Genomic DNA, 142,920 nt, shown 5'->3' with positions numbered 1-142,920 from the left:
ACTCCAGCCTGGAAGGCATTACCTTAAGCCATGGCTCCCCCACCCCAACTCTAAAGAGCCCACAGGAACCCCCTGAATCTGCCCAATCCCAGCTCCCTTTGGGAAATAACTCCCCACCAAACCCCCCACCCCGAGGAAGGGCATGCTAAGTGCTTGAGATCCCTGATTGGAGGTCATCCTAGAGCCTTGTGGTGAGAACTGAGAGCCCAGTTCTGCCCCAGGAGTTGTGGGAGGGGGCTTGGAGGGAGGGGTGGATGGTGCCTGCGGCAGGGACAGGGACAGAACGGCCCTGCATCCCATGCAGTGCTGCTTGCCCCTGCCCATCAGGCCGTCCTGCCTCAGCAGTTTTATTACCCAGGGTGAGATATTGCCCTGGGGGGAGGCAGCTTGTTCGGAAAGAGAATGTACTCCCTCCACCCCCGATTCCAGCCTCAGGGGCCAGGCCAGCACCTACCTGAATTTCTGGCTTGATGGATCCTGAGGGGGTGAACTAGGGTTCCTCTGGAGAAGCCAACGACAGTTCTGGAGGCCCCTGCATAGGAAAACTGGAGAGGGGAGGCAACGGAGGGAGAAGAGGCAGGGTCAACAGGGGGAGCAGAGTTTCCTTGATGGGAAAGGAAGGAGGAAGTTTTAGTCTGGCTGGGTTAGAAAGAACAGGAGATGGGGGGCATCTGCCTCTCTGGAGGTCCCCCAGCTGGGGTAAGGGGGGGTAGGGAATGCTGAGGGTGCCCAGCCTAGAGTAAGTGCTTGGTGCTGCTCATGGGTCTCAGGGACACGAAATTTCTCCACTGCTTAGTTTGCTACTGTACCTGTTTCTCCTTCCTGGGAGCTGGTTCCAGCAGTGACATACGTGCCCAGGGCCTGTGCAGCTGGCTAAAGAGCAAGACCTGCCTAGGGACATTTAATCATCTCATCATGGAGATCCTGGCCTATTTGTTTTCCTCCTGGATTCTCTCCCTTTCTTTTTTAAGGAAAGAAAACAGGCCACACTGGAAAGCCTGCAACAGCAGCCAGTAGAACAATTGCTGTGACCGGAGCATCCATCACGGCCGAGGTCCTGCCGCAGCCTGGCTCCTCGGGGCTGCCACCATCGCCGCTGCCTTCACTGCAGCCTGCGCTTTATTAGAATTTATACATTGCCCCAATTGAGGGGAGAAATAATTAACACCCCTACAAATATATCGTAAACAAAATATTTATTAGAAATAAATAACTCATTTATTTTACATATTTCATTTCAACAATAACATTACCCAATTTATCATTTAACATTTTTGCAAGACAACTTAACGACTACTTATTAGCATTTCCATTTTTCACCCGTGCACCATAAAGCATGGGTGATCCCCAAATGGCCTGGTGCAGGCTGAGCCAGGAGCTTGGAAGGCTCCAGGAAGGACCTGTGCACCCCCAGTCTCCCTTCTCTCTTATACACTTGACCATACATGGGACAGACATCCCATAGCCAGGACAGGTAGTTGCCTTCAAACATGGACATTGTCTTCTCACAGAAACCCATTCAGCTGGTCCCCCCAGAGCGGACACCCACAGAGAAGACACACACACATATGCAAATTGACACCCTGCCTGATTCTAAATATTCGTGCTGATACAGACCCCCACCATCCACCCACACACAGGTGCACACAGACGCCCTGTGCCTACGCCTAGTTGCACATGGACAGTCACTGGCCACACGCTTGTGTCAACCTCAGATCTCACACTCCAGCATGATGGGGAGGAATCACCACCTTTTCCCTCTTCCTCCACACGGCTGGGGTGGGGCATGGAAGAGAAGCCTATACATGGGATCTGAGGATCCTCAGGTCCCACCTATGGCCCTCTGGCCTCCCTCTATGTTTCTCTTCTGTCCCCACTACTCAGCAAGGATTTCCTGGGATCAGATACTCTTCTCACTCCAAACTTCTGCCTTTGGGAAGTTTTCCTGACTCTTCAGGACTGGTCTGGGTCTTTCCATGCCTCAACCCCAAATGTGTTCTTTAGGAAGGAAGGGTGTGCAGACTAGGCCTCAGCTGCTTGGACTCTGGGCTGTGAGGTCAGGGCTGGGGCTCTGGGTGGCAAAGGAAGAGTTTGGATCTGGGTGATGTCAGGTTAGACTCCGTGCTGATGTTCAGTGCATCTGAGAGTCTCCTCCCCACCCAGGGTCAAGGCCCAGCCTAGCTCCCTCTGGCCCCCTCCTTCCACTGGCACTCTCTCCTGACCAGGAGGAGAGAAGGGGGTGGGAAGCCAGTACCCCAAGTGACTGAGTGTGGAGATAATACTTACCCATCCTCTGAATCCTGAACTCACTGGATACCTGGTGGGGGTGGTTGGTGTCCCAGACTGCTTATGGAATCAAACTGTAGCCCACTCACCCCATCTCAGTCCCTAAACAGTACACATTCCTAGAGTGTCTGTGTGCAGAGCTGAGCTGAGGGAACAGATGGGTGCACACCCCTCAGAGACACACATGAGTGCCCATGTATGTGCACACGTGTGTGCTGCTCTGCATTGTGCCCAGGGTGACTCACAGCCTCCCCTCTGGCACCAGTCACAACATCTGGGAGATTAGGATCTGTTCGGGTGCTGAGGGTCAAGCCTGAGATATTCCCCCTTGAGTACATAACTTCTTTGCCCTCTCACTGGGAGGTGGAGGCGGGAGGCTGGTGGCTGGGAGGTCTGGGGACCATGAGACTGGGCAAGGAGGCCCTTCGGAGTTAGCCTAGATAGGGCTGGGGGCAGGGCCCTGGGCGAGCACACACAATGGCTGGTGGTTGGAGGGTCTGAAACTGGAGACTTTAATAAAAGCCACTGACAGCAAATAAAGCTGCCAGGGGAGTCCCATTACCCACAACAAGGACCCTTTGTGAGCTAAGCAGGGCTGAACTGACCCTTCTCCACCCGCCTGGCCCCATATCCACCCACCCCCAGCCCTATCACCCTGCTTGCTGGCTCCATAGCCCCCCTTTCCAGCCCAGCACAATCCAGCTCAGGGTCTCTTCATGCTGAGGGAACCCAGCCTGATGTTCCCACAGACTGAAAGTCCTTCTCCATGTCTACCCCTGATTTCTCTAGTTTCCCATGCCACTAGCCCAGGTTACTTTGTCCTCTCAACAAGCCTTCAGTGACTCCACTGCAGGCGGCCTTCCTGTCAAATGAGTGGGAAACTGACCATGGTGTGGGCTCCACCCACCCCGGGCCAGTGGTGGGGCAGGGGATGGCAGTCCCTGACTGTTCTAACCCTGACACAGACCCTGACGTGGTCCTTAACCCAGACTGCCCGTCCCTCTCTGGACGCCAGTGCTGACCCCAGCCCTGTGCTAAATCAGAAAGGTTGCTGCACTGTGGCTCAGGAAGACATGGGTGAGTCCTGGCGCTGACACTTAGTGGTTGTTTGACTTCGAGCAAGTCATTTCTCAGCTCTGAGCCTCAGGTTCCTCATCTTAAAGAGAGGCTGATTTGAAAGGGTTCCTAGCTATAACATTTACAAACTACATCACAATGACCCACAAATGAGGGTCGTTATAACCACTTATGTCAGCCTCAGTTTGAAACCAAATTGTGACTTGAACATCCATTTGCACACGGACTCCCCGTCCTGCTCAGAGTCCCCCTCCTGGTGGCAATACTGTTAAGGATACAGGAAGCTCTATGAATAGCTCTTGAATGGAAACCTGAAGAAAGGGATGGAACATATCCTAAGCCCTGACTTCAGCTAAGAAGCCGACTGATCTGGGGAGGGTTTTAGGGAGCCACGGAGGGAACAGAGAAAGCTGGGGTCAGAGCACTGGCCTGAAGTTCAGGGAGACTTTGGGAGAGTGGGAAAAAGTGGGTTCAAGGCAGTTGGGGGGCTCTGAAGCAAAGTTGGAGTGTGTAGAGGGGAAGTTTCTGAGGATAGGTGCTGAGACAAGAGGTGGTAGGAGGGCAACCCATGGGCTTTGGGGTCACTGCTTTAAGTGTGAGGTGGAGCCTGAGATGGATGTTGGAAGACGCGGGTCCAGCCGTCACAAGTCCCTCCCTGTCCGGCAGGAGGGATTCTGGTGCAGGATGGGGAGGGAGATTAAGAGGCGCTCTCAATTGCCTTAATGGGCTCTAAGAGGCGGGATCCTATTACAGCTCGGGGTGCCCCGGGGTGCCTTGCTGGGAAGACAAGCTAATCTGCCATGCAAATTAAATCCTGCCTCAAGACGCAAGGCCTGCTTAATGTGATCCATTACACAGTTTACTTGTTTATATCTAATATTGGAACAGGCAGCCCGGGCGGGCGGCAGCGGCAGGCAGAGCGGCCCAAAAGCAGGAGAGTAAATTACCAGCAAAATGAGCTTTTCCATCCTCAGCCGCCGCCACCCGCGCCCTCGCTGCTCGTCCTGGGCGCCGCCTCCCGCTCGCCCGCCCGCAGCGGCCCCTCGCTCTTCGGGCTGGCCCGCTCTCTCCCCGGCTGGTCTTAAGTCTCTTTCTTCCCTTTGTCTTCTCGCTCTCTTTCTGCCCTTTGGGGTCCCTGTCCTCCTCCGATCCTCCTCTCCTTCTCTGTCAGTGGCGGTTCGGCCTCAGTCTTTCCCGCTGTTTCTTCTCCACGGCTTGGGTGTGTATCGCTCACCTGGGCTCTTCTGGGTATCATTTCATCTCCTCCTGCTAGAGGGATGCAGACCTGGAGCAATGCAGGGGCGTGGGGAGGAGGAGAAGGGGAGCTGCAAGATGCTGTGTGGGGCAGTGGAGGGTGCACCCAGACTTGGGGTAGCCCCTGTGTGCACACAGTGGGGGCACCCTGAAAGACGCTGAGCGTTGGAATGCCTGGCTAGGGGCTCAGGGAGCTGAGAAGCTACTGAGTCGCTAGCAACATGGTCCCTGATTGTGAGGGCATGTGTGTGAGTGGCCTTGAGGTGTTTATAGGGGAAGCATCAGTGTGACCCTGTTTGTATGTGAGTGTGTGGCATGTGTGTCTGTATAAATGGGCATGGGTATGGCCTGCCTGTGTGTGTGTGTGTGTGTGAGTGTGGGTTTGGGGTAGTGTTCTAATTAACCCTGGGAGAAGTTCCCCACACTCTGCCCAGTGCACCCTTCCTTGGGGCTTTCACTCTCCGGGCCCGCCTCATAGGGGGATGAAGCCCCCCTCACATTCCTCAAACTTCTTGACCCACAGGCCATTCTCCTTCCAGCTCCCTGAACAGCCCCAAGCCTCTCAATGCCCCAGGATCACCCATCATCCACCAGTGGAGTCCCTGGGGTGTAACATTTCGCTCTGCTCTGCTCCTGGCCAGCTCCTCAGCCCCACTCAGGCCTGCACCCCTCTGTGGAGCCACCTCGTCTCTGGGTGGACATCTTTGAAGCCCAAGCCTATACCCCCAGAAGAGTCAGAGGCCGAAACAGAACCAGAGGCAGACAGAAAGAGACTGAGGGATGAGACAGACAAAAACTAACTGAGAGGTGAGAGACACACAGAGACACCATGGCAGAGGTGAGATTCAGGCAGAGGAGGTGGACAAGGGAGAGACAGACAGAGAGACTACAGACATGGACAGACACAGGTCAGGAGCCAGGCAGCAGTAGGGAGCAGAGGGTAGGAGGGCTGTGACTGGGAGCTCATACTTCAGCTCACAGAGGTCAAAGGACTAGTATTGAGGGGCCATTCCAGACTCTGAAGCTGTTTGGGGTTGCAGGAGTATGAGGAGGGAGGCTTCCAGCCTCTTGGCTTGATGCAAAACCTGCCCTGTGGCCTCATATGGAAGAGGAGACACGAGTAACTCCAGCCCAAGCCTCTGAACCTCTGGTCTGTGCCTGTGGTCCCAAGAGAAGCCAGCCCTCCCCACAAAGCTCTGAGAGCCTCAGGCCCCATGGCAGACAGTGGGCAGGGAGAGAGAAATCTCCCTCAGCCCCTGATGTGCACAGCTGCCGCTCTGGTGCCTGCCCTGCACACACACTTGCTCACACATGCCACGTGCCAGGCTGGAGGCTTGCCAGGGAGGCTCCCCTGGCCCTGGTACATGCCTCCTGTACTGGGGCCCTGGCCATACGCTTTGTGTGCAGGACCCCTGACTCCCTAAACTCTGGTTCCACAAGGGGCCCTGCTCCCTCCCAGGCCAGAGAGTGGGCCTGACTCCTCCTCTCCCATCCCTCAGTCTTTGGGGACTCCTTCCCTGAAGCTCCCAGTTCTCCAACTTCTGGACACATGTCTTCTTGTCCCTGACCCTTAGCTCTGGTTGGGGGTGGAGGGATCCTGATGGGTGGGTGGGTAGGAGGGAAGGTGTGAGTCTGTATGTCTGTGTGGAATGGGGGCTGTTTAGATAAACAGATGGCAACAAATGGCATAAAATTATATACCCATAATGTCAGTTCATAACATTTTGTTCGACATACTTGATTTAATCGCTTAGCTGACGATTTGGCTTTTGGGCCCATATGGTGGGGAATGAAGCTGCGTGGCACCCGCTCCAATCTGGCTCTTTTATCACCGAGGCTGGGGGGGCAGGGATGGGGGGGCTGGAGTGGGGGAGGAGAAGGGATGCAGATGGAAAGAGAATGAGCTGACAGGAGGGAAGCCAGGGAGGGGGTAAGTTTAGGGACTGGAGGGGACCCTGGCAAGGTGTAGGAGGATGTCTGGAGACAGTGTGTGTGGGGCCTGAGTCAGCTGGGATGGACAGGACCATCCCCAAGAGACCTGGACCCCATGGCTGACCTCACTGGCCTCTCCAGGGCTGTGGCCACAGAACCACCTCCATGAACCCAGTGGCCTGAGAATCTCTTTTCCCTTTTCAAACTCAAGAGGCAGACACCCAGTTCCTTATCTCTGGGGTTATCCCCATCAATTTAGCCAAGCTGAGTAATCTGTGTGCATGCATATGTGTGAAGTGTCTGGGGAAGCAGAGACCCCTTGTGGGACGAGTTATGCCTGTGTGATCCCTTGACTCACTCCAAGCAACTGGGAGAGCGTGAATGAGTGATGGTGGTCCTTTGCGACTGAGCGAGTGTGACTGTGAGTGGGCTGTATTGCACTTTATGTCTGGTCGGGACTTGTGGCTTGTGGAAGTGGGAGGGACTGAGTGTGAGTTTGTGTGGCGATGAGGGTGTGTGGGTGTGACAGCATGTGACTGTGCTGGGATTCAGCTGTGGGGCAGAGTTGTGTTGGGCGTGACAGTGTGTGCATGGCTCAAACAGTGCTGCTGAGTATGTGCATCCAGCTGCTCACAGTGATCTGTTCTGGGTGTGAATGCTGTGCTGTGGAATGGTGTGTGTGTGCACACTCATATGCACACACATGCAAGTGCACCCTGCACAGCTCCAAATGGCTACCTACACACATCTACTGCCTTCTCTGCTTTGACTACCTATTCTGGGGGCCCACCCTGCATTCTTTGCAAATGTAAGTCAGGCTCTGGCAGAGGGCCCCTCTCTAGTCTCCTGGCTGCCACCCTGCGTCCCTAGTTATCTGAACTCAGGACATTCAGAGGCTTGCCAGGGAGGCTCCCCTGGCCCTGGTACATGCCTCCTGTACTGGGGCCCTGGCCATACGCTTTGTGTGCAGGACCCCTGACTCCCTAAACTCTGGTTCCACAAGGGGCCCTGCTCCCTCCCAGGCCAGAGAGTGGGCCTGACTCCTCCTCTCCCATCCCTCAGTCTTTGGGGACCACTTCCAAGTACTTCACAAAAAGATATTCCCCCTTCCAATTGCTGGTCTGGCCTGCATAAGCCCAGTCCACCCCTCCTGGTCTCCATGCTGTGCCAGCCCTCCAAGACCACGAATCTGGGCCCAAGTCAGGGCACATCACTCACAACGCAGCCTCATTTGCCCCCTGCTGGGTGACACGCACTGGCTCTGTAATGGGGCAGGGAGCCAGCCCAGGATGGGGGTGGCACCTGGGGGGGTGGCTGGGAACCTGCTCCCCTCTCCCCACTCCCTGGGGCCCTGTCCTCCAACCCCAGCCTTGGCTTTGTGTGGGGGAGGCCCATGGGCTGTGCTTGGGTCTTGCTGTCCAGCCCATCTGCCCCTTCTGTGTCTCTGCTGCAGACTCTCCCTGTCCCTCCCGCTGTCTTCAGGAAGACCATCTCCCCTCTGCTACTCTGCCTGTCTTGGCCTTTCTTCCATATTCCTGGTTCTCCTTGCTCACCGCTTTTCTCTCCTGTGCCTTGGGCCACACCTCTGCGAAGGATCTCTAAGGAGATAGGACAGGGCAGGATAGCCCCCAAGGGTGGTCCCCTCCATTTGGGAAGTTCTCTTGCCACCTTTGGAGACCTATGCCAGTGAGCAACACGACAACCAGGGCATCCACGGTATAAAGAGGTCTTTCAAGTGTCCCTGTGGAAACAGCAGTATCTCACCTGACAGACTCCTGGGAAGCACTGCAGTAACTGTGGCCTCTTCAAATGGGAATGGGGTGGAATGCAAAAGGCAAAGACAGATCCCAAGGCAGGAGGAGAAACCCTGGGACCAGGAGCAGAGGAACATGCCAAATTTCCAAAAAGCCTTCAATAGCCCTGACTTCAAACAGCTACTCACAACCTATGTTGCTTCTGCTGGCTCTGGAAAAGCAAGGGTATTAGCTTGTAGTGTCCATGTTCCTGACAGACACAATCAAAACAAGTACTTGTTAAGCCTAAAAAAAAAAAAACCCCAAAAAGGACACAGGTAAGGAGACAGGGGTCCTGGCTGGTGGACCTGGTAGATGCTTGGGTCTGTGACAGGTCCTGTGACAGGGATGGGCATTCCGGCTGCTCTGCATATCTCGCAGACCACTGACCCCAACACCCTTACTCCCCATGGAATGCTGTGGTTGGACCAAACACTCAGCTCCTTCTCAGGGCATTTTGTTACTCATTCATTCAACAATAAGGGGCATATTTAATATGCCAAATTCTGTGCTAACCAATATGAGCAAGACCCTGCCCTTGAGGGCATCTCTTCTTTGAAGGAGACAGGTGTGCAAACAGATAAAGATGCTGGTGTTCCAGGGATGGGAGAGAGGGCACAATGAGGCCCAAAGGAGACTGAATTCTATGGACAGGGGTGCAGAAGTCTTAGAAGAAGCTTTATAGACAGGGGGCTTCTCAGCTGCATTAAAACCCTTTTTCTCTTCCTACTCGAAATATAATACTTGTTCAATGCAGATTGCTCAAAGGAAAACAGAAACAAAATAGATTCTCTAAAGAAAATTGTGGGGAGTCTTGAAAGATGAGTGGAGTTCTACCATGTAAATGTTGTGGTGATGGGGAAGATGGCAGATGGCTGGGGGGTGTCAGAGAAGGGCAGTCATGGCAGGGGTGAGGGCACGAGTCAAGGCACCTTGATAGGAATTTGGGATATTTGGTAGCTGTGGCTGAAGCTTGGGGATTCTTAGGCTGGTTGAGGGGTTTGGCCCTTGTTTTCTAGGCAATGTGGAGCCACCCTGGAGGGTAATGAGCAGGTGAATGGCGTGATCCTATTTTCCATTGTAAAACAGTTATTCTGGAGGATGAACTGGAGGTGGTTGAGATTTGGAGCAGTTAGGACACCAGGACAGTAGTTGGGAGAGACAATGAGCAGTGATGACAGGTATTACAGTAGGAGAGGGAAGAGGGGAAACCATTTGGGGGGCAGAATGAGTAGGACTGGAGACTGGTTCCATGTGGGAGCAAGGGTGAGCCAAGAGAGGGAGGAGCCAAGAAAGATGCCCAGGTCTTTGGCTTGCACACTAGTGTGGCTGGTGGTGTCATCCATGAAGATGAGAAACTCAGAAGAGGAGCAGATTGGGGTGGGGAAAGGGCTGAGGTTGGGTTTGGACATGTTGAATGTGAGATGGAAACATCCAAGTGGAAATGTTCAGTTGACAGTGGAATACAAGCGTCTAGAGCTTGGGGATATAACTGTGGAAGTTGTTTTTGATTTTTATGTATTAGTGAACAGATAATTATTGAGCATCTATGGTAGATTGGGCTGGAGATGTAATGGTGAATGAGACATCTGTGCTCTTCCCCTCTGGGGCTCACACCATCAATGGAGAGGTGGTATCTTAAGCCATGAGAGTGGATGAACTTCCCAGAGGGAGAAGAGAGAAAGGTGCTAGAATACCAGCATCTCAGGGCTGGAAGAGAGGCAACTGCATAACTAGGGCCTCTTGTCTCTCTCAAATCATGGGAGGCCACCCAGTATATTTGCTCCATTACCTTCTTAAATAAGCTTTGATTGGAAGTCTACTGTGGTCCCTACTCTCCAGGTCTGCTCCCTGCCAGTGTGCACACAGACATTTGTGAGTGAGGCAGCCAGGCTCCTGCGGCTCTTCTGCATCCACATGTACGGTAGTGGAAGACAAGTCCAGCAGACTCTTGTTCTGTCTGAAATGTAAACCCTTCTTCAGCTCCTGACATTGTTTAGAAGAAACTGAGACTCCTTGCTATCATCTTCAAAGCCCTTCATGATCTGGCCCCTGCCCACTTACCCAGCCTCCTCTCCATCCAAGCCTCCCAGATGCCCCAGTGGCTATGTCTTGCCTAGGGTTTCAGTGCTGGGCAAATTCTATGTGGATTCAGTGAGATGGAGAAATGATGGTGGAATGTCTTTAGGGTAAAAGTGTTTATTTATACCTGGCTTTATTTTCCTGGCAGTAGGTCGAGCACAGAATCACGTCTGCATTTAGCAGTCTGAGGTCTGTAGTCCACCTCCATCTCTGCCTCCACCCAGAGCACTGGGCAGAGCTCTTTATACAGGGACAGTCAATAATAGCTTATTGCATATGGGTGTGAAAATATTAGCCTAACAATAGGCCAATTACATCATCAAGTAGCTTAGGGTCAGGTGAGGATCCTGGCCATAGGAACTTCCATTTTCCCCACAGGCTGTCTTTCCAAACTAGCTCCCAATCCCTGGGTTCAGCCCTTGCTCTCCCCTACCTCCAAGTCTTGCATGTGCTCTTTCTCCTGACACCATCTGTCTCATCCAGCCAGCCCAGCTAACTCTTGATGACCTAGCTTAAGTGTCTTACCTTTGGGAGCCTTCTCTGTCTGCTGTGCGCTTCTCGTTGGGAAGGTCTTATTGGCTCATATGATGACTGTCTTTTTGCTTGTCTATCTCTATCTCTAGATAAGCAGATTCTTTAAGGTAGGGCTTGTGTTTTGCTTATCTCTATAGTTCCAGGGCCTGTAGTTCTGGACATATATTGGTGCTCAAAATTATAGGTTGTGCATTGGAGATAGGCTGGTTGAGATAGGGCTGGAGTTGGAGATGGGGTTGGGTGTGGGAGGTTGGGTGCTGTTGGCTTTGTGCTGAGCGTTTGGGGTAGGGATCGGTTTTAGAAATGCAATGTTGAGGGGTAAGCAGGTAACTGGGTCTGGGAGAAAAGGGGCTGGGTGTTGAGGATAGACAGATGAGTGGGGAAGGGATGAGGTAATGTTCGGAAGCATAGGAAGGAGCCCCTGAGACCTCTCCAGAGTTCTGACTTTTAATGCTGCTGATCCAGCTTTTCCTCAGTAACCAGCTTCTCCCCAGAAGGAGAGAAGGAGAGGAGAGGAGACCCGGGGAGAAGAGCCTAAAAGGGTGAAGAAGGATTTTCATTATGAAGTTAATTAGCTTCAGAGCCACTGCACCTTTCAGGACGAGGAATTAGAGGGATTTAATTGCTTTATCAGCCTTCCCTTTGATTTTCAGCAATCAGGCCGATTCCATTTAATTTAACTGCCACAGACGAGGAGAAAATTGATGCGCTCACCTGCCTCCGAGCAGAAAGAGAGAGAGTGGGGAAGAGGGAGAGGGGGAGACGGAGAGACTGGCAAACACAGAGCCTGCAGATTAATGAAAACCAACAGCATTTGCTCACAATTGGAGATGAAGTGTGCCCTGGAGGTGTTGAGAGCTCTGTGTGTGACTGTGTATATGTGGCTCTGTGTGATTTTGTGTGTACGGCCATGTGGGAGTGTTGCGACTATGCATGTTTGGGTGGGTGTGACTGTGAGTGACTTGGTTGAGGCAGAGGTGGGTATGTGGGTGAATGCTGGTATTTGGCTGTAGATAAGTGATGGCAGAGATATGTGATTGACTGTTGACGACTCCTTGTACATGGAAACAACAGTGTAAATGAGGATGGCTGTGTTGGTTTCTGTATCTATGAATACAGTGACTGTGTGTGTCATTATGTATGTAAGAATTTTTTGCTGTATGTTGAACCGCACATTTATTAGTTCATTTGTTCAGCAAACACTGAATGACTCCTGCTAAGAGCCAGACACAGCACTGTGGGGCAAAGATGACTAAGATAGGGTCCCTGCCCTCTAGGATTCAGAGTCTAACAGAGAGAAAGACTAGTAAATAAATATCGTAGTGCTGTGCTACATGAGTTAATCTGGGAGCACTGTTCTGGAAGGCCTCTCAGAAGAGGTGGCTTAAAAGATAAGAAAATTTTCAAATAAAGAAGGGATTTATAGGGTAGTGGTATACCAAGGGCGTTATAACCAGAGGAGATAGAACGAGGAGATTAAGAGGAAATAGGGGCTGATCAGGAGGGCAGATCCCAAAGCAGGAAGGTCTTTGGGTCGTGCTTAGAAATGTGGACTTCTCCTGCAGGGTGTTGAGTGGGATGTAACTCTGCTAGATTCGTGTATTAGAAAGGCCTCTGACTGCTGTGAGAAGGATGGACTGGAGAGGGTAAGACCAGAGGCGAGGAAATGAGTTACAACCATTGCAAAATCAGGGGGAGATATTGTGAGGGTCTGAGGAAGAGGGAAGAGAGAGTAGATTAGGTAGAATGGGCAGAATTTGGGGAGATAGATAGGGCAGAAAGGATCGAAGGTTTATGAACATCCAGGTAGTAGGTAATGTTATAAGGGAGATAATTTGAGCAATAGCAAGTTGGAGATGAGGGTCTTGAATATATAAAGTTTGAGTTGCAATAGCTGGCAGTTGAATATGAATCTTGAGCTCAGCAGTGTGATATGAATCTTGCCATGGAGACAAGAAGAGAAGATTTGTCAGCATGTGTAGGTAAATAATGCCACAGGAATGGGTGAGACTACCCAGGGCAAATGTTGAGAACAACAAGAAGAGGGTCAAGGACAAAAACCTAGAGATCACTCACATATATGAGACCAGAAGAAGAGAAAGAATCAGGGAAAGATGTTGAAGAATCAGACAAAACAGGAAAACTGAGAGAAAGTGAAGAAAGAGAGGAAAACATTGATGAGAAGTTGAGGTCAGTTTTGGACATGTCGAGTTTGAGATTTGCTGTGAGACCTTCACATGGAGATATCCAGGGGGCAGGATCTAGAACCCAGAGCTCTCAGCATGAGTGAAGGTTTGGGGATGTGAAAGTCATGGTGGAATCTGGTATGGCTGATGGATAGGATGAATGGATGGAACTAGAAGACAACGATACTGGAGGGAGAAGTGAGTTGGAGCACATAAGGTTTTGAATACCAACCTACAAGTTAGTACTTTAATCTGAGGGCCGGAGTTTTTGATTATCTTTAATAAGAAAGATAACTTGATCAGATTTCCTTTTTTTTTTTAACACTATTTTTTTTATTAAGGTATCATTGATAGACACCCTTATTATTGAGTCCCCCCCATACCCCAATGCAGTCACTGCCCATCAGTGTAGTAAGGTGCCACAGAGTCCCTACTTGTCTTCTCTGTGCTACACGGTCTTCCCTGTGACCCCACACACACCATGTACACTAATCATGATACCCCTCACTTGATCGGATTTTCATTTTAGAGATATCATACTATGTCTCAGTTTGATTTGCCTCCAAATCAAAGTTTGAGACAAAGTTTTGGTGAGGACAGTTTATTTGGGAGGTGATCCCAGGGCAGTAGTGAGGAGTGGGGAGAGTGAAACAGAGAAAGAAGCTGGTTGCCACTGTGGGCAATTGGCACTCAATCCTAGGGGACTCCCTCAAGAGTCAAGTAGAATGCACCGCAGAATTGGCCCTCTAAAAGACAGGAAGCTGGGCACTTTTCTACAACGCAAGGTCCCCTATTGGTTGAAGGTTGTCCCCTGGGCCATTACCTCTGCTTTCTGAGGCTAGCTGCACTGAAATCAGATGTAGGCTGAGGGGAAGAGATGCTCATAACAATAGAAGCATCTGCTTTGTTCTGCCTGTCCCTTGAGAGATGATTGGAGAGGGATAGAGTAGAGACACCAGTTAGAGGGTGATTGTGGGGTCAAGATGATCCAAGATGAAGAACGTAGGAACTGACAGAAGGAAGGATCATCTTGAACGCATAGTGTTCATAGGACGTGAAGAGCAGCAGGGCATTTGGAGTTGTGGCAGGCAGAATATGGGCCCCTCAATGTCCATATCCGAACCCCAAGAACTTGTGAATATGTTACATGGCAAGGGGGAGTTCAGGTTGCAGATGAAATTAAGGTTACTAATCAGGTCCAGGAGATTGCCCTCGATTATCTGGGTGACCCAATGTACTCACAAGGGCCTTTATAAGTGAAAGCGGAGGTAGCAGTTTCAAGTCAGAGAGAGAGTGAAGATGCTCTGCTGCTAGTTTTGAAGACGGAGAGAGGGGCCACGAGCCAAGGAATGCAGGTAGCCTCCAGAAGCTGGGGAAACAAGGAAACAGATTCCCTCCCAGAGCCTCTGGGAAGAACAGCCCTATTGACACCTTAATTTTAGTTCAGTGAGACCCACTTCAGACTTCTGACCTCTGTAACTCTAAGGACAAGTCTGTGTTGTTTTAAGCCACTATGTTTGTGGTAATTTGTTATAGCAGCAAAAGAAAACTAATAAGGAGTCCAAGAGTGAAGGCTCTCAAGTGACTTTCAAGATTTCTAGTTTGGATCAAATAGGGAAGAATTCACTGAGAAAGGGAAGAGAAGTGAATTTGGGGAAATAAGTAAATTTGATGAGCTCTTTGAGTTCCAGTGTTGCTTATGTGGCCTCTACTCTTCCTCCTCCACTGGCCCTCACCTTCCCTAGGCCCTTGGCTCCTCAGGAGGAGGTGTGCAGGGCTGGGGGCTGCTCTGTACTGTGTGCAGCTTGAACATTGCACAGTTCTAAGGGCATCATTCATGCAGACTACACAATGAATATGGTGTTCTCCTAGAGGTGTCAGTGTTCAACCTTGTCAACAGTCCATGATGGTGTAACTGGCCTGTTTAGAGAAACAAGGAAAGAGACTCTTCCTTGCCTTTAACTACATTTCCAGAGCTTCAGCCCTGGCTTGAATCGAGGACACAAAAGAGATCTTAGGAGCAAGGCCCAGACACAGAGTGAGCGCGGCCCCTGGAAGGGATGGGGTCCTGGAGACCAGGCTGTCAGGTGTTCAGGCCTGAGGCTCCTGTCAACCCTCATTCCTTGGGAGGATGACTCTTCCCTCTTCCCTGGGCACCCCACCCCTGTTGACTGCCTTTTGATTAGAATGTGGACTCTAACTTAGAATTAACCTGATTAATGTAATGAAGGCAGGGCCGGCTCAGCACCGCCCGTGATGAAGGGAGATGGATTGGGAGCGAAGGCGCTCGGATGGAGGCGCGGCCGTAATTGCTGCGTTTACTGCTACCTGCCTCGCTGACCCTGCTGTTTAGCCCATTAATGATGATGCACAAGCCTCACTTTCCAGAGATAATGACAGAGAACCTCGGGGGAGGGTACAGGAGGAGGAAAAGGGAACTGGGGGTCTGGGGTCTAAAGGAGACATGTGTCTAAGGATGGAGCCATGGCAAGGGTGAGAGGATGAGGGGCCAAGGGCACAGAAGCGAGTGGTGAGACAGAGGGCATGAAGGTACAAGATGGGGCCTTCTCTAGGCTCCTGCCCCCTTAGGATCATTTAGCATAACTGCCTTCAACACTTAGGGAGCTTGAGGGGTTGCTGCAGCTGGCAGGGCTCTCTGAGTGGGCAGGATGCCAGTAACACTACTTCTGCAGTTCAGGAAGTCTTGGAGGAGAGGCCTTGGAAAGAGGAAAGAAAACCTAGGGAGTTGGACAAGGGCCTTCCCCATTGCCTCCAGCACAAGCCTGGGGCAGGAGAAAAGCATGGGGGCGGTCACAGCAGAACCTTTGGGGGCATGGTGTGGGCCCACATATAGGCACTCATGGACTCAGTGCAAAGACTCTGTGCATAAATCAATGGGAAAACTTACAGGTTTGATTAATTCCTCTTTGATGCTTTATAGAAGATGAAATGGATGTTCCTAATCTCATCTGCTGCCGCTCCATGTACTTTATCCTCATCCATATACATCCTCATTCATGTATTCCTTTATTCAGGATAGTCAAGAGTTGGTACAGTTCTGCTGCAGACTTGCTGAGCCCACTGGGCAGACCCCTTCCCCCTCTGGACCTCAGGTGGCCACCCTGCAAACAGGGGAAGAGCAGGCAGTCAGCCCGAGGTGGGATGCTGCACAGGTGCTGCCTGTCTTTGGCACCTGCCGCCCACCCCAAAGGCTGTGCAAGCGGAAGGCCCTCTCAGAGCCACCCCGAGCACAGTGGGAAAGTCTTTCCAGCCTCTGCTAGACTCCATCAGGACTGCCCCCATCTATGTCTTAGCTTTTAGTAGTTAGTTGGCTTTGTGGACCTCCACGAAGCTCAGGGGCCATAAAACCCTGCCCACTTTTTCTCCCACGAGCTGCTGGTCAACCCGGACTGTCGCAGAGAGCACTGAGCCAGTTGATCTGTAACACAAACTGAAGACTTCACATTTACCCCTTAAATTACATTATGTTAATTTTGACCCATTATTCCAAGCTGCTATGAGGCCCTAGTTTTGTCCTCTGCTTTTTAAGTTTATAATCTGATGGTTCTGGAGGACACTAACAAAAGTGGGGAACAGGAAGGTCCAAGGGTGGAATCAGGGGACCAAGCTCTAGAAATTTCCTTTCTACTTTTTTCCTTTCCTTTCTCCATTTTGACTACTTACTGGTTCTTGGCGAACCTACACTGTTTATTACTGTACATGACTGTTTTCTATTTGGTGCCCATGCACTATTAATAATGCATTTTCCAGCCAGAACATAAACTCCATGAGGGCAAGAACCACATTTTCCTGTTCATCACTGAATCTCTTGTGTGTAGCTCTTCTTGGAGACAGGAGGTGCTGGATATAGAGTCAGTGAGAGAATAAATGACTCATTTCTGACAGAAATGAGAATAGTAGCTATATTAGTGTAGGAATATTATAGTGCGATTGTACAAAATGTTAAGAATGTGAGTTTGTGTTACTGCCCAGCCTCTGCCACCAAGCCTTTGGTGTGAAGGGGTGGAGAGGAGAGTGGGATCTTGGGGAGAATTTTAAGCAAGAACTCTAGGGTACTCCTAGAGAGAGAGAATGTGTGTGTGTGTGTTTGGGGGTGGTGGGTGAGCTTTGGGGTCAGGCAGGCTTGGCTGTGCATTCTGATCTAGTTCTTTATTTATTTAAAAATTTTTATTAAGGTATTATTGTGTTCTGGTTATTTAACAGATGCAAGATTGAGGTGATTGTTTATCGTTTCAGAGCCTTGGTTTTTTCATCTGTAAAATGGGCGTAATAGTATCCACTCTGCTCAGTTTTGTGAAGATTAAATGCAATGATGGAGACAAACCCCTAGTTGTGGCTTGGCACTGTGCCTACAAATCATGGCCCTACCTCCTTTTTCCCCTTCCCACCCACTTCCTTAGAGTGGAGACCAAAACTCAGGGAGAAAGAGAGGAGAGTTCAAGGAATATCATCTGTGCTCCAAAATAGCTCTGTACAATTACTAGAGTTGGGACTGTTTTTTAAAGCTGTTTTCCCTCATTATATGGATTATGCATGTTAATTGAAGGAAAACTAGATAATTCAGCTACACAAAATCAAACATCCCGTGTAATACTACTACCCGTGAATGTGTGTATGTGTTTATGTGGAACCTGGCACACTATTTAGTTTTGAACACACTGAATCGGGGTTTCCAGGGGAACTTCCAAGTGAAGGTGTCCATTAGGCAGAGGGAAATATGAACCTAAAGTGTGAGAGTGACCCGTGCTGAAGATAACAGATCGGGAGTTGTCAGTGTGCACATGTGGCCACCACAGCTCTAGAAAGGGCCACAATGCCTGGAGGGGGGGTCAGGGCTAAGGGCTAAGGGTGAAGCCCTGGAAAACACCAGCACCTGAGGGTCCGGTAGAGTTAGGGGAGCCAGTGAGGAAGCCTTAAATTGCCATCAGAAAGTCTGGAAGGAAATCAGGGGAGGTTGTCACCAGGAAGCCAAGGGAAGAAAGAGTTCCAAGAAGGTGGGGGAGTGGGGGGGCAGCAGGGTGACACGCTGCAGGGATGTCACTCAGGAGAAAAGCCTCCTCAGAGAGAGCCACGGGATTGGCAATGGGAGGATGTGAGGATCGTGGCTGGAGCGTTTCCCTGAGGCAGTGGCAACAAGAGCCAGGTGACAGTGGGAATAGGGCTGGAGGTGGAGGAGGAAAGAAGCAGAAGTGGGTGCTCTTCCAGAAAGCATGGGATGGGAAAGGAGACTGGGTCCTGGCCTGCAGGAGGCAGTGTTCAGGGAAGGTGAGCATGTGTGTAGGCTTCGAGGAGTGGAGTTGGGGGAAGAGACACCGGAGAGAGAGAGGAGAATAAAGCCACTATAAAGCCCCACTTATGATTTATAAAACATCTCTGGATCTTCCACAGGTCTGTTGAGGATATTGTCTATTATGTAGCTCCGGGTCTCCGTCACAAGGAACCAGGTGAGAGGCCTGAGGGTGTATGGTTAGGAGCCAAGTGCTGCAGTTTGCAGGCCTGTGTTTGAGCCAAGGCTCAGCCACTTACTTGTTAGGGGTGTTTGGGCAACCTCTCTGATCCTAGGGTTCTTCACATGTAAGATGGGAAAATAATGTCCAGTTCACATAATTGCTCTGTGAATTAGGTGAGGTGATGGATGTTAGCCTTTCCTGTAGTGTCAGGCCCCCAGAGCTCAGAAGGGGAAGCTCTTACTGTTACTACTATCATTAATGGGTCACTGAGAGTTCAGTTGCAGGAAACAGAAAGCCACTTTATACTAAGCATAAAGGGATTTAACATTGGGAACCAGGGTGGGGGGCTCCAGGCTGCTTCTCAGGAATGACTCTCAGGACCCTGGAGCAGGGAAGTGGGAGGGATAAGAGCTTGTGCTTCCCTGACTGAGGGGGCCATTAGCTCTGGGTGCTGAAAGTGCAAACTGGTGTCTATCAGAGAAGGTAAAAGGGTAAAGGCCATCACACTGTATTCTGTCTCCCTAGGAAAAACCTGGTTATGAACAAATTCTGAAAGACATGTAGGGAGGGAGAGCCAGGGTGAGAGAGGCAACAAAGAGGAAATAGCCTGCACTGCCATAACCACACCAGGCCTCGGAGAGGAAGGGCCAGGCTGTCTCAGGTAGGGAAGCAAAGGAACAAAGTGGGAAGAATCCTGCCTCAGGTAGGTGATGAATGACATCCTGAAAAGTCCCTGACAGAGACCCCGGGACCTTCTGCGTTTTGCATCGACGTGTGGCAGCACCCTGCCCAAGCCTGGTCCAACTCCCAGATGCTGTTTGTAGGACTTTGGGGTCCACTGAAGACATCCGTGGACCCTGGGGTGTGTGGGAATGAGTGTCACTTCTGCGTTTGGAGTTCAAGTTTCTGGAGGGAAGGATGAAGAGGGATGTGAACAGTGAGCTTAAGGATGGTGTCAAAGACTGACGACTGGGATTTGCTTTGGATACTGTGCTGGGGTAGTCAGGGAAGTTTCAGGAAGGGACATGCTGCCCTGATTAAAAGAGCTGTAAACTTTAAGTTGATGGTATGGCATCAGGAAAAGCAAAGTCTAGATAAAATTTGTAAAAATGGATGCTATGGGGACCCATAAAGGAAGAAGGATTTGGGGTTGGGCAGAACTCGCTTTGACTTTTGCTTTAGTTATATAATATCTCTATGGTTGAAGGTGGTTATTTATCATTTCAGAGCCCCAGTTTTTTTCCTCTATAAATAGGGCCTAATAATATCTACCCCTTCTCTATTGTGGAAATTAAAGTCAATGATGGAGACAATGTCCCGACCCAAGGCTTGTCACTGTGCCTACAAATGATAGCCTTACCTCCTTTTCCCCTCCCCTCCTTCCTTCTGGAGGAAACAGAAACTTCCAGGGATAAAAAGAATAGTATAAGGAATGTTATTTGTGCTCTAAAATAGCTCCATACAATTACCAGCGTCAGGGATGTCAACCTTGGCTTTTTAAAAAAGCTATTTTCTCACATGAGTTATGATTGTTAATTAAAGAAAAACTGGAAAATTCAGCTGTTAAAAATAAAATATCACCTGTCATCCTAGCACCCAGATTATACCACTATTCACATTTTGTGACTTGATTTTTATATACCTAATTAATTTTTTAATGTAAATGACATTGTATAATGCATATTGTTTTGAAACCTTTTTTTTTCACTTAACAATGTAGGCTATTTTTCATGTCAATAAATACAGTTTTATAGTCTATATCAACATTGCTAATGGTTGCATAGTAACCCACTATAAGAATAACTTTATTGAATAATCTTATTGATGGACACTTTGGTACTTTCTGCTTTTATAAACAATAATGCAAGGGACATCTCTGAGAGTATATCTCTCAATCCAAGAAAGGCATGAGAGAATATCAGTGTGAGTAAGTTCTCTAATGAGGCCACATTGACCAAATTCTTGCACAGTCCAAGGGAGGAGGGAGAGTGACTACCAGAGGGATGCCAGATTGACAACACACTGTGAGAAGCACTTGAAAGGTTAGAACTCCAAAAAGAGTGGAGGCCAGTAAAGACTGCCTGGCAAGACAGTGGCCAAGTTAACCCCATGTACATCTGTCCTCCACAAGACTCTGCAACAATTACAGGGTGGGACACTGCCAGCTACTAACACAGGGACTCTCCAATGTATATTGAAAGAAAAAAGCAAGCTACAGAACAAAGTATTTGTCATTAGTATATATTAGGCATCTTACTCTTTTTTTCTTACTCTTTTTTTCAGGGAGAGTAAAATAAAATCTTAAGATAAAAAACAAGATTACCTCCAAATTCCTCCATATGTATATTAATCTTTGTAGGACTGAATGTAAATAAGAATCTCAGTGCTAAAAAGAGTTTTTTTTTTAAATGCACAATACTTTTCCTTTTAAGTGTGGTAACATATGTAAACATTTCACCACTTAATTCAGACGTATTAATTAAATTCATGATGTTGTACAGCCATCACCACTATTTCTAAAATTTCTCATCATCTCAAAGAGAAACTCTGTGCCCATGCTCCCCATTTCCCCTTCACATAAGCTCCTGGCAACCTCTAATCTACTTTCTGTCTCTATGATTTTGCCTATAACATATGTCACATAAATGGAATCATACAATACTGTCTTTTTGTGCCAGGCTTCTTCACTTAGCATAACGTTTTCAAGATTCATCCATGTTGTAGCATGTATCAGAACTTCATTCCTTTTTATGACTGAATAATATTGTACTGTATGTATTTATGTATATATAACACATTTTATCTCTTCATCTGTTGATGGACAAGCATTTTCTCTCTTAATGTTAGAAATCTGTTCCTTCAAATCAAATATTCTTTTTGAAAACACTAACTGGAAACCTGTGTCCATTATTTTAAATGGGAAAAATGATAACAGGTTATGTGTTAACTTGAATTCTTCAACCAATTTCCTAAAATATAACTAAATCCTAGTAAAATGCCTATATATAAATGAATTATTATGTTAGGATTTAAATGCTGAAAGCATTGTTTCCTGGTTACCAAACAAAGAATATGATTGTGACAAATGGTTGCTTTGTTAGCAATAATAAGACCTTTCAGCATCAGCCACTCTCCAGACTCACATCCCTTTTGTTGACACTTTTCAAAATGTCTACACATGATTCTGACACCCTACCAATTCTATCTGAAATGTAGCTTGGGGTTTTTCCTGTATGTCATTATGTTTAGAATGCCATATTGAGTTTTGGAGATGCAAATACTGTATATATATTTTCCTATATAAACAACAACTGAAAAACGTTGCTGTGAGACACATGTGTTCTATGAAGTTTGGGTACTAAAAACCTTAAGATGTTCTGCCAGGAAAATGTTAATGGGGGAATATGTTCTACAGGGTATGTCAATATAGTTAAACAAAAAACCAAAGCATATTCTTTTATGTATATATATATATATGTGTATAAAGGCATACACCAAGCTAGTAATGATAAATAGTGGACTAGAGCTAGAATGACTAGTCAATGAGAGCTTTAGCTTTATCTGTTATATTTGTATTTTAATGAGTATGTATTACTTGTATGATTAAATGTAAATGAATGAATGGATGGGTGGATGAATAAATGAATGAATAAATAAATAAGTAAATAAAATGTGTTTAATACTCAGGACAACTTTTGGGGTAGAAGGCATGGTGTGCTGTTAACCAAAGAAGAGAGAAGGGCTGCTACCTTTCTTTTTCCTTTCCAGAGTGCTGAGGAGAATGACTTCAAGTTAGAAATCGAAGGAAAAATAATGATGAAAAGATCCAGGTCCAAACAGGTGTCAAAATCATATGTGATCAGGAATCTGCTTTCAGTGACCCTTGGGGAATCATGGAAGATGGGAGGGGAGCTACAGGATTGAAATGGACAAATACTGCCATTATACCCAGAAAGGAGTAGACAATTGATTTGGAAATTAAAGATTGTCAAGATTGGTGTTGATTACTGGCAAAATTCTAGAAGTGATTATTATCTACGGGGTCTGGCAATGTTTAGCAAGAGGTCTGTCTTTTGGCGGAAGCCAGCATGAGTTCTCTAAGAACACATACCAATAGGCAGAATATCTTGCTCCTTTTGTTGATAAAGATACTGAACTAGGAGTTTAGGGGACTGCTGAAGATGCTGCTTTTTGCATTATTAGGACATGAAGCAGTTTGTCATATAATCCTTGCCGATACAATGAGGAAAAGTGGGCCGAGTGATGGCCCTGCTTGGAGGATTCACAGCTGGTGACTCATTGTGCCAGGAGAGGTATGACGGTGATAGGGTTTATGTCTTACCAGCGGGAGGTCTTTGAGCCTGTGACTCAGTCCTGGACACGCAATGTTTTACCAGTGACTCAGATGAAGATGTAGGCGTCCAGTTCATCATACTTCCAGATGACACACAGAGAAACAGGATCACTAACAGGTTGGGTGACAGGATTGAAATTCAAAATGATCTTGACAGGCTGCAAAGATGATCCTACATGAACAAATGACATTTGGAGGAGAGTGGATGCTGAGTCCTGCAGGCAGGTTAAAAAGAGCAGAGGCACAAACATGGGACTAGGAGCCCTGGCCTAAGAACGAATCACTTGAAGGAGAACAAGTTTATTTGACAGCTAATTCGTTGTAAATCACTGCCAGGGGTATGATGATTCTCAGGCTCCCAAGCCACCTTAGCAGAATGCAGAAAGCTTGGAATAAAAAACCTCAATGGTCCCACCAGGTTCCATATTTTACTAAGTGCAGGGCTGAGGAAGCTTCTTAAGAGTGATGTCCAGGGAGGGCAACTCCCAAGGTAAAGGATATAATCACCAAGTCCTACAAGTAGAGTGCCCATAAAATTTATTGCCTAAACTGGCACACATCTGAGAGTGAAAGAAAGTGTTATTAATAACTGCAATGTGTAATAATTCTACCTCTGAGGCATCATTTTAAGAATGGGAACTTTTTATGCTGGGGAAGAAAAGAATTCAAATAACCAAATGGTTGTCATATGAGAAAGGGAATAGACTTCTGTGGCCCATTATTTTAATTTTATTTAATTAAGTTATTTGTTTTTTATTAAGGTATCATTGATATACAATCTTATGAAGGTTTCACAAGAAAAACAATGTGGTTACTACGTTCACCCTTATTATTGAGTCCCCCCCCATACCCCACTGCAGTCACTGTCCATCAGTGTAGTAAGATGCCACAGAGTCCGTCCCTATTTGTCTTCTCTGAGCTACACTGTCTTCCCCATCACCCCACACACACCATGTGCACCAATCATGATACCCCTTAATCCCCTTCTCCCTCCCTCCCCACCCGCCCTCCCCCACCCCTCAACTTTGGTAACCACTAGTCCCTTCTTAGAGTCTGTGAGTCTGCTGCTATTTTCTTCTTTCAGTTTTGCTTCATTGTTATACTCCACAAATGAGGGAAATCATTTGGTATTTGTCTTTCTCTGCCTGACTTATTTCACTGAACATAATACCCTCTAGCTCCATCCATGTTGTTGCAAATGGTAGGATTTGTTTCTTTCTTATGGTTGAATAGTATTCCATCATGTATATGTACCACATCTTCTTTATCCATTCAACTACTGATGGACACTTAGGTTGCTTCCATATCATGGCTATTGTAAATAGTGCTGCAATAAACATAGGGGTGCAGACGTCTTTTTGAATCTGAGAACTTGTTTTCTTTGGGTAAATTCCTAGGAGTGGAATGTCCAGGTCAAATGGTATTTTTATTTTTAGTTTTTTGAGGAACCTCCATATTGCTTTCCACAATGGTTGAACTACTTTATATTCCCACCAGCAGTGTAAGAGGGTTCCCCTTTCTCTGCATCCTCACCAGCATTTGTTGTTCCTAGTCTTTTTGATGTTTGGCCCATTATTTTTAAAAAATATATTTAAAAAGGAACATCTGATCATTGAAAAAACCTTAAATGATAGCCAACTCTCTTTTGTAAAACAGGAATGATTCTAGCACCCATCTGAATTTGTTATGAGGATTAAATGAGTGTAAAGTGTTTAGAATGGTGCATGGCATAAGAATTTGTAAGATAAAAATAAAAATAAAACTATTTAAAAGAAAAAAGTTCTCCCTTTTCCCACTACTTCCGATTCCCTATATCAGTCATTTATCTCAGAGGTATTTCTAAATATTTTTTCATTAAAAAAGTTTAAACTAATATGCTTACATGAAGCAAGTGTATCAAAATCTTGATAATGGCTAATTCTAAGTGATTAGAATACAGGAGTTCATTGAACTTTTTCTCTATTTTTATGTATCTTTCACATTTTCATTAAAAATAGTCACTTACATAGCTTATAAAGCAAACTAAACCAAGGTTATAGCTATCCCTAAGTAGCTCTCCATAGGCTACCATTTTTAGATTGTTTAGCTATGTCTTCTGATATTTATTTCCTTATTTCTATTGAAATAATGCTATTTGTGACTTAATATTTTTGATATTATCTATTGATTTTATATATTTATGGAAGATGAGGATTGGGCTCTCTTATACAACCATCTATATTCACTTTGTTTTTTGTTCATTCTCTCAATATACTCATATCACAGTTTGGACTGAAATCAAAATTTTGTGTTCATGTATATAAATGTGTAACTATTCCTTTTTTTTTTTTTTTTTACGGCTGAGTCATGTTGTGACTTTCATCATATTTTATTTCTTGTATAACTGTTTTTCCTGGAGTTAATAATTGCCTCAGCTAGTTATTAATTACTAATTCATGTCTAAATACCTGAAAGAAATATGAAATATTTATTTTCATCCAGCATATTTTGTAATATATCATTACCATATTTTTATTGGTTGCATCCTTTTTGGACCTACAACTTTTCCATGCGGGGCCATCAGTAATATAAATGGCAATTTTGAGTAAAATTTTTAATAAAAGGCAGACCCTCTGTACACATGGTTTACATGTGTACATGTAAAAAAAAGGAGTTTCCTAGGATGACAAATTACATACTAGTGCTCTTTGTGAAGACCAATTAGTAAGAATGCCTTCTTCCTTTAGGTTTGATACAACCTTTCACCAGGAATGTGATGCGAGAAGCAGAATGCAAGATGGATTTTGCCTCTTATATATGACTCTCAAGTTAGATATCTTTGGTCAAAGAGCAACCAATGCAGCTTATGTGGTGTAACCATTCCTGTTCCATGCTATAATGGTCACTCCATGGATATGTTGCACAACTGCTATTATGGGATTATCCTGTTCCATCATTTTGGAAATTCCCTTCACCCCCTCCTTTTGTTCACTGGTTCCCAAGTATTCTTCTTCTTTTTTTGATGGAGAGCATTCTCCAGTAATTTGTTTAGAAAGGATGCATGGGAATTTGGCGGGACTTGGAAGTGTAAGAAAAACTTTATTTCAGTCTCATATTTAACTGATATTTTAGCTGGATATAGAATTCTAGACTTGAAATCATCTTCCCTAAGAATTTTGAAGGTATTTTTCCAGTGTCCAATAGTTTCCATTGTTGCTGTTGAGAAGTTTGCTGCCATTCTTATTTCCAAACTGTTATGTTTAGCTTTTCTTTCCCCTCTGTCTCTCATTCTGGAAGCTTCTCTTTATCCTTTGGTGTTCTAAAATTTAATGATTATGCATTTTGGTGTGGGAATTTGTAAATCCATTGTGCTGGGTATTTGGCAGGCTGTTTCAATCTAGAACTTCATATCCATTTTTAGAAAGTTCATGGTATTATTTTTAACAATTATCTCAACTCTATTTTCTTTGTCCCCTTTTTCTGAGACTCCTGTCAGCCAGATGTTTATACTTTCTGTATTTACCACTAGTTTTCTTCATTTTTTCTTTCCTAATTTCATCTCTGTGGTTATTCCTTTTACTTTCTGGATATTTTCTTAACTTTACCTTGAAAGCCTTCTATTAAATATTGTTACTTCTGATATTATATATGCATATATACATACTACATTTACACACATATAAATTCAGGTTAACTTCCAGGGGTTTAAAAGTTACTATTATTCTCTGAATGTACCTTAAAAACACATCCTATTATTGTTTCATGGATATGAGTTTATTTTACCTCTCTGATGCTATTAATTATAGGTGGTTTTTGGTTTTAAGTTCTCTTCTCTGAATTGTCTTTGATTATTTCAAGTTCTTTTCCTTGTGGGAGTTAATTATGGTCTTTATCTCTCATATTACAAGCTTATTTAAAACCATTAATATCTTTCCCTGTCCATCAATACACAGAAGTAAGGCAGCAAAAGACTGCTTTGAAAAGTTGTATGCATGTTTGGGAACTGTTGATTAATACACATCACTGAAAAGTAGTAAGGTGGGGACCCAGATATTTTTTTGGCTATCCCAAATGCCAGAATCTAGAGGTATTTTATTTTGGCTAGTCAGTTTCTTCGGAATGTCCAGCTTGGAAAACTAAGCAATTAAAGACAGATGTCAGCTTTCTGAAAGTCAAGACGAAGGAGATGGCTACCTCCAGATTTAGCTAGTTTGTTTTAATATAACAATGGTTTTAAAATCTGTGTTATTGAAAATTTCAAATTTGTATAGAAACGATAGTAGAACATACCCAGCTCCAACAATTACCAATTTATAGCCATTTTTGATCCATATAGTCCTGAACCAATCCACCATCCAGATTATTTTATAGCAAATCCCAAACATTATGTCATTTGATCTATAAATAGATCAGTTTGTATTTCTAAAATAAAAGGACTTTTTAAATGACCATAATATTACCAGCACATGTAAAAACTTTATAATGTGCAATTAGTGCAGTGTCTACATTTCCCTGATTACTCATAACTTGTCTTCTGCTCTTCCTCCTTCTCCTCTTTTTAACTACTAGCAAGTTTCAAATATATTGCAATTAGTTGGTATGTCTCTTAAGTCTCTTTTAGTCTATCCATTTTTCTCCTGTGAAACTTTTTTTTTATTGAAGAAGCCAAATTATTTTCACTGAAGTTTCTCATAGTCTGGGGAAACTATACAAACAAAAGCCTAAATCAGATTGCATTCTGTGGTTCCTCTGTTCATAGTATTTTCTGTAAAATGGTAGTTACATCTAGCAGCTTGATCAGACGCAGGTTTGATTTTTTATAAATACCTCTTAATGGGGCTTTTTGTTTTTTGTTTGTATTTTCATCAAGAGGCACTTAATGCTCTGTTGTTTCTCTTTTTGTGAAATTAACAGACATTGATGATCATTATCTAGATCTATTATTCCAGTAGGGGTTGCAAAATGGTAATCTTCTAATTCTATCCATTCCTTTTCCATTTGTTAGCTGGAAAACTTCTATAAAAAACAAACTTCCCCCAACCAACTATTTGATTTTCCTGAGGTATATTAGAAAAGGCATTAGAAATGTTTGATTCTTTCTCTTCATTTATCAGTTTCCCAAATAATGAGTTGGTTCTCTAGTATCCTCCAAAGAAGATCAATAAGGTTTTTCTTTTAAGTATAATTATACACTCATGAATTTAAATATAGTTGATGAGCTTCAATCAATTACAGTTATTATTCTCATTGATGCTCAATTATCTTGTTGTTTGTCAATGGGAGCCTCTAATTGGCACCTATGTTCTTTTGACATGACTCTAGTAGTCCTTACTAACTTCCTTACTTTTGGTTATGACAGAATTTCTAAAATCATCTTGTACATTTCCCCTTTCAGACTTGGCATCTTCTACTTCCCCAGAGAGTCCTGGTTCCTTTTAGTGACAAGTGGTATTTAAAGACCACAATCTAGTGACTAGAGGTGCTTATTGCTACTGAGTCAGTCAGTCTTTTGTCCTTTTCAGTGGACAGAGCCAGGAAATAAAATTTTTTAAAGGGAAAATGCATCAAGAATTATCATAGTACATCCAGTTAAATCCAGCACCACAGGGATTTTACTTATTTTCATGGATCTTTCATCTGGTTTTGTTTCTTGCACACCAAAAATCTCCAAGAAGATCAATATCATCACTTACTTGCTTTATTAGTGTATGTCCCACTAGGGAATGTACATACAGTCAATTACTAGGTTTCAAATTACTTGAAATAGTTTCTCTCTATGTGGTTATGATACAAACTCAATAAATAGTTAGGTTCACTTGTTTCATTTTGCTTTGCTTTTGTTATGATTGCTTACTTATTTACTTAGTTTTGTTATGTTATGTAAAATACATGATTCTACAGTCAAACCTGTAAAATAAGATATAATCAGTGATGTCTACCTTCTATCCTATTATACATATTTTTATCCACCTTAACATTGGTTTTTTAATAAAATTTATGTCTAGTAATACATTACATATTTATGTTGTGGCTCAACCTACTCTCTGGTTTGCTTCTTACCTAGGAATACACACTTAAAGCAGATACCCAAGGATAAGGGCATGGATATGCTTTAAAGGGAAATGGACCTGGGTTTAAATTCCAACTCTACCTCTTACTTGTTGTGTGACTTTGGGCAAATATGTTAACCTGTGTGGGACTCATTAGTCTTATCTGTAAAATAGAAATAATAAAGCTTTCTTAACTTAAGGGTTACTGTGGATAATGCAGGAAGAGCACTGAGCAGAGTGTGCTTAGTCCATGCTAAAGGTTGGATACATGTGAGTTGTTTTCAATTGTGTTATTATTAGCTCTGGGTTTTCTTTAACATTCTTGTCAATTTGATGATTCCCAGAACCTTACAAGTACTAAATGTGATTTACCACCCCTTTTTAGCTCCTGAAGGAGCAGACATCTCTTGGGCCATGTGAGCACTGAGAACCCTGAATGCTGTCAGGGCTGCTAGATACTACTCTGCAGTCAGGGGCTGCCTGCTTCTGACCCCAGCCCAGTCTCATCCATTCTGGCCAGCTCCACAGAGCTGTGTCCTATCCTACAAAGCCACCACCTTTTGCCTTCCCAATTTCCCTTCTTGGCTCAGCTCTTTCCTATTACAGGCTGCATGATCCCTCCAGAAACTGCTTCCAGACTGCTGCTGCAGCCTGAAGAAGCTTCATTTCAAACTTAAAAAGGGCTCTCTCTATCCATTCTTAGGGCCCTGGGATCCAGTCTGAGTTCCATCCTCTTCCCTTCCACTGTCCTTGAGGCTTTATTATTGCGTGATATCATCACCACTCTGCCATTAAGTCATGGCATCGTTATTATCAGTACATCATTACTGAGTTAACATGATTACACTGTCAGGTTGTCATTTCAGCACTACAGTGTCACTGATTACATGGTTACCTCATTACCACAATACAGTCTCATATTACTAACCAATACATTGACCCATCACTTCCTGGTTGATATTAGTAAATTGTCATATAGTTATCCTACTTCTGGAATACATCCTTACAACCCTACACTATCACTTATACCTGAAGACACATCTTTACTGCATGATATTATTGTAGGACTACTTTATTTCAGTACTATGCTACGACTTTGTCACAAAATTACACAGGCCCATCCAAACTGAAATGCAAATTTGAAGGGTAGAGGAGCGGAGGCAGGAAGGCATATATATTGGTATATTCCAAAACCAACTCACTGCCCTGAGTTACTGCCCTGTAGTTCTGTCTGTTGGACATCATGCCCAGGCATGTCAAACTCAGGCATGTATATTCAGTATACAAAGTCATGATCACTGTTTCCAGGTCCAAGTAGGCCTCTCTTTTTACCTCTGCTCATGGCTCCACATGGATCCAGCCTCTCTTAACACAGACCTTGGAGGCCGTCATCTTTGCTCTATTTATCTTCCTCACCTTTAGATCTGATTGGCAGCCAAGTCCAGATATGCCATCTCACTGAGTCTGCCGTGAGCCCCCCTGTGGCTTCTTGGATCTCTCCCTCTCTCTGTTTTTCTCCTAACTGTACCAGTCTTCTAACGGTTTCTCTGCTTCAATCTTTCCCTTCAACCACCCTGTCTGGCAGCCAGAATTAACTTTGCAGATAAAACTTTGCATTTGGCCATCTTTAGAAGCAGTCAACAACCCCCACCAAGGGCAAGATAAAGGCCAAACTTGGCCTGGCACTCATCGCCCTTCATGAACTGGTCTCCCCCTCCCTCATTCCTCTCATCCAATCAGTCTCCAAGTCCTGTCGGTTCAACCGCAGGGAGATATGTCAAAATCAGTTTTGGAAAGTCCCCTTTCCAACTGCCTCTCCCTCTCCTCCTCTCATCAGCCGCATGCTTCAGCCAACCCACTTCCTGGTGCAGAGTACGCTTCTTCCAGACCTGGGTTTTGCTCTTCTAGGAAGTCCTTCCAGCCATTCTCTCTTCTAATATGATCTCCAGCTCTCAGAAGCCTTGGCTGAACCCACCCAGTGCAGCTGGTTTGGGTCACTCTGATGGGTTCCCAAGTTGACTGAGTGTTCCCTGAGGTCTTCCGATCTCCTCACCCAGCCCAGCATGTCTTGGGCTGCAGGAGAGGTCTGACTCTGGGGAGCTTGGCCCCAGAGTCAGGCCAGGGATAGAACCAAGATGAGGGAAGGCCTTTATCCATTCATTCATTCATTCAACAAATATTTTCTGGTATCCATTTTAAGTGCCATGCTCAAAGGATAAAGACATGGACTTCATTCTTGTGAAACTTAACATTTTGGTGGAAAGACAGAATGCCCAAGTAGGGTGACACATTAATGAATGGGAAAAGGACATCAAGGGGTCAGGGAAGGCTTCCTGGAGGGAGGGACATTTAATCCAAGATCTCAAAGATGAATAGGAATTAGTCAAGTGAATGGTGGGGGTTGCAGGATAGAAAGAGGTTTTCAGGCTGAGAGAAAAACAGCGTGTGAAAAGGCCAGAGGAAGTCAATGGGGCTGGAGCAGAGAGAGCAGGGAAGCATGCTTGAGGGTGGGGCTTTGTGTCTGTGACTTGACACAGGAGTTTGGACTTGACCCCCTGCAGGCCCCTGGTGGTCCACCAAAGTGCTAAACTGGAAGTTAGTGTATATGTGTGTGGGGGGGGGAAGGGAGCACAGCAAGCTGTTATTTGCATTTTTAGATAGCACTAGCTACAAGCAAGAGCCTCAATCAGGAGAGCAGGCAGAGTTGCTGATGGCTCAGCCTCCGATGGTGGCGGGGAGCGAGAAGCAAGTGGCCCAGATTTGGTACATTTACCAGTGGTTGAATTGACAGGACTTGTATTCTGACTGGATGAGACGGGTGAGGGAGAGGGAGGAGTCAAGGATGACTGGTAGGATTCTGAGTTGAGCATTTGAGCGGGAGATGGTGCCATTCCCTCAGATTAGTTCAATGGGTGGGACAATCACACGTTGGGCTCCACAAACAGTCACCTATGATGGTGGAGGGCATTGATAGGGGAGTACACAGAGTAACGGTAGGGGCCTAACTCAGTCAAGGGGTCAAAGGCTTCCTGGTGGGGCTAGCTGATGGCAAGACCTGACTAAATGGTAGCTTAGGGTCTAAGATATGAGGTTGGATCTAGGATTGGGATTTGGGGGGACCTGGAAGCCGAGGGAGCAGAAGGCCTGGAGACTTGGAAGTGGACTCAGGGTGGCCCAAGTCCTGGGTGACTCTAGCCTTGGTTGGTGACAGATGGCTGGGCGGGGCTGGGCTGCCCTCGCCTCCTCTGATAATTAATCCCACTCGGGGGCCGCGGGCGATGACAGGGCTGTCTAGCGTGCACTTAAGCATTAAATGACCAATTTCTGTCAGACTAACTTCCCCAGCCTCCCTGTCTCCTCCTCTGCCACCCACCCCCAGCCTGCACCCCCTCCCTCCTCTCCCTGCATTCTGAGTTTTTCAGCAACTGATGGCTCCTGGTTCATTTCTGTGGAATTAATTGGTCCCTGAATGAATTCTGTTGACAGGGCAATTTATCATGTGTTTGGGCTGACACTGCGGGTGTCGGGGGGTAGGGAGGTGGGGAGATGAATGGGGGGCTGAGATGAAGGGGAGGGGTGGTCGGGTTGGGATGAATATCGACCATAGGTGGTGGCCTGAGAGTTGCCACCCCAAGGGCTTGGGGTGCCATACAGCACTCCCTGTCATGGTCATGGTTTCATCCTGTGCCACACATTCCTGATTCCATAAGTTTGAGAGAAAACCCCAAACTGGAAAGGATCCTCCAACTTTGTCTAGCTTCTCTCCAACTCTTCAGTTGTCTCAAATGGGGGTGTCTTCATTGGGGGAATTCAGTACCTCCCTAAATTAATTCTCTGAAGGCTTGAATGGGGCCTAGGGCTCTGGGAGAGAATGAGGGAGTGTGTGTGTGTGTTGTGTGGGTGCCTGCACGCATGCACACACGGATATGCATACATGTGCACATGCTCATGCTCTGAAGGAGCATAGGACTGATTAGTCTGGGGGGTAAGGGGGCTGGTCCCCAGAGAGATGGGCGCTCAGCCGGCCTGGCTAACAGGGGCCTAAGGGACTGACTAATTAGGGTATTGGGATGGTTTGGGCAGGTGGGGGTGTGGGGGAAGGCAGGAAATGTAGTTGGCCCCAAATAGCTGCTTCCTTTGTCTCCCTCCCCTAGTTCTCTACCCTGTACCCTCAGTGGGTCCCACGATTCTTCTTTCTTGATGCTTGCAGCCCCTACTCTTAGAGACCTCTGGCAGACAGTGGGGAGGGACGTAGGAAAAGGCAATACTAACTCCAAGGTGGGAGAGACGGCAACAAACAAACCCATGCCTCCTTCTCTCACTTAAAAAGCCCCTCATCCCCTTCCCCATCTGAATGTACCCACTCCATTTCCACAGAGCTTTCTTGAACTTCTCCTGGCCACAGAGATTATCTGAACACCTATAGCCTACAACTACAGAAGCCTAGAATGTCAAAGTGGGAAGGGGTCCTAGAGGCCATCTGGTTTTACAAATGAGGAACCTGAGGCACAGAGAGAGGGAGGGGCCTGTTGAAGGTCACACAGTGATCTTTGAGCCAACTTTTGGGTCTCTTCTGCTCTCAGCTTGGAGATGCCTTTAGATACACATGCTTTTGTTTTGCTCTAGGCTGCATGTGGGGCTACCGTGGGCAGTCACAAAAGACCGTGAGAACAGGACTGAGGCAAAGCTGGAGTTCAACCACGCAAGGAGGTGACACGGAGGAGGGGGATTTAGATTGGGTTGGGGAGGGAACAGCAATGCAATCTTGGAGGCCCAGATGCTGTGCCCTGAGAGATGGAACCAACCAGGGCAAAGGGAGCCAAGGACCCACCACCATTTGTGCTCTCCCTGCTGCTGGCTGGCAGCAGTCTCCTTCTGCTCTCACAGATTTCCTTCTGAATCCCCAAGAAAGATTCTTCCCACACTCTCTACCCTTCTCAAGGGTGGACCCAGCCTTGCACCCCGCCCCCCCCAACTCTCAGCAGCCACCAGTTGTTTCTCCTGCAATCTCCCAGAGCAGCCCTCATGACCTTCCGCTCCCCAGCAGAATTCTCTGGTTCCTCCCCACCGCTTGCCTCTGTCTTCTGCCCCATTCTTTCAGGCCTCCTCCCATAAGCCCCTCACACCCACCTCTGAACAGCCTCCTCCCAGTGCCTCACACCCTCTGCCTGTCAGCAGGCTTCCATAGCCTGGAAGTTCACCAACCCCACCATCTTCCTTCCCTCCCTTCGAAGCATTTCAAAAGAATTGTTTACACTCTTCCTCATCCCGCTTCTTCCGGTCTTAGCCATCCCTCCCCCACCTTCGGAAAGCTTCAGAAAGCCCCCCCCCATATCCTCAGTTCACCAAATCCAACGGCCTTTCCCTCCTTCCTACCACAAGAAACGCAAAGTTTGTGTTTTTTTTCATTAAGCAATTATGCTTATATGCATCAAGGACCTGGTTGTCCTGTTACTTCTGTTTTTGTTTTTGTTTTTCCATAAAGTCAAAATTACATTAAGAGAATATACTCAGAAATCTTACTCTTACCTGGTCCCCATCCAAACTGTTTCCCACTCAGAGACAACCCTTTTTATTAGAATGCTGTTTATCTTTCCAATGTTTTTTGTCTATCTGTGTGAACTTATTTTTATTTTTTCTCTTTTTTTATACAATGTGTCCACTGTTCTGCACATTTATTTTTTAGTGAAAAAAAATAACCTTGTCATTTTCCACCTCAGTGTCCTTCCTGAGCCAGTCCTTAGGGTAGACCCACATCATCTCTGCGTGGACCACTGCAGTAGGTTCAGAGGTCTCTCTGCACCCTGTCTCTCCTTGTGTCCTACTCCGCACATTATGAACAAAGAGCTTTCCAAAAATGCAGATGTTAGGCCATTTTCTCTTGCTCAAAAACTTTCCATGGCTGCTGTTGCTTATAGAAGAAAATACAAAGTCCTTCACAGGGCACTCAGGCCCTCCAGAACTGTTTAAAGTCAGAAACTTTTTGGTTGTTGTTGATGGCCATTCAACATTGCTTAAGTGATAAAAAGGAGAACATATTGGCTAATGACCCTGGAAGTCCAAAAACAAGCTTCAGGCCTAGCTGACTCCAGAGGCTCCAACACCATCAGAGCTCTTTTTCTCTTTGCCTCTCAGCTCTGGGCATCCCTGCCTGACTTTGAGTGTGACTGCACTCCCAGACAGACCCTCTCCACATGTAGGGGCTGGTCCTTAGGGGCCCAAAGCCCTCATCATTGCAGCACACAGTCCAAAGGAAAAAGAGGTCCTCCCTCTCCCAGTGCCCACTAACAAACCTTCCGAGAGGACTCTGCTCCTAACTTGTGGCCTATGTGTTTTAGACAGGGAATTGGGGTCCCTACTGGTCAGATGCGGGTCTCAGGCCCACAGCTGTGGTCAGGTGCTGCTGTGGCCATCTAATAGGTCCACAGAACTATACAGGATGGTGGAGGGGCAGTTTCCCATGGAAGAAGGGGTGCAACCCTGATGGTCCCTGGGGGAAAATGGTAGATGATTTGGGTTGTAAGGAACACAGAGTCACCCACTGTAATGGTAGGAATTATTGGAAGAGTTCTGAGATCACGAGTCTTGGGCCACCGAGCTGCAGAAGTAGGACCACCATGTGCCCTCTTTGGCCTCCTGGTGAGTCACTCAGCTACTTTCTGGGGAGTCATCCTCCTCCTCAATGTGATTGAGAGTTCCTATCATCTCTTACCTGCTACTTGTGTGTCTCTCCCCTGCCTCAGCCTCTGGTTTCTTCTCCCTCATTATCACTTCATTTGTTTATTTGTCCATCATATATTTGTCAAACATCTGTTGTGTGTCAAACACTGTCCCAGGCATTGATGATGCAGTGATAAACAGAACAAACATCTGCCCTCATGGAGCTCCCACTCTGATGGGAAAGGAAAAGACATAAACCAGTAAAACATCATCTGTCAGATGGTGGTAAAGACTCTGGAGAGGCAGGGAAGGGAACAGGGGGCAATGGGGGGGGTTGTTCTGTTTTATTTAAGGTGATCAAGGAAGGCCTTGTGGATGAGTAACCCTGGAGCAGAGATCTTAAGGAAGTGGGGGAAACAGTCACGGGGCCATCTGGGGGGAAGCACATCAAGTGCAAATGTCTTGAGAAGGCTCATTCTTGGAAGTAATTGAAGCACAGCCTGGAGGCCAGCAGACAAAGAAGCCAGCCAGCTGGGGGGAGGGGAGCGAGTAATGGGGGATGAGTTACCAGAGGTGGTGGCCTTGGAAGGGCAACAGCCAGAACACCGAGGGCCTCCTAGGCCAGAGTTAAGGTTCCGACTGACTCTGAGGGGGAAGGGGAGCCACTGGAGGGCTCTGAGTGGAGGAGGCACATGGTCTGCTTTACATTTTGGGGAATCACTCTGGCTGCTGGGTGGGTGGGGCAAGAATGGAAGCAGGAAAACCAATTAGAACTTTTTGGGCAAGTCCAGGTGAAGGATCACAGTGGCTTGGACCAGATGGTACAGCGCAGGTAGCCGGAAGTGCTCAAATCCTGTGGATATTTTAAACGCAGAGCAGTCTGGTTGTGTTGGTGGACCAGGTGAAGGCTGGATACAACAGGAGGAGTCAAGGGAGATTTGGGTTTTGGGCTTGAGCAACTGGGAGACTGAAACTGCCTTTTACTGAAATGAGGAAGACTGGGTAATCCCCGGCCAGGGCCTCCACTGGGGGTTTGCTCTCGTGGCCAATGGCCTCATACTCCCCCTATTTCCTAGTTTTGTGTCCTGAAGAGAGGATTGATTGGTTCAGCTTTTTTGTGCATGAGTCCAATTCTAACAGAGTCATTAGTACAAATATGGTGTCTACTTGGGCAAGAGGAGCTGTGAGTGGGACAGCCTCCTTACAGCAGCCATGTGCGTGATGGATACCATTTTGACGTTTCCAGTACAGTGTCCCAGCTCTCAGTCACTTCTAAACTTCATCTCCTGCCATCTCCCCCACCAGCCCCTGTCTTTCCCCAGGCACCTGACACTCCAGCCACATTTTATCTGGTATATCACCATGCCTCCATGCCCTTGCTTGTACTGTTCCCTCCACCCAGGACACCTTTTTTCATCTGTTTCTGTCATCCTTGGTATACCTCAGCTGGGAACTCTGTGGGGGCAGGATGGAGACAGGACTTGCAGAAGTAGAATTAGGTGAGTTCTAGGCAACACTGAAGCTGGAGAACAGGCCCAATTTGTGTTTGGGATGGGTAAACAGGGCTGCGAGTCGAACAGGAAACTGGTCAAGAAGTATAGAACATGTTCTGAGGGCCCACAGGCTGATTCCAAGCCGAAATCAATACCTCAGGTGGGACAGACCATGAAAACTCCTGGGCTGAGGTGATCACTGTAGACAGCAGGATCCTCAAGGAAAGAGACCAGAAATAGCACAGAAGGTGAGTTCTACCCAGGTTAAGAGGCCCTGGCTCCCAACTGGATGGGTTGTACAGGGCAGGGCTCCCAGTCTGTGGGCCCCTGTAGGCAGACAGGCACTGGGGGCCAGGTAGCCTGCTACATATGATGAAGGCAGCACTGACTGGGCCAACCCAGTGCCCTGACAACTTCCAGGAACTCACGCACTGGGCATCAGGCAGTAGTCAGGAGTTCTGCCATGCTGGGTTTTGATGGGTTCTGATTAAGAACTCCAAAGTGGAATGTACATCTTCCAGGGGGTGTAAAATAATCCATTTAGGAATGAGAAGAGGACATTAGAATTTCTATTTCTATTTATTCCAATCTCATTCTTTTTCTATTTTGTCTTATAAAATCCATAATATTATAGTCCAGTAGTACATTTATAGACTTTGTAAATAAGTAAATATACTTACATTGAGAGTACACATTCAGAATTCTTTTTACTGATATGGTGTATGATCAAAGAAGTTTGAAGACCACTTTTCCAGTAGACTTGTGATGGAGAAGAGCAGCACCAGGCAGGGTGGCCTGTGGGCCTGTGGGCCTGTCACTTACTGAAATGGGGAATAGGGAGGAGACAGGTAAGGAGGGAGAAGGAAAGAGATGGACTCTACTTGGAGCTTGCTGACTTGTTGGGGATCCTGCATATCCTCCTGAAGTGACATGATGTAGGTGGAGCTGGGCAATGGGCTAGGGGAAATGGGCCTCTGGGGTCCTGGTGGGAAGTAGATGTGCAGGAGAACTGCCCCCAGCCAAGGGAGAAGCTCACTCCTTAGTGTGTCTCCAGGCTATGTCAGAAGCCCCCCAGCCTTCTCTGGCAGCTCAGAGCTTCAAGAACCTTTCCAGTGGAGGAAGGCAGAGATAGGAGCTGAGCTGGGAAGGTTTTCTGGGGACAGAGAAGGAAAGTCCCCAATGGCAGAGACTGAGTCAAAGCTGGGTGGGAGGGCTGGAATCAGGAGGCTGATGAAAGGATGGAGAAGGGACCCCTCCTAAGTATCTCAGCCTGGACAACCTGGACAATCCCTCCATCCCTCCACCAAAGAGGAACAGAGACACAGGGACAGACACACAGATCCTTCACTGGACACTCGGGCACAAGAACAGTGAATGTCTGAAAAAACAAGCAGCACTCCCACCTTCCCACTCCCAGACCCACCCAGGGACAGAGAGGCACAGGAGACAACAGAAAGAGAAGCCAACCAACAGAGCGACAGACAAGGTGCCTGAGCGCCCTCTTCGGGACGCACCCGGGGGCGGGCAAGATCCCGCGAGCCGGCAGGTTCTCCCAGATCTCCGTGGGGCTGGGCACTGTTCAGGCCCAGAAGTAAATGCGCAGCGAGAAAACTTGGGGCTAGCGCCTGGCGGTCTCCGCGGTCTCTGTGCGAGACTCTGGGGATAAAATTGCGGCTGCGCGGATGAGCAGAGGGAGGAGACAGGAGGGCAGGCAATCCTCGACCATCCGTAGGGGACCTCGACCAACGTCAAGTTCTGAGAGCTTGATCCTTAAATCTGGGTACGGGTGGAGAGGCAGGGCGACAGAATCGACCTGGTATCGATGAGTAATTCCAAGTTATCCTGAAGTTTTGGGAAGCAAAACCTCCTAGCCCAAGGGCGGGGTGGGTGGGGAAGGGTGGCTACTTAAGTACAGACTCACATGGGCTTTTGCCTGCCTTCAATTGAGGCGAGAGGGTCTTAGCAAAGGGGTGGGAGGGGGGTCGCAATGAGAATGCAGTTGGCAGGATCATTGAAGGGGTTATTTTCGCATCATGAGGGGAGGCCTGTCCCAGACAGGAGAGACAAACTTGGAGCCATGGGGAGTGACATACAAAATTTTATTATTATTATTATTTATTATTATTATTATTTATTTCTCATGTGCACAAAAAAAAGAAGAAAAAGAAAAAGTAAGAAAGAAAGAAAGAAAAGAAAAAAGAAAGAAAAAAGAATTGAAACGAACCGAAGCGCTGAAAGTGGCCAAGGAGACCAGAGCTATCGGGGATCTCTGGAGGGTTCGGCTGGTCCTGGTTATGGGGCCCTGCCCGGCCAGCTCCACAAGGACTGGAATGGACCGGGCCTCGGAGTTCGAACCTCGGCGCCCTCGCCGCCCCGCTCGGGCCACAGGAACCTGGCTGGGCGCCGGCTGTTCCCTTAAACCAGTCTCTTTTCTCGTTTTCCTTTTCAAATAAAAAAAGGCTCGAAGGGGAGAGAGATCTGGGCGAGAACTCCAAGCCTTTTCGGATTTGTTCAAGGATTTTTATTTATTTATTTATTTTCACTTTTATTGACTTTGTTTCTGTTATTTCGAGTCGTCACGATCCACGGGTGAGGAGACATGCAGGGCGCATCGCCGCTACCGAGAGAGAGCAACTACGGGGCGGGGCGGGCGACCCAGGGCGCGCGGGCGCGGCCGCGAGGGGGCAGGCCCGGGCGGAGAGGCCCCCTCGGAGCTAGCCTGCGAGGGCCAGGCGGCCGGAGCAGAGCTGGGGGGAGAGGCCGACGAAGGGACAGAGACAGAGAGACGAGAGGGACAGAGACGGAGAGAGACAGAGGGGGAGAGAAGCGAAGAGAGGGATGGAGAGAGGGCAGAGATGCGGGGGAGAGCGAAAACACGGAATCACAGAGAAATAGCCGACAAAACAGAGGCGAGAGGAGTCCACAGGACCGTGTTTGTCATTTTGCATAGAGATTTCTTTTCTTTCGTAATTTTTTTGTAACATAAAAAAATGCCCCCCCTCCCCCAGGACGTGCTGTGCTTTAGTGGGCGTGTAGTTGTGTCCCCCCCTTCCCCCAGCGAGCGGCGACTCTCACAGCACGGACAGAGGGGCGTATCTACAGGCAAGGCGGGCGGGCAGCGGGGACTCTACCGGGCGGGGCGGGGTTATATACACGGGTTTTCGCCTTCACACGGCACACCGTCTTCCTATAAAGCAGCAGCCTGTTGGGTTTTTGTATTGTTTTTTTCCCTTTTTTCAAAGACCATCATATTAAATAAATGTAATTCTTGCGGTTCTGTTCGGTTCCTGCTGGAGGAGGAGGCTGGGGGTGGCTGGGGGGTGGTGTGTGAGGGTGGTGTGGGGCAGCCCCCCACTTCCACCCCGCCCCAGCTCAGACGCCAGCTCAGAACCTGCTCCTACCACTGGCAGATTGAGAGGTTGTCGGGAGAGGGGACATCAAGTAACTGTTCGGGGAAGACCAGCGCCCCGCGGCCTACGGAAATTGGTTCTGCAGCAGGCAAGGGAGAGCCTCGCATGGGGCGATGAGTTAGGGAGGAGAGATGCAGAGCGTCGTGGGATGGGAAAAGGAGGGGAAACGGGGAGATCAGCGGACTGTTGAGACACTGAGGTAGGGGCAGGGTGGGGCTGAGAGTCTGGTCACTAGCAGGGATGCCTGGGCCCTGGGGAACCGTGCAGTTCAGGTGGAGCAGGGAAGAGCCAGGAGTCGGACTTGGTGGGCGCGAGCTGCTGGGACCTGTGTGTCTTTGGTCCCAACTTTGGAAAGACCTGACGACCCCAACCCGCGATCCTAACGCCCGGCCCCCATGCCATTCCACCTGCTGGAGCAGGGCACATTGGAAGGTGGGGGCAGTCCAGCTGGCGCGGGGGTTAAGGACTTCTCTCCGAAGGTTAGGCAGGAGATTCTTCCTCCTTCTGCAGAAAACCGTTTTGTTTATTTCCTTTGCCCAGTCCCTCCAGCGAAGCCTCCCGGCGCCAGGGCGGCCGAGGAGAGCTGCTCCCGGGCTGGGACGCGCTGCAGTCCGCGCTGATTGTGTGTCACAGAAACGTGTCCCCCGAGCGCAGCGGCCGGCCTGGCCAGAGTCCGACGGGGCGGCTGGTCCCCTTCGGGACTGGCTCGGGCGAGGCCGAGGCGTTGGGTTCGGCCCTCCCGGCGGAACGGCGCAGTTCCGGCAGGCGGGGAGGGGCGGCGGGCGGGGCTGGGGGCGGCAGGCCCGGCCCTAAGGGTCCCGCCCGCGGCTCCACGCTTCCTGTCCGGCCGTGGACGGGGTGACGTGAAGGGCTGCAGGGGTCCTGGTATAGGGGTGGGGCTGGGGCGGTGGCCCGGGGGCGTCGCGTCGGTGCGCCCTCCCTCCGGGGCTGGCGGTCAGACAGGGACGATGTGGAGGCCGAAGCTGTCGGCCTGCAGCTTGATGTGGTCCCCGCGGTAACTAGTGGCGGTCATAGGCAGCGGCAGCAGCGGCAGGGGCGGAGCCCCGGGGGGCGGCACTATAATAATAAGGGGAACCTGGAAGTTAACACAGGAGAAGAATGGGCTGGGTGAGAGCACAACAGGAGAACAAAAAAGGAAAGAAAAGACCTCCCGGGGCTGGGGCCGGCGGGATGGGGCAGGGAGACCTCGGCTGGCGTGTGGGGCCGGTCGTCCCCGGGAGAGCTTCATTCACCGCCTGGGAGAGGGGCAGCCGCCCGACTGCGGACCTTCCGGGGGGGCCCTGAGCCTTCCAGCGGCCGGGGAGAGAGGCGTCGGGAGGGAAGGGCGGGAGGCGCGGGAGTCCTTAATGGGGCCGGGGCCTCAGGGCCGCACTAACGAGCCTGCCCGGTCCGGCCCACAAAGGTCGGGCCGCAGGGAGTGGGACCCGCGTCTGGAAGCAGCGCGGACGAGCGGGTCGGCGGGCGGACGCGCTGAGCCGCCGGCCAGCCAGGTGGCGTTACTCACTTAGTAAGGCGGGGTTGCTGAATCTCCAAGCCTCGTTGTAGGCCGTGTACTGGGGGTGGCTGTACGGGTTGCCGGAGAACTCACTCCCTGCGGGAGGGTGGGGGAGTGGGGAATCAGACGCGCACAACGCCTGGGCGCGCTCCGCGTGCCTCCCCTGGGCCCAAGGTGCAGGTGCAGCAGGCAGGGCAAATCCCGCTGCTGGCGGGCAGGCCCGGCAGGGGCAGAGCAATCCACCCGGTCGGCGTGGGCAAAGCCGGGGTCGGAATGGGATGCAGAAGCACTGATGCGCCTCGCACGCGGGCAAGGAGGGACCTACTAGACAGACCCCGCCCGGGGCTCTCCCAGAGGAGGGGCTTCAGACCTCCCAGGCAGGGTTTGTTCTTGGTCCAGGCGTGCCTACCCCGCTGCGCTGGGGGCTAGGGCCTTTTTAGTGGAGACTGGTTCCAGGAGCCTTAGCCCCAAGGGGTGGAAGCAGGGGAGGGTGTTGAAGAAAGGCCCTCGGGACACTTCGTCCCAGAAAGTCCTAAGAATGGCATCTCAGCACAGTGCCAGTGCAAGGAGTGGGGGCTCTGCTGGGAAACACCACCCTGCGCTTTTCCCTCGAGAGGTTCGGTACATGGGCCACGCAGCAGGGGAAGGAGGCGGCGGGGAAGCAGGTGGACTGCCAGCCGGTCTGGGGCGGTGAATGGAGGGCCCCGTGGGCTGGGAGCCGTCGGAAGCTACTTCCCTCCCTCCGCGGGAGAAAGGCCAGGCCTTCGGGTTTCCCCCTCGCCCTTTCTCCTGTGTGATGACCCCAGACTGTTTACAGTGATCCCTAACCGCGGGTTAAGTAGAGGAGAAGGGGCCCCTCTCAGAGAGGGAGCTGGGGTGGGGGTGGGGGATGCAGCCACTGGAAAGCCTGTTTATTGACGAGGAGGGAAAGCATGCGTGCAGCAGGATAATGAGCTTCTGAGCTCAACTGTGACCAAGAGGAACTGAGCTATCTCCTTCCCCATCGCTAATGAAACAAGTGTAATTTCCTCATCAGCACTAGATTCTGTTTAACGACTCCCCCCTTGCCACCATGAGCTCTCTGCAGCTCCCCTCATCCCCACCTCCTTGCAAACTCCCCTCTCCGGCACCCCCACCTCTCTAAGACCTTCTCCAGCCTCCACCTGCTCACTGCTGGGACCTCCCTGGAAGAATCTCTTTGCCCCCAACACTTCTAGTCGTATGCCAAATCTGGGCAGGAATCCCCTTTTCCACAACTCCTAGCTCTCCTTACCCAGTTCCTCTAATTCCCCTCAGCCCTTATTCTACAACACCCTGCAGCGACCTCCCCCTTTGCCATTGCTCCCCACCCTCAAGCTCTGCTTAACCAGGGCTGTGCCTAGATAGATGGCCCAGGAATAGGAGCAGTCACCCTCTTCTATCTCCACACCCTCCCATATGAGAGGAGCTTTCAGGGAGAGGGGCACACAAGAGGGCAGCCAGCAGGAGTAGGGTGCAGGCCCAGTGAGACTCACCCTTTTTAAGACATAAGTTTTTTGGTGTTTATGCAAAGAGGAGCCTCAACTCTCTTTGGCTTCAAGCCTGGCTCCCAATCTGGGGTGGGGGTTTGGGAAGAGCACACGTTCCAACTTCAGTCACCAGACGCTAAATACAGCCTCTGCGTCTCTGGTGCACACAGCCCAAACACAGCTCCTCTCAACCAGGGGATGGGCCTGAGCTCCAGAGGAGCAATGAGAGCCCAGGTTCCTCTGAAGAGAACTGGGGGTGCTCTAGCTTGTCTCTGAAGCCAAAGTCTCTCTGGTTCCTACCATAGCCTGCCCTCTCTCTGCTCCTCTTTCATTAGGGACTAGCTCCCTCCTGCCTGGGGTGGGGTCTTCCTTTGGGTTGGTGTGGACCACATTGGCTTTGTTTGAGTGACTGACATGCCCCTGGAAATGTTTCTTGGCTCCAAGTTTCCATGGAAACCAGGACAGGCTCTTCCAAGCAGTGTCAGCTGGCTGGGGGTGGGCTGGGGCCCTGAGGGCAGAGCTGAGGCTCAGTGCTCCTGGAGCACAGGTCGGGTGGGTAGGCACTGTGGAGGGGCCGTGACGTACAGTGGGGTGCGCACAAGGGGACATTTCTGCAAACTTCCTTTCTGGTTTGCGCCTGAGGAAGAATAAGGAACTAATCGCAGCCTCTGGGGAGAGAGAGGGAGAGAATAGCAGTGGTTTGGGGGGAGGGCGTGTTGGGTCTCCCCACCACCCCCAGCCTCAGACTGCAGACCACTCAGAATCTCGCCCGCAATTTAGTTCCCCCCACCTAAATCAGGCAGCTGCAGCACTGTCACCTACCAGGCACCATTCCTGCCAGGGTGGAGGTGGGGTAGCTTCCCTGGCCAGTGGGGGGCACGTGAGGGGGGTAACCAGGCAGGGTGGTGCTCGCCATGTCACGACCTGGAAAAACACAAAGGGGAAGGGATGAGGCCTGGAAGAGAGGGACGTGCCTCTAAGCATACCAGGGTACTCCCTGCGAAAGGAAATTCTGGGAGGAGGAGGAGATGTGTGCAGTTACATGGGGGTATGTCTGACTGAGCAGGTTCAGGTGTGCCTTCACATGTGTCTAAACTTGTTACCTAAGTGTCTGACCTATGATCAGCTGTGTGTATGCACCTATGCTGTAGGCCTTCTCTCTGTGTTCATTTGTGTATGTGTTTACCTTTGCTTGTCTCTTTGTAGCCCAAACCCAGAGGGAGAAAGGAGGGTGCTGACCTGGTTTTACTCCTCCTTCCCAGCATATTTGGCTGTGGTCTCTCCAGTAGCTCAGTGGACCTCCTCTTGCTTCCCTCTCCCCTCATTAATATCCCATCCTTCTTTCAGGCTTGGAGGACACCCTGCTACCACCATATTGATTGACTGATGGGTATTCCTTGTCCTCTCCAAATGGAGCTGCAGGCTGGGCCTGCCAGGTGTGGAGAGCAGGGGGCCAGCTAGTGGGCTATTGTGCTGTTTGTGTTTATGAAATTTAAATGATAGAAAACCATCCCAGAATAGAATCAGGAGTTTTGAGCCAACAATGCAAATAGATCAGATCAAGTTCCAATGAGCAAACCTGCTCCCCCAACCAGCTGCTGGACTCCTGTCCCTGGAGGCCTCTATTAGCTAGAGTGTGGAGGGTGGGAGGCAGGGCTTCCTTAGCAGTGTCCTGGAGTGAAGGCAAAGCAAGCCAGTATTAGGGAGACACCCATGGTCCACAGACATCTCCTCTGGAACACAGCTGCCCCTGAGTGGCCTCCCTCCCTTGCCTGTCCCCTCCATTGCCACGTAGAGGTCACCACCTCCCTTTGCAATGTAGCATGTTCCAATCTCTAGTGACAATTATTTGCCCTCTCCCCTCTCCCATGTTCCCATGCGCTAGAGACTACTTTCTGCTCTCCTGAGTCTCCTGGGTCCCATTTATCCTCCCTAAATTCCCTTATCCTCTTCTTCAGCCAGTGCCACTCTCTCAGTTTAGTCCCTCTGTCCAGTGGCAGAAAGGCAAGGTGTGGCTGGAGGAAGTCAGAGACCTATGCATTCTGGCCCAGTTTACTTTCTTTTCACCAGTTGTCCTAGTCTTCATCCTCCTGATGGCTATCCAAAGCACCTCTCTCTTTCCTTGCCACTCTCCCCTTGAAGTTGACTTCACCTCTCACTTCTGAGACGTCTGAGTTCCTCACCCTACCTTAACATATCTGAGTGATTCATCCTCTCCTAAGCATACATAGATACAGCTCAGGTGTTTGCATTTCCAGTTACTTGCAGCACATTTTCATTTGCTGTCCCACTGTCACCTCAAGACTAACAGGAATAAAAGCAGACTCATTTTCTCTCTAGTCACTCTTGAAGACCAGCAGACAAAACCTTTGTATTCCTTCCTGATACAGCCTTTTCCCTCCCCCTCTATATGAAGTCTGTCACCAAGTGCTGTCAGTTCTCCTTAGCAACATCTGTTGGATTTGTTGCATCATTTTATTCCTCTTCCTCAGTTTCCTTAAAATCCCTACCATTCTACCCACTAAGGAAGTTTTTCTCTTCTAAGCTATAATGTCTGTGCTCCATGGTTTACCAGGTTTATAATGTGTAGGTTTATATATTCCAGGTTTATTTTATAATGTCATTACAGGTCATAATGCATCAGCTCTGCTGTGTCATTTTATGGCTTCCTCAAAAGATCAAATCAAACTGAGGGCAGGGCCCTGTCTTCTGCTTGCCTATCTTGCATAGTTGGAAACATGGTAGTTGCTAAATAAGTACTTGTTGGGTAATTCTCTATCACTCTATTGCACTTATAGCCAATTCCAGGTAGGTTATATTATTTTCTAATCATTTCATATGTGTTGTTCTCCTTTGAAGTAGTAGTAAAGGCTGGGACAAAATGTAAATGTTAGAATCTGCTTTTTCTCTAAAAATAGTTTGACAATGGAGTATGGATTTTTATAGGATGCTGAAAGATTTACAGTGAAGGACTCATGTATTGTGACTTCGTTTACTCATGCAATAGAATGACCACCCTCTATACCTATCTGCTATAGCTAATATCTTATATTTCCTAAAACTCAAGAACAAACAGTGGAGTACAATGTCAGACAAGAGATCACTTCAGACTCGCAGAGAGATATAAGAAACAATCTGTTTGCTTTGTTGTGGGTTTTTTTCGTTGACTTCTGTTGTCAATAAAGGTTACACGCCTCCCAGCCATCTCTCAGTGGAGTGGATCTGAAATGGACAAGGGCAGCAATATCTATCAATTCCTTGAGAGATTAATAATATGGCATTTATTGGTTTAAAAAAACAGCCCAAGACAGAGGAGGCTTAGGGAAGATGTAGAAGTTTTGAAATTGGAAAGAATGAGATAGAAACAAAATGCTTCCTGGTCTTGCAATCTTAATGTCAACAAAGCAGCCAGGAAAAGAAGAATGCTTCATTCTTAATAAACAGGAATTTAAATGCATCAGAATTCTAATTTTCAGCTGCATAGTTCCAACAACCTGTCAGATATGAATTCCTTGAAATCTAAGGTTTTATCACACAACCCCTGACTTATCTTCAGGAGAGAGGAAGAAAGTCTGGATGAGTAGATAGGTGTTTCTAGCTAACCTGGAGTCACCCTTCTTGCAATGTTTATTGCCACTGGCTTTTTCTCTTACAAAATGGTAAGACCAACTTCCAGCATACAGAAACTTTTGCATGTTGAGAGTCCCCCACAGAACCGTTGATTGAAAGGCACATTTCTAAATTCTATTTTAAATACTGAACCAGGGAAGTGCTTTTCAGACATTTTTAAAGAAGAGGCCCATGAGGAGCAAAAGGCATACAAGCTTCCTGATGTTCTGAATACAGCTGTGCTTTTGTTGCAGATTCTGTAACATCAGTAGCACCACCAAGAGGTGCTCATTCAGGACCCCCGAACCAACAAAGGTGCAAGCCACTACATATAAAGCACTCTCAATGGCTTCATTAGTACACAGGTGGTACTGAAGAGCAGGAAAAGATTGAACAAACTCTTGCTAGAGTCATATATTCTTCTGGAACACCATTGTCAATAATGGAAAACACACACTGCAGGAAGTTTTCAAATTATTAAGACCATCATGCCATTTGCCCAGCAGCATTCTCTGAGCAAAGCTCTTCTGGTGAGAGAATATGAATGGGTAATGGGATCTGTGCAAGAAGGTATTAACAGAGTGCTGGGACTTGCATTACTACAGACAGATGGACAAATGGAAGCAGAGACAGACTCTAAAATTGTAAGACAGCACAGCCACCTCCCTAAGACAGACAAAAGCACAGAATGGAGAAAACAGCTACATGGCAAAACACATTAAGTTATAAAATATGCGCCATCCAACAGAAGATAAAAAGCAGTAAAGTACTTGTTTTGCTCACTGACAATGTCAGTAGCATGAAAACAGCACTAAGAATCACAAATGGATAAAAGCCCACATGTTACAAAGGGATGGACATTTCATGTGGCTCCTTGCTTCCTGAGATGACAGCTTTAAAGGAGGGAGAGAGCCTTAGAGATGACCAGTCTAACTTCCTTGTTTTAAAGTTGAGAAAATGGAGGCATAATGACTTTCCTATGGCTACGGAGCTAGAAGATGAGAAAGCCAATGTTTGAAGCTGTCTATACCACACTGTCTTTTAATGATAACATTAAGCCAGATAATCCCCAGAAGAGCTAAAGAAAATGAAAAGAAGTCATCCAATAAGCAAAACTCATACTGTCACCACAGTCATTAAGATAAGGCAAGAAAAACAGGACACAAAGAATAAAATACTGACACCAAAAGTCTGTAGTAAAACTCCATGGGGTGGAGTATTAATCTCCTTTGAGAGTTTTCTAAAAAACAAAGAGGCTCTTCAAGAAACCGTAGTAGTTGGGAATCTTAAAGTACCCAGAAGTGTTAGAAGCACTGTACTTGATGAGGACGTCTTCTCAGTTCAGCTGCAGAAGTCCCTGAAGATTCTAAAGCCAATTTCTACAGCAATCACTACATGGGAATCAGACAGGGCACTTTTGTCAGACATTCCTTACCAAATGGGCCAGATCAAATCAATTGTTTTGGAGAATCTAAGTGCAGTTGCTCTTACAAGTACAGAGAAAAGCAAAGTGAAGGACTTTATTAAGAAATTGGCAAATTTCAGTTGCCAGATAATTTATGCTATTTTGTCAGGTCTAAGATTCAAGGGCAGAGTTGTGTTTCTACTTGCACCTAGACTAGCTAGCAGTCATTGAGCACCTACTATATGCTAGGAACTGTCCTAAATATTTTCTATCTATTATCTCATTTAATCCTCATATCTACCTATGATGTTAATCTGTTTTTAATCCCCATTTTATAGATGAGAAACTAAAGCTTAGAAGGGCTAAGTATTATGTCCAAGGTTTCACACTGAGTAGATGGCAGAACATGAACAAGCAGTATACTTGGGAATTCATTCTAGAATGACATTCTCAAATATTGTAGACCCAGAAAAATAGGTATTTGGTCCAGGAAAGGAACCTGGGATTATGCTAAGCAAATCCTTCCTATAACAGAACATCGTGTCATTTCTTGTTTGTTGTGCATTTCAGGTTCTTCCATTTTCTATAGCAAGGGTTTTAAATTGGGGTTCACTGATCCTGTAGAACTCCATAGATACACTTCAGGGAGTTGACATAAAGCTATACATAAAATGTTATACACACACACATATGATATCTAGATGGCTTTTACCATATTCTCAAAAGCATTTGTGACTCAAAGATTAATGAGCACTGTTTATAAAAGACTGAAAGAACCTCTATTTTTTGGCATAAGAAAGACACTGGTTTGTTTGAAACTACTTAAATTGTACCAATAAACAAGATCATACAAAGAACAGCAAAATAACATGTGAAGAAGCAGAGAGGTTTATATCTCAAGTTAGGAAAATGTCAGCATTTGGAAGGCCAAGGACATCATAGAAGGGACATTGCCGAAGCCACAGAGACATGCTGGCTCAGTGATGGCCCAGACTGCAAGACTTATTAGACATAGATTTATACAGCAAAAGTTATATTCAATGAGTTGAGAGATGCTTTGCCTCAGCATCGTTCTCTGAAAATGAGCACTTTTGCTATCTTCTTGACACTCTGGAGGACCCTAAGGCCAGAAAACATAACTCTTGTTTTACTATCCTTTCCTCAAGTTTTGTCTGTGTCTCATAAGGTAGCGAAAATGAAGGCATTATATTGCTTCAAGGTTGGCAGTCTCTGCCTGCATTTGACACAAGCATTTATAATACTTCCAAGAATACACAGTTATTAAATTAGTAATTACTGCCTAAAATACACTGTACATTTACACTTACTATGCCAATTATGACCACTTTATAACAATCAAGCTATACATAATTCACTAAAGTAACAAGCTTTAAGTCTGTCAAAGATTCTTTAAAAGGAGAGGGAAAGAGTTTCCCACATACTTCATTTTGTTTCTTATTTCCCAGGTTTCCAAGTCCTCCTGAAGTTTTCTTCTCTAGGGCCCGAGGTGCCTGGGTGAGGGCCCCCAGCCCAAGGCACTGTCTTGGCCCCACAGCTCTTCATCCTGAGACTTGCCTGCTCTGGGTGCCAGCAGAGGGGGCTGCTCTCCTCGCTGAGCTTGCTTCCCACCAACAGCTAGACCTTTAGTCCCTGGTGTGTCCTAGACAGGGATGCTGTCCAGACCCGTGTGGGCTCAGTGAGGTCTGCAACTCGACAGCCAACCTGCTGGACACACCTGTCCTGCTGTTCCCACCCGTCCTCCTAGCACACTGCCCACATCTGGACAGTGATAGCATATGGCCTAGCACCCCACCAGAGGCAGCTTCCTTCCAACTCAGCTGGACCATGGATGGAGCTGCAGCCTCAGGATCCTGGAAAAACGCTAGGGAGTGTTGGGGAGAATCACGTTTTCAAAAGGCTGAAAGGGAACTTGGCTCTCTTCTAGTCCAACTCCCTCATTTTACAGAGGAGGAAACTGAGGCCCAGGGAGAGGGGAAGACATCCCAGTCTTCTCCTGGTTTCACTTCCCCATTCTGCTTTCTCTGGCTCCATTAGCAAATTGCAAATGAAGATTGGAGTTGGGCAGGTGCTAGTGCTTCGGAAGCTGGGCCCAGGCTCACCGATGGGCTCAGAGCAAGAGAGACCTCTTGCTGGGTGGGCAGAGGTTAAGCTTGTTTGCACAGTCTCACGGTACTCCGGGTCTCCCAGTTCCTCTCCGGCTTTATTTTGTTCTCTGAGAGCCCTGAATTGTCAGCTCTAATCCTTCCGAAAGCGCAGTTTTTCAGGCGCTGTGTGTAAGTGAAACCCTAATCCCAAGGAAAACGGCCACTTAAGCTGCTGGAGCATTAGGCTGCTCTCAGAGCCAGCCGCAGATACCCTCTCTCCCTGCCTGCCGCCACCGAGGAGGAGAGGGGAGGATTCCAGGCTGAAGGCATGCAAAGCCCTCTCAGAAGTAACAATAGTGGTAGGGCTTGCATCCAAAAGCTCAGGGTTGAAAAAGTGCTGGCTCATTTGCCCTGAGGCTACAGTTAATAGTAGGAGAAGGAAGGATTCTGATCACCCTGGGGAGAGAGAGGGGGGTCTTCCTGTCACCTTGGGGGTGGCTGGCTCTCTGGGGGAACAGGCTTTCAGACCTTGCCTAAGCGGCTTTGGGGCCAGCAGGATGTTTCTGAGCCCTTGGTCCCAAAACATAGTTGTAACATTCATTGGGATACCACTATTTAAGGAGCATTCACCTTTTGGAGGATTCTTCTTTGAGATATCCCAATCATCTCTAAACATTTACAGCAGCTGAAAGGTTTCCTACAACCTAACTTATCATGAAAGCAGTGCCCAGTGTTTTCGACAGGGCAACCTTTTATTAGCCTGAGTTGGCTATTATAGGCCCTTGAAATAAAGATCATTGCTTTCTTGAAAATACTTTGATTCAGATTCAAACTGGCCTCTCTCCCTGGTCTCTGAACAAATTAGCAGGACTGTGCTGTGGAGTACCAGGCACAGTCCATTTGGTATGCTTAGACTTTGGGTCTCCTGGATGGAGGGCAGAGATGAACTGAAGAGTGGAGAGGAACACCCAAGGTACTGGGCCAAATGTGAGCTCAGCTAGGAAGACCATCGAGCTACATCTTTACAAAGACTCCTGGAAAACTTCATACCGTCATCCTCCCTCCCACTCTCCTCCCCTCTGCAGCTCTATTAGAAGCCCCCTGTGCTTCTGCCAGTGCACCCCACTGGGGAGGACAGCCCAGCACTACTGGGATGCCTGGGCTGCACAGATGTGATGTTGGATTGGGCTGAGGCTGGGTTGGTATAGTTTTCATTCTGCTCAAATGTGACTTGACTCTCTCAGTTCTAGAATGAATTAGTACCTCTTCTTTTCAATATCCTTTCCCTCTGGAGGTAGATTGGATAAAGGAAGAAGGGAAAGAGCTCTGATCCAATGACTCCCTAGACTGCAGGCCCAGGGCACCAGCAGTATCTGTCACTGTCTCATTGCTATGGAAATGCCCCTGTAATTAAATCAGAGCTGAGGTCTGGGGGCTGGAGGTCCTTGGGGATGTGGCTGGAGGCCTCAGGGATCTTTGGAGGAGGCTAGTTTCTTACTGCTGGGACTTCTCAGCCTAAACGAAGAGTCTAGGGCCCATGGATGCTGAGGGGAAGCCCTCAGTTTGGTTTGGCCTCCATGGTAAAGGACTCTGACTTGCCGCTTGTCCAAAGTCACCCTGGCCCTCTCCTTTCAAGTTTGGAGGGGAACTCTGATGTCTGTGCCCTAAATTCCTCTAGCTAATCAGGGGCTTTGAGCTGACAGACAAGGCTGGGAGATGCCCAGCCTCCTTCAGAAACATTTCTCAGCCTTTATTGTCCTCTCCTCCCCCGGAGGGGGCTGGCAGAGGGCTGAGCTGTTTGTTTTATGGAGGGAAATGCACTTACATTGGAAGGGGGTTGTTAACTACAGGAAAGAGGCAGTTTCTGGAGGTCCTCAGGGCTCCCTAAGCAGGAGGAGGGAGGGTTTCCCAGGGTCCACACCTCTTTCTACTAAAAGGCCACTTTGCTGACCATCCCAGATGTGGGCAGGGAGTCTGGGCTCCTAAGCATTTGCAGCCCTTTCGCAGAGTCTGCTCACTGCTGCTCTCACAAGCCTCCAGACTTGGTGGTGGGATGGAGGGGGAGGCAGCCTCTGCTTTTAGCATTGAACTTCACTTAGTGGCCTCCCCTACCTCTGCTCAAATTTGCCAGCTTTCAGGAGACGAGAATCGACTGGTCCCTCTCCCTGCCCTGGGCACTTCCCTTTGTGGCAGCATCTGCATCTCATACAGATCTTAGCCATAGATTCCTTCAGAGCTTCAGTCTCTAGGCATCAAGAGAAGTTCTCTCCCGAACTCTTGAATAAAACCACCTTCTCCCTTTCCCCTACTCCTCAAGGTTTGGGAGGCTAACAAGGCTCTTTTTTCACTGGGGAGAAGTGTACTGTCCTTGTCCATAGCTCTCCAATGTTCAGACATTTTTCCAGAGAAAAAGGGCGATTCTTTGTTGAGACTTGGCAGTCTGGGAGCTTGGATAAGCAGGGGACAGGTTCTACTTCCAGGAAGCCTGAAAGCTCCCTCCATGACTCCTGGACCCCAAAGCAATAGTGTGGTCTTCATTCTTTGACCTTTTTGATTTCTGTTACCTGACGATTTGCTGAGCAGTGGTGGGGAAGGGGACATGGGACCTAGAACTGTGATACATGCAAAACTGATATTTTTTAGAATCTTTTTTTTAAAGTATAACAAGTATGCTTATTTGATAGCTGCTTTTGGATTTTTCTATTATCTCCAATTCTTGGGGGTGTTGATTGTCCTGTTTACTGCTTCTGTGAACTATCCCTTCATGACAGTTTGTATTCACATAAGGTATGTCAATTTTTTGTAGTGAGCTCATTTTTAGTGGCAGAAATTTTTCTGTAGGAGGCGGATGTGCCCTGGATTGTGGAGTGTCTCTACAGAGAAGGTTTGCCCTTGTTCCTGCTGGGGTTTCTCAGTTGGTTACTATCCTGGACACGTTTTTATGTAAGTTCTTGACTGGGGTTCCTGCCATGTACTCATGGCAAAAATTTAGACTCTGAACTAGGGTCAGGCTTGGGGTCTCCATTTCTCATGGAGACATTTTTTTTTCCCTCTCACTTGCGTCCCTGGACCATTGGAAAAATTTCTTTATTTCCCTCCCATGGACAGTGTTAACCTGCTCTGTTTCTGGCTTTATCAGGGTAATGCTCAGTTCTAGATTCTTGCCTTTCTTGGGCCCAAGGTCATGTCTCCTGCCTGGTGTGTTATAACCCCAGCCTCCCCCAATAAGAGCCTACCTCCAGCAGGCCTCCACCAAGATACCAATAGTCTCTCACATGCCACTCTGGCTTTGAGTTTCTATTTCTGGCACCAGAGACTGAGGTTTGGTTGTGTATTAACAATTCTTGTTACTCTATTTTATCCAGCTATATTTTGGTGATTTAGCCTGCCTTGTTTCTGGACGTCAATCTCATTCTTCCATTAAAACTCTGGGACTAAAAAGAGGGTGGTGAGAACTACTCTTGCACAAAGCTCTCCTGGTGCATGGCAGTGATGCCCTGAGAAGCCAGCGAAGCCTGCTTGGTGCAGTGACAATGGGGACTGGTGGGTTGCTTGGCTTCTAGAGCAAGCAAGGAGAGCCGTTACACAATCCCTGACTTCCTCTGGCACCACTGCCCTCCACATGGCTCCAGGGTAGGGGACCTGCTCTCACCTTCAGGATGGACTTTTACCAGGCCAAGGGACTCTAAATGCTCAGAAACATTTCCAGCTGACTTTGGGAATCTTGAAACTAATACTTATCTTCTCCTCCCAGATCAACATTACTGCCAGTGTCCCCCTCATGCTCCGTTATGGCTGCAAACCTGGACAGGCATATAGGTAGGGGGTGTCATGGTGAGGAGGTCATGGGAAAGAGGCTCTTTTCTATCAGTGATGGGAGACTTAAAAGTATGAAGACATCACGCAGTTGGAATCAGAGCCTTCACTGAAGAGGCCTCGACCCAGAGGCTCTGGGAGTACTTGGGGCAGGGGTGGGGAATGGTTTGATGGCAGTCCCCATAGAGTCATTTGGAAAGGTAAGAAATTGGTAGAAGGTAACAGCCACAGCCAGCCAACCTGAGGAAACCTGGGGCCAGAGTGCCCCCACTCCGCAACCCACTGTCTCATCTAGCTGGTCCCCTTTTCCTTATCACTTAGGAAAGACTCGGCTCCGTTCCAGACCAGCAGCCTAGAGCAGTGGGCTGGAGAGAAGAGATGCCGCTGAGCTAGAGCAGCCCAGCGGCGGAAGGGAAAGTGGGTGATAAATTTAAATAACCAGCTTGACTTGGCAGCTTGCTGAGTTGTGATGCAGTGAAATTAAAATCTCGGCAGAACTTGCAAACACTACCCAGAAAAATAGGTCTCTCTCCTTGGTTCCATGGTGGAAGGTGGGGGTGGCAGTGGTAATGGACTGAGCCCCGGCCTCTGGCAGCCACACTTGCTTGCAATGTGATTAGCTGTGTCCTGGCCCACTAGGCCCCTCTCTGCCCTCCATACAATAGTCCAGGCTCGTCTCTCCTCTCAGTCCTGACCTTGTGGAACAGCTGTATCAAGTGGCTGGTGAAGTTTGAAATCAGCCTCCAGTGCCAGGAGGTGGCAGGAATATCAATAAGGTTGGCTTTTCAGATTGGGCTAGGGCATTCCTGGGCCAGATTCCTCAGAACTCAGCCGCAAAGGTTTGCAGCCTCAGCGGCCTGTCCCTGGGGAAGGACTGCTGAGTGCTGAGCTGAGGGGGATGAAGAGGGATCCTTGAACACCTCAGGGCACCCAAGCCAGGCTGTGGGCATGGATGACCTCAGTGCTCTCTCACTCTTAGCACACACCTGGCAGAATACCTTGACTTTTCTTCCTCTACCAAAGCCCTTCATATTCCCCAACAAAGTAAGCTTTTTAAGAATCTTTGAGGGGAATTTCTACAAATACACCAAAAGCCTCTCCTGTATCTCATCCCATGCCAGAGCCCACTTCTCACAGATGCCATCTTTCTAGAAGAGTTCCCTGAAGTCCACCTCTCCTGGGTCTGCTCTCCTTGCATCACCGCTCACTGCTACCCACAAAGTTCTGGCCCGAAGGCTAGCATGCTGGACCCACTCCTGCGACGGCCCGTGAAGTCTCTGGGCACTGCCCCTTTTCTCACCTTGACAGTACCTTCAGCAAATTCTGTTTGTCCCCGTAATAAACACATCATGAATCATTCATCTTTAATAGATTATGCAAATTAGGAGGACATAAAATCAACAAAGATCAATAACTGCAGCCGTTTTAATTGCCAGCAAAAACATTTTAAGAATGAGCATAATCTGCAGCCCTTTCTTGGGTAATGGCACCATTAATCCAAATACTGGATCTTGGCCTAAGCGTAGAAAAATCATTCCCTGCCCCCAACCCTTCCCACTCCTCCCCTCCCCCACCTCTCCACACACTTCTCTCTTTTTGGTAATTTCCAGTTTCTGAGCGAGTTTCCCGTCATTACCACTGGTGAACAGCTCCGAATGTTAATGGTTCTGCTTTTGTTACTCCTCGCTTGATTGAAATGTCGCATACAGATTGAGATGTTAGTGCTAACTTGCCACCTGGGAATGTCAAGCTGGGTCTGAAATGAACTTTTCTCACACTTGGATCCAGATGGATCAGCCGGAGATGTTCCCAGGCTGAGCTGGGACTGTTCCAGGGCCATGGGGGGGAGGCGGGTGGGGGATGCTCAAGGTGGAGGCACTTTACTGCACCAGCCCAAGTTCTGCAGCAGGAACCCTACCCTGATGCTCCATCTCTCCACCCTAGGAAGCCTCTGCCTTATGGACTGTGGCCCCAGGCACAGGGAAGCACAGCTGGGATTAGAGAAAAATCCTGGGCTCTTTTTCACCAGCTGCCTGGGGTGGGCCACCTTTGAGAAGTGACCACTGTAACTCTGAGCAGATCAGGAGAAAGGAGGCCTGGCCTGGGCCATCTCTCTGCCTTGGGCCAGAAAACCCAGCAGCTCAGAGAGCTTCTGAGTTCTAAGGAGGACCCAGGCTGAGGTCAGTTGATAACAGGCTGTATCCTGACCCAGCTAAGGTTGTCACTCCCAGAAGCCTCATCCAGTTCTCTGACACTTCCAGAACTCAACCTCTGATTGCCTAGCCAAAGAGTTCAAATCTGTCCAGGCCATAAACAGTCAGACCAGGACACCCCTAAGGAGAACGTGGGCAAGTGAACAACAGGGTTCTCCTAGGCCTCCTAGGAGGGCTACTCACGGCCCATCTCAGGCCTGAGCCCTACTCGGATCAGCTCCAAGTCAGAACCAAGGCCTGTCCTACAGGTGGGGCCTTGGCTGCTCCCTGCCTGCCTCTGGCTGCGTGCAGCTCCGCTGCCAGGTTCCCAGGCCACCTCTGCTTGCCTCGCTGGGCAGGTAACGCCTCAGTGTCTCCCCATCCCCACTGAGACCCTTCTTATCATTCCGTCTCCCAAGGAACAAACGGCACATTGGCTTTAGTGTCTTCAGAATAATTAGGTGAATTTTAATAACACCTCAATGTGTGTCTTTCCCACTTGGGCTCTTTTCTGGCCTGGAAACCCTTCTGTAGTGCCAGGCGCCTTCCTCAGCCGGCAGCTCTATGGCCTGGACCTCCATCATCTGGGGCCTTCACTGGGCCACACCTCAGCCTTCCTCTGCTCAGGCCGCCTCTGCTGTTCCTAATCCATGGGAGCACCTGGCTTGGGTGCCCCCTTCCCCTGCATTTGACTGTGCGACAGGCCTGAGCCTGTCTGGCCTTGATATCAAGCTTTGGTCTCAGTGATTTCTCTGGGAAGCAGAAGAAGGGCTGGGATAATTGTGCTTATCTGTAACTACCGATCTGCATGTGACATGCTAAAATCAAAAGCCACAAGTACCCAGGCTGTCCAGAGGAAGAGGCTGTCCTGGGGACACAGGAGTGTGGAGGCTGTATACAAGGCACACTGCATTCTCACCAGCCTGGCCTAGTTACCCTCGGCATTCTTCTGCACGCATCCTAGCAAGAGCCTTATAATTCTGGGCACCTTGGTGGAGGCAAGAAAAGGCAAGGAGAGAAGCAAGAGGCTGGGCAGAAAGAACCAGCAACAAACAACTCCTCCTGGCTTCAGTCTTCCCAGGCTGAAGCATGCAGAGACCCTGACCACAGTTCTTTCTCTCGCATCTGTTCAGGAAGCACCCTGGTTTTTGGAGGCTCACTCTCTCTTTAGATATCATGGCAGGGGGCCCACGTGTTACATTAGGCCCCAGATGGCATGGGCTGAGGCACCCCCACTGAAAGCAGTGCTCCCCCCTTCTGGAAGGCTCCTTACCAGTTACAACAGGGTATGTCTGCGTGCCTGACACGTTGCTGCCCAGCTCGGGGTTGGTGGATGCAGATAGACTCGACTTGACTTCATCAAGCCCAGGGGTCAGGGCTGGGAGGGAGTATTCGTTCCCCTGGGAGGAGAGAGAAAAGCGACAGCTTTCTATTGATGCACACACACGGAGAAAGGGCTTAGTGTGCAGATGGGGAGGAGGAACGGGGAGCCTTCCCAGATGGGGTGGAAGGAGATGGCCCAGCAGAGGGAGGGGAGAGAGGGCGAGGGCGTGGCAGGCTGCAGATGATGGAGACTTTTGCATGGGGGTGGGGGTGGTAGACCTGACAGGGCTGTGCAGCCTGTACATTACGGGTGTGTATCCCAGCATCTTTTACATTTCTGCAGCATTTCATCTCCTGCCTAAGAAGCTCCAAGGGTGGAGTGTAGCAGTGGGGATCCCCTGCTAAGAGACAAGGGTTGTTTTAAGGTCCCTCTGGAGTAGGGAGCCTGGGGGATGAGGGGTGAACCATGACATGATGGCGAGGAAGTAGCTGGGGGAAGGGCCTGGGGGGCCTTCAGCCTGGCACTGCTGGGTGAGCTGATTGGGTGCTGGCGCCCCTTTTTTAAAAACAAACAAAGACAGCCCCATGGGCCCCTTGTTCTCTGCCTGTGCACTGGGGTATGAAATTGGGGAGGGGGAGAGTCCACATGGCTAACAGAAGGGTGGGAGGGGGCCAGTCATTGACTCTGAAAGGGTGTCCTGCCCGAAACACTAGGGTAATTGCCTTTTTATTGCAGCCACCACTAAGCCAGACCCCCGATGCTGGGCAGACCAGGAGCCTGCACAAAGCAGGAAAAGTTGCTCTGATTAATATTACATTAAATTAAAACTGATTTTCTGCTCTTTCGGGTCTATTTTTTTCCCTTCCGCTTCCTGGCCCCCCCAGAGGACCCCTCCCCTCCTTAGCTGGATGGGATTGCCTCGTCATTTCCAATTCCTTCTCGTATTGATCTTCCTGTAGAAATCAGTTTTGTAATTAGCTGCAAATTAGGCCTTCTACTGGGGGTGAAGCTGCCCCCTGATTTATCACCAGAGTAATTCGCTGTGATCGGAGAGAAATTAAAATGAACTCAATTAGGCTTCGGATTTGCTTTATGGGCCCTGCTCCGAGTTTCAGGGGGAAAAATGACTGTGCTGGTGTTTAATAGTCTAATGAAAGTAAATAAAGGTTATTCATTGTAATACAGCCGAGGACTTGCGGAGGGTGCACTGAGGCGCCCGCCTTGGCCGGCTCCTCCTTTGTTGGTTTATGGCTCAGGGCACCTTAAAAAGACTTTTGATTTTTGTTTTATGAAGACAAACAGCTTATGGGATAAAAGGACAGGCGGGGAGAAAGGCAAGTGGCTGGAAGCTGTTGGAGTCCTAGTGCGGCCTGTGCGGTGTGGAGCCTGGGGGCTGCGCTGGTGTGTCTGCGAGTGAGTGTGCAAGCCCATAGACTGTGTTGTGCTGCAGCTGTGGGCCTGAGGTGGGATGAGTGTGTGCTCTGGTGCTGGAGCATGTGCCCTGGGGGGAGCTGGGTGCTGGGGGAGTGCTTGATGGCACTCTCAGGCAAGGCACACCCACTGGCTGCTGGGATCTGCTGTGAGCTCTGTGGGTTGGCGGTGGGAGGGGAGGGAGTGGGTAGGTGGTGGTGGAGTTTAAACAGGGCACATGGATAAATGAGAGGAGTTAGGTGATGTGTCTCTATGTTGTGTATTGTGCTGGTGTGTTGGGGACCGCATCCTATGCTGTGTGTTCTGGGCTGTTCTGCATCTATAGGAAGTCTTGGGGTCTGAGGGGTGGGCTGGCAGCTTGCCTGGGGTCACACTGGACAGCTGAGGTGTGGACCAAGAAGCAGACATAGCGGGGGCTCCTGACATGGGGCAAGAAGAGTGCTACAGGCTTGCACACACTTTCTGTAGGCCCCTGGGGTGTCTAGGCAAGGGACACATCAGACTGCCCAAACTCCTCCAAGGCAGGAGGGCGGTCCTGAGTACTCTGTGCCAGTAGCACAGAACGGCAGGGCTAGAAGGGACCTGTGAGACCAAAGCTAAGTCCTTCCTTCTACAGATGGGGAAACTGAGACTCTGAGAGACTTACCCTAACCATACTAGCACGCAGAACTCATCAAATCTAACTCCCATACACCACAATGATTTTTCTTAACTCTCCCATAACACCCTTGTGTAAGTGTGTTCACATGGCACACACATGCTGCCCCCACATGTAGCTCACGGGATGCCAGGTGTGCACATGGCCGAAGTGTGTAAACATTCTTCAGAGGCCTTGTTCTTTCCAGGTTCTGTCCACTTCTGCAAACAGGAAGCTCTTTCCTCACCTGTTCTGATTTGATGTGCTCTGATGCCTGGAAGACGTCAGGGTAGGAAGGACGCTCAAAGACCCGATCCAAAGCTTCCAGCTGCTGCTGGGTGAAGGTGTCAGCTCGCAAGTGCTTCCGCAAACTGTCCACACCACTCTGGGAGTCTCCATTGGGGACTGAGCCCTCAGACACATCTGGAGAACACAGAGACACTCAGGGTATCAGCATAGGTCGCAGAGGCACAGCGCAGTGCAGCAGGCCTTAGGGGACAGGCACCTGGCTCATCCCCCAGGGCTTTGCACCGTGCTGGGACCCCTTACTCCCAGCTTCCAGGCTGGAGAGGCTGGACCAGGGGCTGGCCATGCCTCAGAGATCTGACTGAGGAAACCAGAGCCTTGGAAGGACCTGGGAAAAGAAAGGGAAGTTGTCACAGCATGGGGGGCAGAGGTGGAGTCCGATGCTCCAGGGGCCATCTCTCCAGGGGATGTCTCCCTGAATCCCTTCTGTCCCCCACCCTGGGCCAGCCTTGGGGAGGAGAGCTGGGTGTCTCAGACAGCATTACTGAGCCTGTGGAGAACTGAACTTGGCTCTGAGAGGAATATCAGTTCCACTGACTCCAAGGGTGGAAAATCATCAAATCTCTGAGGCTGAGTGTAACATGGAGACTGGGTGAAGTAATTAACTTCACCACCAAGGGAGGAGGGACTCTGAGAGCAAGGCTGAGGCATTCTACTTGCATGGGGCCAGGACTGAGATCAGACAGAAGGACAGCAGGTGGCCCATGAGCATTAAAAATGCCAACTTGGGCAGAGACTACAGACAGGATCTCTGTGGATGTCGCTGTGCCCAGGCCACCCTTCTCAGTCTCCATCCCTAACCTGGACTCTGGCGAGGCCTTCATCAGAGGTCAGCTCCTTGGTCCCCTGGTTCCTCCTGTGGATCTCCACAGGGAACTGAGAGTCACTCCACAAAGGTAAGGCCATGGTGGTACCACACTAATCCTGGCTCCCTGGGACTGTAGGCCAATCCTGTTCATGTCCTGCCCTACCCAGGCTTTCTCACCTGCCTCTCTGTGCCTGCCTTTCTGCGTTGGGTCTGTTGGAGTTTTCAGAGGGTACAACGGGCCAGACACCCATCCTGCCACATCTCCCCTGGCACAATGCTGGGTCCTCCTCGGCCACAGCTTGGCCACTCCTTGGCTTCCCTCAGCCCAAACCAGCTAGGAAGCCTTGGCCCTGGGTCCAGACCATGCTGTCGGCTCCAGGGTGTTCCTCTGGGACTGTTATATATATCAGTTTATAGGTGATTATATGATATGATATAATCAATATTGCATTATATACAGTAACACTGTACAGTATCATTCAGGAGACCATAGAAAATATTACATATTGATTAACCTCAACCAGAAGCCATCCTCTCTTGCTGGCCTCCTAGATGGAGCACGGGAGTCTGCTTTTCAAATGTGGCCTCCTGTCTTCCCTCCACTCTATTCTGGAGCAGGTGGGAAAGCAAAGAAAGTGTGTGTGTGTGTGTGTGTGTGTGTGTGTGTGTGTGTGTGCGTGTATGTGTATAAGAAGGAGTAAGAAGGAAGACCAGGATCGAGTCTGAGGTGGACAGACAGACACAGGTACTCCTATGCCCCTGTGTTCTACAGACACAAAACTTGGTGGTTGTGTTTTCTTCTGCATAAGCTTCTGGAATCATTTTCTGTCTTAGAGGGTGTATGTGTCTCTCTATATGACTTAGGGTGTGGCGTATTTATTTTTCCCTTTTGTGTGAATATTCTCTGTGAATATGCATTTGTATATGTATAAACATCCAGATAAATAAATGTCTGTGTATGTGTAAGTGACAGAGTAAGAACCTTTCTAAAAGGACGTGTGTATGTGTACATGTGCAACCGCACAGGAAGCCCTTGCCCAAGTTCCCTGTGTTTCTTTTTACCCACTTGTCTTTCAAGGATGTACCATCATCCTAATTCCACCCCTTATAGCCATTTGCATGTTCTATTGTGTCCAATTCTCTCTTCCTGGAGGGCCTCCTGTCAGGGCTGAGGGAGGCAGGGAGTATCTTTACGTGTGGTTATTGCACACATAATTGGGTCCTGGGGAGTAAAGTGTGCATTTGTGTGTGAGCATGTGCTCACACACTATGTGCATGGGAGTGTGTATATGTATAGGGAGACTCAAACCATGCATCTGTGTAGATTTGTGTATATGCCTGTATGTGTGATTTGTCTCAGCCCTGTGTGTGTGTGTGTGTGTGTGTGTGTGTGTGTGTGTGTGTAGGGGCTGAACTGAAGCTTTGTCCTCAGGTCACTGGCTGGAGGAGTCTCTTTTCCTTCATTTATTCAGGGGCCCTTCAGATCTTGACAAATCTGTCACTCTAAATTTGCGAGAGATTATGGTGCTCTCTCCCCAGCCCGCAGAGAGGTGATATATGATATCTGCTGCCCCTATTGATTGCCTGATCTGGTGGCAGAGGCCGGCGAAATGAACTTGAAATGAACATCATGCCTCAACTCATTGTGCGTATAATACACTACTTAATCCCACATTTTTCAGCCGCTATGGAATTCAATTGATCAATCATGTTCCACTGATAGTACTGTTTTAGGGGTTATTGCTGCTCCCTCCACTCACTGACCTTTTTATTTATTTATTTTTTTGGTATACTCAGGCCCTGTGATAAGACAGGCTACAGAGGCAGCAATGGGGGAGCAAGGGGGAGGGAGGAAGGAAAGGCAAAAGGAAGCCTGCTGCTGCAGAGGTGGTGGGGGGAGGCAGGGAGGAAGGCGGGAGAGGGAGAGAAGGTGCTGGAGGAGCAGGAAAGCAAAGGGTGTGATGCACACGTGCAGAGAACTCCCAGGAGGGGCTGGGGTAGGCTGGGGGAAACTCTCCAAAGGAGAAGGAAGGCAGGAAAGGCGACAGAGCACAAAGAAAGTTCTGGGGCAGCAGTGAGGGGAGTGTAGGGGCTGGGAGAGGGCAGTGGCATTACTGCTGAGGGCGGACAGCTCTAACAGCCCCTCTCGGGGGGCAGCTGCGCTGTCCTGCAGCTGGAGAGGCAAGGAGAACGGCAGGAGGGGAGTGAGGAAAGGAGGTTGGGAGCTGCCTGGGGTCAGAGGCCCAGGGAGGAGAAGCTCAGGGAAGGAGGAAACCCAGAGGCAAAGGAAGGGCAGAAAGAGGGAGAGGCAAGAGGGGAAGCTTGCCAGGCTGGAAGCCTGGGGAAGAGCTGGCAGGCAGGGGTGAGCGCGCTCACACGGGAATAAAACCAGCAGCCGCTGTCAGGGAAGCCTGGGTATCCAGCTGAAGGCCTGGATGGGGTGGGCTTGGAAGGCAGGGGGAGGAGAAGGAAAAGGACAAGAGGAGGAGAAGAAGAGAACAGAAAAGGAAGAGAAAATGAGGTGCTTGTCAGTGCTGATCACGCCTCAGGACGGTGGGGAGAGAGCGAGCTCAGGGTGGGACTTCCCAAGGCAGAGCCTCAGAGGGCACAGCAAGGGACAGGGATGGAAATGGGCTGTAAGACCACTGCTAGGCCCGGATGTTGACAGGCTCTCTGGCAGAGTTGGGGCCAAACAGAAGAGAGGGCAGAAGCAAGGCTTGATCTAGGTTTCAGAGTGAGCAGGGAAGGGAAATATGTGAGCAACTGGATAGGATCCATCCCAGAGGAATTCCCCACCCTATAGCAAGAGCCCCCTTAGGCCAAGAGGCCCATCCCTACTGCAGGCGGGGCTGTGACTCATGCGTCTCTGCAGCTCCAGTGCCAGCCATGAAGGCAGGCACAGGGTAGGTGCTTGATGATGATCACATGAATGAATGAGGCTCTTCTGGGTAGCACTGAAAGCCAAGTCCCTGGCAGAAGGTCTCCGGGCTGGCCACCTGACTGTGTTGGCACCCCAGGACCCCCAGTCACCTGTCAGGCAAGTCCATGCATCCCTAGCTATCAGAGGATGTTGGATGTTGGAAGACCCACAGAAGGGCCTGGGCAGACTTATGCCCCTTCTTCACTCGTTCCCACTGACAACATCACTGTCAGCAACACCATCCTGCCCACCTATGGAGCCTCTACCCAAGGGACAGAGAACACCGTGTTCCCAGTTAAGAGCAGAAATTAGTCTTAGAGCTGCATAACTGCCATCCAAAGGAGGTGATGGAGGTTGCTTGGGAATGGGACTGACTCCCTGCACCCAGGCCCTGGTCACAGAGAGCAGGGTTGGGATAAAATGGGTCTGTCTTCCTGTGGTGGGAGCTGGTTCCAGGGAAGGCAATGGAAGGAGGTCCTTGGCTTTCACCTTGATAAGATTACCAGCCAACCCTTTTTCAGGGCTCCAAGAAGGAGGCCGGAGTATGGCGGCCACATGTCCTGGGCTTTCTAGAGCAATTCTGATTTTCAGTATTCCTTCCCACTCTCAGGCCATGTTTTTGGATTAAGGTTGGAAAATATGGTTACTACAGGTTTAGTAAGACTCCCCAGATCAAGGAAGAGACCATGTGCTAGTCAGTTTCCATATGTGGAGGATTCAGCCCTGTTCTGCTATCCCCTACCCAGCCGCCATCCACTAGCAGCTCCCAGAACTGAGAGCTTATTACATGCCGGTTAATTTCCCCAACAACCCTATGAGGTAAGTACGATGATACCTATTTTAAAGATAAGGAAACTAAAGCAAAGGGCAGTTAAGGAGTTTATCCAAGGCCATGCAGCTAGCTGGTAAATGATAGCCAAGATTTGAATTCAGGTCTGTTTGACTCCAGAGCCTGCCCTCTACATCATTTCATTCTGCTGTCCAGAAACTAAACCCAGCAGGCCCAGCTGAGGGCCATTTGGCCCCACTGGCGACATGGGCTCCCTCTCAGCATCCCCACTTCTCTGCCTCGCACCCTCCCTACACTGAGGCTACAGCCTGTGCCCCAGTGCTGGCTGAGCACAGACTGTGCCCAGAATGATTAGGAGACACCTGGTCCAAAGTCCTCATTTGACAGAAAGTAAGACTGGTGGAGGTGAGCAGCGGTGTGGCTGAGGGGGTGGCCAGCGAGGTCACATACTAGGTAGTCGGGCTCTCAGGACAGGAGCCCATTCCAGGTGCCTTGTCCACTGCGGCGTGAGCCCTCTCAAGGAGAGTGAGTTCCCACAAGTCCTTTTTGGGATGAGGCAGGATATAAATAAATTAATTTAATTAAGCAAACTGCTGAGTTAAACCTTTGACGTCTATTATTCTTTCAAGGGGAACAAAGGCTTATATTGTCTTCTCTGACCGCTTCATATTTGCTTAGCAGTTAACGAAAAGCTTTCACAGATGTTAGGTCATTTGGGCTTCCTAATCATTTGCCAAGGTAGGTAGGAATTATTATCCTCTTTACTGGTGGGGAAACTGAGGCTCAGAGAAAATGAAGTACAGATGAAAGGAGTAAGTGGCTAGCTCAAGGGCATATCCACCAGGGAGCCTGGCACAGGGGAAGTGCTTCATGGACAGCTGTGGACTGAGCAGCGAAGAGCCACAGCAGCTGCCTGCCCAGCCAAACTCCAGAGGCTGGGCTCCAGCAGTGGAGCCCTATCCTCCATGCAAATGAAGAGAACTGCAAAACCAAGGATCATGGCTGGAAGGGGAGTCACCAAAATATAACACTGGTTACTTCCTGATTAGGGGAATATTATTTTCTTCTTGTGTAAGTTTTCCCATATTGTCCAGGCTTTGCATGATAAGCATGTACCACTTCTAGAATCATTAATAAAAATATCTTTTACTCCTCAACAAAAATATCTGATCTCCTCATTCATTTAGCCTCATCACTCCCCATCTATTCCTGGGCTTCCCTGGAGTCCCACTTCCCACCTCTCTGACTGCAGGCAACAACCCTCTTGCTGGTCAATCACAAATAGGGTTGTCCAGTGAGGTCTCAGCATCCTGGGGAGGGGGCCGGTCACTGAACACCATATCTTAGGGATGAGGGCTGGGGATAAAGGACAAAACAAAATGATTCTGTCCTCCTTGAGTGTTGACATTCTCCTTGAATCCCCACAGTAGTCACCTCAAGGGACAAGAGAAATTCTGGGACACTGACCAAAAGGTAGATGGCTGATTGGCAATAGACAAAATGAAATAATGCCATTTCCTTGGTCAGAAAGCACCAAGGCTCCTCGAAGTCTATGAAAATAGGATGGATGAACCAGGGCTGCCCCAAATCCCAAGAAGTGGGAATTAGGCATTTGAGAGGAATTCTTTTAAGTATAGTAAAGGACTATACTGACTTCAGTTTTCTAAGAGCAAGTACTATATTCACCTGTCTATGGGGAAACTGACAATATTAGGGCTTTCACATACACATTAAATCCATTCAGCTTTATGAGGTGCTTATTATTATTCTCATGTTTCAGATGAGAAGCAAAATTATTTGTTCAACCTGATCCAACTAGTAAGTAGCAATGGCTGAATTTGAATTCAGGGATGTCTGACTCCAAAGTCCTCCCCACTATACCAAATTTTCCTTCTTTGTTAAAGATCATCCTCATCATCACTTACTGAGCACCAACTATGTACTAAGCAGGCTTGAGGCATTCTGCATACCTTATCTCTAATCATCATACAACACTTGCAAAAAATATACTGTGTAGCTCAATTTTACAAATGAGGATAAGCTGAGGTAGAGTAAAAGACTGTACAAGATCATGTAGTCTTGGGGAAAGTAAGTCCTATTTCCTCCATAGACAGGAAATGACCAGAGAAAGTGATGCAGGAAGAAAAGAGAAAAGCATGGAGAAGTGGGAACAGCAGGTAAAGGGCCTCAGTCCCCAGCAGCAGGTGGGGCAAGAGGAGCCAGGTCCCTGAGGTTGGGGTGGGGACTCTGTGCAAATGTTTGCTCCAGACCATTCTGCCCTGTGGCCTCTGCCCCTCTTTCTCTCGCAGGAGCTCCCCCAACATAACCTTCTCCCTCTGAGGGGTTCACCCCCAGCTGCCAGTTGTTGCAGTTTCAAACTCAATTGTTCTCCTCTGTACTGAGGCAAATGGAGTCATTAATTACCTTCTATCGGCTGGGCTGAGTTCAGAATGCGATCAATATCGCCGCTTGTCATTCAGGGCAGCCTGCCTGTGCAGCCCCGGCCCCACCCCCACGGCTGCAACAGGACCGCTGGGGTCTGGACTGCGCCTGGCCCTCCCATCTGATGGGGAACAGGGAATGAGGTTTGGGACTGTGAGGCAGGGAAGGCTTTCCAGACTGGGAGAAGAGCAAGGACCGATGGAATGGGGAGGAATGGGGGCAGAGGCGAAAGGGAAGGGGTAGCAGGAATGAGGAGAGAAGGGCAAGGACATAGGGAAAAGGAAGGGAGGAAGGAGGGGTGGAAGAGAGGCTGAAGGGGAGCATGGCGGAAAGGAGAGATGGAGGGGCAGAGGAGGAGGGAGGAGGAAAGATGGCACTGGATGTGCTGCCAGGGCGCTGCCAAGGGCCAGGCTGGAGAACCGCTGGTGTTTGCCCAAGGGGGTGGGATGACATTCCCCATTGCCTCCCATCCTTCAGCTGAACGATCTGTGAGTATATCCTGGCCAGGAACCCCAAGATAAGCTCAAGAGAAGGGCACAAAAAAGCTCTTGAAAATGTGGCCCAAAGCTTAAGCTCTAGGCAAGACCAGGTTCTGTTCAGCCTTCCAGCCCTGGCAAACCCCACGCTATCCTTGATCAAGCCCGGCTTCCAAACACTCAGTGAGTTCTGATAGGGTGCAAGGCAGTGGGTGGCTGCCTGGCCTGCCTGACCTCAGTCTTGCTGTGCCCGTGTGTACCCATGTGCCTCTAGGGACACTAACTGCATTAGTGGTCCTACATAATGCTGGACTAGGAGTAACATCTCCTGTGTTGAATTCTGGTTTTGTTGCTCACATGCTATGTGACCTTGGCCAAGTCCTTCGAGCTTTTCTGGATTGAGTTTCCTCATATGTACACCAGAGGGTTGCTAGCTCCTCGCTTAGCAGTGTTAACTTCTCCTTTCTCTGAGTTCCAATAGTCGTCTATTCAAACCTCTACTGTAGAAATAATAATAATAACTAAAATTGATCCAGTTCTTATTATAGTAGCAGACACTATGCCTAACATACACATTCCTGATTTAATCCTTAACAATAACAGCAACTAACATTAAGTGCTTAATATATATTAGGCACTCATCTAAGAGTTGTACATATATTAACTCATTTAATTTTCACAAGAACTTAAGCAGGACGTTTCTCTTATTATTCCCATTTGGTAGGCAAGAAAATGGCCGTGCAGAGGTTCAGGAACTTGCCCGAAGTTACATAGCTGACAAGTGATGGAGGAGGTAGAAGCAGGGTCAGGCAATACGCCTGTGGCAGCTAAGTTCAAAACCTGGAGAAACCTAGGGACAGAAAGGTTAGGTAACTTGCCCCAAATTACCTACTATAGCCAGTAAGTGGCAGAGCCAAATGTATTGTTATTTTTTAATGTTTGTTTTTTCCACTAAGCTGTGACTTTTTTGAAGTCAGGGACCCATCTTTTTCATCTTTGTAAACCTAGCATAGGGCCTGAAGTGATAAAAAAAAAAAAATGCTGGCTGCTTTGTCCAATAGAATTCCAAAAGCAAAGGTTGATAACTTCTTAACTTGCCTTGCTTAACAATTTATCTTTTAGAAGGAAAAAGAAGCAACAAAAGAAACTGCTACTCTGGATTTAGCATCATCACAATTTATAGTGGGAAAGCATTGTGGAGGTCATTTAATCTGATTCCCTCTTAGAAATTAAAAAAAATAATAAAAGTCTCCGAAAGGTAGAGGAATTTTCCCAAGTCACACAGCTGGTCAGCGTGGTGCGATGAAAACAGAGTTTCTCAGCCCAGTGCCCTTTCCACTATTCCAGGCTGCTTAATTCTGACCAAGAAAAAGAAACTGTTAAAAGGGAAGTGATTGGAATCTGGGGAGAAAGCAACCAGGTCTAGAGTTGACAGAAGCAAAGGAAGGAGGCATTGGACAGAATTTGACTTAAGAAAAGCAAACACGTTGAAGGAAAGAATGGCGCCGTGATCCATGGCAAGAGATTCTAGAAGGGAATATAATTTCATAAGAACAGGGTGCTCTAAAAATGAAATTCTGCCTCTACAAGCTCAAACAATCAACCTGACAAAGTAAAGGAAGTGGAATTGGGGCAGGGGTGGAAAGAGGACATTTAAGGAAAATCATAAGCTTCAAAATATGATGAGCCTAGATTTTAAAAGGACATGTACACTGGACAGTGGAAGATTATGCAGCCATTAAAAATCATGTTTTCAAAGAATATTTAATAATATGTGAAAATGATCCTATATAGTGTTAAGTGAAAATAGCAAGACACAAGCTTTACATACAGTATCATCCTAATTTTGGTTCGAAAAAATATATATATGCACAGAAAAAAAAGACTAAAAAAATATACCAAATTTCAACAGTGAGTTATCTCTCAGTGCTGAGATTATGGGTGACTTTTTAAAAATTTTACTGTATCTCCCAAATATTTAACAATGAGCATGTGTTATACTATAGACAAAAGTTTTTTTCCCTCTTATAAAGGACACACTACAGATGGAAGGAGGGGACCATAACCGAGGATGGATACGAGAGCAGCATGAGCCTGTCAGGAAGACAAAAGCTCAGAACAAGCTGAGACAACAAGAAAAGGGTCTTGGTAGCTATGTTTGGAGAAAGAACAAAAAGGAACGCAGGTTTAGGCTCAGTACTTGGGAAGAGGAGGTAATACTGAGGGAAAAGAGCAAGAAGGCAAAACTTCTCAACCCTCAGCTTGCCTTTGTCCTCTCCACCAAAGAAAAGAACCTTCAAATGGGCCCAGAAGGAGTTGCCCAGGTCAGCACCGGGCCACGCAGGTAACGGGTAACCATTTCAATTGAGTTAACTTTCCCAGGCCCAGATGAGCCATATCAGGACCTTGGGAGAAAAAGTGGGTTAGGATCCTCTCTTTTGTTAATTATCCTTGACAGGTCCCAATGAAAGACTGGGGCAGTGACAAAGGCCAACACCATCCTCCTTGCAAAAAAGGGAGATAGGCATGCTTACGTGAATAACGCTGATTAATTTCATATTAGGGCCTGAAAATTTATAGAAGAAATTATTATACAGTTAATTTTGGGGCTCTAGGAGAGAAAATGGTGATGCCCTGGAGCCTGCATGCTCACCAAGAATAAGTGGTAGCTCGTTAGTTAGATACCAATGCTTAAATCCAACACTGTCCCCACATTCCCACTAAGACTTCTTCAACTGCCCAGGCTGGAAGCAACTGCTCTTTTTTCTTGAACAATTGTCATAGCATTTTATACCTTGATCACAGCACACATTCTTGCTTAGATAATGATGTGCACATCGATCTCCATACTAGATCAGAAGCTTCTTGAGGTCAAGGACTGTGTTCTATTTACCTCTGTGAATCAGTCCTGCCATGCTTTATATAGCAGACACTCAATCTGCTTGTCAACTTAAACTGGATATATATGTTTTTTTATTGACTAAGGGAATGCTATGGATGAAGTGAATGGTAACATTTCAGAAAGAATCACTTTCCTAACTTTATGGATAAGATGAAGAAAAGTGAAATTGTTGATGGCTACTGGGCTCAATAGTACCTAAAGTATTCATTTATTGCAACCAGGAGGGAGATCTCCACTGGTGGGCCATGTGGCTTTCCTTTAAAGAAAAGTAACTCTTTAAGAAAAGACTACTAGGATGATGATATAGAAGACATCCTTATGATCTTAATCTGGTGGAATTAAGAGCCAAAACCAACAAGATGAAATTCAATAGGGATAAACAGAATGCCCTATGTTTAGGTTAAAAAAAATCAATTACACAAATGCAGAATAGGGGGGATCTGGCTTGATAGCAATTGATGTGAAAAAGAGGTTGAGGTTTTAGTTGACCATGAACTCAATATGGTCTTGAGTCTGACACAGCTGCTAAAAAAATCAAATGTAATCTTAGTCTATATTATGGATGTAGAATCTCCAAACGGAGAGTGGCAATGGTTCTACTGTACTTGGTGTTGGCTAGATGATCTTCAGAGTTTAGCATTCACTTAAGAGGGACTTTAACTGTCAAGAATGAATTCAGAGATGGGTGACCAGGATGGTGAGGGACCTCCCTCAAGTGCAGGAAACACATCATGTGAGAAACTGATATCCACCCAGGGTTCAACCCAGTGCTTTTCCAGGCACTCAGTAAATCAGGTGGAATAATGGAAGGAAGGGAGGGTGTCAAAGGGAGACCTTTACCATCACTCTATGTGGTTAAAGTTGTTCTCTATTTTAAAGATGAGGAAACAGATTTCGAGAGCAAAGGTCCCAGAGCAAGTAAGGAGTGGAGATGGAGCTCACATCCAGACATTTGGATTCCAAGTCCCATGTTCTTCCTCAGCACCACACTGACTCAGTATAAAGGCAGTGTTGTCAACATTGACAACTATCTATCTATGTCCTATACCCAGGTAGGAGCTGTAGCTTGTCATGTAGAAGTTCTGGTGGGAGAGTTCTATGTGAGTGGCAGATAAGACTGGGTGACCTTTAAGAATCTGAGACAATGCCTTCTTACCACTTTCAGTCCAGCCACTAGCCTCCCTCCCCATGGGAGGTGGCTCTGGAGATGGTTTCTCTAAATCTTACTCATTCCCAGGCTCAAGTCCCATTTCCTGCTTGCTCTTCTGGCTGCTTCTCTGGAGTCTGTTGAATGCTCAGCCACAGGGTTCAGCATTTAATTAACAGCTTATTGTCTGATGTGTGGTAGCCTTGCCTCCCCCATCCTTGAGATCCACATCCTGATTATTTGTTCTCCTCATATGTCCCAACACTGGGTACTTGGACCCACATTGATATAAAGCTCCCCAGAGAAGTAAAAATAAGTTTTCTCAATATTCCACCTACTTACACGCCAGAGCAAAATCATAGACTTTCCGATCTCTGAAATGCTATATAGGAAATCTGTCCAAGGACAGAGGGATGACCTGAATGATCATTTGGGGCCTTGATATTTCCTACTCAGCCAGTAGAGAAGAGGGATGTATGGGGGAGACCCAGAACCCCAGAGAATTAAACGGTTACTCCCCAGTTTTGGATAAGTTAGCCCCCTCCCTCCCACCAAAAGCTCGCAGGTGATCTGTAGGAAAGAAGGGTATGGGCACCCACTGCCCTTCCATGCTGGCCTGAGCGTGTGTGACCACGTGATGAAGTGGACAAAGGGTGAGCAGGTACAGACTGGGGAGGAGGGAAGGGAAGGCCAGATGCAGTGGGAGGGAGCACACAGGTGGTGGAGAGAGAAGACAGAGGCTCAGAGAAAGGGGAGGAGTGAGCACTGGGCATTCTCCAGAGTGATCAACCTCCTTGCCAGAGAGCATGTGCTGTGCCTTCCTGCTGGCCTGCCGGCAGAGGCTGGGGCTCCAGTCTCACTGGCCGCAGGTGGGGAAGGAGGGCTGCCTGGTTGTCTGTCTGTGTGGGACCTGAGCCCTCCTTCAGCACCCTCTGGGTTCTCAGGGAGGGGCTTGGGCCTTCTGCCTGGTGCTGGGCTCCAGCTGGGGCCAGAACCAGTTAGAAACCTCTCTGGAGCCAGGAGAGAAGGGGGCTTTGTTAGCTCAAAGGACACAAGCAAGGCGAAAAATTACATACCAGGCCGCCCTAAGTATGCTTGTTTAGAGAAACTGCTTGCATTTATGAAGTCTTTGGTGCGGAAAGCAGGGTTGCAAATGACTGCATCAGAGAGACAGTAAAGGCCATTAATTTCCTGTTATGTTTTCCTGTGTTGGGGGCTTTATTAATTTAATTTTACACTGTCGAACAACAGCGAGAGCTGACACTGCCACACCGCCATGGCTGGGGTTTTCTTTTTGTGTGTGTAGCAAGGCTTTGCCTGACATGCAAATCAACACTATTACCCGAACCAATAAAGATGTACGGTGGGAAGAGGGGAGGGATGGAGAGGGAGGGACGGAAGGAGAGAGGATTAAGGAGAGAGAGGGGAAGAGAAAGGGTGAAAGCCATCCTTGGCCAATTCCTGCTTCCCTCCATGCCCAGCCTCTGCTGGTTTCCCGAGCATCCTCCACAGTCAGCAGTTTCTGCCCCTCTTCACTTGCCCTTTCCCTCTCTTCTTTCCTCGACTCTCTGCCTTCCAATGACTCTCCGTCTGTTGTCCTCCTCTGTCCCTGCTCCTGGCAGAACTCAAGTAGGGACATAAAGTTCCCAGGAAGAGGTGGGAGACAGCTTCTCCCCACTGCCCATCCCAGGTGAGATGTGCCAGGAAGCACGGGGGCAAGAGACTGGACGTTATCCACCCACAGGCCTGAGTGAAGGCCTCTGCTACACACTGCCCTGCCCTTTCATTTCTCTCCCTCACACCCCCTTTCCTCATAAGTCAAGGATCCTGGTCAACTTACATATTATTAGTGCACACACACATGAACCCATGTGCGTGTACACATGAAGAAGAGTCTAGAACAGCAGACACTCCACCTTACTTATAAATCCCTGTGAGTGCTCCCATAGCCTACCCTTGTCAACCATGTTTCCTTTGAATTCCCAGAAAAAAAAATACCATCTCTAATTGTTTCTCCTTAAGAGACTCCAGCAGCTGTCCTCCTTAGCTGCAAGGGAGCCCCACTTGTCTAGACCAAGGTGTCGGAGAAGAATGGATCCCAGCATCAGAAAAAAGGCAGGCTCCTGGGACACCACGTTCTGGTCCCTTTCACTACTTGGACCTCATACCTACCACCTAAGACTGTCCTCATTTCCTCTCACCCAGAGCTTCTCTCACAAGTTGCTTGCCCCAGTGGCTCACACTGCCCTTAGCCCACCTCACCAGACCACCAGCTCACCCAGGTGTCCACACTTCCTATGTATCTGGGTTGACAACACAACCAAAGGAGATGGGAGATGGGATGTGGGGAGATAAGAGACAAGGAAAGGGAAGCTCTTGGAGACGCTTCCACCAGACACACCTGTCTGCACCCCTCCATCCCAGGCTTCACAGTCTGCAGACTCCCAGGGAGCGTGAGGGAGGTCTGTGTGAGCCAGCGAGAGAGAGAGAGAGAGAGAGAGAGAGAGAGAGAGAGAGAGAGAGAGAGGAGACAATGTCTGTGTGTGTGCGTCCCTGTGCATCTCTCCCTCTGTCACTGGCTTGCTTACACTCCTGCCCACACTTTCTGCTTCAGGAGCCGTTTGGCAGGCTCTGAGAGGCTGTTGGATAGAATCCAGCTCTCCCTAGGAGGAAAGCATAAACTTCATAAACTGCGTTTACTTTAATGCACGCTCCTGGAGCGGCTTTCCTCGGGCTTTTCTTTCCTCCCCTTGTCTGCTCTGTCTGGATCACATTTTATCCCTGCCCCTGTGTGTACCCAGACCACACACACACACACACACACACACTCACTATCCAGTTCTCCTGAAAAAGATGAAGCCTGGGGCTGGGGGCAAATAGGCAAGGTGTAAGAGCCCTGTTTGAAGGAGAAAGCCTCGGCCCAGCCCCGGGAAGTCCCCACGATGGCCGTGCACTTGTCTCCAGTGGAGATGAGCACAAAGGGTGCTTTGAGGCAGGCAGGCGCCTCAGAGAGGGAGGGATGCTGACATTTCAGGGGGATAGCCGATTTAGGAGCCACCTGGAGGCTGGGCCACAGGGCTCTCAGGAAGGGAGGGAGAGAGAAGGCGAGGCCTCCAGGGCAGGTTGAGGTTTGTGAGGCCTCCCTTGTCTGGTGCTGTCAAGGTCAGCAGGTTCGGGTTCACTGAAGGGTCAGGATGGTTTGAATTACTGGCTCTACTGCAACTCAGCTCTGAGGCTCGTGATCTGTCACCCAGCCCTGAGCCAGGCCCAGCCCTCCCCCAGCCCTTCCCCAGCCCTCCTTGCTTTTCTACCACATGGGGCAGAATGGGGAGGGTCCTGGAGACCCCTAAGGCCACCCGGGTTCCAGGGCTCCTTCCCGGCCACCGGCCACCGGCAATGGTCAGGGAGGCTGCTGGGATCCGTTCCTCTGTCAGGCAGCAATCCTCCACTCTCCCTTCCCTCCAAACCCTTTTGCTGAGGGGACCCCATGCCCCAGCCCTTCTTAGTTGCCGGCTGGCCTGCTGAGGATGAGGTGCCTGGGGAGGCGAGCCCAGGAGCAGCAGGGCCTGGCTCCTCCTTCCTGCATCCAGACCCTGTGCTGGGGGAAGAAGGGCAGAGCTGAGGCAGCAGCTTTCTCGCCCGCTGCCCTTGCTGGATGGAGGAAGGAGAAGGATGCCTACCTGCAGGGCTGGAAGGTAGCTGCCAAGTGTAAGACTAGGAGGTGAAGGCATACCTGATGAGATGGGTGTGCACAGGCGTGTATAGACATGGGGGAGGGGAAGACCGGAAGCCTTTGCTGAGGAAGTTGTAATACCTTGCTACACGCACCCCAATTTCCAGTGGTGGAGGGACACATACAGACCCCTCTACAGCAAATCTGTATGTTCTGTCCTTGGGGGTGAGGAGGACCTATGGATTGTGACTTTCTGGCACCTTATGAAAAAAATACTCTTTTGTGCTAAATTTCAACATACTTCTCAAGCAACCAAATATAACTTTATCTACAATGGCATGAACTGGCTGGGGAACTACAGTTGTGATTCGGCTGCAGTCTCTGGTATAAACACAGGGACTGCTGTACAAATTCATGACTTGTGTCAGCTACACACACCATGGCTAAGCCCTGGTCCTTCCCCACAGAAAAAACATAAGTCCACATGTGCACAGGGGCCAGGGTAAAGGTCTTAATGAAACATTGACATAACCTATAGCTATGCATGGTCAGTGTTCAATAGGCTTTTGGCCAACATTACTTAGAGTTTGGCTAAAATATGTGATCCAACTAAGATAGAAAAACTTTCCCCCTCAGGTATGAACGGTCTAATTTTCCAGGGTACTAAGAAGATAAAATCACAAGAATGAACGTGTGTTCATAAATGGGGGAGATTTTTTTTTGGTGTCTTAATGAATGCTGACCTTTGGACCTTAGCCCTTTCTTGAACTGGAGTGGACATTAGCCAGGTTTTGAATATTTGCTGGAAAATGAACATAGGGTGAGCTTTGTTGACACAGCCAAACTCAGGCACTTGTCTAGACAGGTGATGAACTTGGTTTCTGGACTTTCATAGGACCTGCCTCATGAGGGGTAGTATAGTGTGTGTGAAGTCATATAATTCCAGCAACACTCCACAGAGTATGCTCCTTAGAGAAACTCAAGCTCTGCTCTGCTTCCCTCTGACAATATAACGTTTTCTCACAGGGCCAGGGCATGAACGCACAAACCCCTCACAGAAAGGAGTGAATGCACAAAGTGGCTCAGCCTTTCCCAGCCCACAGTGTAAGCTCACTGCAGGGCTCTGAGAACATACCGCCCTCTCCAGCTCTTGGGTGGGTATTCTCTAAGGAGGGCACTGGATGGCTGGGTGTGTGTAAGGATCAGGTGGTAAACAGACATAACTATGCTCAAACGCTGGGCTTGGACTAAGGAGTCAGCACAACATAGTGCAACCTCACTGTGTCTCCTGGGCCTCCTCGGCATCCAGCCCAACTCTTTCAGGCTGAATCTTGTCCCATTCGAATGATGTGTATATAGTGAAACTTCCCTAAGATCTTCTGTGCAGGAAGTGCTCGGATTCCTCTCTGCTTCTGCCAGTTCCTTGCATCTGGACCAAAAGGCCTCAGAGAACAGGGCTGTGGGCCTGAGAGAGTTAGGCTCTGGCTCTTGCCTCTGCCTACAAAGGTCTGCCCATGGAAGCCTACTGAGGAGCATTCACCTGCAGACGCCCCCATCACCTTCTCTAGGACTGCAGGCCAGCACCCCAAGTCCCAGAGTCTGGCAGCTGGCAGCGGCAGCCTCTCTCTTCCCCAGGGTCCTCCTTACCTATCTTTTCTGACACCAACACTCCTCCTGCTGCCCCTCTAGAAAGAGAGCAGGGAAGGGAGAAGGGAGACCAGGGCACGCCTGGTTCACATTAATGAGATACACCGAGTGTAATCCAGCCATGGAGCCAGCCTACAAAAGGAGGCGATCGCGGGCGGCCAGGAGCAGAGCTGCTCAGGTAATTGGTTTATCTATCTGGAAGCAGGGGGAGCAATCTCAGCACAGACAGACTAGCAGTAAAGTCTCTTCCTTAAGGCTATTTCCTTTGTCTTTTCAATTGCTTGCACATCCATGTGAGAGAGGGAGAGAGTGTTAAAGAGAGAGGGAGAGGGAGAAATGTTAATTTGTGAATTAATGGCTTTTCTCAGCGGAATTGTAAATTCAAATGTCACCTCACACGGTGACACCACTGGCTGGTCTGCTGAAGAAGCAATGATAAGATCCCCCACCTCCCTCGGTGCCCCTCCCTCTCCAAAGATAGCTGTGGAGTGGAACATGCTACTTTTAATTTGCAATAACAACACAACAGAGGTATGCAGTAATGACCGCCTTCTTCCACCCTCCTCCTGGCTTCCTTCCCCCCAGTCCGGTTGGCTCCCCATTTCCTCTCTCCCCACCCCTTTGCTCTTCTGAGACAATACCTCACCTCACCCTGCTGGTCCCCCACCCTACCCAGCCAGGGCCTGATCACATGGGGGGGTGCCTTTGGAATTGACAATGCTGCAACCCTCTCTTCTCCTTCAATAATCAGGGAATTAATGACCCTGAAGTTAAAGTGAGGCTGATACCGAGGCCCTGCCCAGCGCTGGGAAAAAGCCTTCATTGTTTTCAAGCAGGAGGCGGGCAGCAGTGAGGGAGATTCATGGATGGAGATTGAATATGCAATTTTCTTTCACCTTGCCAAGAGCTGCCCCTGGGCTGTGCCTGGCCTAAATTTTTCCTTTTACCATCTCTGCCTTATCCGGCCCTCCCACCTCCCTTCCATTCTTTCCAGAAAATTACCTTCAAAATTGATTTCCACTTTTACAAACAAATATAATGGGAACACAGGAAAAAACTTGGGCCGTGATGAATTAGGGCTGTCAGGTGCTTCCAGGTCTCCTTTGCTTTTGTTTTACTACCTGATCTGTTCTTTGTTTTTCCAAGGGCTGGAAAAAGTGCCCCCCATCCACGGAGTGCCTGACCCTCCAGGCCACCGGGGCCTCAGCCCCCAAAAGCCAGCAGTGGCCCACGGTGGAAGTGATCCAGGCCCTGAGACTCTGTTAGCCTCCGGGTTTCCCAGTGGGAGCCTGAGCCACCTCCTCCTTTCCTGCTCTCTGGCCCTTAGGAACCCACTGTTTTCGGAACAGTCTCTAACCACACCCCCTCCCCAGCTATTCCCCTGACCCCCACACCATGTTCCCTCTGGCCCCCATACCTCTTAAAGTCCAGACCAGATGCAAACCTCCACCTCCTCTAATGTGGGCAGGATCAGTGTATACCTCGACTGGAGCAAATGAGAGACAGACAGACACTGAGAGATCCCGAAAGACAGGCAGGTAGAAGACTGGGGGCAGGATCCCAAGATTGGGAGACCAGACTCCTCTTCAAAGGGCTACAAGGCTTCTGAGCGGCAATTCCCACATGGCTGAGGGTGTAAGGGTTCCCAGCTTCAGTCTCCCTAGCCTTGGGCCTCAGGCCACCCCTGGAGGCAGGCTCAGGACAGTCCATCCATTTGCCAACAAAATGCAGGGTGATTCCTATAGGGCTATTTGGGCAAAATTATATGCATATCTGTGCCTCAGGACCATGGGCCTCACCATGCTCAGGCCTGGTCTAGAGCTCTGCCTGCTCACTGGTGCTCATGGATATGCACCTGCTCATGTCTGCTTGTCTCAAATATACACACTACCCGGAAAACTGCATCCCTGTCCAATGCAGGGTATTTCATGTCCCTTTTCACCCAAAGATCTAAGAATGGTAAAAAACACACACATACACACATCTGCAAAAACCTTGCGAAGAACTGCACATGTGTCCATAACACAAACATACGTTTCCCAAGGTAAATAAGCAAACTCGCATGGGGGAGCAGAAATGCAGAGCGATGGATAGAGCAATAGATAGAGTGATGCCTCCCTGTTAGAAAAGAAGAGATCGTGTATTTTTTGACACACATCTAAAATGCATGTGGATGCCAAGAGATGATGGCGGCCCATCCAGATAACCTCAGAGAAAGCAGAGGTGGACAAGGTCCTCCCAGTCACACCTGGGAGGCCGACATCTTTCCCCTGTCCCATTCAGGTTAAAGTATTCCAGCATCAGCTTGCCTAGGCTGCCCTACTTCAGAGAAGCAGCACCAGAATTGGGAAGCCTGTGCCCACATCGATTTCTTTCTGACACGACTTCACTTCCCCTCATAACATAACCTGACAATTAGGCCTTCCCTCCCAGACACACAGTGACCCATCTTCCAAGACAGAGTTGGCTCCACACTCTATGATCTCAGTCGTGATCTAGGGCCTCTCCACAGTGCCTGTGCAGTAAGTGCTGTTACCATTCCATTTCACAGAGAAGACTGAGCTGATGAACTTTCAGTGACTTGCCCAGGGTGCACACCCTTCCCCACTGAGCCACACTGCCCTTCCATACTGTGCCCCAGGGACTAGCTGCTGGCCTCCACCAGCATCCTCTTGCCTGGTGGGGGCTTCCCAAACAAGGCATTTTCATAGCCTAATCCCCTCCTTTGCTCCAAGTCTAACCTGAGCAACATACTTGGGAACTTCTAGGAGGGAAACTAAGAAAATATAGTGCTTCTTCCAGTTATGGCTTCATCTAAAGAGGAAGGGAGCTATTACAGGTGGTGACAGGATGCAGCTGTTTGTAGCTGTGCAACCTGGCCTGTCTGCAAATGCATAACTGCACGGGCTTGGCCCCACTCAGCTGTACAATTCACTGTGCACCCAATTAATGGGATGCAAAACCATGACCCCCCTGCCATCCCACACATCAAAGGGTAAAACCAACACACCTCCCCTCACACAGAGCAACAGACTCATACCATATGACTTCATTTGGATTTTTGGACAATTTATGTAATTGCTCTGGGCTTCAACACCAATGGACAGCAATGCTTTGGGCCACAGCTGAAAGTAACTGGGTAAAGGCAAGGATTTTGGTTTTTCAGCCTGAAAAAATACAAGAGCCTCTATCTGCCAGCCCGGTTAAGCCAGAATATGCAACATTCAGGGAAGTGGTGTCCCCAAAGCCCCAAAGAGGTAAAGATTTTATCAGGGTATTATCTTCTCAGACTGACAGACAGCCTGTCTTCTGAATGCTTTGTGACATTATGTTCTCATTTAGCCCCAGTCTGTCTACCTGTCTCACTCTGAGAGCTTCTGGACTCTTGGGTGGGGTCGGGGGAGTGGTGCAACTTCTCTGATCAGCACATTTCTCAAGTCTGGGGATCCTTCCATACCTCCAAAGGCCAAGGCTTGGCTTGAGAAGGTGTCTTAAACAGGCTCACAGTCACTGTCAGTTTCCTTTTCCCCAGAGTCACAGTTGATCGGCCCTTTACTAATATCCCCAGAGATGTGATTGCTGCAGATACTAATAACGCTGTCCATATTCCGAGTGCCAATGCCAATAATGCTCTGGGTATTATCACTGTGAACACCAATAACTACTGCTGAGATTGTCTCCAATAATGCCAGCACATGCTGCAGTGATTGTCCTCGTTAATGCCCACCACTGGGACATTGTTAGAGCTGAAGAATAGGCCGAACTGTACCCAGAGGCAGGAGCTGGAGAGGCTTCCTTGAGCACACAAAAGCTCACAGCTTGCCCTTGGGGTATGATGCTTCTAGGGAGATGCACCAGCACTTGGGGCCAAAGGAGGGCCAGCCTGAGGCCCAGCAGGGTCCTCCTGGAGGGAGCTGTGTCTCTCCACTCCCTCAAGGTCTAGTCTCCTAGTTCCCACCCCAAAGCCCCTCATTCCCAAGTCAGTTTTGTCTTTCACCTGCAGTGTTGACCTGGGGCTGAAGGACACACCTGGGTGTCTGGGTAGCTCCCGCCTGAGCGGCCTGCCAGCTGTTGTGTTACCTTGGCCTGACTGCAGAGTTGGGCTACATCATCTTGACACATAATTATCTCCCCTATTCTTAATCATCTGAGCTGCTCCCTGATGCAAACTGGGCCTGGCTGCTTGGAAGCACCCTGTTTGGGGGTGCAGAGGTGGCTGTGAAAGGTCTGCCATTGCTCTTGCTTCTCCCTGCCCACCTGGGTAGATGGGTCAAGTGTGAGTGTGTGTGTGGAGGGGGGTGAGGGGGAGGATCAGGGAGAACTGGCCTCCCTCATAGCTCTGGCCTCTACCAGGGAAAGGACAGCTCTGTCTGGTCTGAGGTTGGCCCAGATGAAGGAGGATTCAGGGCAAGAGAACCCCTCCCCACCAAAAAGAAGTAGGGCCTCTGATCTTTTGTGCCACCTGGCTAGGCCCAGGAGCTAAGTAGTAAGAGGAGACTTAGAGGCCCCCATTATCCCTCACCTATTCCTGAGATGTCTCCCCACTGCCAATATCATTACCCTGCTGGGGGATGGTCTTCCAAAATCCAGCCTTGCTCTTCTCCCTGCCTGCTCTGACATGTTTGGTGGCTACTCATGCCTGCAGAAAAAAGTTCAAACTCCTTATATGGTCCAGTCTTGGCCTGATCTCCAAGACCCTAACCCATCTCCTTAGCCTTACCTCCCCTAGCATTCCCTCATGCCCTTTCACCCCAGCCAAAGAGCCTCTGCATTGCCTCACCACAGCACCTTCTGGTCACAAGGCTCAGTCTACCAGACAGACTTCACACTCCATTGTCTTTAAACATGCCCCTCATTCATCCATCAGACCCCTCCTCAAAGATAGGCATCCCTGGCAGTTTACTCCCTCCCCCCTGGGAACTCCATGGCCTGTAACCCAGACCTCCATCGCAGCAGATATCTGATGGGCCTTTCTGCTCTCTGAGCTCACATGTTTTACACGCCCCATAGACTATAAGCTCCTTAAGGACAAGAATCATATCTTGTTCTGCTTTGGGATCCTCTAGCACCAAGCCTTTCTTACAACTGATGCACAGGAAAGGTTCACTGAATTGAATTGACTTGAAACAATGAATGTGATCAATCGCTCAGAGAAGAGCACTCTGTTCTGGGCCAGCCGGGCCCGACCCTGGGTGGCCACAGCCTCGTGCCAGTGCTTCCCTACCCCCAGCCTCCTTTCATGGACCATAGGAAGCCAGAAGCAGAAGGCATGCTTGGCCCCAACCACAGACCAATGGGAAAGAGTACAGCGGGGATCCTGTGGCCTCCCTTGGCCCCCTGGGTATCTCACACTCTAAAAAATGCACAGGCCAGTGGTTAAAGGAGAAACCCTCAGGGTCTAAGGCAGACTCTTCCAAACCATTAAGAGTGCCAGGGTATAAAGCCTGAGTGTGGGAAACCCCCAGGGAGAAATGGGACTTAGGGCCTTTCACAAAGCCTCCCCCTGCCCATCAGGGGCTGCCGCCAAAACAACCACAATGAAATTTAGTGAGTGGCAAAGGCCGTGGCAGCCAAATGGATTTGGATATTTTGGAAGAAGGAGAAATAGAGCCAGACAAGCTGTTTCCCTGTGAAACGAGGCCATTAGGGCTTCTGGAAGGAGGCCAGCACCAGGTCATCACTCTCTTGCCAGACCTAGGCCTCTCTACACTCTGTCCCTTCTGCTGGAGGCCAGGCCTAGGGAATCTCATTTGTCCCTTTCTTCTATTCCTTACCCACTGAAGTTGCCCCAGCCAAGGGCTTGCATGTGCTTGGGATGCCCATGATTTACTGTCCAAACAGGACATGTTTGAGAGAAAAAGGAGATGCTGACTGAACAAGATGCAGGGACAAAAGGCATAAACTGGGACTCTCCTAGGCTAATAGGATATATGGTCATTCCCTTTAAGCTCATCTTTAGAGGGTTCTATTTCATGGAAGGTACCCTTAAAATCACATGCCCTCCCTAGACTGGGAAGTCTCTGCTTCTGAGGCAGGGACCATGAGATTGGGGCAGGAAGCAGGCTCCATAATCTAGTGTTTCCTTTTGTCTGGGCCTGCCAACCCTGTGCCCTGGCCCTGTGCATCAGAAGAGAACCAGATGGTCACCAAGGGACCCCTAATGTCACAACATTTGAAAAACACCTTCTCCCAGGCTCACTGCCACCACTCTCTCCTCTTCCTTTCCCCTCTCTTCCTCCTCTTCATTTCACCCCGCCTTTAACTCCCTGCCTAACAGCCTGGCTGCACTTTGAGGTATTATAGGGGCAAGGAAAAGGGCCAGAAAGACTGAGTGGCATCTTCTCCCACAGAGAAGAGTACTGAGGGGCCCATGGCCAGCTCCCAGAACGGTTTAATGGGGGCAGGGTCCGTGTGTCACAGAGAAAGGACACCAGGTCAGTGGCACGTGATATCGCTGCCCCATCTCCTCACAGGCTGGGATCAGGTGAGGATACGGCAGGTCAGCCTTTCATCCTCAGGTCAGAGACCAGCTATCCCCCAACCTTCAAAATGTTCCCAAGGTACATGGGCCATGCTTCTCCTCCTGGCATCCCACTGGGATATTCGGGGTGAGACCCAGCTGAAGGCGAGGCAGTCAGGGCTGCTGAGCAGATGGTGAAGCCAATGCACCCTCTCCACCAGCAGCCTGCCTCCCTCTCACCAGGAGCCAGCAGGGCAGTGGAGGGACCTGGGCTTTGCTACTAAAACTGATCTCACAGCAGAGCAGCTGTGAGGCCAGGCTGAAACCGGAGCTCTGCGTCCGAGGACAAAGCATGTGCTGGGGCAGCCAAGCCTCTTCCCTCCTCCCTACCTTCATCACGTTTCCTCTTCTCGCCATTGGAGCGAGGGATCCCCAGGATCCCGTTGATGGAGTAGGATCCCACTGGATCGTTGGAGGCGCTGGAAACAGGAGGGGAGGCCGTACTGGGAACTGAACGAAAGTAAGGAGGAAATGCCATCAGGATAGCAGTTGTGAGCACAGGTCAAAGCCCCAAGGCTGGGGGCAGAGGAAATAAAGAGGGATGGGGAGTCCATATTCCCATTCTTCTTCATTCCCCTGAGGAGGAATTTCAGGTTCCCTGAATCTGAGGTTTAAGGGGGAACGCATGGCTACATACAGCCCATATGCAGGCCATTCACTGTCCAGCCCTGGGCTAAGTAGAGACCAGTCAACCCTAGGCCTCTGAAAATCTACAGATTTCACTGGGTCCCTTAAACTCACTTCCCTGAAGATGGATAGAAACCCAAAGCTAACTCTACCTAGAAAACTCCTCGGTGGTCCTGTAGAGAGCACAGCTCCTAGGATGCCTCCTTGCACAGGTTGTCCAGGCCCTGGGGCCAGGCAAATCCTTCTAAACAAACCCCAGCTTGTCTCTAGTCTCTTAGGCCGAGTCTACTAATCTCAGTTTGTGTCTGTGGCTTTCTAAGATCTGTCTCAGATTCTCCAGAAGACACAGAATGGTCCTGATATTCCCTGGGGATGCACTGCTTTTCCTTTCCATTTGCTTTGGTCTTGAAATCACTTGAGAAGGTCCTAATTTCCCCCTCAGGGTACAAACTAGTGAACACATTCACTCCATGGTGATCAACTCAGGTACAGCCCGGCCCAACCCTCTCTCCAGCACATGCTGTAACACAGGCCTGGTAAACAACAGCTTCTGCCAACTCCAGGAGTCCTGGGACCAGCTATTTCTACTTTCTGCTGGTCAAGAGAGAAGACAACTGCTAAGAGTGGCAGTAGGAAAAGTCTGACCACATCCCAGCCCCACAAATACCGGGCCTCATCTATACTACAGTAGCACCAAGTGCCCTTGGGCCCAAGGGGAGACCACAGTGAGGGGTGGGCTATTAGCAGGTGCTCTGGTAGGCCTGGGCCATGTCTGCGAGGGACCATGAGCCAGGACCGATAAATCAGGAGGTTGGCAAGAGGCAGAGAGTCACACAGGGGTTGAGGGAGAGACAGAGCTCAACAGAGACAGGCCAGGAGGAAAGAGGCCATGTGGAGGGAGGGAGAGGGACAGAGGAACAGATTCAGAGCTACACACATGGAGAGGAGAAAAGAAAAGAGAAAGAGAAAAGCAGGGGTGGTGGGTGGAGAAGAATAATTTTAAAAATAAACAAAATAAAAAAGGAGTAAGAGAGTAGATATGAAAGAAAGAGGGGCATGTAGAGAGACAGAGTCAGACAAAGACAAAAGAGGGAGAAGAAGGAGGAAGGGAAGGAGAAGAAAAGCTAAAGGAAAAATAATGATTTAAAGAGAGAGGAAGCAGAGGCAGCGGCCAAGGCAAGGCGGCTGCAGGGAGACGTGGGCGGGCGGTGGACAGTCCCTCGGGAGATCCTGAGTCTCCAGAGCTGGGCAAGTGGCCTGGTCTTGGGCCTTAGGTGGGTAGCAGGTGGGCAGTTCCCAGAGAGCATATCCTGGCTCTCTTGGTTGGGACCCAGCTTCCCCCTTCCCTCAGCCCTCTTACCGATGGTGTGGCCAGGTGCAGTCACTCCCGTCCCGGCCCCATCTGGCGTTGGGTGGAAAGGCTGCTGAACTTTGGTCCGGATGATCCTGCAACAGCATGACAACAGCATCGCATCACATGCCCTCTCCTCCTGGGCCACCTCTGGCCCAGCCCTGCAGAGGAGCGCTCTCAAGCTCCTCAGCTCCTCCATTGTCCATCCGCAACCTGTGCTCCTGCCCTCACTGACTGCTGCAAGGTATGAACTTTCCCTCCTGTGGGCTCTGCGAATCCACGCTGGTACAACTCTGGACAGAGGCAGTTGGCATTCTGTCTGGCTATGAGCATCATCTGAATTGCAGCTTGATTTTTAGTAGCAAGGATCAGGGCAGCAGAGGGGAGCACAGTTTCCTTCCATTTTCAGGGGGTGGGCAGGGCATGTCCGCTGGTGGCTTACTGTCCACCTTTCTCTAACCACATGCAAATCCCCTCCTGGAAACAGGACTCCCTGTGTCTGGAGATACCTTTGGAGCTGGTTTTCCTATTGGAACTGTATCACAGTCCTCCAAAGCCAGGGGAGGGGGTGAGATTACCCCTTTCTTGAGCTAAGGAGAAGCAGCCAGAAAGGGCTGAATCACAGGGGACCCTTTCTTCCCCAAGATTCCAAAACAGCACATGGTCCCTTTGACAGATGTCAGGCCCTGAACAACTTCTTGAGCCCTTTGACTACTCTCAAACCATTCGAAGCCCTGTCCCTGTCCATCTTGGTGGCCCGAAGGCCTTTTCTAAGGTCCTACCTGGAGTATAGCCTCTTTACCAGTCTCACTAAAAAGCCTGGTGTCTACCCTGTGCCCTCCAGGGTTGGGAGACCACTTCAAACACCCCAGGGCTGGAGACTGGCCTGCTTGTTAGTGATCTGAAAGGCACAGCGCTCAGTGATGCAAAAAAGCAACCTTGGGGACAGCACTGAGAAATGCTCTCCTCCATCCACTGGTCAAATCAGATGTCCTTGGGAGCAACTTTTCCTATGGCATTGCTCCTCCCCACAGAAATGTGTGTGAGCCAACTTCACCAAAACCGGCCAGGTAAGTCACAGGCCATGAGTGGACTCCACTCCAAGCAGCTTTTATGAGCATTCACAGGCAACAGAGATAAGTCCCGGCCTCAGTGCTGGGAGTGACATTGGAGAGCCAAGATACACACCCCAAAAAAGCTAAGTAATCTCAACGGGGCCAGGCAAGTACCAGCGGAGGCAGAGGAGGAATCACCCCCTTGGAGGTGGGAGAATTGGGAAAGAAGTCACTGAGGAGGTAGATCCTGATGTCAATCTCAAAGCAGAGAAGGGCTGGACAGATGCAGGGGCCAGAGGCATGCAGGCTAGTGGAAAGGGTGCTGAGTCCTGCTGCTGACTCTGCCATTAAGTGGCCCTGCAGCTTTGGGCTCCTTATTCTACTTCCCCAGGCCTCAGTTTCTTTAGCTATTAAGTGAAAAACTAAAAACTGTGTAAGACCTCTAAGATCTTTTTCTCCAGTGAAAAATAATATGATTTTAAGATGAACAAAGAAGCGGAGGAGGAGGCATTATAAGCAGGTGCCAGAGGATGGCAGAGGCAAAGCCCAGAAGCCGAGTGAGCATGACGCTTTAGGTTAATGCCTACACCAGTCAGCCAGGAACAGCGGAGGTACGTAAGAGAGAGAGAGGAAATACGGCTGCAACTGGGAGATGATGATGGTAAGATCAATTTTCCACTCATTGTGGCAACATTATATGCAACTTATATTACTTATATATACTGCTGTTAATTTTCACAACCTTCAAAGTAGATACTATTATCCTCATTTTGCAGATTGAAAACCAAAACTGACAGGGTTAGGTAGCTAACTCAAAAACAGTGCCAGGGGCAGAGTTAGAATGCAGTCTCTAAAATGTATGCTTCTTGTTACTTTGTCATACTTCCCCCAACTTATAGGAACCAGGTTTAGAGTCTCAAGCCATGAGCAATTTCTAAACTAGAGAGGGGGCATGTATACAAACTGATCCCAGTAAAGCAACACACAGACATGGGGCAATGAGGCGCTGGTCTCAGGAAAGAAAGAAGAATTTGTAAGACGTAAAACCAGAATAGCCAGGATTTGGAAACTAACTGGAGTCAACCATAGCTCTTAAACCCCAATTCTGTGTAACTGGAGGAAGGCTGGTGTTTGTACCACAGTCAGGAAGAGGAATGCAAGGAAGTGATTGGTTTTGTCCTAAACATGCAATATTTGAGGTGGTAGGGGAGAGTCCAGGAGGGCATGGCCATGCATCAGTGGGCACAGCACATATGAATATAGGAGACTGTCAAGGAAAAGAGTATTGGTGGGGACAAGAGGCCTAAGGAGTGGGTACTGGTGGGCATCTACATTCATAGGCTGAGGAAACAACCTGACCTTGCAGAGGGGTCAGAATTGGTCAAATAGAAAATTGGCAGTACCAGGATCAGGCAGTTTCACTTCAGTCAATGGAAAACAGCATTTCCAGGAGTACCTAACCCACAGCATCAAGGGCAACATAAAGACTGGAGGGAATTGGGAATAAGAGAAGGGAAAGATTTGGGGATTTTGGTGACCAGTAGGGACCTAGGAGAATGTGGTCTCCACAAAGCAACTGAGGCAGGAGCCAGACAGAAAGAAGGTAAGGAGTGAACAGGAGGAGAGGGAAACAGCAAAAGTAAACTACAACCTGCGGAAGTTTGTAGAGAAGGAAACGAGAGGAACATGTGGAAGCCAGAGGATGGAAGCTGAGGGGAGGGGACGCTGTTTTTAATAGGAAAGACCTGGATACATCTGCAGGCTGAGGAGGAAGAACCAGTGAAGAGGGAGAGACTGAAGTTGCCTGAGAGAACATGTATGGTGGCAAGAGCAGGCCCAACAAGGAGGGATGGCATGGAGCCGTGGGGAGGAGTTAGCCAGAGGCGGCATATTTTGAAGTGGCCAAAGCTTTTGAAAAGGAGCTTTTACAATTTTTATCTCTCAGCAACAGAAGCTTGTAAGGTCGTCTCCCAAGAGTTGGGGGAAGGTTTGGAGCAGGATCACAATGAGAAAGATGGGACAGTAGGTGAGGGCACTGTAGACTAGTCTGTAAGAAAAGTCTTGAAGGAGGCTGAGCAGCTCAGAGCAGCCGCCCCTAATTCATTGCAGCAAATGCTTCTGGGATGTCACCAGACCTGCTGCAGGTGGATCTGGCTTGAGGGCCGATGAGCTCTGGACTAAGGGAGACTGGAATAAGTGCTGTGCACAGGGCTGGGGTTGGTGGAGACTGATAACTGGATGGCCTTGTGGAGTTTGTCTTTGTTACTGAGAGCCTCCAAGCCCTGAGGCACTGCTGCAGATTTAGCTGAGGCAGCAAGTGATGGAAAATCACTACTTCCTGACAGCCGCTTGGTGGTGCATGGGAGAGGAGCTGGGCAGGGCGCCTGCTATGAGTTACTGTTGCTCCTGGTGTCCATCCATGCCCCCTGGGCAGTGGGCACTGGCCAGTCCCCAGAGCTGATCTCAGGGAATTTCAGAACTGGAATCATGGAAACCTGTTGGTCATTCATTGCCCTTCTGCATCCTATACATAACCCAATGACTCATGGGAATATCACTAGTGGTTAAAAGGATACAGTAAAGCCGCTGCTTTTGGTAACTGCATGACACTATTTCTTCTTGTTCCACTCCTCCTCTATTTCTTTTTTATTCTTGGCCCTACAAGAAAGCCAGACACATCTATGGCCTCCATGGTCCCAGCACGTTTGGCCTGGAGAGTCAAGTCCCTGGATATGAAGGTGCAGTAGGGAGCCCTGGAGGGCATATCTCTACTTGGGACTTGGAAATCCATTTCCTATTTGCATGGAAAGACTGCCCTGTCAGGGTGCCTGCTCCCCTCCCTTCACAAGGATGCTCCTTCTTCCCCACCTTTCCTGGGACCCTCCAGGACTTTGCTTGGACCCAGCACAGGACTTCAGGTACTTGCCATCTCCCACACTCACCAGGGTGTGACCAGAGCAAAGGGAATTAGGGGGTGGGCTCTGGGTTCAGTCTGCCTGAGTTTGAGTCCCAGTTCTGTTACGGCCTGTAAAACCCTTGGCAATTTCTTATTCTCTCACCTGCAATATAAGATAACACTATGTACTTCCTAGGACTGTTATAAGGATTAAATAAGGGTAATCCACATAAAATTACCAGTGTGATGCTTGGCTACTAATAACAGCTGCTAGTATTATTTTTCCTATGGGTGACCCTTAGGACTGGCTGTTTTCTATGCAGGGGCTGAGCCAGGTACGGGCAGAAGGCCTCTCAGCCCAACATGCCCCAGACAGGTCAATGAAGCTGCTACGGAGACCCTGGGAAGAATGCTGAGGAAACAGGGAACAGCAGCAGCAGGTGTCACAGCCTGACCCAAAAGGATGTGCATCAGAGAGTCTCTCGGGAAGACAGACTTGGGACCTGTGCCTGGGGGCCCTGGGCAGGATTCACAGTGTGAGCAGCCACTCCTTTGTGACCCAAGAGATGCCCAGGGGGTGTGGCAGAGCTTTAAAGTAAAGGATGACAAGGCAGGTGAAGTCAATCCCTCCTTAGTTAAATTCCCAGGAGGTCTCTACTTCCCACCAAGCTGGAGATCAAAGCAGTCTCATCAGCTCTGTGAATTAGAATAAAAGCATGTAATGAGTCTACTATTAACAGTTTGTTAAGCTCGTGAAGAAACAGAGAAGCTCAACATTCTAAGAAAGCACTAGGGAGAGTCTCACTCCTCTTCTGGTTCTGGTCCCTTTCTCTTACTGCTCCTCCTCTCATTCCCTCCTCCAGGTTTCATCCTCTGTCTTTCTCCTCTCTGAGTTTCTCTGCTCCTCTCCTGGTCTCTCTGCTTTTTGTCTGTCTGTCTGTCTCTGTGCACCCTGAAGTCCCACTGTGGTTCTGTGAGTTTATTGATTGCTGGGAGCTAGGGGAAAGTGGGAGGCAGGGCTGGGGTACAGGCTCAGGGATGGAAATAGAAGGCTATAAATTATTTCTGACAGGAAAGCAATAGTGGCAGAGTGCTGAGCACAAGTCCTGTGTCACTATTAGATTCCTTTTAGCCTGATGACACTGTAAAAAAGGTTAAGTGTCTGCTGGAATCATACACCTGGGGGGCCGGGGCAGCCTGGGAGCAGAACAAGCCACTGAGAGCAGGTATATCAATTCTCCAGGCCAATAATATTCCTCTCATTGATCGCCACGCAAAGTTCAAAAATCTCATTACAGCCAGGCAGACCGAGAACTTTTTACAAATCAATAGAATGATATAATGTATGTATACTTAGTACAAATGTATCTATTCATCTATCCATCTATCCATGGTCCGCCTCAGGGTTTCCAAGTTAACCTACCCATCATATTATGTTATGTTATGTATGATATTATATTGCATTATACTATATGATAATAAACAGTATGCAAAAACTCCCTCTGAAGTGGAGACAAGAGGTCCTATTAGCACTGAACTGACCTCAGATGGCTCACCTTGGAGGGAGTTAGGTACAGCATTTCCAGAACTAGGCTGGTCAGGATTTCTAGGAGCAATCCTTCCTTAGCAGGAGCTACAGTAATATAAACTGTCTACTGAGTATTTACTATGTGCTAAGCAATGTTCTAAGTGCTTCAAATAGTTTACTTGATCCTCATGACAACCCACTTTGCAGATATGGCATATTATAATTTGCCCAAAGTCATTTACTTAATAAATGACAAATCCCGGGTTTGAATTCAGGTAGACTAAATGTAGGCCCATTTCCTTAACCACCAAGCCTAGAAAAGACTGCCTTCTCCACTTTGGAATTACTTCCTGGTAGAAAGGCAGGCTGGCCCCAGGCCTGGTCACAGCACTGGCTTGCTCAAAGGGTATTTGAGCAAATATCTTTGCTCAAAGATATTTGGGAAGAAGTCAAATATCTACATATGTGTGTTGTATACATGTATAAATCCCTTTAAATTGTCCTGGGGTAGACAGCCCACTTTAGAGTTTTTGCAGGAAATATTTAAGCCCTGATATGGAGAAAGTCTTTCTTAATTTGGTAAATCACAGGAACTCCATAGTAGAAAATGTTTCATGTTAGCTGGCCCTGTAGCCCACTGAGCCAGATGAGTGGTGGGAGGGGCCTCTGCCATTGACTTTGGGCTGCCTGGATACTTCAGGCTGCATCATTCCAGAGGACATGATATTTGCTTCAGCAAAGTATATTTTGCCCAACGAATGCAGGTAATTGCTTCAACTCAGACCTTTGAGAACAGCCTACATCAGGCTTGTGTCCCTGGCTTAGCCCTGAGGCAAGTCAAAGCAATGCAAACAGCTGGAGATTTTCCATGGCAGAGCCTCAAGTGAGATTTCCTAGACCATCCAGGGAAGTTTCACCAATCCAACACAGTTTCTACTTCTTCCTACTCCTGAGAACTCTAAAGAACTGGAATCTCCCCTATGAATGTCCCAGAAACTGAAAAACTGAAATATATTACCTCCTCCTGCAAAGGAAACAGCATCCACCCTGCCCTCCCCACTAGCTGCCCATAAGGGCTTCCCATAAACTCTGCTTTCCTAGGCCCCAGATCTGCAGTTTGTGCAGAGTTTAGAGTTGTTTGCCCATGCTCACTCACAGGCCCTGCCAATTTCAGTTTGGACAGCTGACCATATATCAGGTAGGATTCTGTGCATAAGAATGGCTGCTTATGGAACAAAAAGGCATCCTACAGTAAGGGATAATATATTTGTAAATGACATATCCAACAAGGGGTTAACATCCAAAATATATAAGGAACTCACACGCCTCAACACCCAAAAAGCAAAGAACCCTATTAAAAAATGGGCGGAGGATATGAACAGACATTTCTCCAAAGAAGAAATTCAGATGGCCAGCAGGCACATGAAAAGATGCTCCACATCACTAATCATCAGGGAAATGCATATTAAAACCACAATGAGCTATCACCTCACACCGGTTAGGATGGCCAACATAGAAAAGACCAGGAACAACAAATGCTAGTGAGTATGCCGAGAAAGGGGATCCCTCCTACACTGCTGGTGGGAATGTAAACTAGTTCAACCATTGTGGAAAGCAATATAGAGGTTCCTCAAAAAACTAAAAATAGAAATACCATTTGACCCAGGAATTCCACTCGTAGGAATTTGCCCTAAGAATGTAGGATCCCAGTTTCAAAAAGACATATGTACCCCTATGTTTATCGCAGCACTATTTACAATAGCCAAGAAATGGAAGCAACCTAAGTGTCCATCAGTAGATGAATGGATAAAGAAGATGTGGTACATATACACAATGGAATATTATTCAACCATAAGAAGAAAACAAATCCTACCATTTGCAACAACATGGATGGAGCTAGAGGGTATTATGCTCAGTGAAATAAGCCAGGTGCAAAAAGACAAGTACCAAATGATTTCACCCATCTGTGGAGTATAAGAACAAAGGAAAAACTGAAGGAACAAAACAGCAGCAGACTCACAGAACCCAAGAATGGACTAACAGTTACCAAAGCGAAAGGTACTGGGGAGGGTGGGTGGGAAAGGAGGGAGAAGGGGAATAAGGGGCATTACGATTAGCACACATAACGTAGCAAGGGGCATGGGGAAGGCTGTGTAGCAGACAGAAGGCAAGTAGTGACTCCATAGCATCTTGCTATGCTGATGGACAGCGAGTGTAATGGGGTATGTGGTAGGGACTTGATAATGGGGGGAATCTAGTAACCACAATGTTGCTCATGTGATTTTATATTAATGATACCAAAAAAAAGAATGTCTGCTGATGAGGGGAAGCAATGGGCAGGACCTTCCGTATGGCTGTTGCAGGATAGAGCTGAAATACACAGGTGCCAAAGTTAGCAGGGTTCCCCCAAATGTGTCAGGAGCTTCTGCTTTTTTTTGGTCACTTCTCAGAAGTCAGAACTGACTCCAAGAGATGAGAGTCCCACTAAAAAGAGCTTGCAGCCAGGTTTCTTCAAACTGCTGTCCTGGAACCACCTGCATTAGAATCCCCTGAGGTATGTGCTAAAATGCAAATCCCTGGGGCTTACTTCAGACCTCCTGATTAGACTTTCTGATGGTGGTCCCAGGAACCTGTATTTAAACAAAGTCTCCAGATTATTCTTAAACTCCCTGCTATTTGTGAAGACTAGCCTAAACCAGGCAGTGAGGAAACCATCCTATGGTTATGCAGGAGAACCTTGAGAGAGTTGGGAGAAAGAGTCTTGTGAGTTAAGAAGTTTCCTTATTCATACTCTGTCAATTGACATTTCTCTCCATCTGCTGATACTGACCCCAACTGGCACAATAACCAAAACTCAAGAAGCTTATCAATTCCTCTGTGGAGACTAAACTATAGCTTAAAAATAAAAATAATTTCAAAATAGTTTTTGGTACATTCCAGGCTGAGAGATTTCCACTGTTTCCCTTAGATAACAGGCATATTTTCTTCATCAGCTTCACCTAAGACTGGCACTAAGGGCAATAATCCTTCTACCACATGTCCCTGGGAAACCAGGCCAGATACAATTTACCAGGCTAGATGGGCCATGGGGCTGGCCCAAGGGGGCAATAGTGGTGGTTTATATGATGAATGGTAAGCATATGGATTGATTTAACCTCAAGATATGCATAGGTTTAAAAATTAAGGGGCAATGTGTTTAACTAACCATTTGGAAACCAGTCTGCAGTGCATGCCAAGCCCAGAGCGTGACCAGACTAGCTCCTTTCGCCACTGGCCCTGCCCTCCTCTGTCAGGGCTTCCAGGCCAGAGCTGGGGTTCACCAGGTGCCCACCCCATGGTTCTGCTTGGGAGGATCCAGAAGCTAGAAGACTGCCTGATACAATGGTGAAGGGGCTGCTGCTGTAGACTCATTGCCGGGACTAAGTTCTCCCTATCCATCCTCCCTGTCCATCCTCCCTGTCTGTCCCCAACTCACCCACCTCCCTTGGCAGCAGAAGCAAGCCTGGAGGAAGTGCCCCCAGCAGCAGCAGAGGTGGGGTCGGCTAGAGACTGCCTGGCCTCCCAGCCTCTAGCCCTTCCCACCTCTCACCTAGTTACTCCAGTATTCAAAAACAATCCATGTCTCTGTCTCCTCCTGAAAGAATGTGATGTGGCTTAACCATACAATTGCTTCCTATGGCCTACAGGATAAATGCAAAATTCCTCAACCTGCCCTTCAAAACCTTTCCCAATCTGGCTCCACCCTGGCTTTCCAATCTCTTTCTCTCTTCGCCTCTCCCTCTCAGGGTCTAGCACAAAGCTGAAGCCCGTTTCCTTGCTTACTCAATACACCTGAGTCCTCTGCTAGACTCTGGGCTCTACAAGGGCAGGTGTCATGCCTCTTTTTCCCACCATTGTATTCCCAGCACCTAGCAACAGTGCCTGGCATAATGTAAGTGCTTAAAAACTACTTGTTGAATAACAAATGAATGTTATTGTTAATAATAACAATAACATAATCTTAAGGGCTATAGTGAGCTAATATGCGTTCACTATGTACCAGGCACTGTGCTAAGCACTTTACATGAATTATTTATTTCTCACGACTTCTTATAATGATTATTGTCACGATGCTACAGATGTGGAAACTGAGGCTCAGAGAAGTTAAGAAACTTGCCCAAAGTCACATATCTGCTAAGCAGCAGAGCTAGGATTTAAGCCTGGAAGCCTGACTCCAGAACCCATGCTGCTAACCACTGGGTGGAATAAGTCAGTCACACCCAGAACAGATGGCAGCATCTATGAAACACTGGGCCCAAACAGAAGAGTTGCATATGATAATAGTAAAAGTAATAACTAAAATTTATTTCATATTCACTATATGACAGGCATTGTAACAAATGCATTTTCTCATTAAAATCCTAACTACAACTCTATCAAATAGACATGTTCTCTGCCATACCTAGGTGACAACAGAGAGGCTGAGCAACTTGTTCAAGGTCACATGCCTAATAGCACTGGAGCCAGACTTAGGGTCCACACCTGTGACTCCAATGTCCATAGTCCAATTTTTCCAGAAAATATTACTTTTCCTGGAAACTTCTATATTAATCGTTCTTCGTGTTTACTGTCTGGGCGTGAACAAAATTTCCTTTGTCTTTTCACATCTATTGTCTGGACAACTGAGCAAATGTATATATAGGCAATTAATAGAGATTGCATGTAGCTGTGATTCTAAACACTCTTACCTTCTCCCATGCCCACAGTTGTATTTGATAAGCATCATGTCTGTGTTACAAACAAATCACAGTTGTAGGTTAAGTGGCTATGGGTTCAGTGTATTTTATTTGCACTGGTAAGTTTGAGGTGTGAATTTTCCAAATCCTCTGTATGTATCTAGTTTTCAAATTATGTACATGATTGTGTGGCAATACTGCATGCAGTTGTGTTTCTGTGTTTCTATAAACTATTTCTGTGATTAGTGTATCTTTATATTCACATCTGCTCTAACACATGGATCCAAGATTTATAATACTGGACATATTTATCAAAACCTACTTTATGAATTTCTGACCAGTTATGCCTCTTTCTGTCAAATATGTAAGCCACAGTCACACATGACTCCACACTCATCACTGTTCCCTTCCCAGGGTATTTGAGATGCTCATGTCACAATGGTGCATTTATATTGGTCTGTGCACTGGTATTGATGTGCAGAAATGTGCATTTGTATACCTGTGTATCTTTCTGTCTATGGCCAGGATTGGTGGGGGTTGGGGGATGTGGAAATGGGAGAATTATTAAATGCCAAGTAGATGTGCAATAAATTCCATTGATTTTATAAACTCCAACTTGTCTTCAGTCTCCTTCCATTCTTTATCCTGGGGGCATTGCAACAAAAACCTATTTTAAATACCTTTACTTCCCCCTCCCCCTCCCCAAAAAAGTGTCAATATTTTATTTGGATTTTTAACTTCGCTCCATAACAGTTGTTTGACCTCCTGACTTGTGCGAGTCACATAAATTCTGGGACTTTATTCAGGAGCCATGTTCCTGCTATTGAATAAGCAATTTGGGAGGGTGAATTAATGACTTGTGCTGTTGCTGGAAAGTCCCTGAAGAAATATTAAAATTGCTTGCAGACTGAATCGATACTCAGTGAACACCCAGCAAGAGGGCTTCGGCTCTGGAATGGCCACAGAAGGCAGGGCTGGGTAGAGGAAGGGGAACTCTTGCACCCAGCTTGGCAAGCCCCCTCCAATTCCACCCCTCCTTTCCCTCCATCCCTGGAGCTCTGTCATTTTCAGTAACAGCGAAGTCTTATTAAACCCCAACCAGGATAGAGCTGATTTGTCCTGTCTCAGGAAGCAGGCTCAGGGGACAGTTTATTCTCTTACTAGCAAGGAGAGCCCAGAGGGCTTATTGGGGGTGACGGTCTGGACACATCCACCTGCTGGAGAAAGGAGATGGCGCTGCTGCTTTCTGGCAGGCTGCACTGTGCCGGGAAAGCAGGAGAGCCCAGGTTCAGGAGGCTGTAGCTCTGACGGTTTTCTGCTGGGTGTGCAGAAGGGCTGGGTGTTCCACTGCTGGCTCTGTCTCTGTGTATGTCTGACCAGTGTTTACTATCACGCAGGAGGCCACATGATTGCAGCCTTTATGTACGGGTGTGCCTGGGATGGAGAGTTTGAATTGTATTGTGTGTTACCGTGCATTGCATTGTGCCCACACACATTCCAAAGCTGGCTTAAGGTTTGTTACTTGGTTGGTGTTTTGTGGTATTGTATCAAGGTGACTGCACTTTGTGTAATACTGAGTTGGAGGAATTTGAGTATTGTTTGGTGGCAATGTCTGTTTCAGCTTTGAATTATTGTGTTCGCTGATCATATCAGCATCTTTTTTTTCATAATGTATGTCTCAGAGATTAGGTTAATGGGTGTCTCCTTGGTGATGTGGGTTGAGTAATGATTTTGGATCTGGGTGGTGCTGTATGATTCGGTAATTGCTTTCTCGGTGTGGCTGAGGGTAAGAAAGCCCATCCTTTAGCTCTTTTAGCTTACTCAGACTTGGTCATTTGCACTGCTCTTTTCCAGAAGGAAGATTCTAGAGATGCAGGACAAATCTCTTCTTGACGACCAAATGTACGGTTCTATTCTTCTCGCACACAAGCTGCCCCTGCTTTATGGAACTGTTCTGACCTCACCACACTGCTGACACAGGTCCTGGTGCCACCCTCCCTGCATCGCCTAATTCAGAGAGTTAAGCCCCTAGGCCAAACCTATGCCTCTCAGAGAGCCTAGATCCCTGATGGGGCTAGAGGAGGATGGATCAGAAATAAACTCCCACTTCCAATAGGAATAACAGCTTGGGCTCTAGCTCCTGGTCCAGTGTTCTCTGGCATCTTCTTCCCTCCCAGATGAGGTGACTCAGCAGAGGTTTGCCCTCATAGGGCCACACACACATACACCAAAGAAGAGTATAAGAACACATACTAGGCATAACTCTCTACTAGGGTCTTTGTTCTGAGCTTGTAAGTAAATGTAGAAATACATCGCTGGACGTGAGACTGCAGAATACACAGAGCTCCCCAAGAGATCACACATGTCTGCATTTTCTTTGACTAAAAGTTGGTGTGAAGTATGTAGTGGATAAGGACATGGATTTCAGAGCCAGGGCTGCCTGGGTTCAAATCCTAGTTCTGCTACTTAGCCTGTGACCTGAATGAGTTACTTAACTTCTCTCTACTCCAGTTACCTCATTCAAAAATAATCCTATAAAGCCCCATGGGGTTGTTTATGAGGCTTACATCAATTAATACATGTAACATGCTTTTAATATTTCCTACTGTAGTAATAAGCACTTATTAGCTATTATAATGATGATGATGAATATAAGGATTTACCAAGTAAAGCAGCCATAAGATCTGTCTATGCACATGTACAAACATGTACACATGTGTGCTAATGTATGTAAAATCCTAAAAAATCAAGGTGGATGTGTGATTCAAGCAGAGGAGTGCAAAAACTGTAGTTAGATAGCACAGAGGCAGAGGGTAGTTGCCTCCTTGGCCTTCTGGTCCATTTAGACAGCAGCAGGGGCTAGGGCCTGATAGAGTTCAGGGCTGTCCATCTACATACAGATGGCTGTGTCCAGCCCTGTGGTGATGAACCGGCAGAAAAGAAAATGGTGGCCCTTATACATTTTATACTAAATGAAATTTTTCAAGGATGATTGAGCTCTTAGGATTCAAATTTAGCTCACTTAAAAGATGTGCTTTCTAGTTTTCAAAGTCAGAACCTTTACCAGGTAATAGGTGTAAATAAGGAATAGTGGAATCTAGGTGTTAAATTGAGAATGAAAGGAGTAAGAAATCAGATCAGTTAATGTTAAGGCATTTGGGTGTGGATCTTCAAATTCACTGAGCTGAACTTGGTTCCTAACTAGGCCACACGGGTGGGCAAAACTTAAAGTAAGAATGGAACTGGGCCTTACCTAATTCTATGGGCTTTCCCATAAAAATGGGGAGCTAGACACATCATGGTGAGTTGGGAAACTGGTTTTCACCTTTGCTCTTGCTGGGCACAAAGTAAATGGGAGAATTTGTAGTTGTCCAGTAACTGAACCATTGCACTGAATACATTAAGCCCAAGTAAATTTTTTCTACTGAATTTTTTTCTTGAGATACTTAAAAGGAAATAGCTGCAATGATTATCAACCTCTCATGCTTCCCTAAAATGTCCAGTTATGCAGGACAAAAGTAGACAGATTTTGTTTGAATCTGTCAAACATTTGCTTACTTTCTCCTCTCTTTCTTCATCCTTTATCTTATCTCCATTTTTTTCTCCTCTTTTCCCTTCCTCCTGTTTACATCCCTTTTCTCTCCCCTCTATGACATTTAAGAACCAGAGGAACCCTTCAAACCCATCAAAGAATGATTTTTTCCCCATTATCATTTTATCTTTTAAAAAACTACAAAATGCAAAAATGCCACAACCCGTGAAAATGCCATGAAGCCCAGAAAATGCCAACCTTCAATGCCTCAAACAATAGTAGGCTCATCCCAGAGGAGTGTGCAATCATACGAAGTTCACACACACACAGGCTGGACTCTCAAACAAGGTGCACAAAGGGGGCAATTTCCTGACTAATTCTGCTCAGTGGTCAGATAACTGAGTCATAGAAGTTTTTTTTTTTTCTGGAATGACAACAGAGCAGTCCCCCTTCCTAAATCCAGCTGGGCTCATCGTGCACCATAATTCTCATTGGCATTCATGATACCTTTTGGATCCTCCTTTTGGATCCTCACAGATACCCTTTTGGGTCCTCAAGCTTTTTTATTTAAAAGATTTTAATGCTTAAGCACACACAAGCCAGAACTCACACACATGGGCAAAGATACATAACAAGAAATATACACTAAGATTACTGTTGCCATAAAATAACTAACATTTAATCAACTAACATTATTAGTTAATTAATAATAACTGGCATTTAATCTGCCAGGTTGCAAGTCTATGCAGGTTTACATGGATTAACTCATTTAATCCCTATCAGAACCTATGAGAGAGCTCTATGATTAAGCCCATATGGTTGAGTGAGGAAACTTGAGATCCAGAAAGGATATGAGGTTTACCTATAATCATGCAGCCAGTGAGTAGAGAAGCTACACTCAAATTCTGGCAATTTCTCCCTAGAGCTTATTTCTTATGTTTTCTATGCCACACAGGTTTATGTGAATTGCCTGGCACATAGTAGGTGCTCAGCAGAGGTTTTCTGAATGGCTGCATGAAATAATAAATGAATGAATGACCATATCTACTAAGAACTCTGATATTCTCCTTTAAGGTGGTGAAGTGGATTCCTTATGGAGAGCAGGCCTAAAAGACAGCCTCAGCTTATTTAGACAAAGTGATTTGCCCATCCAACCAACTTTTGGGGGAGTGTCCATCAGCTGAATTTGTTAGGTTCCTGAATGTTCTGAGCTTCAGCTCTCCACTTGACCTCCAGGCCAAGCCCACTCGCCCTTCAAGCCAGAAATCAGACTGCTTTACTTCCTACAATATTTTCCTCTGAAAATAGGTGTTTCCCAATGAAATGAAACACCAATGAAAATGGGCGTTGATGCTGTGCTTGGACAAAAATTAAGAAATTCAATTATGTAGACATCTCTGAATTGCCAGCTATTTGGCATCATATTGACAATTTTTACAGATGATTGACTGAAGGTTTTGGTTTTCATCCAGGTGTTTGGGAGTTGCCACAGTCATTAACCTGTTTGTTAGCAAGTGATCCTGTATCCCTAAGAGATTTAAGAGAACACTAAAAAGAAAAAGGATAGCCCAGAATAAAACAGACTAAAGAGGAGAGGGGTAGCAGCTATTTGACGCTAGTCAAGTGGATTCCTTTCTGGGAATAGGTTGCTGCCTTGGAGAGTCACTAAAATGTGGACCCAGCTCACAAGAGACGCATGTGCTTTAGAGACTTTAAAAAACCTCATAAGACTATATCCTTGACTGTCTACAGAACCGGACCCAGTCAGATCCCTGGTGATGGAGTTGATGGATGAGTCCTGGTGTCCAGCACAGAGAGCCCACACTCTGCCCAATCCACCCTCTTCATACTGGCATGGCCTGCTCCACTCTCTGGATGTCTGCATGCCTGTGCATGCAGTATCTTTATGTATCATCAGTCTGAGCTGTAGATTTTTCAAAGCTTGGCATAAATCTGGTTTGTGACTTTGTACGTATACTCCTATTTGTGATTAAGTGCTCTGCCTTTTGTCATCTCTCTCATCTCTCCTACCTCCATTTTCTTTGCCACTCTATTTTTTAATGCTATTTACAACTTCCTTATCCATGGAGCACCACAGTGATCTTTCAGATATGCCCAAATGATTTTCTTGCCCATGTTTTTTCTCCTCTCGACTTCATTTATGGTTTGGTAAATAGGAACTTTAGATCACTCCATTCATTAGTATTTAGGGTTACCAGTTTTATCAAAGGGATCATGACACTAAAGGACTCCTGCAAAGGAACACTTGTTTATTCTTAGGAGTAACTGGCTCTCGCTGTGCACAAGAAGCCTGTGTGCATGCACAGCTTCCTCAGTTTGTGCCTCTCTGCTGCACTGCCCTGGGTCGATGCTGCTTGGCACTGGCAAGAAGAGATCAGTAAAACCATGATGTGGAGAGCAGCTGACCCTCGAAGTGCTGGAGATAAATCCAGGCCCTGAGCCTTCCTTGCTGATGACCAGTCCGTTCTTTTAGGATCAGGTCCACATATGCCTGGCCTGGCTGCTTCCTCCAAATTCTCCCTTCCACACATACCCTTCATCTCAGACTGCAGAAGAGGCTTATGATGACATTAATCACAAGCAAGGTTCTTGGGGTCTCTTCTCCTAGAGCTGTGAGTTGGTGGGGGTGGAAATGAAGACAATGCCTCCCTATATTTCTGAGTCATCTGTTGTTTTGTCTTCATCAATTCTTTCCGCACTTTCTCCTCATTTCTAACTCTATTTGGCCTTGACCTCTGGCCTCTCCCTTCACACCAGAATGTGTCCCAAGGGGACAGCACCTCCAAAGAGGCAGTTACCTGGCCTGACAGGCCTGGAGACCAGTAGCCAGAGGGGCCAGCCCATCACTCCACTTCTGGAAATAAATCCTATTGTATTTGCATTTTAATTTTCCACATAAACAAAGGCCCAGAGTACTCGCTTGGGCAGCATCACTGGACGAATTTAATTAGAAATGAAAAGTTTATAGGGCCCTCTTTAATGCGATTAATGCTCAGTTAACATTTATCACATTCATATGCTGGAATCGCCTTTTCTAAGCAGTCACTGGCCATGAAATGAATTTCTCTCAACTTTTTTTGTATCCACCATGGGAGGTCATCTCCTAAGGAGTCTACACTGCCCTCCAGGCTGTCTCCCTGGGGCCAGAAGTACCTGGTTCTCAGAGACAAGTTAAGAGGAAGTGGGGGCTGGAGGGGCAGGGGGGAGTGGCCAATATGTGCTGGGGTGGGAGGGCAGGGGCCGTAGAGCAAAGGTGGACACTATTTATAGGAGCCAGACCTGAAACAGGGCTATACCTTCTGTAAAGAGCTGAGGGCTCAGCCCAGCAGATAAGCTAAAAGGCTTCAGAGCCTCTTCCCTAATAGAAAAAAAGGCCTCCCTCCCTTCCCAACACACACACACACACACACACACAGACACACGTCCATTTCTGTGGCCAAAAAATAGGCTTTAGCTGGGGCTGGTTGGTGTGAACCCCATCTGGCTCTCACTTCTCTCCTTCGGCCACCTCTCTTCTTTGTCTTCTCTCAGCCAGGGCTCTGCTTGACTGTCCCTCCCAAGCCCGTGGTGACTGAGAAAGGAACCCAAGTTTCGACCCTGGGGAACATCTCCTTTTCTAGCTCTCCCAGGGACCAGACAGTCACGGTCAGAGGGGAGGCCACTTGCCCTGGTGTCAGCTCCTTAGGGAAGCAGAGCACAGTGGGGGAACATGAAACCTCTATTTGTCCCTAGTGGAAGGATGGCCTTCCTTATCTTATCAAATTCTCTCCACTCTTTAATTAGAGTTTACTGAGATTGGCCTCCTCACCCAAATGGCTAACCTGAGAAACGATGAGGAAGAGAACAGAAAGGAAGGAAAAGCTTAGGGGATCAGGGCAGGGAGGGGAGGGAGCCTCCCCACCCCCACTCCCCAGTCCACCAGGACATGTACCATCCGTTCCACCCTGCCCTCTCTGGATAACACCTGCTAACCCCCAAGCAGGCGGGGACTCTCATTCTGCAACCAAACGATCCCCTCGGCCAAAAACCCTCTGAACAGCAAATCTCCAGCTCCCTGTTAGACAAGACTGACTCCTTTTAAGAGCTCCCTGGAAGGCCAGGGCCATTTAGACAAATTTCCAAGGCATGAATGCCAGGCTCAGCTAGGTAGCACAAGCCCACATACTTTTTCCCAAACAAAGCCACACTGAGGCCCCCGACACGTAATCACCAACTCCTCTTGGAACAACGTACAAGGCAGACGTCATCTTGCCCTCTGGAATTCGGATAGAAGGTCAGGGATAAGGGGGAGAATGAAGGCTCCCTCTCTGACCGTTTCTGTGGTCTGTCAGGCTGGATACCACCCCCAAGGCTCCTGGGTTCTTCTGGCTTCCTTCACCAGACCAGCTGGGGAGGAACATCAAGACCAGGGAAAGCTGCCCCTAGGGCTTGTTCCCATTTGCTCAAGTTCTGGGGCCACTTTTGTTTTCCCTTCCTGCTCTCCTCCCTGCACCCCCAGTCCTCTGAGTCCTTCCTCTCTCTGATTTTTGACCTTACTGTGCCTACAACATGGACGCCTTCCAGCCTGCTGCCCTGCCTTCCAGCCTTTTTCCTCCTGCCAGGAGCTGCTTGTCATATCCTCTGGCTTCTGTTCCTCGGTGGCTGCAGAGGTTGCTCACTGCAGAGAAGCTCAGGCAGAGCTGAAGGCCAGCAGAGGAGGAAGTCCACAGCACAGTGGCCAGAGGCTCCTGGGTGGGGGAGGCTCTAATCTGGAACACCAGGAAGGGGGGCCTCCCTCCCTTCCTCCGGGCCTTTCTTCCACTCTCCCTTCTGCCAGGCACCAGGCTGGAGCAACCCCACCGCACAGCCCCAGCCCCCAGCCCCTGTGGGCCTGCCTTGTGGTGTGTAGCCTGGGGCAGGTGGCCGGAAGCTCCAGGTCCTGTGCCTTCACCTCCCATGCCACTTCCTTGGCTTTGCCGCCTTTCTCCTCCCTGGCTGGCCTCTCCTTTTCTCTTTCACCACTTCCCAAGCCTTCTTGGGCTGCTCTCAGCTTCCCAGAGCTCTGGCTCCCTTAATCACATCCAAGGTCTTGCAGGGGTACCAGAGGCCCTGGGCTGAGAGGGGCAGAATCCAGTCCCCTTTCTGCTCTTCGCTGCTTCCGTCTGCTATACTCTTGCCATACACAACCCCCGCCCCACAGCTTCGTCAGCGGCTTCCTCATTCTGACATTTGTCTCCCCACTTCCAGCCACATCTCACCCTCTCCTCACCTATCTACACAGAGTATACTCTCTCCTCTACCTACCTTCCTTCGGGACTTCTGGATGAAGGGGCTCAGGAAATGTCTGCTGCACCCCAGCACCTGCCCTGAGGTTACTGCACTGGTCTGAAGCAGAGACATGAGTTATGTCCACTTACACAGACCAGGGGCTGTAAGACCACTGGCCCATGGACTGAATCAGGCTGGAGGATGAGTTTTGTTTGGCCAGCACAGAGTTTTTAAAAATCCTGCCTCTAGGCTGGGCCTGTGAGCCCTGCTCCTGTCTGTCTGGTACTCACTGTGTCCCATTTCCTGCGGCCTCTCTCTCCAGCACTGACCTTCCCTGCCATGGCCCCTGGAGGCACCTGGGCTGGTGACTCCTACATCCCCATTGCTGCCCCTCACCAATACATTTCTTGCTGGCCTGGACTTTAGGGCACTACTTTACCCCCTCCACATAACAATAAACCTGACCTCTCTAGAGCAACAATGACTTTCAGTGTCTCGCTATCTCTCTCACATGAAAAATACAAGGTTATCTTCTTATATTATCCCTCAAAAGCCCAAAGAAAGAGTCCAGGTGTTTTCATGATGAGGATGAGCTACCAGGGAACCTGCTCCCATGGCCTCTCCCGTCTCTCCCCCTCCCTCCTAACACCCTCCTCTCTTACCCGAGAGTTCCCGGGTCTACATGGGGCTTTGTTCCTTCTCCCCAGCATCAGCTCATTCTCCTCTTATTCCCCATGTCCCCAACAGCTACCCTGTGCCCAGCCCTCTCCAGGAGGCCAAGGCATCTGCCTCTGCCATCACACCTGCCTGGTCTCTACGCCTCTTCCAAGGTTCCTAGTGATGCGTTTCTTGCACGTAACTTCTTCCTTATTTCCCTGGCACCTGGATTACTGGGGAAGGATTTGGAGGCTGGCCTGAGGCCTGGCCCCTGGGAGAGCTCTGCCAGAGACTGTGGCCCTGTGCTGCTGCTATGCTTCCTGCTGGGGGACCTGCACCCCTTGGTGGGTCACTACACCACAGCTTTGCAGGAAGGGGACCCTCCGGGAAGAGCATCTTTTGGGATGCTTATGCAGTTGGTCCCTAATGAGTCCTGCCAAATGCGCTGAGACTCAAGTAAAGATGGGTGGCTGATCATGCAGCTCTCCATCACAAAAGTGGCGTCACCATAGCAAGGCTCCTCCTATTGGGTGCTAACTGGATTATGGAATGTTACAGTGAAATAAAAAATAAAGAACAATTTGACCCCAGTTTGCCCAAAGTATGAAATAAAGACTCTTCAGCTCAGCCCTATTGTTACCCAATGGCCCAATGACTGCTTCACTGATTTACCTGATGGGCCCAAAGGTGTCCAGCCTTTGCCTGTGACTGCCGTTCATGCCCTGTGGGCCTCTTCCCTTTCCTCTTCTTGGCCTCAAAGCCTTTTCACCAAAGAGCCGACACAGGTTGGCACACACATGCATACACAAATCCACACACACTGAAGATAACAACCTCTGTGCCTAAAAACCATGGTGAATACGTCCAGGCTGCACCTTTGTAGCACCAAAGCAACCTGCTCCACAGGAGGAAATATCTCAACCCAGTAGTTTAGTGGTAGATAAACCCAAGGTGATTTAATTTCCCACCCTGTTTATTATTTCACTTGTTATACTTGGCTTTGGTTGTGGGACACTGTTTCCCACTCATCAGATCTGTCAGGGGCCCTTCTCTCTTTCCTAGACTCACCCACCTGGCTGGGTGAGCTACACTAGCCAGAGCCGCACAGGTACCTGCTTTCCTGCAAGAATCTGAACTCCAGACACCTGACTTGTCAGAGCCAGAGTGTGGTAGAAGAAACAGCAGGGATTCAAAGACCTGGTGGGCCAGTTTAGCGCCCTTTAATGCATTCTTTTAAAGAATGGAAAGTGAAGAAGAAATTCTTCCCAGTATACAGAGTTTCCTCTTACTATAAGAACTCTAACACCAGGGAGCAACAAGGAGGGGCTGAAGCATTAGGAGGCAAAGTTGCAGACTAGTTACAGCTGGTGATCTAGGAAGCTGAGAGCAGACAATGGAGCCGTTGGCTTAAAGTGTTCCTTTATCAGTCCTGTTGAGTATACAGAAAAGCAGGACCTTACTCCATGTGGGCTTATGAGGAACCCGCTCTTCAGAGTGCAGGCATTTAGTGGTGGGGGTGTGATTCATTTTCTGCACCAGTTACTACTACTGCTACTCTTTCTCTGTAAGTTTTAATATTCTAGACCACAAGCACATTCCATCACACATACAACCACTGCCCCATGTATGGGAACGAGCCCATCTCCCAACTGTTCCCTCCTACCCCAACTTGCAACAGTGCCTCTCATCCCCTGGATCTGCTTTACCCAATAATTCCCCCTTGTGCCAGTATGTACACAAAGCCACTCTCTCCCCTGCCACATCCTACATCCTCCCCCAAACTCCCTTCTCCAGGCACCCCATTTCCCCTTCTCCAGGGGCTACTCCTGCATGCTCCCCTTTCTACTTGGCTAATTCCCCTTGTGGCCCCTGTATTGAACTGTTGTGTTGTCCATTTCCCTGTGACAAGGGCTCTGGTTACAGAGTTATTGATTGGTTTTCATGCAGACAGATGGGCCCTTCCCAAGCAACCATCGAAATCCCTGGCTGTATGGGCTGATTGTTGCCTCTCAGGGTGTAGGATTGCACGGGAGACCACCCTCCACGCAACCTTCTTTGCCCAGGCTGTGGATGGTAATAAATGGAGGCAGCCTGAACGATAATAAAGGAATCGAGTAGGTTACCTGTGCAGACACAAGATTTATGCCTCTTCATATTTGATGTGATTGTTTTATTGAGTTCTCAGAACAGTTGGGACACAATTTATTTATTTATTAGGGGTTTCCCTCACTATTCTTCTTTGTATCCCCCTCCAAAACCCACCTGGAGTTTTCATTAGGGACAGCCCCTCCTGTCCTTCTCTTATCAAGAGGTGCCAGCTAAGGTAAGAACTCGGGGCAGCCAGCCATTGCTCTCACCTGAAAGCCATTTTGTGGTCTGAATGCCCACTCCGAGCCAGCCAACAGGAAACAGACCAATGCAGCTGCTGGCCAAGAAGTCTAAATAATGGAGGGAACAAAAATGGCTTTTCTGGAGACAACTCCAGCTCATTTTAAGGAGTAAGAAGACCCACAGTCATGCCTATTTCATGTGTTATTCTAATGATGGGCAACCTCAGCAGCAGAGGACCCTCTCTGGGGAAGGACAGGTGAACAAGTCTTCTCAGAAGGAAATTGGCATGTTTATTTGCTATCTGTGGTCTAGTTTGGTAGGTCCGGGTTCAGAAGAACAGAAGGCAAGTTCTCTCCTTATTTCTCTAATCCTCTGTGAGAAGTCTTCTTAGTCCACCCAGTTGCCATGGCTCTTTGAGGCCAACAGCCCTGACCACTAAACAGCTGCAAAGGTTTGAAGATGTAGCAGGCAAAGCTGTCCCTCTAGCCCAGCTTCATGCCAAGCCAGGTCCAAGAGTCAAGTGTGCAATGTTCTAGAACCTGAGTTTCAGAAACTCAGCCCTGGACATGCCTTCAGCATTCCCTTGGCTCGGATGAGTGGCTTATTTGGAAAGGTCTTTGAGTGAACAGCTGGTGGACCACTGTCAGCCCACTGCCAGATCTCTGAGGAAGACCTGCAAGTGACAAGGGATGGAATTCTTCAATAGCACTTGGGCTGTAGCCTTCTTGAAGCCAGTGTTGCCACTGCTAAGAGAATGAAAATGTTCACTTAAGAGTGGAACAGGCCAAGAGAGAGTGTGGGTAGCAGATGATCAGTGAGAAATTGACTCTGGAAGTGTCCACTCTAAAGACCTAGGGGCAGGGAGGACCCCGATCCCAAGGAGTGTAGGGTAGACTGAAAAAGGTGAGAGCCATGGCCTTTGTGTCAGCTCATTCCAAGAAAGCACCCTCAGGGGATCTTCAGAAACCCTAGTCCCTACCTGGATTTTGTGCCTGTTTTTTCATAGGAGCTATATTCTCTGCCCAGAGCAACAGCCAAACCAGAGGACTTTAGCATATAATCAGGAAAATCATTCTGGCCTAGACAATTGCTCAGCAGTGTAACTGGGTGACTTTTTCCCTTGCAGTAGCATGGATCTCTTTTCATTTCTTCCCACCTCCATGCCATCTCCCATACCAGGTTTTAATCTCAAGTTACCTGTTTATAAACATCTGCCCTCTACAGCAACAGTGTACAAGCTGAAGAGCCGGCAACTCTGTGCTTAATGATCATTAACCCAATATTGAGAACGATTCAGATAAATTCCACATGCTAAGCAATCCACTCAACCCTCAGGATTTTTGACAATGTTCTCTGGGTGTGGGGCTGGGGGTGGAAGGCCTCCCTGACTTATTCTGTTGGCTCAGAGAGGTAGTTCTATGAGGACCTGCCAATGGAGAATGTGGGTTAGATGTTCAAGCCTTTATCGCGACAGGGATCAGAGAAAGCCAAAAGCAATTTTAAAGCATGAAAAGCAATTTAGTTTATAACCATAGCAGCATATTTCAAGTGCAGCGACAGCATCTGTTTTGAGGAGAAGATGAAAACCCTTACTATTTGGCTCAGGTGAGTGAGCATGTGTGGACTTCCTTTCTTGCCAACCCCCGGCACATGCACATCCTTACTCATAATGGTTACAAAGTACCCAATACAAACAGGAACCTCACCAACAGTAAAGCTCTAAACTCAAAGACCACCCATTCCCAATGCACCATACTTTCCACATGGAGGAAAATCTCCAGACTTTTCCTACAGAAAGTGAGAATTTGCAAAGGTCATGACATCACCAGTGCCAGCAGAAACATCCCATCTTTATCAGGTTTTAGGGTAAAACAACACATCTCAGACAAACCTTCCCCTTTCAGAGCAAAGCACCTTTAGGCATTGAAGCTAAGGGCAGGGCCCAGATGCATCTCTCCAGCCCCAACTCAGCAGCACACTGGGACTCCCCCAGAATTCTTTCCAAAATATGAACTGTGGTAGTAGTACTCTGTCCCAAAGCAAAATTGAAAATACCCTGGCTTTTTGACGAAGCAAACCAGGAAGCCTGTGGACCAGGGCTGGCTGCCCATGCTGTCAGTGGTTTCCCCATTCCTCTCCTCCTACTCCTTCTCCAGCAACACCTGCCCACAGACGGCTACTTTTCCACACTCAAAGGAAGCCTCTGTGCCTCTTAGGTGATAGGGCTCCTCACTGAGCAGATTCTGCACTTGTCAGCGCTGTCAAGCTGAGGCCGTTCTTTCTCCCACTTTCATCCCACTTGAGCTCACTCCTCTACTTTCCCCCAGTTCTGGTGGGTGCATCAAGGCCCTCTGGAGGTTGATCCTGGAGTCACCTGTCCCTTGCTCTCCATGTCTTTTCAGGATGAGAGAATACCCAAACTTTTGCATAATCCAGTTTCCCAAATCTCAGCCAATAAAGGGTATATGTTGGGGAGATGGGAGAAAGGGGTGCTAGACAGGGTGGTAGACAAGTAGTGCTCCTATCACACCTTCCTTGATTGCCCCAATCCTCCACCCATCAAGGAAGCAAATTGCCTTAACTGTACATGTTTGAGTTCCTCCAAAGTCTTGCAAACGCTATCACTGAAAACAAGCATTTCTCTCGAATGTTCTCCAAAACACCAAAACCCAGTCCCAGCAACATTGGGTCTCAGCAGGGCTGCTCTCCTCCCAAGACCTCAGTTCCAACTCAGTCCCAGAACCAGCAGCCAGCCAAGAGGCTAAGTCTCTAGAATGGCTAAGGAAACAATGCTTTGTCCCCTTCCCTTCTCTTCCCTAACTGCCACTCCTGCTCCAGCCTCCTCCTCTGGTTTTAAATGCAAAAGACCCATTCCTCTCCCAAGCCACCCCCCATTGTTCTCCAGCTCCTTTGGAAAGTGTCTGAATGTCAAACCTCTGTGCTTTCCATATCTAGCTGAGCCAGGCCCAGGGAGCTGGAGGTTTTTCAGAGGGTGTATAATTAGCTGATCAGTATTATGTTACCCTGTTCATAACTGAATAACCATTTTAATACAGATGGCACACACTGGGATAATTTCGGGGGTCGCCTCGCAGTACGTTACAGCATGAGTGTGGCAGAGGGAATCTTCTTTAGCCAAGGTACATTCTACCAGCTAATTTTACCTGCTGTTTTCAGGATGATTTGGGATAATTCCATATCATTTGCAAAATATTTAAAAAAAACCTTGATACGTTATGCCAGTTTCAGGAAAAGGCACCATCTGAATTATTAGTTGTCCTGATAATGAGCCCATGAGGAGTACAAAGAATAACAAGGATATGAAACCCTCAGCCTTCTTTTCATTTGGGGATTTGACTTAAAATAGGGGGCAGGGGTTGAAAGGCTGGCCAAGGCTGTCTGGAGTTGGTACAGAGTCTCTGTTGATAGGTACTCAGGTAGTGCGGTTCTGTGATGTTAAAGCCATCCTGAGTTCCTTTGCCCAGCTACTGTTTTAACGTGCTGTATCTAGCAAAGATAGGCACATTTGCACGCTGGCTGAAGTGTACATGCATGGAGTGTGCGCCTCTTCTCCCCGCAGAGAGCATGCTGGAGTAGCTTGGGTATTGGGAGACTAAGTATCTTGTGCTACTATATGTGGAGCTCACTCCAGCCTGCGACATCCTCATGTGCCTGAGCCTGCCATCAGTGCAGACTTAGGCCTGGACATAGGTACCTTCCATGGTTAGAGGCATCTCCTGAAGTTCAGCCTCAGGGTCCAGAATCCTCCCTCCCTGACTGGCCTCCTGCTCCTTGTCCAACTCCTCTACTCCCTGCTGACTGCTGGCTGATGGTTGGTGTTTGCTCTGTAGGCCTGGAGACTCATGCTTGTAGGCTAGAAATTTGTGCAGAGCTAGCTAGCAAGATCTGGGCTCCTGGGAGGCAAGCTTTGTGGGAGTTGACAGGGAAGGCAAGGAAGCCAGGACAGGTGGCTGCCCCTGGGGAAGGGAGCATGCCTTTAGAAAGGAAAGTCTGTTTGGAGGTGATGAATAGACACTGGTCATTTTAAAGCCTTTGGCTGTGGGCTGTGATTGTCTCTAGATACCAAAGCACATAATCTTGGAGTCTTAATTACCACGAACACTTGGATTCATTTCCAGGATGCAGGCGGGAGAAGCCTGGCAGGGAATACCCAGCCCAGAGAGGGAGACAGCCCTGTCTGTCTGTCTACCTCTCTGCCTCCCAGTACCCCTCTCCTTGGCCAAAGGGCTTCAGGGCTGGAAGCACAAAGCAAGGGCAGAGGCTGGAGAAAACAGAGGCCAGGTGCTGGCTGATGCTCTGCTAGCCTGGAACTGGAAGGTGAAGTCCTGCCCTGCATGCAGCCCAGGTGGCTCACCTGTTGATGGAAGAGACACTGGGCACTGTATCGTTGTCGCAGATGCCCTCAGCCAGGAGCCGGTCTCGGATCTCCCAGGCGAACATAGTCGGGTTCTGTCGCTTGTATTCAGCAATCTTGTCCACGACTTTGGGCGTTGCCACTTTGGGCTTGGAGCCACCGATGACTCCGGGCTTGATGCTGCCAGTCTCATAGTACCTGCGCCGGGAAGGCCGGCGGGGTCAGCAAGAAGCTGTGGCAGGGGCAGGGGGGCTACAGGCTTCGGAGCTGCTGAGCCACACTCCCACCGGAGGCAGTGGCTGGAGGGAAATGGCCCAGAGTGGCTGAGCGGGCTTCCCGAGGGTGCTTGACTAGGGTAAGGGACACAGTCGAGGTTGAGGGGGAGGACAACAGAGGTATGCTCCCTCCAGAGAGGCAGTCATGCTGGGGACTGCGTGCCCACCAGCCTGAACAGGCACTGCCGGGATGGAAAGCCTGGCCTTTCATTTGGGAAGAGCAGGAGGAATAGTGCTTCCAGATGTCCAGGCAGACCATGGCTGAGGCGCCCCCTCCAGCCCTTTCCCACTGAGTGTAGAGCCCCTTCGAGAATCACCTCTTTTTCCTCCCCCATGCTGATTTCTCTCCTTTTGAGGACCCATTTTCACTCCCCTCCCTATTCTTCCAACTCCCTTGGTCCAAATTAACTGTTAGAAGAGGCGTCCCTTCCTTTCTGAAGGTGGGAATTGGGCTGCCTTCATGCCAGGACTCTGGAGCTGGGCAGGCGCTGGATGACCCTGTGCCACTCTCCTTCGTGGGGCAGTGGCCACCACCTGAGTGCCCTCTCCAAAAGGAGCAGCTCTTCAGATACCCAAGTCGGGCACCTCCCTCCCCCTCTGGTGTCCTCGACTTTTAACCAAGTCTTAGGTCTGGAGACCCAGGGCCAGTTGGGGAAAGGAGGCAGGGAATCTCCCAGGGGTAGCTTAGAAGCCCTCACCTGCCCAGGATTTTGCTGACACAGCCGTGGCTGACCCGCAGCTGCCGGGAGATGTCGCAGGGCCGCACACCCTGGTGGGCCAGCTCCACGATGCGCTGCCTCACTACATCGGGCAGGGGCCGGCCGTTCACAAACACCCCCCCAAGCTGGTTCACACCCCCGTGCCCTGCTGGGGGGAGACAAGAAAAAAACACAACACCCCACACACAGTAGGGACCAGCCATTAGTCAGGGTCCATGGCCCAGGAGGACGTGCGAAGGGGGCAGGCAGGGTGGAGGGGCATGTTTCAGGACTCGCGGGAGAACAGTGGTCTGCCAACCACAAAGTGGAGGATTGCGGGGTTGGAACCCGCAGGGCTGTAGAGACGCGGAAGCACAGACGGAGGGCGAAGGGCTGGGAAAGAACATGGTTCTGAAACCAGTGAAATGGCAACGAAGGGAGAGAAAGAATGGAAAAGCTGGGCGAGAGAAAAGAGGGAAGAGGGGTAGAAAAACAGCGAAGGGGGAATTAATGCCAGTAGAAAAGAAAGTAGGAGAGGAAAGGAAAGGCCCGGCAGAGCAGGGAAGCAGCTGGGAGCGGATCCCGCCTGAGCGGCAGGGAAGGGAAGTTGCTGGGGCGGGCGAGGGCTAGGAGGCAGGTGATTGGGGAGGTCCAGGACCGGGTGACTCCTACCTGCGGGCCCTGAACGCAGAGGGGGCTGAATCCCTGACACTCCCCCTTTTGCTCCCTACCTCTTTCCTTGCATTTATTTTTAATCAGAGGTGGAGTTGTCCTACCTCTTGGTTTTTCATTTTGTTTTTTGAGAGGGAGTTTTTCCTTCATGTTTTCTCTCTTTAGATATTTGGGGTCTGTATTTCCCTCTTGCCTCCCTAGTGTTTAAAGTTCAAAGAAAGCCAGGTGGTGGCAGGAAGACTGAAGAGGCCCGGAATCTACTGCGCTCAGAGAAAGGGAGGCAGCAGAGAGCGATGCGGCTATTGGTGGCAGCCAGAGAGTGCAGGCTGCTTGGGCTTGTCGAGCTGCACCAGGATTGGAGCCCACCACCTCACCCAGGTGGCATGGTACAGGTCGCCCAGGCAGGCTGAGAGCTCCCGGGGCACCCTGTGCAGCCAACCCGAGCCAGCTGTGTCCCTCTGACTCCGCAGACCTCCGCAACCTCTAAGGAAACCCCACAGCAAGGGCATTTGTTCTGGCAAAAGGAGGGCTCTGGGTCTCCAGTCAGACTCCAGTGCAGTCCCCAACCTCAGAGCTGAGGTGGTCACTGGATGCCAGGCCTGACGACGCTGCACAGCGCTCTATTCTCCCCAGCCTACAGCAGTCTAGAAATCCTGCACCCAGAGCCATCAACCCGCAGCCGCAGTTACTGAGCAATCCAAGCGCAGAGAGTTCTAGCGGCCGGTCGGAGCTGGCCGGCAACCTACAGTCCCTGCCACGCGAGCTTCAGGCGACTTTCGGAGAAAGCGGGGACATCTGCGCCTGGCTCATTTCTCTCTAGTCCTCTTCTAGGGGCACCAAGAACAAGGGCGCACTGCAACCCCTGGGGAGAGGCCTCTGATCTGGAGACTGGGGGAGGCGGGAACCTCCTATTTTACCCACATTCCCCTTAGTCTCACCACCTCTAGCCCCACTCCTCACTACTTCCCTCCCTCCAAACCCCAACCATCAATAATTTAGGCCCCGGGAGAACTCGCGTTACCGGTATGAAAAGGCGGCAGCTGCGGGCAGATTAAAGATGAATAATTCAGCCTCCCCGGGCTTCGGGCCCGGCCCCTAGTCCCCAATCTAAGTGGTGGGGATGGGAAGGGGACACGGCGGGAGTCCAGGGCGGGGGACCGGGAGCCGCGCGCAGTCGGGCCTGGAATGCGCCACTGCTGCCGGCGCTGACTCGGGCTGCAGCTGCTTGCCGGCCAGCACGCCAGCCCGCCGGCCCTCGCGGTGGTTTCTCCCTCCGACCACCTTCAGCTCGCCTTGCTCCCTTTGGGTTTCAAAGTGGCACCCAATGGGCAGCCGAGACTTCGCAGATCGGCCGCGGAATCAGCGAGGGAGGAGAGCAAGAGCAGAGGCAGCCTGGAGGGGAGGCCGACGGGCTGGGCAAAGGCAGCGTCTGTGGACCTGGTTCCATTCTTGCCGAAAAGGGGACCGGATTTCTTACTCGGTTCGTGGAGAGTCGCCGCAGCCCGAGGCCCCTGACTCGGATTTCCTGTGCTTGGAAATTATTTAGGGAAATAGGTATTATCCCAGGGGTATTTTTAAAAAGCTCCCCCTGTAAGGCTAAATATGTGCTTAAAGAAAAAAAAAACAGCTCTCCCTTCTCGCATCTCTGGTCGGAAGCACAGATCCAAGCCAGATCTAAAAACTTTCCTCATGAAAAGTTACAAATCATCCTTAATTATTAATCTACAAGGAAGAAGTTTTATATTTACAATCTATCTTTTTTTAAGCCTGAAAAAATTCTCTGAATTGCTTCCCAAGTTAAAGACATATGATATGAATTAGATAAATTCAAATTTCATTAAAATATTTGTCTTTTCCTATTTTTTCAGTACTTTTCTCCCCTTCTCTTTTTTCCTATAGCATTCTATTTTCTTTCTTTCATTTCCTTCCGCTTGTTTTTATTTCTCTCTCCTTTCTCTCAAGCTTTGGCATCTGCCTTCCTTTTGTTCTTTCCTCAGCATTTTCTCCCTCTTTGCCTTTTCCCTGGCCAGGTCACAGGCTGGGCCATCCTCACCAGGGATCGGGAGGCCGTCAAGGAGCATCCAGAACTGCAAGCAGAGCTTTGCTATGCCCATGGGCTGCCTGGAAGGCTCCTCTACACGACCTCGCTGACTTTGATTCTCCTTGGAACCCCTCTTTGTTTTTAAGGCATCTCCCAGGGAGAGGCAGAGAAAGATGACCACCGCATCCTGCCAATCTCAGACTCCAACTCAAGGAGAAGAGAGGGAGGAGAGGAAAGGGAGGTAAGAAAGAAAAGGAAGGAAGTATTTCAGACCAGTCCACAAGAAGCCTTGGCTGGGCTGGCAGGCCCTGGAGATGCTAGAGGCTGAGGGTCAGAAGGGGGCACCCCACCCCCACACTCTTCTGCCTGATTGTCCAGAGACAGAGGCTGCCCATCCTAGAAGTCTCCTCCTGAACAAACACACTCTAAGTTCGGGAAAGGTAGAGATGAGGGGAGGTGGGGGGAGGCAAACAGAGAAAGAAAGAAGAGAGAAAACACAACACAAAACCCTCAAAACTCCCTGCCCATTAGTCCCCCAGCCCAGAGCAAGAGGGTGACCAGGGAGTAGGGTGGCTGGAGACAGAGACAGGGTCTATTTATCGATGACCTAAGAACGAGCAGGTGGAAGGCAGGCAGGGAGGTGATGGGCAACTGGGAAGGTAGTAAGGCAGGTAGAAGGAGTATGGGTGACACAAGGCAGAACGGAGAGAAACTGGAGGTTTTAGAAACAGAGTTAGGGAAAGGGACAAAACGAAAGGGGTGGTCAGGAGAAGCCAGCGTGGTCTCCAAGACAGGACTTGAGAACAGGGGACCGGGGCCGCTCCAGGACCGGATGGCGTTGGGACCGGGAGCCCCGAGCTGGGGCAGGAGCCGGGCGCCGGTACTCACGGTGCATCGCGGAGAAGGGGTCTGCTTTGCAGTGCATATCCATGGGGAGGCAGAGGAGCGGGAGCAGCGCGGCCGCCGCCGCCGTGTCGCCTCTCAAACTCAACTTCAGGACTTGAGGAGAAAAAGGAGGGACGTGGAGAGGGGTGGTGGTGAGCGGACGCCCTGCTGCGGCGGGGCTCGCGCGGGCGGGTGGCGCCGCGCTGCGCTCCCCGCGGGGACTCTTCCCCGGTCGGCCGGAGCTTGCAACCGCTGAGGCCGCAACTTCCCACCGTCGGGGCGCAGGGCTGGCCGGTCAGCAGAACGGCCCCGGGGCGGCGGGCCGGGCCGGGGGGGTCTGGGGGCGCATGGCACGAGAGGCAGCTGAGGCCAGAGCTAAGGCTGGGCGGGGGAGACGGCTCGCTCAGCTCCGGTGGAACCCGGTCATCCGAAAGACAGTCGGAGAGGGCGAGGTGCGGGGGGCGGCCCGAGGGCGCCAGGCAGGGAGCCGGGCCGCTGCAAGTGCCGGTGAGTTGACGAAGTTGGCAGAGAAGTAGCAATCCTCGGGATGTCCGAGCGGGAGCCTTCGGGAGGGGAGAGCGCTAGCCGGGCCCCCGCCCCCGGAAAAGGCAGACGCCCGCTGCCGCGGTGAAGGGCCGAGAGGAAGGGAGGGAGGCGAGCGGCGCAGCAGCACTGGGCTGGCCCCAGGTGGGTTGCGGCTGCGAGAAGACTCGGCCGGAGACTGGAGCCTTGGCTCCCCGTGTGTGTCTCTCTAAAAGCTGCAAAGCCCCCTCCAGACCCCCTCCCTCTCCCCGCGCCGGGAGATGGATGACTTGTCAGACAAAGGCAATAGATTCCACCACTCTGTGATTCGCCAACGCTGGAGCCCCGAGCTTAGGCGAGGAGGGCCCCGCGCCTGTCACTCCGGTGCCGGCGAGGGTAGGGGAGGGGAGGAAACGGGAGGTGGGAGGGAGCAGCGGGCGAAGGAAGAGGGAGGGAGGGGAGAGGGCCGGGGGAGGAGAAAGGGGAGCCCAGGATTAAAACTACACTGAGAAACGAAACTCGCCGATAAGATAAACGTTAGATAAGGATAAAGAGCGCCAGGTCTAATGAATATTCAGGCAACGACAGAGGGCCTCGGAGCGTGCCGTGCTCGGAAGCCGGGCTCGCAGTCCCAACTCACCCAGCCCTGCCAGCCACCGGCCAGCGCCCGCGTGGGCCACACGGCCCCGAGCCTGGTCCGCATCCCTAGTCCTAACCCTCCTGCTCTCAGCTGAGTTCCCTTCCGTTCCTTCCTGGTTCTTCCTTCCTCTCTCTAGTCCTCCCCTTAAGCCTTTCCCTCCTGAGGTACCTCCCCATCCATGCACCCCCAATTCTCATTCCGGGGCAAGTGCCCGGCATTTTATCTTCTCCAGTCCCACGCGCGGCTGCGCACAGGGCTTCCCTTTTCCCCTTGTCCATCGGGGTCTGGGCAGCACAGAACGCTCGGTTTAGAATGAAACTGGAGACCTCCGGCAAGAGGACCCACCTGCCTCAGTGGGACACAACGGATAGTGGGACAGCCCGGAGACTTGGCTCCTGGACCCTCGGGTGGCCAGGGAGAAGAGCTTGGGGAGGGAGACAGTGCAGAGTGACTGGTCCCTCACGGCAGAGGACGGAAGACCAAGGCTGGCTCTCCCCGGCTGGGGAGAAGAGGCTGCGGAACGAGGCTGAGCGCCGCCCGCTGCCAGCTCGCCGATCGGGAGCTGGCGCAGGAGGCGCAGCGCGCTCGGCCTGGCCCCGCTCCTACCGGAGCCGCTGGCCCAGCCTCCGCAGCCCGCGTCTGCACTCGCTCTTTCGCCCGCTCTGGTCCGCTCGCAAGCACCAGGCAGGAGAAGCCCTTTGTCTCCTAACTGGTTAAGTACAGAATATCCGAGAAATCTTTATGAAATATTTTCCCTCGTCTCATAAATCATCTTGGCACTTCAGCTGATGTTTTAACTCTCTCTTCCTCCTTAGCTCCCTCCCCCCGCTTCCCTGGGTCTACGAAGGGCGGCTCAGGGAAGCCCGCGCGCTACGCTCTTGCCACCCGGGCTCGTGGCGCCTCTGGCTCCTGGCGTCCCAGGCGTCCGCAGAAGCTCCGCGGACTCGTGCCGCTGTCCCGCTGGCGCGAGCCCAGGAAACAGCCAGAATGGGGGCTGCACCCGCCCAACTCAGTCAAGAGACTCCTAGTGGGCCTCTTGCACCCGGGTTTTCGAAGCGCCCTTAATTCTCGGCAGGGCTCGGGCCAGGCTTGGCCCTAAAGGGTTCTGAGCCTCCCACTCTTAGAGGTCGGTTTGCTGGAATCCTGGCGTTTGCCCTCCTTCCTTGATCCTCCTGAGCCTGATCCGCTTAATCCACCTGCGAAGTAACTTCTGTGAGGAGGGAAAAACCCTCCCAGCCTACCCTCCCTTTCCCAGCCCCCACCCACCACTTCCCCTGGGCCGCCAGACTGCTTCACTTGGGCAGGAGACTGAAGGCTCAGGGTTCAGCCCAGAAGGTCAGTCTCTTCCTCTCAAGACCTGCAGATGGCGCTCCTGGGTTTGCTTTGGGCTCACAACCCCACGAACACGCACTAACTTCGTGTGGGGAGCGAAAGAGGGAAAGTGTGCAGCCTAAAGAGAAAGGCTCCCAGGCCTGCGAGCAAAGAGGCTCTTAGGTAGTAGTAGCTGGTACAGCCTTGGGTTTCCTTCAGAAAGTTAATTAACCCAGAATTGGGGTGGGGAGGTGGCATTGAAGAAGGGTCCTTAACTGAGAGGAGCTCGAAAGAAAGGAGCCCTTTACCCCAGGTCTCTCTAGTTTGATGGAGGAAGTTAAGTCTGGGGGAGTCTTAACTATTGGAGGAAGAAGACCGGGCAGAACCCCTTTCCACACATAGACTCACAGATTTTTTTCTAAAACCAGCTAGACATATCCTTACTTACACATAATATGAAGTGTGAGGACAGACAACAGACATTTTCACATTATCAGGCAAGAGGGATTTCTACTTTTGTAAAGGGGACTTAATGCACAAAGTGTGCTGCAAGTTAGTCACACACCTATATTTCACATGGACCCTCTGAAGAGTGAAGACCCTTCCATCATAGTCCAATTCCCAGGTAGCCCCTGAAATTCCTGAAATCCTCCTCCCCACTCCTGAGACCCCCTGCAATGCACTAAATGGACACTCACCCTCCCACCAGGCCAGCCCCTGGCAGCTTCCTTCCTTCTTAGCTCTAGCCCATTCTAGAAAGTCAAAGAATAATGCTCCCTGATGATTAGAAATCCTTTTAGCCAAGGCTCTGCCTTCTCCTAAGGCTCCAGGTTGAAGGGCTGGCCTATAGATTCTCTCCAGGTGATGGCCTTTCCCTCTAATGCTCCCTTTTCTGTTCTTTCCTTTCTCCTCCTATACAGTCCGGTAGAGGAGAAAAAAGCAAGAGAGGAAGAAAAGGGAAGAAGAAAGAAGAGGAAAGAGGAGAAAAAAAAAAGAGAAAGAAAGAAAACAACCCAACCCCAAACACAACCCGGGCTACGACCTGTCAGGGTTGGTTGCTTTTCCCGTCTGCCTCTAAATGAACCTTTTCTCTCTGGTGTTTTCAAAGCAGCCCTTCCACCCCCCAACCTAGGGGCATTTACACTTCAAACAAGGCTCCCGCCTCCCTGCGGAAATTTAAAGGCAAATAAACTTTTGGGGAGTTGCTCTGATACCCATCTCGGGATTTGCTTCATTAGCCGCCTCTGTGCATCTGATCTGCGCAATAAATCTTCCTTGTGGATCTCCGTTCCTTCGCCTTCTCTGCTCCCTTCCCTGCCAGGCTCTCCTGGGGCCCAGAGGTCCCCCTCCTTGCCTCCTTTCTCACTATGGAACAGCGACCAGCCTGGCTCCCCCAGTCCCCAGACTGCTTTACCTGGGTGTAGGTGTTCAAGAGGCAGTGGTCCCCAGTGAGCCATCCCCCCACCACACACACGTACACACTCATAGGCCCCCAAAACAAGCCAAACACTATGAGCACTCCAAGCTATCAAATGCGTTTCTGGGTGACTGTGACTGAAGTGAGGTGCTCTCTAGCCCCTGTCCGCACCAGCTCCCTGCACCACCCTTCTGCTGGGTTTCTAATTTCCAGTTCTCTGGCCCAGCTCTTCCTCCAGGGGAGGCAAAGGCAGAGGCGTGGGTGCCACCCTCCACAGGCAAGGCCATGACCCAGGGCCTAGGCCCCCGGACCGGACCTCGACTGGGCTGCAGGGGGCCTGGTGGGGGCGCTGGAGCCTCTCAGCCATGCTCCTCCCCCACGGCCTGGGCCTGCTTTCCTCTTCCCACTCCTTCCCCTCCCGGGGAGCGGCAAGGGGAGCCAGGGCCCGGGCTCTGAGCGAGGGGATTAGAAATTCCGAAATTAAATGTATCTCCCTAGGAAATGCTCCCCACAGCGCGGACCAAATTAAACGTATTAAAGTTCTGGGGAGCGGGAGCTGTTTAGAACCAAGGGGGTAAAAACTAGTCCAAAGGGAAGAGAACAGAAACGGAGGAGGGAAGAGAGGAGGGTAGGCCAGAGCAGCAGCTCTCCAGCCGAGCTCCTTTTCTGAATTAGTCCCAGTTTTGGAAGTCACAACCACCACAAAAAGAAAAAAGAAAAGTTCGACTGACAACCCAAGCCGGGACGACAGCGGTCCATTCACCCTTAGGGGCCTGGCGCACCCTAGGGCGCAAACTCTCAGCAGATCCCAGGCCGCCGGCGCACCCCGGGTCCCTCTCCGGCTCAGCCTGCCCGGCTCCTGCCCGGCCCTTTCCCCTCCTCCTCCCCATTCTTTCCCGCCCCTCCCCCCTCCTAGCCCTCTGGTCACGTTGGAGGATGGTTTTTTTTTTTTTTGGAAGAGCTTCTGGTACAATATGGAGCACCATGGGCTGCAATTTCACACTCCACGGCACATTCCCCCTAAAGCTACTTTCTTTCTTTTTTTTTTTTTTCATCCAAGACCCCCCTAATTTCTGCTTCCTCACTCGCTCCCTTGCTCCCTCCCTCCCTCCTGCTCTCACTCCTCTTTTCCCGCTTTTGTTCCCAATATTTGGGCGCCCTGCGTGACGCCCGGGGGACGGGGGACCTGACTCTGGGCTGGCCCCGCCCGCTCTGTCTGTTGGTCCTGCGGAGGCCGCGCGCACGTGCTGCGCCTTTATCCTCCCCTGCCCCTCCCCCTTTAGCCCGGCTTTTCACAAGAGGTCCGAGCGACCCGCCCGGCCCTTCGCAGCCCTTTTGAGAGGACACGACAATGCAAGCCACTTGGCCACCAAAGCGGCCTCTTAGCGGCACGGGCCTGCCAGGTGGCTGCCACCAGTGGGTCACCGGACTAGGGAGCAGAAAAAATAGTCAAGGCAGGAGAAACTGGGCCAGTAGGTCTACAGTGTAGGAGTGAAGGGCCCTGTCTAACAGAGAATAAGCTAGAGGAGGTTGGGGGAAGCAAGAGGCCCAGTGAAGTCCTGGCACTCCCAGTTGGGACCTGGACACAGCCTGTCCCTCCACCCCCAGACACTCATGGACTTCTGCACAGATGAAGGGGCCACTCACCCCAAAGCCCACGGGAAGAAGCAGCAGCCACCACATGCACAGTCCCTTTGCCTCTTTGAGCCTCAGTTTTCTCACCTGTAAAATAGGGATGATTACCTGTCTTGCCTACTCTGTGAAGGTAGCCAATAGGAAGGCATTTTGAAAAGCAAACATTTCTGTAATAGATGATGAAATAAGCGTCCGGTTTCTGGGCACTTGGGCAGGGCAAGGAGTGCTGTTTTCCAGGTAACAAGAGGATTCCTCACCACCTCATTTCCTGTGTTCCTCCCTTTCAGGATTTTTTTTTTCTTCTTTCTATTGACTGCGCCGCACCCGGTCCATGTTTATCACTCTGCTCTTTATCTTTCCTGCCAATCCTTCATACCCACTTCTTCCAGCACCCTCGCCCCCACTGCACCAGCGCAGCTGCTTGAGGAGCAGTTAAACCCGGACCCCTCCACACACACCACCACCACCAACAGCCAGGTTAATTGTGGCCTCAGGCGATGTCCCCTTCGGGCCAGTATGCCAAAACCTCTGGGAGGAGCTGGCCCATTGGCGGAGACTTGGGGAAGGAAATCCCGTCCAGTCGTTTCCAAACAAAGAATGTTGGTCCTCCCAGGACCTGCAGTCAACCTGCCAAAGCCAGAGCAGAGATGAGACGGAGGGAAGAAGCCTGTTAAAGGGGAGGTGTGGTAGCGGGAAGAGAGAGGAAGGGGAGAAAAAGGATGTGAAAAGGATTCTGAGGGGACGGAGAAGACCTGTCTCCTCAAGGCCTGACGAGGCTGGTTTGGGCGAAGCTAGGTCCCCACCGGGCTAACTGCCCCTGTCCTTCTTCCCCAAGCCCCGGTGAGAGAATCCCAACGGGGCCGAGCATCGGTGACCAAGTAATGATTAACCCTCGTGTCAGCCAGACCCTGAGCCCGCAGCCTGACCTGGCTGTGCTGGAGGCGGACAGCGCTGGCGGGCCCGGGACCTCCCCAGCGCCATCGGCCACGGCCACCACGACGAAGGGTGCTGTGGAGGAAGGGGCTGACGGTAGCAAGGGACAGCCGAAAGGGAGCGGAGCGCAGGGCAGGGGGAGCGCGACTCCAGCTGCTGGGCAGGCCAGGGGGGGCGAGGTGGCCCCTGCCAATGTACAAGGAAAGAACGGGGCTAAACGCGGGCCAGGGCGCGCGGCTCCGCAGCGCCGAGGAAGAGTTGGAAAGGGGCGGGAGCACCCCGGCGGGCTGAGTTTTCCCGGAGTTGCGAGCAAGCACCAAATCCACTCTCTCGGATCCATCCGCGGCGCGCCCGCCCTCCCTTCCTCCTCTCACCGCAGCTGTGGATGTGAGGAGCAGGCGGAGACCGCGCCAGAGCCGGGAGCGGGTAAGGCAGGGGAGACCCACGGGCCAGAAAGGGAAGCGAAGGGCAGGGCCGCCAAGGCGGGGAACAAGCTGCTTGGCGCTGCTAAGTGGCTGGAGACAAAGGACCAGACCGGAGGGGAGCGGGGCAAACCGCGACAGAGGGCTGGCTGAGACAGGGAGACAACCAAGGAAAAGGGGTCTCTCTGGGGACCGGCCACGACGTTCGTAACTCCTGCCGCCTCCTCCACCCACTCCAACGTGGAGACCGGACGTCCCGGCCCCCTCCCGCTCGGTGTGTGTGGGACTGGGGTCTGGGGTCGGTGCGTGTGTGTGTGCGTGTGTGTGTGTCTCCACGTGCCCCGGTCCAGGCAGGCAGGGAAGGAAGGGCGGTGAGGGGAGGCGAGCGCCTCTGCTGTGGGGTCAGACCCCGGCCCCGAGGCCCTGCATGCTGCCGCCTTCCACCCTCCATGGTCCAGAGCTGTCCATCCCCAAACTTGGAACAAAAGGGCTGAACCGAATCTCCCAGGAGCCAGGGTAAGGGCTCTTTCTGGAAAAAACGCTTTGGTTTGAGATTTTTAAGGGTTACCAGCATCCAGGATTATTTCTTAACTTTCTGAAACTGTTCCTGGGGGGGAAAAATATGCAAAGTAAATCTCAGAAAAAAGCTGGGGACCTAATAGTTGGCTCCGCCATGTCTGGCCCAGCAATGAGGTGTAGACCCGGGGCTAACGAATGTGTTGAAGAAACTGACTAATGGAGAGAGAAAGCCTCTTTCAATTTCTAAATCAATTAAGGAAAATTTCTGATGTGTCTCCTTGGACGGCACTCTTCCTGGGCTGAATGTCTCTTGGTGAGGGGAGCTTGTGCGTGTGTGTTGAGGGTGTGTAAAAGTGTGTGTGAGAGGGCGAGGAGAAGAGTGTCTAGGCAAACAGCTGTGTCCCAGGCCGGGCTGAGATAGGAGCTCAGGATTATGTCCAGCGCCTCCCCTCCCCTTCCTCCCTCTGACCTCTGTTGAAGCTACTCCGAGGCCAAGGCCTCCGCAGCCTCTTCAAACGGGGCCACCAATCAATCCTGTAGGTCAACACAGCAATTAATAAAGGGGTGAGGAGGCCTGGCAAAGGAAGGTGGGGAGGCTGGGGCTGTGTCTCCCCCAGGCTCTGAGGCCCAGCGGCAGGATCAGGGAGGGAGTGGGTCTCCAAGGGCAGCAAGAAACCTGGGAACTTAGTGTGGGCTGGAGAGTGGGCTCAGAGCCCCAGCAAGGAGAGGAAGGGACCAGAGACAGGGAGCCAAAGAACCAGATGGAACAGGCCAGCACAGTAAAAGGAAGGACATCAAATAAATGCCTTATTTTTATGGTTCTGGGGTTACAGGTGACAATGGCCAAAGACCACAATTGACCTAGTTGCTGATTCTCTCTCCTTCCTCTTTCCCTTGCTTTTTCCTGGTGGTTTTCGCTGCTCCCGAACGGGCTTGCGAGACTACAAACCCGCGTATTTCGCAAACCCGGCTGCGGCGGTTGAGCCGGGGAGTCGGCCAGGCATGCTCTCTGGCACGCGTGTGTCACTGTCATTTTGAACTAGCTGGATGGGGCCAAAGGGGGCGCGGGGGCTGTCTGGGGGACACGGGGTCCCCTGGGAGCTGTGAGCCAACCAGATGTGTCAAGGAAGAAGTGAAAGCAGAGGAGCGGCAGAGGTTAGTGAAAAGAGAAAGAAAGGGAGAAGGGTGGAAGACCCGGGGCCGGGTAGGGCTGCCTGGAAGGGAACCGTGGCTTCCCTCTCAAACACAACGCTGCCTTCTGCCCAGCCCCGCAGCTCCTCCTCACCCTTCCTCAAGCCCTGGCTGGCGGGAGTGGGATCCCGCACCTGCAAAAGAAAGAAAAGGAAGGAAGGGACACGAGTGTGGTGCGCAGCTGGTTTTCCTGGTGGCTCTGCCTTGTGCGCCTGGACAGTGGCTACCCGGCCAGGAGCAGGTAGAAGCAGGTGCCCCTGGATAAGCACCCTGGTCCCTTCTGTAGTATCATCAAGCGCCAGAAAACTTGGGATGAGGGCCCTGCCAGGAGCTCAAGGATGCCCTCCACTGCTGTGCCTTCTCTTTCCAAAGAGACGCTGGGGAGGGGGCCTGGCTGCTGCTTCTGGGAGACTTGCCCGGTCAATAACCAGGGTCCCAAACCTTACGCCTGCGAGGCAGAGAGAGCTGCCTTCAGATGGGGAAAATAGAAAAGTGGGGGTGTTAGACGCCTGAGCAGATGGGACAGGGAAGTAAGGAGGGGTGAAGGCGGGAGACAAAATAGATTCAGAAGGAGCCAGGAAGAGAGAGAAACCCTGTGCAGGAAAGGAAGAAGGGGGAGAGAGGTTCCCAGGAAGGCCCAGCCATTAGGTCTGTCCTTGGGCTGCATATTTATACGGTCGAGGGGGTGCACAGATGGGCTCTCAATTGAATTCTATCTTCAACACCATCAGAGATTGATTTTGTACTCGCTTTTAATTTTGCCATAATTAATTAGATCATTACAACTGTTTGCTATTGATCCCCCTACTTAAACCTGTGGTGCGGAGGGGTAGCCCAGAGCCCTAAAAGCCCAGGAGGCCAGAGTTGGGGCTCCTGGGGTCCCAGATTCCCTAGAGGGGACAAGGCCCTCAAGCGGGAATGAAGATAGTCCTGGACTGGGCCAAGAAGCCGGAGGAAGGACAATACTGAGGGTGGAAACTGGATTATCAGCTGAAAGAACTATAACCTGAGCTGGTGGGGGGCATGGGAAGGGAGGGGAGGAAGGAGATTTTGGAAAGGTGAGGAGTGAGGCAAAAAAGAGCCTGGCATTAGTCCTTGAGCTCTGTGGAGTTATTTGGAAAACTCTTGGAAATCTGATCCAATCCCCTCCATCCCCACCAATCCAAAATTAAACGGGTCTCTGACTTCCCGCCCCTATACTACACCAGAGCACCTAGTGGGCAGACAGCTGAGTTGGCAAGCCTGGAGGAGAGTGGGGGTGGGGGGGAATCAGACAGAGCAGCCCTCCACTGCCTTAGCTCTTTGGGTAAACAGCTTCAGATTCTCCTTCGCTGGGTCCCCTGGGGCCTGCCAGCCCTTCCCTTGCCACAGGCCTCCCTTGAGTTGCTTATTTTGGGGACAGAGCCTCTTTTCCACACATTAGGCACATCTCCACCAGTGGTTAATGTTGATTCATAGTGCACACAGACATGTGCACACAGCGTGTCCCCATCCACTAGCACACATGCACACATACCCACCCCTTCTCCTACTAGGAACTAGGGCCTTTCCAGTACTCCCAACTTGGAAGAAGTTGTGCAAAATATAACATTGAGGAAAAGTGGAAAGATAAAGCCCTAAAGGCACAGCAGAAAGGAAAAGCCAGGTTCTGCACAGAAACCAAGAGGGGTTCTAAAACTTCTAAAACTCACATTTTTCTGGGTGGAAAGTTTTTAGAGGATTTAGAGGACACCGGAAGGAAATACCAGGTGGCCCCAGTGGTGGGGAGAGGCCGCAGACCCCCAGTGCTCAGCCGGTACAGTGCCCCCACACCCCCAGCCCACAGCCAGTACAGAAGGAGTGGTAGAGCCGGCCCTCCGCTTGGCCGCCCCCATCCCTCTCCTATGCCGCCCCCACTTGCCTGTGGCCCTGACCGGTTGCTCCTTGCTCCTACCTGCCCGGCCAGTACGCTGTTCCATGTTCAGCTCCCCGCCGCAGCCGTCTCGCCCTGGGTCTCACTTCTCGGCTCCTCCTCGGCCCGACAGCGCGTCTCGTCCTTACCGCCGCCACCCCAAGATCTGGGCGCAGCCACCCAAGACCAAGCGGCTCAGATAACCTAGGCTGCCCGCCGCCTCGGCTGTGCGCTCCGCCCGCGCCGGCACTCACACACCCGGCCGCGCCGAGGCACAGCCACTAGCAGAGGAGCCCCAAGCTCTCCGCCCTGCGCACACGCGCGCACACGCACCCAGGCCCCGCGCCAGCTTCAGGCAAGGCGACACCCGCGCTGCCGGAGGCACCCAAAGACTGAATCCCCAGCCTAGACGCCGGCACACCCTCTCACCCCACCCACTCTTCTTCACTGTCACACGCTCCCTGTCAGCCTTACAGCCTCGCATGCTGGGGCGTCTTCACTCTCACGCACTACCCAACTTTGTGCGGTCCCCCTACCCCACAACTCTCAGCACCGGCCGCATACTACCTTCTCGACCTTTGGACTCCAAAAGCTTGCTCTCAGCCTCAAATTCCAAGATCCCTACAGATGCACCCCAACTTACTTGGGCCACATAGCCTCTCCCTGGAGGTCCCTGTCACCAGTACACTGTGGAACTGCTCCCGAAATCCCTCACAAGCTCTCCTGCTCTGGATTAAAACAAAACAATTTAGAATAAAAGCAGAAAGTTCTGGCTTCCCTTTCATTAAGATGATGAGGGCCCAGGGAATGGGAGAATGACCAGACCCTTCCCAAACTCACAGTCAGCCACTTGAGCCACACCATTCCATGGTATTCTGGGCCCCACCCCAGGCCTCTTGGGCCCTCCCATTCAAACCCTCTCCAAGCACACCCATGCTTTCAGCCCACTCCAGTGCTGACTTTGGCTTTGTCCCCCATCATGTCCTTCCAATCTGGAATGTACACCTCTCATACCTTTGTCACAAATTTTCAAACCTCTCACACCACTTTTCTCATGTGTACACCTACATCTTACACAATTGCACACTCTTAGGCACTCCTGCACCTACTTCTACCCTCATATATCCCTTTCTCATTTCTCCCACTTTATACTATAGCACACCCACCTTCCTGTATTCTCACACAGCCTTGCTCACATGTGCTGAGTAACACTGACAGGCCATCGAAGAGAGTGCTGGCTGGGTATGCCCCGTGTGCAGGCAGGGGCACATCTTATAGACACACAATTTTAGGCCCCAGGCAGAAAGGCCCCAAGGCAAGGGGCAGGACCCAGGTCCCCCGCCCACTGAGCCCACTACAGCTAGAAACTATAAGTTCTTCACTGGGAGTTCCATATTTCAGCTAAAGTTCCTCTAGAAAGATTGTGTAACCAAGATTGGAGGCACACAGGAACCCAGAGGCAAAACCTATATCATGTTCCCCTAACTTAATTTTTAAAAGATCTTCTTACAGGAACATGAATTTCTACCCTTTCAGGAAAATTACGGTCAAATTATCTCCTTACCAATATTTGTTATTTGAAACATCAGACTTTGCTGGTGTTTCTTAAAAAAACAAAAAACAAAAAACAAAAAAAACCTAAGTGGTGATTTTCCATTCTGAGAACACAAAAACTTAAAAGCAAAAAAAAAAAGTTTTGCTTTTTGTTATACACAGAGCAACATGCCTAAGGGACAAGGATGGGGAGCAAGATGCATAAATGAACCTAGTCACACACATACCCAAATCACACTTTCACATGGTCACTATTTTACACACATGAGATGGTCACACACATAGTTAGCCTCTTGCTCCATCACCTACTCAGAACTGCACCGAGTCATACACAAGGGTCATGACCTGCTAAGTCACACCTTCACTGCATAGCACTTTGTGCTTTTCCAACCTCTGCTCTAAAATAGTGGTAATCATCCATGCCCTGCTCGGAGGTTTCTCATGAGGTAACTGTGGGGAAGTGATTTATAAAATGTTAAGTATGACTACACACACATTCGTTGCTCTTGCTTTTGCATGATCAGAGACTGGGACTGAGACCCACCATTCCAGACACACACATAGAAGGGAGGCACCCACTGGGAAACCAGGTGTTTTGAACTGGGAACAAACACACTTGGCCCAGAGTCCCTGCCTGCTCCTGAGCCAGCTCGTCACAGTTACCTGAACACAGGGCCCATGGTTGGGAGAGTGCCAGGGCTGGGGCCTAGGCCCAGGGGAAGGCAGCTGAGGCCATTGTGCTAAGCAGCCTGTCGCATACCAGAGGGACCAAGAGGAGGAAGGAGTTTTCCTAGTTCTTATCTTTGATACTCTTAAAGCCCTGGGGATTCTGGAAGCCTGCAAAGTGATGCCAGTCGAAGGGCCCTGCTCTCATACCTTAGCCTCCCTCCAGCCTTCTCTCTTAGGCTATGCTTCTCTTTGTCTCCCAGTCCTCATCCTTGTCCCACACTGTCTCTAGGGCCCTTTTGCTCATTGCCCGCCCCATTGATTGAAAGCTCTCTCAGGTTCTCCAAGGAGTCCCAGGAAAAATGATCCGCCAGCCTATTGATTCTTCATTAGAATTACATTTTCACATGTGCTAAATTGGTTTTAAAAGCCTTTTCTGTTGTTATTGTCTTGTCAGACCCTGTGGTCAGGGGCAAACCAAGTTTAAACGTTGTGGCTTCTTAGGAAAAAAAAAAATCACTGGGGCCAGGTCTGTGATTACTCGCTTTCCTGCTTTATTGTTGTCATGATGACAATTGTGATTTGGTTTAAGTATCTTGAGGAAAAGGGCTCTGCAGAAGGCTGCTCAGGTCAGGCTGGGGCTGGCTGGTGAGGTGTGTGTGTGTGGAGAGGTCTCTGAAGCTCCAGGGGGGCAGGGGTGGGCTGTGGTTGGTGGGGAAGGATACCAGAGCAGTTTTTCTTTCTTTGAAAATTAAATTTAGAACTTGAAGCTGTATTAATTGCTTCTCAAATAAGAAGAAAGGCGAAAGTTTTAAAAATCACTTTTATTTTCTCCCTCCCCTTCCGAACTGACTGGAGAAATAGAAAACACAACCCCACTTACTCTAGTTCTCTCCCCTTTCCCCTAGGGAAGAGGGTGTCAGTCTTTCACAAGATGCTGAGGGAGAGGTTGCAGCCTCCTGCTTTGTAGCAGGGTGGAAGCTCAGTCACAGGGATACTTTTAATCATCACACTCAACACTGGGGGAGGGATGAATCCAAATGAGGGGGAAGAAGTGGGAAGGGAGAGGTAGAGACTCCCATAGAGAAAGGGGGGCCTGGGACCCAGAGTAGCAGAGAGACAGACAGACACATACACAACCAGGGATAGTCCATTGGACTGTCCTTTGCAGAGAACAATGGAAGGAAGGGAAGGAGGGAGAAGGAAAGAAGGGGGAAAGAGGAGACACTGAGAAAAGGAAATGTACTTAAGAAGGGAATGAGAAAGGAAGAGAGAAAGAAGAAAAGAGACCAACACAGGCAGAGGAGCAAGCCTGGGGGAGCTCACAGGTCTCCAGCCCCCACCCTCTTTCTGGCCTCACAGCCAGCAGGCCAAGCTGGAGAGTGGGCACAAGGCAGCAGCAGAGCCCGGGCAGGAGAGCCGAATGTCTCCGTGATGTGTTTATCCCCTAATCAGTTCATTAGTTATAAACAACATGACATTAGAAGTTAGGAGGCAGTTGATATTAATTTTTATTTAACTAGTTGATGTTTAATCCGTCACGCCAGGCTGGGTAGCAGCGAGAAAGATCTTCCTGACACAAAACCAGTTAGAACTTCATAAGGCGCAATCAGTGTCCACATATTGAAACAAACAAGAGAGACAGAGACAGAGAGACAGGGAGAGACAGAGGCAGCCCCGCAAAAGACGCAGCTGGCAAGTTGGGCAGGGACAGAACTAACCCCTGGCCAGGGCTGGGGGAAAATAAGCTGGAAAGACTAAAAACACAGAGAGATGACTCCCTGAGGGGCTGGCAGCCCTAAACTGGGCTCCAAAGGCAGCGAGATCAGAAGCAATAGTGAGCGGCTAGAGCCAGCACCTGGGAAGGCCCGGCCTGGTCAACCTTGGGGCTGTCAGCCAGGGCCCTGCCAAGTCTCCCCGCTGCAACCACCAGTGCCTTCCGCGGTGGAACGCGTTGGGTGTCCCGCGGCCTGGAGGGCGGCCAGGGTCTAATGTCCCAGTGAGGTGAGGCCTGGACTTGTGCAAATTGTCCTCTCACATGTCTGGAGGCTGAGAACCCCTCCCGCCCTGCTCTAGGAAGAGCGGCCCGAGCAAGAAAGGAAAGGAGGAAAAGGCAGGAGTTTGTTCCCAGTGGCTCAAGTTTGACAAAGTTTGCAACGGTCACAAAGCAGAGCAGGGTGTGTGTGCATGGTGCTCTGGCAGTGGCAAAGGGGGAGGAAGTGAGGGGCAGTCTGGGAGGTTCTGCAGGCGGGAAACGGCTTTTCCAAGTTTGCCAACGCCTCCAAGAGGGTCCCCGTGTGCGGGGCTCCCAATAGGGATCAGGCTGTGTTGTTCGAGGGCTCCTCGGGTGGCTGTACCTAGCTGCAGTTCTGAGGTTCCCCCGGGCTTGCCCCGGTTAAGCTTCCCCCTCAACCTCGCCCCCAAACACCAGCGTTCGGCTTTTTCCATCTGCACTCCAGGCACCGGGCGGGCACTGGCTTGGTCACGGCTTCGTGCGCCGGCGGGGAGGTGGACGGCGGGAGGGGCGGTGGGGACCGGAGCTGTAGTTTTCCGTCGTCGCGAAGGACACTGTTTGGAGGGGCAGAGGCATCCTCGCCCGCGCGCAGACTCAAGCCGAACATCTCAGCATTTGCATGTTAATCTGCCTCCACTGAGAAAAGGAAATCGCTGAATTCCAATGAAAATTGCCTCTTGCCCGCGGTTAATAGTTAACTCAGACAGGAAAGTTCCCAGGGACGGGCGAGCCGGGGCGAGAGGCACAGGGGAGGAGACCAGGGAGGCGGCCTGGGAGGGCAGCGGCAGGGCCCCGGCCTCTCTGCTCGCTAGGCGCGCTCCGCCCGGCGCGCCTCCCCTCCTCGAGCGGCGCGTCCCCCACCCTGTAATTAGCATCGTTTAGTTCACAAAACCCTTTCTGGGAGAAATCTGTCCTCTCGTTCAGGGGCTGGGTTCAGCACCTGATTCCGCCGGTTGAGGCGAATAAATCACGGCGGCGGCGGCGGCGGGGGAGCCGGATCCGAGTCCGCCAGTCTGGGGCCGCCAGGAGAACGAAAAAGTGGGAAAGAGCGGCGGAGTCAGGAAAAATGATGCAGAGAGACGGCGCAGCCCTAGCCCAGGGTCGGCGAAGGGCCCGGGAGACCCAAAGAAAGACCGGGACCCAGAGGCAGGCATAGAAGAGGGAGATCCGGGAAAGAAGAACGGCGCAGAGAATGAGAAAGAAAAGTGAACGAAAAGAAAGGGAAAATGAGGAGGCTGAAGAGAAGTTAAGAGAAGAAGAAAGAAGAGCAAGGAGGGAGACTAAGGAGGGGACAAAAGAATAAAGAAAATAAAACCAAAAGAACAAACGTTCTTGTTTATCCACAAAACCTCCCCTGCCTGGCTCCGCAGTGACAGCGCGCCCTGTGGGCTCGAGCGCGAGGGCCGCAGACCTGGGAGGACCTGGCCGGGAGCGCGGCTTTCGCACTCCGGGCCCTAGGCCGGATCCGGCGCAGAATCGGATTCCAAGTTGAAGTTTCAGGGTCCTGAGCACACGGAAGTATCTGCCCCTGGAAGAATGGTGTTTGTGGGGGGGGGGGTCCTGCTGGATCCCTGCGGAGGAAGGAATGGGCAGATAAAGGCGCGCAGCTCTCCCTTGGGCGTGCATTGGGAGCACGGGACTTCCTGGCGAGACGGGAGGCGGCGACCCGGGGAGGGCGGGCTTCGGCCGCTTAGCACAGACCCTCAGCATCCGCGTAGCTAAGACACCACCTCCCAACTCTTCAGCAGGGTCTGGCAGAATTACCCACCCCACCCCAGCGCCCAGGCGGGTGTGTCGCGCCACAGCTGCGAAGCTGCTAGAAAAAGTGCTGCAGCGAGAATCTCGGCCCAGCGCCAGCGGAGGGCGCATTTCCTGAACTGCTTCCCCGCAGCGACTGAGAGGAGCGGCGCAGATTCCGCTCGCTGTAGGAGCCAGGCCTGGCATTGGGTTGCCTAGGCCAGAGAGTGGGGAGGGGAAAGGAAAGAAGCAGAGAAAGAAGCAGGGGAGGCGGCAGGGGCCGTGCAGAAGAGAAGCAGAGCGGAATGAAAAGTGGAAATTCGGATCGGAGGGCGAGGAGAGGTCCCCTTAAGTCTTATGAGGTCTCTGGGAGGACAAAGGTGTGAGCGCTCCCTCCCTGGTTTCACGCATTGCAAGCCCCTGTGCTCTTGACGCCCCCAGAACTCGGCTGGAGAAACTGAGGCAACGGGGCAGCTGGTGGCCTCTGCGTGCATGGGACAAGTGTGAGAAGAGAAAGACTTCCCTGCCCCACAGGCAGCCCCTGGGATGACAAGTGGTCGGATCATTTCCAACCTTTGGAACTTCCGGGTCGATGTGGACCAACCCACTCCACTTCTCCACCCCTTGCCTGCCTTGTTGATCAGGCGAGAGCAGCCACAGAGCTGGACTAGATGAGTGCGGAGGGGCAGGGGGGCGGGGAGGAGGAAAGGGGAGGTGGGGGCGGGTGGAAAGACATACAGGAAGATGAGCAGTTCAGCCAATTTCCGTTTTTGCAGGGACACAGGAGGAAACTAAACCTAGACTAGAATAATTTGCTGGGGAAAGTCGGGAGGCAGCAGCTCAACTGGACCAGCTCAGGGGCACCAGAGTCCATGTGGCTCTGCTCTGTGATGGTCACTGGAGTTATAGAGGTAAATCAGACCCTGCTTTCAAGGGTGACATTACCTGGTGGCAAAGAGAGTGTTGACAAGAAGGGTGACATTACCTGGTGGCAAAGAGAGTGTTGACAAGAAACTGAAAAGTGTTAAGGTATGGGCTAGAAGGGTGAGTGAGACATAGAGGGTATCAGAGAACACTTCATACAAGGGGCAGGATCTTGCAAGATGATTAGATATACATTAAATGCAGGGAATAGCCGGGTGGAGTATTCCCAGGCAAAGGAGTTCAGGAGCACAAGCATGGGGAAGGGGCACCCATCCACCTAGTTGGGGAACTGGGATGCCAATATGGGGGCGAGAGGTGAGGCAAGGGAAACAAGGCTGGGAGGTAGGCAGGATGTAGGTCAAGGAGCACTTTTGCTAAGGAGTTTTGATTTTCTCCTTTAGCCAGGGGATGCCATTGAAGCATTTTAAACAGGGAAGTGAAAAGATCTGATATGGAGGGGAAAGACCACTCTGCAGGTGTGGGCAGTAGGATGGAGGCAGAGAAAGCATCAGAGACTGGGAAAACAGTCTGCGCAAGAGAAGATGGGATGTCCCAAAGCTAAAAAAACGTCTGTGGGAGATAGGAAAGAAAGGATAGATGTGAGAGATGGAGGCAGGATGGTCAGGACCAGGCATGCATTGGATGTGTGGGTGTGTTGTGGGGTGAGATGATAAATTAAGATCTAGGCCTCTGGATAGCATTAGTCTCAATTCTGACCCCTCCCATCACCCACAAATCCTGTCCACTTGCAAATCCTCTTCCCCTGTACTGGTTACAAAAGTGGAAACCCACGTATCATATCTGGAGGCAACATTTTTCTCCCAACCTCATGCACATTTACCAGAGAGCCTTGTGGAACAATGTACACTATAGAAAAAGATAACTTCCCACTAAGTCCAGGACAGAGAATGTAGCACCCAAGAGGAAAAAATGGAGCCAGACAGTCCTGAGGGAGACCTCACCATTCTCAGTTCTAAAATGTACCAGTTATGTGACCTTGGGCACATCCCTTAACTCACTGTGCCTGTGTCCACATCTGCACAACAGAAACAATAATATTTGCTTTATGGATTGTTGGGTGGTATTAAATAAAGGGCATATTAACTAATCCCTGGCACATTGATGTTTGACCACATTAGTTCATTCCCCATGCCTACCCACTCAATCTGCATGCATTGATTTGGCATTGTCTCCTGTGTAGGCACAGGGTGACAGGGGTACAAAGAGCAGTATTATAGAGATACTTTGGAGAAGGTGTCAATCCAGAGAGTAGGCCAAGTGTCTTGTTGTTAATAACAACAACAAAACAACTAACATGTCTGAAGGCTTACTATATGTCAGGCATTGTTTTAAACGCTTTACAAACATCAATTCCATTAATCCTCATCTACTATTATCAACCCCATTTTAAAGATGAGGAAACTGAGGCACAAAGAGTTTCAGTAACCTGTCCGCAATCACACATGAGTAGGTGGCAAAGGTTAAGATCTGTACCCAGCCACTGCTGCTGCCAAAACCTGTACTCTTAAGCACATGCTATACTAGATAGTCCTCGTCCTCAAAAGGAAGCCAGAGGGAGAAGAGACACTGACTGTGGCTCAAAGGTTTGATGGGTCTGAGAGGATTCCTTTAGGGGCATCAATTTGGTGAAACCTGGGAGTCCTCCTCCTCTCTCTCTTCCAGATCATCACACAGGACCCCTTTCTTCTCTCTTCTCTGCCCAGGGCCTCTGGATCTGGAAACTTAGAGCTGGCTCCTGTGACCAGGCCAGCCAAGTCTGTGGAAACTGCAGGAAAGCTCCACTTTAAGAGCTTTCCTTTGTACTGCCAAACTGATTTTCCCCATCCAGGCCTTGTCCCTCTCCCTACGTTCTAAGGCTTTTCCAACTTCCAGGCCTGCAGCCTCAGTATGGGGGTGGGGGACCCTCTATGCCTTTCCCCTGCTGGGCTCAGCCCCTGATTAGGCCTTGGTGGATCCTGATCCTCAGCATCAGCCACAGGCAAAAACTGCCTGGACAACTCTTATGTCCCCACACAGGCCTGACCTAGGTTGTCCCATACAGACCCCATGAGCTGGGCCAAGTTACCCTGGGAACTTCAGAGAAGCATTGAGGAACTTATTCACGAGCCCATCTTCTCTACTGGCTGCCCTGGGTCCACATCATAGGCACTGTGGCTTTCCTCAGAATTGACCTCACTGTGGCAAGAGAGCTGCCTTTCCCCATATGCTGGAACCACCCTAAGATTCTCCTTTCTCTGGGCCTACAGAGGTCTTTCTTTTCCCTATTGGGGAGGCATTATCTTTGCCAAAAGACAGAAGTTGAAGTTCTGGAGTGATCCAGGTCTGTGTAGACTATCTCTAAGATTAATCCATCCAGGTAGAGCAAGGCAGGAATGAATGTTGGGGGGTGGGGGAAGGGTCTGGGCCTATGTTTGGAGGCATCTCATTTTTTACTGGAATTAAACCAATTCACCACCTAATACACTGAATGCCTCTAATGACCTGTGAGTTCTTTAGAATAGTCACTGTAGCCAGGCATATATTCCCAAAGTGCCAGAACGACAGAGCAAAACCATGTATGGACTTCTTTTAGGCGTCTACCTTCCCAGTTTGCAGCCTAGTCTTTTGAAAATCATCCTCCAAGATGAACAGGGTGTTAGGCAATACACCAAATCACTCAGAGCGGACACTGGGGATGAAGGTGACTGGATGGATGTAAATTAGAGAGTCTGGCTTTCTCTTTTGCTTCCCATTTCCTCCTCCTGCCACCTGCTCTTCTTCAAGGAAAGTTGTTTGAGGAGGGGTGCGGAGGTGGGGGTGGGCTGCCTGCAGCATGCCTGAAGTAACTACATCCCTTCCCAAGGACAAGTTTTCCCTGTGTTACTTTCCTCATCTGAGAAGTGGGAGGCTCATCCCTTCTGCACGGGGAAATGAAAGCACTTAATCGCCCAGCACATCTCCTGACACCCCCTAAATGTCATTGCTATCATCATAGGTCTTTAAAGGAGCCCGCACTGCCTCAGCCGCAGGCTCAGGGTTCACGCGCACGTCTCAACACCTGTGGGAGCTGGGAGCTGGGAAGGTGCCGTTCCTCTGGCCGAGTCGTGTCTCTCAGTCCCGGGGTTGGGAACACACTTGCCTCCCTGGCACAGAGCCGGACGCTAGGCTGCTAGGGCGCTCGGGCCAGGGCGAGAAGTTGGACGGCGGGAAGGATCGGGGTAGGGGTGAGGGGTGCGGAACACCCCCAGGAGGGCTCTGCCGCCCCAGCCAGTGTTCAAAGCCGGCCTGGCCGCCGCCGCCGCGGAGCCCGCCTGGCTTGGAGCTACCCCGCGCGTCGTCCGCGCTCCCATCGCTCTCGCCCGCGGCCCGCCCAGCGCCGGCGCTCGATTAATAATCATAAACCCCCCGCTCACCCTCCTCTTAAAATTAATAACTCTGTAATTAGAGTCATTTCAGAAGCCTCCTGAGCCGCCGAGGCCGGCCGGGCCGCCGGCCGCCCCGCGCTGTGGGCAGGAGGGAGGGGGCGGCGGCCGCGGCATCTGCAGGTACAGAATGAGAATTAAAATCGTTCGCAACAATCCAATACACTTTTTATCAGCCATCTATCTGAGAGCCGGGCCCATTCATCATCCGAGGCATTCTCCCTGAAAACAAGACCCATTCAGATTTTATACAAATTATCATATTTATCATCTTCTCCAACTCCGGAGTAACATCTCCGCAAAGTGTCTGCCGTCTCCCCGGGGAGCCACGCAGCTCCGAGCGCCCGCCGCCCGCCCGGCAGTTCCCCGCCGGGTTCTCCCGTTCTCCTTCCTCCCCCACCGCCCCCACGCCGCGGGCCTGTCTCTGGCCTTTGATCCACTGTCTCTGCTTTCCCCTCCGCTATCTTTTCTCCCCACTCTCATCAATCTCTCTTTCTCGCTCTCTTTTCTCTCTGATCTCTCCCTCTGGCCTTTGATTCACTGTCTCTCTGCTTTTCTCCTCCCTGCAGCCTCTCTCTCTGTCTCTGTCTCTGTCTCTCTGTCTCTTTTTCTCCTGTCTCTCCCTCTGTCTCCCTACCTGGTCTCCAGGGCCTGACCACGTCTTCCCTCTCTCCTGATCTTTCTCTCTGTCTCTCTGGGTCTTTGCTTTCTACCCATCCAGCACTCCCATTTCCCAGCCAGAACCAAGAAGCAAGAAGGTTGGTGTGTGAGCAGCTTGAGCCTCTCCTTGTGGACTGAGGAGGTGTTTTGCAGTGGGGCTCCCCAGGTTTATTTCAGGGGTCAATTCAGGCCCACATAAAGGACTCTGTGGAAATGAAGCAGGGCCACATGAGAGACATGTTCATGTCTATCACACACTACATCCTACTATACTACAAACACACATACAACTCACAACACATGCACACAGCCACACACAGCTCTGCCGATACATACAGATCCCGACACACACCTCCAAGAGCCCCCAACCATACTCATGTAGCCAGTCTCTCTATACACATAGCCCCCTACCCTTCATACCACACACAGCCCCCCAGTACAAATACAGCTCCCTGCCACACAATATCCCCCCATATATACAAACACATAGCTGCAGGAAGACACACATTTCAAACACAGGTGTGCAGATATGCACACTGTCCTCTCATGTTCTCTTACCCAAATTCTTAGGCCCCCCTCACCTCTCTCTCCTTGCTTCCTCTCTCAGCACATACACTTTAGGCAGAAACAGATCAGGCACCACAGCCTCCCAAACAACTGGCTTGGATGGAGGAGTTTCCCTGTAACCAGTGAGATCTCAGCTGCCCCATCCAGCTACTCAAAGAGCCCCACGTGCTCTGCACTGACCCTTGTCTGGGTTAAGGCTGCCTAGTATTCCATTGCCTAGATTTGTCCAATGATTTCACCAGGTCCCTAATAGTGGGCCCTGAGATTAGGTCTAATCTGCCAGCAAAGCCACCATGACCATCCCTGCACATTTATCATTTGTCATCTGCCAGGTTAGGTTTGTATTTTTAAGTTTTAGATAGTTTCTGATGAATTTCATATAAAAATCAAGGGTTAATGAGGCCTCCCCAGTTCAGGCCCACAGATACAGGCACATTTCAGAAGGGGTTTTTATTCAGATTTTAATGAGGGAGACCTCACAAAAGGTAACATCTGGAATTTTCAGGACACAGGTTTCTGACTCAGACAACTATCCATGGCTAACTGTTTCCTTTCTAGCTCTCAGGCCTGAGGGTGACCCTGCTGGCCTCCATGGGGGTAGCCAGGCTACGACATTATATTGAGGCCCCTCTGATCTAGCCCATCCTCAGTTTCCCCTCAAAAGCCTGCCTCAGTGGGCTGCTGTGGAGGAGCCTGTGGCTGTGTCTCTGTGGGCTGTTGGTTGGTTGATTCATTCATTCCTCAGTCATAAATTCAACAACCATTACCAAGAGACTTCTCCATTTAGGCTCTGTAATTGGCATGGGAATTACAATGGTGGATGAGAAAGATGCAGGCACAGAAATTACATTCTAGAGCAGGGCGATCCAGTAGAACTTCCTGTGATAGAGCAAATGTTCCATATCTGCACTGTTCCGTATGGTGACCACTAGACACATATGGCAATTAAGCACTCAAAGTATGGCAAATGTGACTGAGGAGCTGATTTTTAATTTCATTTATTTATTTAAATTTAAGTTTAAATTGCATTTGATTTAATTATTTAATTGTGGCTAGTGGCTACTGTATTGGCCAGCACAGGTCTTGCCACAAATTAGTCTTCATTTCATTGAATGGGACAGGGCATATGTGAAGGAATTCCCTCTCTCCTTCCAGAGCTGTGGAAGGCCTCTGAGCATGGTCCCTCTTCCTGTGTGGACCACCAGTTCCCTACATGCTGTGAGAACGTAACCCATCCACACATGCATGAGCGGAGGAACCTGTGTCCCTAAAATAGACCCCATTCTAAAGACTGTGGATGAGTAATTGTCCGTGAACGAGTAACGATAGCATTTCTGGAGTATTTCTTGACTACCAGACACTATTTGCATATGCTGTACCGTAAGTCTTACAAAGGTTCATAAACACAGATGGCTGTGGGGACAATAATTGTTGGGAAGACAATAGGAAGAGACGCTCTGGGGCAACTGGAGATGGCAAGGCTCTCTAAAGGATGAGATTGTCAGGTAGAAGTAGGGCCAGTGATGCCAAGTTGTCTGATATTTTAAGGGCACCTGGGAATCTTGACTTTTATTTGAAATTCATCAGAAACTATCTAAAACTTAAAAATACAAACCTAACCTGGCAGATGACAAATGATAAATGTGCAGGGATGGTCATGGCGGCTTTGCTGGCAGATTAGACCTAATCTCAGGGCCCACTATTAAGGACCTGGTGAAGTCACTGGACAAATCTTGGCAATGGAATACTAGACAGCAATAACCAAGTGAGTCTTCGTGTATAGATATGGAAAGATCTCCAAGATGAATTAAGTGAAAAAAGTAAGGCACGAAACAATGTGGAAGGTACCATTTATTGAGAGAAAAACAGACACAAATACATGCATGCACATATTTGTACCTATATAGACAAGCTCCAGAAAGACACACAAGGAAACTGTAGTTGCCTCAAGGAAAAGGGCAGGGGTGGAAGAAAGGCTAATTTTTCCCTGTATCCCATTGGTATATTTTGACTTCTGCACTAGTTGCATGGTATACATATTTACAGTGTAGGCTAAGCAAACCTAGCTAAAGGGCAACTATGGCTTTTGGGCCACAAGTTTATAAACTCTGATCCTCATGGGGGTGTCTCTTTGAGGTAGGTTTTACTGACCCCATTTTACAGATAAGGATGCTGAGGCTCATTTGGATTAAAGTTGCACAGCTGTTCAAGTTTATGAAACTGGTTAGTTGTGGAGCTTTGACTTTAACCCTCCTGCTCACAGACGGCAGCACTATAGCGCCTCTCCACAGAAGAGGGGAGGAAAAGTGATGTTAATAACATCATCATTATCCACAACAATGTTTATTGCAACTTGTTATGTGCCAGGCACTGTGATAAATATGTCACACAGATTTAATCCTCACAACAACCTTATGAATTAGACATCATTATTATCCCCTTTTACCTATGAGGAAGCTGAGGCAGAGAGGTTAATTAAGCTGCCCAGAGTTACATTGGCCAGGAAATGGTGATACCAAGATCCTTACCTGGTTGTTCTAACTCCAGAGCTTTGTGCTTAACCATTTCAAAACACACAGAGAACTCCCCGTCCTATTTTTGTACCCCCTGTGGGCTCATACCAAGAATGCTCTATCTCCCCTTCCTAGGGCTTGCCACTGACCCCTATAGCATGGTCCTATGTACACATTTATTTGCCCAAACACATCTGCACAGCCCTTGAGCAGATGCCCTCAGGGGGCAGTCTTCGTGTGTCCTCTTCTATGGTAAGAAATGGGTGTCTAACTGCTAGCAAAGATCCTTCAGATTCCTTGTAATTGCCCTTCCTTCATATACCTTTACACTGCCCTGTGCCCAAAAGCAACTATAGTTGCCTTTTTTTCTCCAAGTAAATGTGAGTCTGGCTCTAGGGCCCCAGGTATTAACAATACCAAGTGATTGTAGAGCACAGTTCTCTCTGGAGTCTCTTACCACTCAGCAGGTAAAGAATTACTATCCCCTTTTTGTGGCAAAGAAAACTGAGGCTCACATCACACACACACATGCACATACTTGTATGAATTAGAAATGTACTGTGGTGCAAATTAATCTTCTTATTCCATTATCCTATGGCTTCAAAGTCCCTGTCCTCATCTGGGATCCATGGGAGGGGGGTATTGCACAGGGGCCCCAAGCTGCAGATGGAGGAAGACAGCTAAAGAAGCAAAAGAGGTAAGGGGTGAGCCATGGCCTTTGAATGAGAACTCCTTGTATTTGTCCTTAAGCCCTATGGCTGATATTGTGACTGAGTGTGACTAGGGTCTAGGGGAGCTCTCTGTGCACGAGGACATGTGTATATGCCACTGGCTTCCATGGCACCAACTTCCCACACAAGTTTCCCTTCCCCCAAACAACTGTGTCTTCCTGCCAAGTCTGGGCCAAAGAGCAAGTGAGCTATCAGAAGATTCTCAGCCTCCTCCTCAATCCCCTCAGCCACAGGCATAGATCCCTAGTATTAGCCTGAACTCCAGTGCATGACTAAGGAAGGATAAACAGGCAGATGTTGAGGGAGCTTCCTCCAGCCTTGAATGTGCCCATGATTATACTGGCAAAACACAGGCTCTGGTAGGATTCCGAATCTTGGAGGGCCCAAGCTGCCTTAGATGGGATGGCAAATCTGGCAACTGGCTGACAATCTAGGCCTCCCCTAAGGCTTCAAGTGTCACCTCCGAGGAATTTATTTAACAGATACTTATAAGGCATTTGTGTGTAATTGGCACTGTTGTAAGCACTTCATAAGTGTGTTAGTTTACTATAGCTGCCATAAATTGTCACAAATTTAGTGGCTTAAAACAACACACTGAATTGCAAGTCTAAAATAGGTCAGCAGGACCATGTTCCTTCTGCAGGCTCTAGGGGAGAATTGGTTTCCTTCCCTTTTCCAGTCTAGAAGCCACACGCATTCCTTGGCTCATGGCCACATCACTCTGATCTCTGCTTCTGTCCTCAATCTTCTCTGACTCTGATGATTCTGCTTCCTTCTTGTAAGAACCCTTGTGATAACATTAGTCTTGTTTGGATAATCCAGGATAATCTTATCTCAAGATCCTTTACATAATTATATCTTCAAAATCCCTTTTGTGTGTTAGGCTTTCGCGATTAGGATGTGGACGTTTTGAGGGGGGGCACCCATTATTCCACCTATCACAGCAAGTATTAACTTCTTTAATCCCATTAACAGCTCTATGAAGTAGATGCTATTACTATCCCCATTTT

General features: G+C 49.6%; 1 protein-coding gene across 6 annotated transcripts; it reads right to left on the bottom strand.

Annotated features, from left to right (window-relative positions):
- Positions 1-39,367: 39,367 nt before the first annotated feature.
- Positions 39,368-127,275, bottom strand: PAX2 (paired box 2). 6 transcript variants are annotated; one of them, XM_036898931.2, is made up of 13 exons: positions 127,165-127,275; positions 122,179-122,253; positions 116,645-116,755; positions 113,044-113,212; positions 112,071-112,268; positions 85,723-85,808; positions 84,066-84,185; positions 78,633-78,701; positions 60,352-60,527; positions 57,986-58,112; positions 44,408-44,509; positions 42,087-42,173; positions 39,368-41,638 (listed from the first exon to the last, which is right to left on the bottom strand). In XM_036898931.2, exons 1-13 carry the CDS (start codon positions 127,187-127,189, stop codon positions 41,517-41,519), a joined length of 1,467 nt encoding a protein of 488 aa, XP_036754826.1. In that variant the 5' UTR covers positions 127,190-127,275; the 3' UTR covers positions 39,368-41,516. The 6 variants fall into 6 exon arrangements, with proteins under 6 accessions (XP_036754826.1, XP_057362202.1, XP_036754832.1 ...); XM_057506219.1 differs by lacking the exon at positions 78,633-78,701 and adding an exon at positions 119,100-119,275 and having other exon boundaries at positions 116,645-118,999; positions 127,165-127,187; XM_036898937.2 differs by lacking the exon at positions 78,633-78,701 and having other exon boundaries at positions 39,368-41,657.
- Between the last annotated feature and the right edge of the window lie 15,645 nt (positions 127,276-142,920).

The sequence above is a fragment of the Manis pentadactyla genome, chromosome 8 (genome assembly GCF_030020395.1).
Source record: "Manis pentadactyla isolate mManPen7 chromosome 8, mManPen7.hap1, whole genome shotgun sequence".
Taxonomy (NCBI): Eukaryota; Metazoa; Chordata; class Mammalia; order Pholidota; family Manidae; genus Manis; species Manis pentadactyla.
This window is presented reverse-complemented; position numbering and strand designations above follow the sequence as displayed.

Bases quoted from the DNA above. Each gene is read 5' to 3' on its own strand.
- PAX2 (XM_036898931.2), bottom strand. From the start codon at position 127,189: ATGGAACAGCGTACTGGCCGGGCAG. The intron at 113,213-116,644 runs GTGAGTACCGGC...GTCTCCCCCCAG, and splicing joins CCCCTTCTCCGCGATGCACC to CAGGGCACGGGGGTGTGAAC. The intron at 42,174-44,407 runs GTAGGTGACAGT...ACCCTCCCGCAG, and splicing joins CCTGGCAGGAATGGTGCCTG to GGAGTGAGTTCTCCGGCAAC.